The sequence below is a fragment of the Pyricularia grisea genome (assembly GCF_004355905.1).
Source record: "Pyricularia grisea strain NI907 chromosome Unknown Pyricularia_grisea_NI907_Scaffold_8, whole genome shotgun sequence".
NCBI lineage: Eukaryota > Fungi > Ascomycota > Sordariomycetes > Magnaporthales > Pyriculariaceae > Pyricularia > Pyricularia grisea.
Window position 1 is genome coordinate 599,852 of NW_022156721.1, and position 136,303 is coordinate 736,154.

Sequence of the window (136,303 nt, forward strand, 5' to 3'; positions counted from 1 at the left end):
ACGTGCGATAAACAAAAAATTCCGGTAAATTAATACCACGTAGTTTTCCCCGAAATTTTAATAAATCGCACGCGAAATAATTGGACCAATTTTTCATAATTAAATATAAAATAAAATAAAATATATACCATATTAAAAAAACATTTTGATATTAAATTAAATCATAACCAATATTATACGGATTGGATAATAATTATTTTCGCGCGTATAAAATAAAATAATACGGATAAAAAAGCCCAAAAAATATTAAAAATATTATTAAACAAATTAAAATTCGTGTAACGCGTATTCGGAACCGAATATTAAAGGAAACGTCAATTATACACGGTAATCGTGCGAGCTTACCGCGTGGTGCACAAATTCGAAAATATATTAATGGTCCGAAAAGAATATACGAGATATTTTTTGTAACCTGCGCGCGTTATTGCAAATGGCATAAAATAAAATCGAAAGGCAACATTTATTGCAAAGAAAACGCATAATACTTATTTTATTAATAAAAAATACCACCGCAACCAGCAAAAACCAAAATTAAGGCGCGCGTTAACACCAAAATAAAAGCCCAATTTCATTCCCAAAAATAATATAAAATTATTAGGTTTAAGAAATAGCATACGCACGCATATAAATCCAACCATATACCAAAAAAAGGTAAACTATTATTTCGTATATAAAAAACAAAATTACAGGTTTTAAAAATACATTAAGGAAAAAAAAGGCGTATGTTAAAAATACCACCAAACGTGCAATATTTTGGGGGAAAGATACGAGAATTTCGGCTTATTTTTTACTAATTAAAAAATAAATAAACCTTAACCGCACGACGATATTAACGAGGTTAATAACGAGAAAAAAAATAACCAATCTTAAACCGTATAATTTCTCCAAAACCAAATATTCCTCCATCGCGCGATAGAAAAAATATGTATTTTGTAAAGCCCTAATAATAAATAAATTATTTTGTGTTATATCACCAATATAATATAATATATTAAAAAGAGCTGTGGAATATAATGGCCGCGCGTATAAATTAAATATCGGGATTAACGGAAATACAATTCAGAAAAAATAAAATTAAGTAAATTATTGGTATTATTATTATAGAAAACGTATTAAGAACCATTACCTACCATGTATTAAACGTACAAATTTCTTTTTTATTTATACGACGTAAATAAATTAAACCGTATTTTAATAATATTAAAAACTTTATCGTGCGTAAAAATGGCATTAAAATACCAATGGTACAAAAATGGGAATACCCATTTTTAATATTAATTACACGGAGGCCGTTATATTTTTTACCGAGCAAATATTTCGAAAGTTATATAAGAAATTTAAATATCCTCGCGTGAACAAATTATATAAATCTTTACATAAAATAAACCACCGAAAAATACGATAAAATATATTGGAAAAAACAACCAAAATTTAACATTAATATTAAATTTACTACCTAATTTCCCAACGATTTAAACTTTCCATCAAAAATAAATGTAAATTAAATTATAAAATTATCGTAAATATATTATAATTAAGTAATAAATTATTATTACACGTTATCGATAATATAATTAAATTTTAAATATTAATACTTTTTAACAATATATTTGTATAAACAATTTGGAACCTATTATACAAAATTTAAATTTATATTTATTTTAATTTACCAAATATTATTACGCATAATTTAGAAAAAAAATTGTATTGGAACAGTTTAATAATAACGTTGAAATAATAGAAATTACGTGTAAAAGAATACCTGCTAAAATATATTAAATAATAGGAAAAATAAAACACGCGCATGCCCCATTGCGGCGTATATTTAATATTTTATCCCGGAAATTAAAAAATAATGCGGATAAAAAAACCATTTTACAAATAATAATAAAAGCCCTAAATAATATAACCGGATTAAACAAATTAATTCTAATTTTGCTAATATTTGGTACGAATTCCAAGATTAACAAAAAATTAACATTATTAACAATTATTACGTAACGCGTAATAATAATATCCAAAATAAAAAAAACATAAACCAAATATCTTAGAAGGAGGTTACGAGGTAGTTTTAAAATTTTAAGGTTGGAAATTACTTGTAGGGATAATTGAACCGTAGAAATGGCAGATAACCGTCTGCTAGCGGATAGTAGAAATTTTTATTATTTTTTTAGTTGATTGCACAATTAATTGTAAGATCGTTATTATGTTCGTTATTGTGTGAAGTATTAGAATTGGATACGTGTACCGATTCCATGGCATGATATCTTCGATCCGGATTGCCGGAAATGCGGGGTAGAACCACGTGACTGGTTTTGGCCACGCAGGGCTGGCTGGAACCGTTCACCTGGATTACTTATTGCATTTATTATATTTATAAGTAAATGCGACCATAGCGGGAATCGAACTTATACACTTTATATTATTGTTATATTTATTATTCTATGAATTATACCATTAAACTATATTACTTATTTGTCTTATTTGCTTTATTGTAAAAAAGGCGTAATATTTAAAGCTTTGTGCGTGCATGCGTTTTATTTATTTATTTTATTTATTTATTTTCGGTACAGGGTAGCCTTATAAAATCGGCTCCTGTTAACATTATCGTGTGGAAACAATTATTAATCGCGCGTTTAATATAAAAAACGGACCGCGCGCGCAAAAAATATTAAACACCGCGTTAAAAAACGAAATATTAATGTAAAAAAGAGGCAAAAAATGGCAAAAACCATACCAAATTTAAACTGTGGACCAAATTAATATTATCATAATTATTAATAGTATTTTGAAAACCTTCCGTATAGTATATTATAAACCGTTCCACCGCGACCCAGCCGAAATATAAAAACCGCACGGCCCAAACGGGGAAACGCCGTAAATTTAAATTAACCCGGACCGCAATAAACCGTAAAACTATTTTAACGCGAACCGAAACGCACCGTAAAGTTAACCACACCCGAACCCGGACGCGCACGATAAATTATAAACGTAAACGGATTTAAATCAAATTTTACAAAAAAAGAATTTATGGTCCAATTATTACAAAACGAAACGTACGTGATAAAAAAAAATAACGTGGGGATTAATTATCGCATTACGAGCCAAAAATAAGAATAATATATTTTAACCGCCGCTTAAAATAATAAATAATTAAAACATTATTATTTTAATAATAATAAATACGATTAAAATAATAAAATATAACCATACCTTTTATAAAAACCGAATATAAAAAATAAAATTAATCCGAAAAATTAAAAAATAAACCTCCGCGCAATTATATAAAAAATCCAAAATAAAATTACAAAATTATAACGACCCGGAAAAAAAGAATTATTAACGTAAATATTAATTATCCAACGTATAAACTAAAAATTGCTATTAACAATCGGAACCGGGTTAATTATACAATTAAATATAAAATTTAAATTACGGAATATTATACAAATATATATATAATCCGAAGATTTTTTGCACGCACGATTATTATATAATTACCAAATAGGATTTGCCATCGTTATCCAATTAATACGGTATTATGGACTAATAAATTGTTATATAGGCCAATAAATTTAAACATATATTAATGGAAAATATATTATATATACCACCGTAACGTTTTTAAAATAAAATTGTTATCGTACGACTTATATTTATTATATATAACGGGAAATTAGGATTATTTTAGAATTACGGGTATATAAATAAACGACACGTTTATTATTGCCATTCCAGCTTTTTTAACCCTGGAAAAAGAAAACTGCACGCAGCAAAATTCCAAATAAAAAAAAGCGATTTTTCACGCACGATAATTATTTACAATTTAACGGATACAAAATCCAATTATAAAGGAAAAACGTGCGCGTTACCCTGAAAAATGGTGTATATGATTTAAATTCGTTAATTATAAAACACCAAATGCAATATAATAATTTATCGCGCAACGAGTCAGGGGAATATACGTTATTATTATTTATTAACTAAATAATACGTACGATTTATTAATGGTAATATAAAATAACCAATAATTAACCAGAAAGGCGAACATTATGTTAAATAAAGGGTTGGTATAACAAATGGAAAATTCGAATAGGGGATTTATATATTTGGTTATTAACCTAAAACGCGCGAAATTATACATTTTAAAAAGTGGAGTATTCATTAATAATAAAAATATAATTTTATAATTAAATTATATTATAATATAGAGGGAAAAATTCGCGCGTAATAAATAATAATTCCAATTGTAAAGGAATATTATGTATTGGTCCTTTACCGAATGTAAAAAGGTGATAAAAAACGTGTTAATAAACGAATTATATGGTATAATTACAAGATTTAGCCATGGTTTTATTTTTGTAATAACGATCGCGCGTATAATAAATATTTTGGAATAACCATATATCCAAATTATCGTTTACACAAATCTTAAATTTTTATATGATTATTTAATAAAATTAAATAATACGCCAAAACAAATTAATAATCAATATAATATTAATACGTAAATTGTACGACATTAAAAAAATAATAAAGATTTGTTCAATAAACGGACGTAATAATCCAATTAATATTATAACGAAAAAGGACCCTAACGACGCATTTATTAAATTAATTTCAACTAATAAAATAACGGTTAAAATCGACGGTTATATCGAAAAACGCACGATTGGGGAATTATATTAATGTATCACAAAATAAAAAGGAAATAAAAAAAATTGAAAAAATTTAATTATATTTGATAAAAAGAAATCCAACGCAAGCAGGCGCGTGTAATAAAAATATATTAAAATTTATCGAAAATTAACGCACGTAAACGCGCGTAATAAAAAGGAATAAAAGACCCATTAAAAAAAACAAACCCAAATCCCCCAAAAAATAAAAAAATCGCCCGCCCGCGATAATTATTCTAAAAAAATAAATATACCAGCAAAACTAAACGCGCGACCATTATGTTAAAAGCCGCTATATTAAAAACCGCCGTAAAGCGAACCGTTATAATATAAACCGCTGTACAAATTACTATTATTAAATTTAACCGGAAAAAGGTTACTAATATTATAATATAAATATTAAATATTATAATTTTACCAAATATATTTAATATAAACGTTATTATAATAAAAAGGCAGGCGCACGTAATACCGGAATTTGGGGAAAAGTTGGAATTACCGCATTTAAAAGGGCAATGGATAATAACACGACCGCGCGATTAAATTAAAATAACGCGAAAATAATTTTCGCGATAAATAATAATCGCAAACAAATACTGGATTTTTTTATCCAAACCGTTAACAATTTTAAATTTAATATCGTGCGACGGTTAAACGGCGAACGCGCGTTTAAAACTTTATAAAATGTAATATTAATTTAAACGCGCGATAAAAAAAACCAAAAAATATTTATATTAATGGCCAAATTACGGAAAAAAACGCGATTATTCGCGGACGAAATGGGCAAAATAATCCAAATTTTATTTTGGGTCCTACGCACGATAATAAAACCGGCGATGGAGTGAATAATTAAAATAATAGGACTCGGACGGACGAAAAATATAATAACAATTTCAAAGGCGCGCACGCGTAAAGAATTACCGATAAAAAACAAAAAATTAAAATTATTAATAAAAATTAATAAAAATAAGGTGGAAAAAAAGAATTAAGGGCCGAATTAAGGAAAGGAAAGGCCGTTAATATAAACCGAAGAAAACGTAATTTATTTCGACCAACCGACTAATCGCACGTATTATATAACAAAAAGTTCGTTAATAATAAAAAGTAAATTACCTTTTTTAATTAAAAACATGCGCAATAATAATAATAAATATAAAATAAATTACGAATTATTGGTTAAACGTATAACGAATAATAGATAAAAAACAAATAATCGTAATTTACGGTTGGGAAAATAAAACACGCGCGTACGCGCAATTAGGGAATTATATAAAAATATTATCCCATTTACATTATTTTCCCTATTTAATATTCCAACCGTTACCCTTTATATAATAAAAACCAAAAACCTCGTGGCGTAATAAACATTTATTTATACCCCAGAAAAACGACGAACGTTACAAATTTAATATTTGCCAAATTTATTTTTTTTACCAAATAAAAAAAAACCATACGCGCGCGTTAAAAAAATTTGCCGATATTTAAATAACTTTATTCGCGCAGGTATAAAAAAAGGAATTAACAAGGGCAGGAATTACGGCCCCGGCGACCAAATAATTAAACAAAAAGCACGGGCCGCACGAAAATCTTTTACCCGGCGGTAAACGTTAAATTTTAATCGCACGATTTAAATAGGAAATAAACCGAATATACCCAAATAATAAAGGTATAACGTTTTCACCATATAAATAAGTTTACCACGGATGCATTACGTAAGCCTACGAATTTACGAACATATTTAATTTTGTCGATATAATGAAAAATGTAAAGGAATAATAATGTTTTTGGAATTATACTGTAAATAAGTTATTATATTGTCCCACGAGTTAAAAATAATAAATTCTTTTATTTGTTAATAAATATATTTATATATAAATATTGCTTTCGCTTTTACGATTTTTTATATATTATTTTCGACGGATTTTATATGGTTAAAAAAAAATAAAGGGTTAATATCGATATTATTGGCGGTTTAAAAAATACCAACCTTTATTTAAAAATAAAAAAAGGCTTATATTAAATTTTTAATCGAACGAAAATATTGTAATTTTTTTAATTTAAGGTAAAAACCCTGTTAATTTTTATTATGAACAATATATTTAATTATTTTTATTATGCGTTATCGCGAATTTATTGCGCAATAAAATTATTTAAAATGGCGAAATTACCTCCATTTAAACCCAAAATAAATAAACTATCCTTAAACCTGAGCCAAAATAATTTTTGTTTGGACCCACAGGTACAAGCAAAGCAACGAATTGAGCCACGGTTTAATTAGTGGAGCTCGCGTTCAGGGATGAGCCTTGAAACTAGTGCAAATAATGGTATCGAAAATCGTCGTTACGTTGTTAGGCGATACCACGAATCGTTTTTCTTATTCACCCGATTAATTATAACGCCCGACCGATCGATTACTCCAATATTTCAAATTCAGATCTGTGATAAAGGGAGTTTAAATGCTATAGGTGACGGCGGACTGAAAAATAAAAGGAAAGGTTAGTATTAATAGACAATTTATTCGATCGTTTAACAAACCCCCAATTTAATATAGCCTTATTTTTATACGTATTAAATCCGTATAATATTACCCAAAAAGTAAGTATACTCTTAAAAGATTACAAGGCCATTATTTGTTAAATTAAAAAGTTAAATGGGTATTAAAAAAGAATAATTTCGGTTATTATCGAAAAATAATATTCTCCTGTTGGCCGTTTTACCGAATTATAATATTTTTCCGGATAACATAAAATAGCATTACAACTTGCGGTAATATAAGCGAAATTTCCCATAATATTAAGGCAAAATTAAATTAAACAAATTCAAGGTTAACCAGCTTATTATTTTAATATTATATTTTTAAGGCAGAGTTGTTAATTTCGACAATTTATAGAAAAAACGTAATTAAAAATTGGTTCAACGAAGCGGATTTAAATTTACAATTGTCTTTTGCTTACAAAATTTAATTTTTAATGCTTTTAAAATTCGATATTTTATACTTAAAGGATGTTAAATTTGCCTCGCCTGCCTTTTTAATTTATTTCGGTATTACTAATATTTATTTTAATTATATATATTTATATAATAATTGGTTAATTTAATTATTTTATTGGATTTAATTTACCTTATAATTATATATTGGTAATGGATTAATACGGTGTTTGGAAAAAAGATTTAACAGCGGTATAATCGTAAAAACCCCCCGGATAAAAGAAATTACGAAGTAAATAAACGAGTAAGCAAATAAAATAGGCTAGGAAATCTTTTAAAAAAAACGGGGATAAAAACCAGCAATTAAAATCCGTCGTTACTTATAATATTTGTATTATATATTTTAAATAAATAACTAATTTTATTTATTATAAAATTATTACCATTTAAAAAAAAGTTTGGCATTAATATAAAACTTAAACGGAAATAAGCCCACCAGACCCCTAAAACACTATATAAACGTTTGCAAAATAACATTTTTACATTTTTTGCGTTTTTTACATAGTAAAAAAGCGGAATTTAAATTTAAGTATATTATTCCCTTTTTCGATATAAAACAACCTGGAATTTTGTAAATTAAAGATATTAAATTATCCCGAAATGTAACCAATATACTTAAACCTGTTTAAAATAACTTTACGTAACTTTACGTAGGCCTCGGTGCTACGATAAAAGTATCGGGGTAATCTGTTCCTAAAAATAAAGGTACGATTTTTACAAATAAATAAACGTTAACATAATAATTAAAGGTTCTTAATAATTGGGGTAAAATTATAATTGGTTTAAAATACAGTAAACATTAAAATTAAATAAGTTTTGAATATTATTAAACAATTGTAAAAGTAAATTTATTTATACGGTAGTTAATTTGCTTATATAACCTGGGGTTTAAATATAATTTCTTTTAATTTTTACAAATTATTTAACGTAATTTACTTTTGGCGTTAATTTTCATTTCGAAAAATTACTCGATATTATACTTTGGCAATCACGTATAACTACCCGATTTCATCCTTATGAAATCCTGGTTCTGTCGGCAAAGTCCTACCTTTTTTCCCTGGTACCATCCCGGTCGTTACATTAAAAAGTGTTTTCGGGCCCTTTTGCCCGCTGCTGTTTAGCGGAAATCCGAGTTAGTAAAAAATTAATTATTAAAACCCATTTTGGCCTTTGGATTAGTTTATAGCGATATTGAAAAGAAATTAAAACAGGCGACATTAAGCAAGTTATAAAGTATATTAAATTTGAAATTGGGGCGAAAAGGTGGCCAGGCAATTAAAATTAGAACTTACTACTATGTTACGATTAAGGTATCGTGGTAACCTGTTCTTATGGTAAGATATAGTGGGTCAAAGCAATTAAACGTTTGGCTGGGTAATTAAGTATCTTTAATAACTGGGGTAAAATTATAATTGGCTTTAAATAAATAACGTGGTTAATTAAAATTTAATTGCTGTGAAATAATTTTAAAATCGAATTTATTTATATGGTAATAAGCGGGTTTTGTAAACCCAAATAATTATTTTCGTGTAAATAATTATAATTACCCCAAAATAATTATAATTGGGGTTAATTACTTTTTTGGTAATAATCGTGGTTATTTTTACCCAATAATCGGGTTAGGGTTTTTTATTTTATCGTTATGTTATTTTATGCTCCTTTCCTTTTGTTTTTAATCCGTAATTCTCGGTGGTTTTAATTTGGGTTTTAATATTTTTCCCGTTTTTGCCTAATTAAATTGGTATTAACCCAGATTATAATATTAAATCTCCTTTTGTAAAACCAAATTCCGTGGTTATATAAATAAATCGTTTTTCCTAATGTTTCTTTCCAAAGTTTTTTTCGTTTTTTTTCGTTAACCGCGATATTATTTCGTATTAAAAAGCGGCCATAATTTACCCGCCCAATTTCCGCGTCCTCCGTCCGTCGCGAACGTTTGGCCGAAATTATTATCTTTAAAAATTTCGAAATTATACCGTATTTCTTTTGTAAAACCCGTGGTTATTTGTATCGTATAATCGTAATAAATTTTTAATATAATAAATATATTTGATGTGGTTGGAAATATAATAGTATGTCCATATTTACTACTAATTATGGATGGTTCTTTTTGCGCGTAGAGCTTATCCCATGGTTTAATTTATTTTAATGGGTCGATTAAATTAAAAAGAAATTGAATTTGTAAAAGTTCAAGGTCGAGGATAATATTTTCCGTATATACTAGGTAATTATTTATTTATAACGAAAAATTGTTTAGAAAGTTTCACCGATTATCACGTTTACGCAAATAAAAACGTTTTTTTTTAATCCCGTAATAAAGTCGAAATTATTCGTTTAAATATTAAAATATTGGTAAAAAATGCTGCGGAAAGAAAGCGTTTGGGGGTTAGTAAATTGCTTCTTAATAATTCTTCCAAATCGGGTTTAAATCCGAAATTACGTTCCCTAAATTATATCGACGTTATTAATTAATTTTTAATATTAAATGTTAATTTACAAAATTGGGGTTTTGCAAATTTAATCCTTAAGAATGGTGAATAATGTTTTTTAAGTCGTTTTTTTTAATTAATTTACTCGTAATTTTAATTTTCGGTAATATTAGCGGAGCGGTTCTGGGTAATTTTAAAGGTAGTTAAAAGGTTTTCAAATATTTTTTTTATATTTATAATTTTCCCATTTAATGAGGTATTTTATTTTGCCGTGGTTAAATTTATAATTAAATATTCGTTTTATTTTCTAAGTTTTTTATATATTAATCTCGATTATTTCATATATATTAATACCGTTTAACTTAAATTCTAATAACAATATATAAAAAACTGGATTTATCTTAATAATATTTGGTAATAATAATTCATAATTAGTATTATTAATTTTTTCGTTAATTTTAAAAGGTTTAAGTTTTTTAAAATTAAAAATGTTATTTGGTCGTTATATTCTAATATTATATTAAATAAAGTAAACGTTATTTTCCTTTTTAAATAATGGTCCTTTTACCAGATATTAATTGGCGTATTATATTATTTCCTTTCGTACAAATTTTAATTTTTATAACGGATTCGTGTTAAATGCACGTATTATATAATATGTTAAAATAGCGGGAACACACGTAACTCTCCCTTATATAAATATCCTTTTAATACGAACAAATAACGGTCCTATACCTTTATTTTTTAGCTTTAATAATAATTCCATTTCATAATCCAACAATTATAATGCCGTTAATTTACCCTTTTGCAGTAAGTAAAATTCGTTTTTTTTTCAATTATTTATAAATTTAGCACCAATAGTTAAAAATACCACCCCAATAACGGGAATCGCCCTCCAAAAAATGTGGCGGATAATTAATATATTATAAAACAAAATCCGATTTTTTTAATTAAACGTTTTAATAATATTAACCGCGGCCGAAATTCTTTAAACCGCGTTACCACCTCGACGAAAACCTTTTTAAAGCCCTTTATTATACGACGGTTTACCAATATTATTTACGGTTTAACGCTACGTTATAAAAAATATAAATTCCGGCGGAACGCAAATTTTTTAAATAACCACTAAAACCAACATAAATACCTTTAAACAAATTTAAAATCCGCCGTCCAAAACATCGTCCGTTTTTATTATAAGGTCGGCGGTAAAAATGCGGTTTATAATTACGTTAATTTTTTTGGAATATTTAAAACGTATTTATAATAATTTTTATAAATATGTCCAAATTTTCGCCAAATTTAATTTTTTAAAAATAAAACCGGGCCAATTTTTCGCCCAATTTATAATAGCTTTTAAAATTTTTTTAACAACGGCGGGCGGGTTTTTTTGGTCGGATATAATACGGATAAATTTCCTACGTTTTAAAATTTCGGCCCAAATTAAAAGAATATAGGTAAAATAAAATACCGTAAATGGTTTATATTTTAACGCGGTAGTAATTTATCGCCAAATGGCACAAAATTCAAAAGTTTTCGATTTGGAAAAACGGTATGGCTAATATTATATCCAAACGATTATAATTTTAAAACCCGCAAACGATGGAAATATTTTAATAACGGGTGTTAACGTTTTAAGAATAAATAAATATAATTTATTTAAAAATAAACGCCCCGCACGGACGTTCCCCGGCCCTAATAATTACGGGCGGGGAAATAAAATAGTACGTCCTTTAAATTTCGTAAAAGAATACTAACGACGGTTCAAATTTAAAACGTATTTCCGTTACGGAAACGTTATTTATTAAATAACCGATTATAAATTATAATAATATCACGCCCAAATACGACGATTACCTCAATACTATTGAAAAGGTTTTAATAAATAAACAAATAATTTTTAATACGAATTTTAATTAAAAATTTACGCCGGATAATATAGAAAAATAAAATCTGTAAAAACGGTAAGAATAATAACCGACGGCGGCGAAAAGAAAGTTTATCAAATTATAAATAATTTACCTTTTTTATCGCCGTTTTTTTAAATAATTTACAATTTATTAATATATAAATAAATTTAAATTACGAACATTACGCGGTAATAAACGAAAAATACGCGGCCCGGTTATGGGTTGATAAATTTCCGTTACCCACCCCGCGTTAATTGGGCACCGTGTTAAATCGCACGTCCCTAATAATAATAAAAATTATAAAATACGAAATAAACGTAAACGGGTAAACAATACCGAAATTATTTTATATTATTCCGGATTTAATTCGGAACGTAATATTAAATTTTCCTTAAATAATATAATAAAGGATTTTTTTCGAGGCTGATTATAATAAATTTCGCGTCGGGTAATAAAAGGAATATTGGTCCACGAATTATCGGCGCGGCGGATTTATAATAAGCCCACCGTAATTATTATTAATATATCTTAACTGCCTGTAAAAAAATAAAATAAAATTTCCCCGAATATATAAAATTTGCAACAATTTTTTTATGCGAAATAGCCTAAATTTTAAAAATAAATACCACCATTATAAATAGCCCCGAACCGGCCAAACTATTTAAAAAATTGGCCGGTTTCGAAAATTTGTTTAATTAAATTAAAACATTTAAATTTTCCCTATATAAAAGGTAATTTAACCATTATATTTAATTACGGAAAAACGATTAAAAACGTTTTCCGGTATTATTTTGGAAATATTAATATTATATATTTAAAAACTAATTATTAAAATTACGAAAATATTTTATAAATATAATAAATAAAATAATAAATCCGAGCAAACTGTTTTTAACGGCGGTGTTAATATTAATAATCCGCAAAACGTCGGACAAATAATATTTTTAAATTAAAAAAAAAATCCGTTTTTTAATAAAAGCTAAATAATTTACGAAAATAAACGTATACGCCGTTTTTTATAAAATAAAAATGGCCGAAAATAATAAATATTTGACGGCGTTCGGAATACGGTTCGGGTTTTTCAAATGGCTTATTTACCCGTTTAATTTAACCGGGGCGCCCGTAATTTTCCAACATTATATTAACGGAATATTGGATATTATTTTAAATAATTTTACGTCGGCGTATTTAAATAATATATTAATTTATTTATAGGGTTTTAAAAATAATTATAAATGGAAAATTCGCTTAACCCTCCAAAAATCAAATACCGCGGGATTAAATTTGGATTTAAAAAAAACGTATTCGCGGTAAAAAAGGTAAAATATCCGGAATTTATTATTAAAATTAATAAAAGGATTTAAACGAATTTGGAAAAAATTCGAAGAATATGAAAATAAGAATTATTTACTGGGTTAAAATATTTATAAAACATTTTTAAATTCGTTAGTCTTTACCGAAATTTTATCCGGAATTATTCCGTTTTAACCTCGTTATTATAATAATTAACGAAAAGATAAACATTTTTCCATTAAACTGTAAAAATTAATAATATATTCGAAAAATTAAAAAAGGTTTTTTTCCCAATCCCGGTTTTCGCTTAAAAAAACGATGCAGCAAAAATTAAAATTAAAACGGATTATTTTAACTCGGTTTTGGGCGATTATTTATTCCAAAAAAGGGCGGACGGGTTATAAAAAATAATAAATTTTTATTCGGCGAAATTATTCCCGGCGTAAAAAAATTACACGATTTACATAAAAAATCTTTTGGCGGTAATAATATATTTAAAAGTTTAAGACGCGGAATAACGAAATATCCGCCAACCGTTTTTGATTTTAACGGATTATAAAATATTAAAATATTCTTTTAAATTAAAAGAAATATTTAAAAAATAAATACGGTGGGTAAAAATATTCGTTAAATTTTATTACCATTTCTATTTCCGTTTTGGATAATTAACGATAATTTCCGACGCGTTTACCAAGAAAACCGAGTATTACGAGCGAAAATTAACCACCGTATTACGCCCTTTTTACCCGATAACGATTTTAGTGCCGAATTAATTTAATTTTCGGATTTAAATTAATATACCATTTACCACCCGTTTTTACACCCGTATTTAGCCGCCTTTTAATGAAAAACGTTATAGAAAATTATATATATTATATACGGTTAAAAGCGGTTAATAACGACACGTAACGTTCTCCCCCAAAACCTTAAATAAAGGCATAAATTGTAAATTAAACGATTAACGCGTTAAATACATTTTAATACCGAAAACGTTTATAATTACTAAATTGGAAATTTTTAACCACCGCCATTTTATAAAAAATCCACCAATTTCCTATTATAAGTTATATAAACCGGAGTAATATTTTTTTCGTTTTAATACGGGATTATTATTGGAACGGAATGGTAAAATATGTAAAATAATTTATCCGTAATTATAATATATACCGAAAATTAAAATTTTCCCAACGTTTTTAATAAAATTTATTATAATTTTTACCAACGCCGGACAAATATTGGAAATGAATTTTTATAAATTTTATAACGAATTTAATTAAATATAATAAAACCGCCCCCCAATATTTAATGGTTATAACCGTCAAATTATCCAATTATATATAATTAAAAATAATATATTCGATAAAAATAAAAAATCACGTTATAAAACTTTAAACCCTTTAATGGTAATTTCGGGGTTTTCCCGATTAAATTAATTTAAATAAAAGGTTAAATTGGGTGGGCGAATTTTGGACGAAATTATATAAATAAATAAAAATTAAATAAATCTTTTTTATAATATATTACCTTAAAACTGACGGTGGTATAAAATAAACGAACCAAAAAATATAATATTATTTACAAATTTACGTGGCGTTTAACCAGGAAAACTGGCCCGAATATGTAAATATAACCCAATTTACCTTTAATAATAAAAGATTTTTAATTACAAATATTAATCCGAATAAATTATTATTGGGGTTCGACGTTAAGGCCACCCAATTTTGGTAACCCCCGTCGTCCGCCTTTTTCACAAATCCAAAAAAACGCGCGACCCATTTTATAAAACATCTACATTAAAGCACAAACATCGCTTAAATTATAATATATATATATATATATAATAATAAAAGATTGGGGCAAATTTATTACGGCGTCCAATAAATATATTTAAAATAAACGATAAAATATATTTTAATTTTTATAATATTTGCAGCAATTATCCGTACCGCAAATTTAATTATATTTATAATAAATATATAATAACCGCGGTATTTACGCTAATAATAATTATATGAAACGTACCGGGGGGTATTTACCCAATATTTTACGTTAAATTAATTAAACGCGTAATTACCGACCCGTTTTTTTCATTACGCACCGATATTAAACCGGGGCCGGTAATAACGGCGGACGGGGGAAAAAAAATAAAAAAACGAATAGGAAATAAAAAAGTTTTATCCGTAAAAAACCGCAGGGGGAAACCCACGGTCGTATAATATTAAGTAAATGGGTAAATTACAATAATTTTATATAAAAATCTTCAAAATATTTCGAAAATGTATAAATTATTAACCGATTTAAACTATAATAAAATAATATATATATAAATAACGGTCCGGGGGTATATAATCCCGACAAATTATTGTAAAAGGCCCAAAAACCCAAAAAATATAAATAATATTAGGGCCACGCGAATTGCATATTTCGTAATATAAATATTTAAAAAAGTAAAATTAATTTTAAATTTTTGGCGGAACGAATATATATTATTTTGGCCCGAAAACCGGGAAAAGCTCCCCATTAAAAATTAATAATAACGTAAAAATATATAAAACGTAATAAAAAACAAATTTCACCCACCCATTTATTTACGGGACGGAAAAGAACCCATCCACCCAGCTAATAAATAAATTATTATAATAACCCCACCACGGACGTATATTAACGACGGTTATATTCGTCCAATTTTTAATTTATTATCCGGTCGTTTAAATGATAATCCAAAACGATTTAAATTTAAGGTTATTTAAAAATCGCTTTTAAAAAAATTAGTTTTCGGGGCGGAAATTTACCAGATATAAAAAAAGATTAAAATATAACGGCCACGAAAAACGTTAAATTAATTTTAAAAACCGCGACGGCGAAATTTACCAAACGTATTAATATTAAGGCGGCGGAAAAAAGTATGGCCGAAATTGTTTTTAACGGATTTAAAAATTTTAATTTAACGGTAACGTTGGAAAAATCGCGGAAACAAATTAACGAGCGTAAAATAAATTATAATTACCGAATAAGAACCGGCGTTTAATTTTATTTTTAAATAACGGTAAAAACAAAAATAACCGCGTTAATTTTACGTTAAACGGCGATAATTTTACACGCGTAATATATATATAATTTGAAAATTTTAAAATAACGTTAATAATTACGTTTTTAAACGCCGATACGTTAATACGGCGGAATAAAAAATTAAAAAAAAACGGGATTTATTTCGAAATAATTTATATCCTAAATAAACCCACGGGCAAACTATTACGTAATTTTATTATTACCATTATTATTATAAATAATAATTATATTAATATTATTACGGCTACTTTCCGAAACGGTTACGTTTTTAATATCGCGTAAACGATAATACTTTTTTAAATACGCCGCGTAAACGACGTAAAGTTCGTCCGTTATACGGATATAACGGCCCGGTTTTATAATATAACCTCCCTTTTCTTTATAAAATATAATAACGGCGGTAATATATTAATTGCAATATATAATTCTTTGCAATTTACGAAATTTACGGCGGAAAAACGGGTTTTTAACGTGTAAGGATTTTTTATAATCGCAGGCCGATTTTTTACCTTTGCGGTATTGATTATAAGCCGTACCGTCCGGACGGGGGACGTAATCGAAAATACCAATAATTTTCGCCGCGTTAATATATGGAAAATAAAACGAAAGTCGCTGTTTAAACTTAATAAATAGTTCGTCGTCAAAATTGCTTTTAACGATAATTACGTTTATAATACGGAGGAATTTTTATACAATATATAAACGGGAAAAAATAGGGAAAAAAAAATACCGGTGCAAATTTACTACGGAAATATTAAAATTATTATAACCACCCGATAAACCGAAGAAATATTAGAAAGATTTGCCCTTTTTTCCAAAACACCGGTAATTATACCGCTTAATTTACCACCAAATATAACGCGATAAAAATAAACGATACACGTAAACGAAAAACATATGAAAAACGGGCAAAAATTAAATTGAAACCGAAAAGAAATTAACCCCGAATAAAATAATAAATTACGTAAAACGAAAGATAACAGCCAAATTACGCGAAAATAAAAGATTATTAATTTAAAAAAACGAAAAAAATAATAAAAAAGAAATTAACCAAAAAAAACGAATACGGGGAAAAAATAAATAAGATAAAGATTTTATTTGCGATTATAATAATAAATAAAAAATGCGAAAAAAGAGCAAATAACGGGCGGGTAAATAAAATAACCTGCTTATTACCAAGCCGTAAACGGAGCGATAAACAAAGACCGCGTTTTAAACCAATTTAGGGCGTATACAAATATAACCGCGGATCAAAAGTAAAATAAAAACAAAATAAAAATAAAATAAAAATGAAATTAAAAGGGTTTATAAAAAAGGAAAACACGCGAAAGAAAACGGGTTAAAGATACGAATTACAACCCTTATTAACATTATAGAAATAATAACCTGAATAATTGGGCGAAAACGGTTAATATGATATTAAAATAAAAAAAAGCAACGCGAAATTATTAAACGCAACGTTTTAAATCCGGATCGACCCGCCCCCGACGAAAATGGGCGCCCAAAAAGGTTATATAACGGATTCGTATTAAATATACGTATTATATAACGTGTTAAAACGACGGGAATATACGTAACCCTTTTTTATAAAAACACCCTTTTAACGCGAACAAATAACGTTTTTATACCTTTATTTTTCAATTTTAATAATAACTCCATTTGGGAACCCAATAATTACAGGGCCGTTGGCCTACCCATTTATAATTTCTGCTAAAAGTTTTTATATAATTATCGTAATTTATTTATTTATTTATTGGTGCGTAATATTATAATAATTGTTTTAGGTTTTTTAAATATTGTAGCATTAAATTTGTAATGGCGTAAAACGGAGTTATTTTAATGTTTTCGCTTTTTAAATTATTATAGACGAATTATATTATGGGTAATAATCGTATTTAATTGTTTTATTTATAGTTTATTTAATATTTTAAATATTAATTAAATATTTGGTTGGCTCATTTTATTTGTCCGTCCGTTTGGGGTTAGAATATTATTAATAATATATAATTCGTTTTTAATTGTTTTATTAATAATTTCCAAAGTTTTAATGTAAAAAATTTGTTTTTATCGGTAACAATATTTGTTACTAATTCGTAATTATTAATAATTATTTTTAAAAATTTATAAGCGATTTTCTCGGTATTATTACTTTTTTTATATGGTAGAAAATAAACATATTTGGTAAATTTATCCATTATAATTAATATATTATTATATTTAATCCGTGCAAACAAATTTTCGAAAGGGAGTAATTTAACGATTAAATTAATGGTAATAATTCACTAGACTTTTTCGGGGGTTGGTAATGGTTATAATAATTGGTAAGGTTTATATTTTGCGGACTTGTTTTTTGTGTAAAATTTGCAATTTTTAATGGTTTTTCGTATTTTTTATCGTATTTTTTCAAAATTCTAATATTATTTTAACCGTTTCCATATTTTGGAAATTTTTTAAAGCCCGTGGGTTTTATTTTCGTGGTTTTCCCGTATTTTTTGGTGTAATTATTATATTTATTATTATAAAATTTCGTTATATTAATAAAAAATTTCGATTTTTGTTTATCGTAAAAATAGCGTGTATTTTTTTGGTACTATAATTTCGTGGTTTAATTTTCAATTAAAAGCGTTTATTTTGCCGTTTTTTTATTTTTTTTCCGGTATATAGTTTTCCAATAAAATTTTAATAAGAATTTTGCCCATTTAATTTATCGTTTGTTTAATATTTTATTAATGGTAAAATGGGTTAAATTTTGTAAAGAAAAGGCGTAACAATGTAATTTCTTTTCTCGTCCCGCTGGTTAAATTATCCTCCGGTCGCGTAATCGGATACGTTGGTTTCGATTTCGAAAAATTTCGTGGGGTTTAATATTTTAAAAATCGGTTTTCGGGTTATTATATTTTGTAATTATTCAACAATTTGTTATATATATTCCGTCCATTTAAATTTTGAATTGTTTTTGGTATATTGGTTAAAAAGGTGGCGATTACGCCATATCTTTTAATAAATTTTTTATAAAAATTTACAAATTCGAAAAACGTTTAAACGTTTTTACGGTTTGTAATTAAACCCATTTTTTAATTATTTACATTTTTAATTTTTCCATCCTAGTTTTTCTAATAACGATGGTATATTGCAAAGAATTTAATTTGCTTTTTATAAAAAAACCATTTTTCTAATTTAATTAAAGATTTAACATCTTATAATTTTTGTAAAATTGTATAAACGTGTTTTTTATATTTTTCCAACGTTTTCGAGAAAATAAAAATATTATCTAAATAAATAACGACGAAAATATATAAACATTTTTTAAAAACATGGTTAATTATAATTCTAAAGGAGGTGACGAGGTAGTTTTAATGTTTTAAAGTTGGAAATTATTTGTAGGGATAATTAAACCGTAAAAATGGCAGATAACCGTCTGCTAGCGGATAGTAGAAATTTGTATTGTTTGTATAGTTAATTGCACAATTAATTGTTGTTGTAATTATTAGTTATTATGTGAAGTATTAGAATTGGATACGTGTACCGATTCCATGGCATGATATTTTCGATCCGGATTGCCGGAAGTGCGGGGTAGAACCACGTGACTAGTTCTGGCCACGCAGGGCTGGCTGGAACCGTTTATTTAAATCACTTATTGCACTTATTGCACTTATTGCACTTTATATAATTGTTTTATTTATTATTATACGAATTATACCACTAAGCTATATTACTTTTTATCTTATTTTCTTTATTATAAGAAGGACGTAATATTTAAAACTTTGTGCGTGCATGCGTTTTATTTATTTTATTCGTTTATTTATTTTGGGTATAGGGTAGCCTTATGAAATCGGCTCCTGTTAACATTGATTGGTTTAATCGCAGTATTTAAATGGTATTATATGGTTTCGAAACCGAAAACCGTTGGTTAATATTAAAAAATAAATTTAGGAAAATATTAAAATTATAAATAATATATTCCAAATGTAAATAAAATATAACGTGGTGGTTAATTTTTCGGAATTGGGCCATCGAATTGATTTGTTTTTTGGTTTATAAATCTGCACCCTTTTTTAATATTATTTTGCAAATAAAACGTTTTAATATATTTATATTATTATAAATATTAAATATATTTGGCGAAATTTTTAAAGATAGCCTGCGAATTAAAACCTGCCAAAATCCGCCCACAGGGGCCCACGCCGGCCAAAATAGGTGGGCCGGGGGCCCGTGGGTATATTGTAATATTCATTTGGGGGGGGGAAGGGCGGCCCAAATTTAAACGCGGGGATTTTTTTTTAATAGCCCCCGGCCCTGATAAAAACCCGGAAATATATAAATATTTTCAAGTTTATATTTGTAAGATTCCGAGTAAAATTACAATATTCGTCCAAATATTTACGTTACGACCAAAATTAAAAAACAATTATTTAAATATCATGTTTAACGATTTTTAAAATACGTTATTTAAAAATTTAACCGTTATTTCCCGTCGTTATTTATTAGTTAACGCGTATACAAATTAGATTTTTAATAAAATAATTATTATTACTTTTATTATTATTGGGTATATAGCTTACGTTAATTTAATTTTCGTTTTTTAAAGTAATAAAATCGTTTAACGTTATCATTGGCTTCTTATTATAACCTTTTCTCCAATTCGAAAATTTAATTATATTAATAAATACGTTATTATTTTTATTTTTATTTTTATTTTTATATTTATTTTTATTTTTATTTTTATTTTTATTTTTATTTTTATTTTTATTTTTATTTTTATTTTTATTTTTATTTTTATTTTTATTTGATCTTTTATTATCAACAAACTTCCAACTTTTGGGAGCTTTTTTAAAGTGTAAAAATACATAAAAAAATAAAATATGGCCGTTTAATTTACAATATTTACACCGTTTTTACTCGTTTTTATTTTTTTTATTGGACTTTTTATTAACCCTGTTTTATCGCTTTTAAACTTATTATTATATTTATTTGTTTTTTTGGTTACGTACTATTAATATTATTTTTTTTTCCTGCTCCCGGTATTTGTTTAAAATATTATTAAATAAATTATCCATTTTATATTTATTTTGATTATTACGTAAATTTTGGATTATATTTTAGGCAATTAAATTTTTAAACTTTAAATTAATATGTAACTTTCTTATTTTATTTAAACATCCTTTAATATTATCGAACGCGTTTAAAATAACCGTAAAAATTCCTTTAATAAAAAATAATCCGAAATAAAACCTTTCAAATAATAAATTATGTATAATTTATCCCAAACCTTATATACCGTAGCGCGATTTTTAATATGTAAAGCGGGCCCATTTCTTTACAGTATTATTAACGGCCAGGGCTTATATATTTTTTATATTCGTCGATTAAAAACGGGTACTAGGATATTTTTCGGTATTATTATTTAAAATAATACCGTTATTATCGACAATATTATTTTTTTTAATTAAACCTTTAAAACCTTCAAACTCCAAAACAACTTTTATAAAATAGCCCAAATAAGGTAATTATTGGTACCGGTTAATTAAATTATAAAAAATTTGTTAAAAACGGTTATTTTGTATTTATTTGTCGGTTATTTTAATAATAATTGGGTTTAAAATTATATGGAAGGTATTATTACATAGGTTGTGAAAATTGTAGCTTAATAATATAAAAATTACATTAATATCGTTCGAATTAATAATAAAATTAATAATCGAAAATAAAATAATATAAATGGTAAAAATTAAAAATAATTTTTAACAAATGCGTCGAAATAATATCGTATAAATAATTGCACCGTTATATAAGTTTTAAATAGGGTTTTCGGTAAATATATGGGTTAGTTTAATCCGAAATAAATTTGTGGTATAATTTAATGGATAAAATCGTTCCTCGTTATAAAATTAAATAAATTACTCCGGGCTTATAACTTTTAAAAAAAGTTACGAGGCAATTTTAAGGATTTAAAAGTGGAGATTATTTGTAGGAATAAATAAACCACAAAATGGAAACTAACCGTCTACCAGCGGATAATAAAAATTTATATTGTTTATATTATTAATTTATTAATTATTATAATTAATAGTCTATACAATTTTGGAATTAAATACGTATACCGATTTTATAATATGATATTTTCGGTTTAAATTACCGGAAATGCGGGGTAAAACCACGTGATTAATTTTACCATGCGGGTCTGCTTATAATTATTTATTTAAATTGCTTATTACATTTATAAAGAAATGTGATAATAACGGAAACCGAGCTTATGCACTTTATATAATTATAATATTTATTATTTTACGAATTATACCATTAAATTATATTATATATTTATTTTGTTTATTTTATCTAAATAAAACGTAATATTAAAAACTTTATATATATATTTATTTTATTTATTTTATTTGTTTGTTTATTTATTTATTTATTTTTAATGCAGGGTAACCCTTTAAAATCGGCTTGTAATTTTTAATTTTATCGTCCAAAATATTATAAACCTCCTTTAAATAAATATTTATTTTATTCCATATATTTTTAAATATTTTAATTAAGTTCGGAATAATTTAATCGTTGGAAATTTATAATAGTGGAATATATTTGCAAATGTTAAATATTATATTTTGTGGTTTTAATATTATCTTTTCCTGTAAAAATATTATAATATAATTTTATTAATCCGGTTTAAAATTTAAATAAACTTTATTTTTATTGGAGTTTTGTTTCGGTGTAAATTCTGTATGACCTTTAAAATTTCAGTTCGCGGAAGGGGTAATTTTAATAATTATTTTTAAAATATAAGTTGGATTTTTATTTTATTAATTTTTTATTTTTTCCCATTTAACTTTTTAAATTAAATAAAATCATACGATTTTGAATAATTTTTAAAAGTTCTTTTAAATTAATATATTAGAAAGACCGAAATGGGTTTATATTTACTTTTTAAAATATTTTTAACATATAATTAACAGTTTATTTCCCTTTTTACCGGGTTAAATTAATTAATAATTTTAAAATTTTATATTTTCTTTCGAGTTACGGAAACTTTTTTAAAATCTTTTAAAAGTTTGTAAAAATATTATGAAGGAGTTTTACGTTAACTCGCTTTTGTAAAAATAAGAATAAATTTAAATTTAAAAGATTATATTAAAATTAAATTTTACTGTATTATAACGTTCGTTATAAGTTTATAATTCGGTTATTACATCTATTTTATATACTTTATAAGATAATTTACTTAAATTATAAAGTCTAAAGGCCTTAAATTTATTAAAACGGTTATTGGGCTTTTAACGTAACGTCCGTAAATAATATTACACGTATAATAAATATTTTTTAACAAATTATTACGGTTTTAATAATATTAAACATAGGATATTTTGGTGGTTTTAAATATTTGTAAAATAACGGTATTAATATTTTATCCCTTTATTTCAATTTTTTATATCATTTAAATAATATTTACTCATATTAATCAAACTTTCGTTATATTAATTATTTAGCAAATATTATTATAAAATAACGTAAATATATGGCGTAAATTTTATTTAACAGTTTAAAAAAAAAGTGTTTATTTTTTTGGTTTTATACCATTATTCAAATAGGTGAACTATATGTGATGGGCCCCTGCGGCCAAACCCGTAACTTATTATTTAATTAATAAATTGAACGTATAAATTCCTATTTCAATAATATTAAGAATAATATATTAGTAAAATTACTATTACAAAGGTCGTAAATTTAATTTACGGTATATGCGTATAATTTATATTTAATAAATCGTAAATATAAACTATTATAAATATTTGGGTAATAAGAATATTAGTGAAAAGCTTTAAAGTAATAATGTGTATATTAGGAATGGTGGGTTTATAGACGTAAATAAATTATATAATTGGTATAATAAAATATTAATATAAAAAAGTAAATAAATTATTCCTTTTTACTTTAATATTTAACAATTTAAACCGGGCTTATAATTTGTAGAAATGATAATAATAATAAGGAAGTACTTTTCAAGTGAGTTTTCTATTATTATTAACGGGTTATTACGCCCTTTTTATATAATAAAGTATATTTATTTTAAACAAATCTTTATTTATATAATTTATAAAACGTTATGTGTTTATTAATTATTTAATGCCCTTTTATAATAAATAATGTAAATATAATACGTATTATATTAAAATAAAAATTTATGCGTTTGATTTATTAATTCAATAATAAGTTACGGGTTTGGCCGCACGGGCTAATTACACGTAGCTCACCTATTTAAAAAATGGTATAAAACGAAAAGAATATTTAAAACCTGTTTTTTAAACTTTTAAATAAAATATAAATAATATATTTGAATTATTTTATAATAACGCTCATTAATTTATTAGCATAATCAAAGGCTTATTAATATTTGAATTTACATTTTATTGTAATAATATACGGTAAAGTAAAATATTATTGTTCGTGGTAATATTTTATTAATATAAAAATATCTATAAGTAACGTGTGGTATATTAATATTATATTCTTATTTATTAAAGCCTGTTATTTAAATTTATATATATAAATTAGTATTTACCAACTTATTTTCCAGCGTTTGTATATTAAATCTTTTTAATTGTTGGTATGAATTTCCAATTTTTTAATTATATAATTTGTAAATTCGTTTTCGTTAAGGGTTTTATATATTTTCGGGATTTTATATAATATAAGCGGTGTATATAAATTTATTATATTAATATTCGATATAATTTTATTTTTCGTTTAAAATAACGGTTCGAAATTAGGGTTTAATTAACGGTATAATCCGGGTGGTAAACGATTTAAAAAATTTAAATTATAATAATTTACAGGTTTAAAACGTTTTAATTTGCGGTATTTATAATTATGAAAATATTTTCGTTATTAATCCCAAATATAGCGTTGGTTAAATAAATTAATAATTTAAATACTTTTAATTAATTTACTTATATTATATATGTATATAAATAATATTTATTATTTATTTATAATTATTTACCATGTAATAAGAGTTGATTAAAATTTCTGCTACGTGTTTTAAAATTATATGGGCGTATACACTTTTTACCCACTCGCATATTTGTTTATAAACAAAAATAAACATCCACGATTTTTTATCTTCATATTTAATTTAACCCACCCGGTGCCAATATTAAAAAATACGTTTAGCAACTTTTCTCGACCCAAACTTGTTTAACCTTATTATATCCCCGGCCCATTATATTAAACTATTCCCAATTTCACATTACGCACTTTACAGCATATAAAGCACCGTGCTTTACAGCGTATAAAGCACCGTGCTTTACAGCGTATAAAGCACCGTGCTTTACAGCGTATAAAGCACCGTGCTTTACAGCGTATAAAGCACCGTGCTTTACAGCGTATAAAGCACCGTGCTTTACAGCGTATAAAGCACCGTGCTTTACAGCATATAAAGCACCGTACTTTACAACGCATAATAATTTAAAAAGCTCTAATATTAAATAATTTCCTGCATATTTGCATCGCTAATATTAAAATAATTGGATATTAATAAAATAGGTTAACCAAGAATTATATTTATAATTAATAGCCAAACTGCTAGTAAATATATTGCTTATGCCGAGCTTTCTTATTCTTCATATAATACCAAGCGTATCTTAAAATAAATAAACCTTAAAAAATCAAGTTTATGCAGCTAGCCTTTGGCTAGACTAGTCTTAATATCGTAAGAGCAGCGCTGTTTTTATCATTACCTCTTAAACTTTAACAAATACAATAATATAAAATAATCTAACATCAGCTTGCAAAAATTCAAAACAAAAACACATTTGTACACATTATTAACCTTACCTTTTCTTACCCTTTTAAAAACAGATTTCTTTCCAGCTATCAAAATTATTTCAGCCCTTTTACAATATGCAGATTCCCTCCCTAGCCATTGGACTTTGCTTGGCCAATCTGGCCCTAGCAGCAAAACGAAAAACGACTGAAGATCCCCCTCGGTGCAGAGTTGAACTAGTTGTACCGGATTATTCGGAGACAGGTACAATTTCCTTGGGGATTCGAGAAATTTCGCCGTTTCCCGGTGAAACCACCTATTCTTATAACGGCGTTGCGCTCACTATTAAGGTGGACGGGCGCTGCGAACCTGCAGGCCAAGAAGGCTCTATGTCTGGCTGGTATCTCATCAACTTCGTGGGCGAAAACATACCCGGTCACGACGGGATAAAAAGGGTTAGACGCGAGCATCAATAAAAGAAAGAGGAATAGGGTGAGGAAATGGAGTGTGAAAGAGAAGAAGAAAGGGAGGATAAATAAATATCGTTTTTTTGAAGATTAAAAGGGAGGAGGAAATACGGTGGAAGTTGAGGACGCTGTTTATTCACGGGCAGACATGCGAGTGGGTAAATTACGTATATAACCACGTTATCCTAAAACACGTAGTAGAGATTTCAACACATCTCTGCGAGATTGTAAATAGCTATAAATAGGTAGTCACCATGGATAAAATACCGTTATTTTTATTATATTATTCTTACCGATCGCAGCGATTATATAATTCCTCTCAATAATTTTGTTTAAAGAGCAGGAGGGAGGAGGAAACGTCGGTTTTCTTATCCTGTATAAGGGTTAAAAATAACATGTGGCAGAAATCTCAACAAATCTTTGCAGGATTGTAAATAGTTACAAATAAATAATTACTATATATAAAAATACTGTTATTTTATTATATTGTTTTTATCGATCGCAGCGATTACTTTGTTCTTATTAAAAGGCCCGTTATAGGCTACCGGCATAAGTCTGTGCGGCTTAATCGGAGCATTTAGTAAGGGCTGCCGTATTCCAAGAAAAAACTCATGTTAACTTAACCAGGTTAGCTATTATCCAATGATACACAGCTTTTGTATATTTATTTTTATCATTCTTATGGGGCGGGCTATTATTAAAATAGCTAGAAATTAGCGGTACAGTTTGAACGAGGAAGCCCTGTTTATAATCATTGTTATTTATAATTATAAATAGCAACCTGATTATTTTTGTAAATACATTACTTATATCCGATCATATTATTATATTCCTATTACTAAATATAGACTCTTGTGCGGCCAGCCCGTGGCTAATCCTAATTGAAATAAGTCAAATTTATATTTGGTATTATTTAACCATATATAACTACATAGAATTATTTGAAATCAGCTTCACGTACAGAAACCGCTCCTTTACCCATTATTAAAATTTAAATCTACCTTTTCTTTAACTTTTTATCATCTGCCCTACAAAAATAAATTCTTTACAGTTACTATAATTATTTTACCGGTTTTACATTATGAAAATCCAGCGGATTCCCTCCCTAGCCGTTATATTTGGGCTAGCAAATCTGGCCCTAGCAAGAAATAAACGGAAACCCGGCCCGACTCAAGATGGTAGTAGTCCTCTTCTTTGGTGCGAAGCTGACCTATATATATTGGGCTTTTCGGGCACAAAACCAATTCTCGTAGAGGAGCAAGACATTTGGCCGTTTCCGGGTCAGGCCGTTTTTAAACATGGTGCATATACGGTCACTGTTACCGTGGACGACCGTTGCGAGCCTTTACGCGCAGATGGCTTAATCGAAGGCCTGCATATCCTCAAAATTCTCAGCGGTTATTTATACGATCACCAAGGGATTAAAAAAGTTAAATATTCCAGAACAATCAAAGGCAAGATAGTGGATTCTGTAAGGGAAGAAGTAAAGGATTCAGAAGGGGAAGTAAAGGATTCAGAAGGGGAAGTAAAGGATTCAAAAGGGGAAGTAAAGGATTCAAAAGGGGAAGTAAAAGTAGGAGAATGTTAGCATGGTTCGGCGCAAAGAGCAGGAGGGAAAAGGAAAGGCGGAAGAAGATGAGGAGGCAATATGTATTGTATGACAACTAACAAACAACAACACACACAAACAACAACCATCGATTCAATTTGGGAAAAGAACACTTTATTTCTGCTTTATTAATAGGATGGTAGGAGGGTTAAACCCTTTCTCCCTTACATTTCTCTTTGGCGTCAACGATAATTCCACTCGGGTGCCGGACAATCGCATGGCTGTTCGCCTACCCTACAACAAAAGAGTAGTGAATAACTATCAAATATCCTGTTTATTTTTAGGCGAATTGACAATTTTATGGGTAGCTTCTGAAATCTAGCAGGCTTCGCACATGATAACATAAGCCTCGGTAATTTACGGCTAATCTTGGCGAGTTTGGCTAATGCATAGTCAGCACAGATCGGACCACAGACAGAATAGGATAGGCGTTCTTTTGGTATGCGATGTCGCCACTTCCCTCTTGTGCTGTAGCCCAAGACTCGCACACACCAAAAAGCCGCAGAGTTCATCTATATACAACGCAAGCGCATCGATTCCGATGGGTGAACCAAAAGCGCACCTTCCCCCGGCTTTCTCAGATACCGCAATCCGTGCTCTGTCAATTGCTCTCGACCTCCCCGAGCCCGTAACCATATCCCGCCTATCAGCCACCGCCGAATACCATGGCATCTATTTGCTTCGGTTTGATGCAGGCAGCGTGGGGCGCATTACGCCGCAGCTGCAAACTCGGGCGGTCGACGCCGATGGCTCTGCCACTCTCGTTCTCCGCGTGTCGGGCCGACACTTGCCCAACCTGAAAACTCGCAACGAAGTTGGATGTATGGCTTGGGTGCGCTCCAACACAACTATTCCCGTCCCGGCAGTTATTCGTTACGATTATACCGAAGATAACGCGCTCGGCCACGAGTTTACCCTTTTGGAAAAGGCCCCCGGCGTGAGCGTGGATACCATTTACGACACCCTTAACGAAGCCCAAAAGCGCCTGATAGTTGAACAGTTAACCTGGTATGTTATACAGCTTTATGACAAACGTTGGCACGAACCATGTGTTGGCGGTCTGGTACCTGCGGCCAACGACGGTGCAGAGTCTGTGTCGATGCCTGGCCCTTTAGTTGAGGAAACCTTTTGGCAGCAGCCCGATATCCACAAACTGTGGCCTCCTGGCGAAACTGTGCATACGCTTAATCCCACGCAGGCATCGTTTCCTGGTTATGTGGCATATGTAATCGCGAGTATTGAATGTTACATTTATGCCATTAACCGCCACGATTCTCTTACGGCCTTCCGCGACCTTATACCCAGACTTCAGGCCTTCGTCGGGACAGTTTCTGCGCCTGAACTGCGTAGCGAATTGGATAACGCCACCTACATGGTCGCACATAAGGATATGCATTTTGCCAACATCATGTGCGACCCAACACACCCGGATAAGATGCCCATTACCGCAGTTTTGGATTGGGAGTTTTCGGGCATCACACCAGCGAACCGATGGAACCCGTCCCGCGCCTTTTTGTAAGTTTGTCTTGTCCCATCTATTTTATTTGCTTCTTGGAAAGGTCGATGCTGACCGGGAATTTACTTTGCTTCTCTTTTAGGTGGAATGGGCAACAGAACGACGCTTCGAAACAGGAGAAGGAGCGGCTTTTCGAGCGCTTCAAAGAGCTGTTGAAGCAGCGCGCCCCGCATATCCTCAATGAGATGGAGCCCAACAAAATGCAAGACAAAATGCAGACGGTTCAAAGCTTCCTCAGGGCTATTGTTGAAGTGTGTCCGCGCGGGCAATGCGCGGACAAGGTGGGCTCGTGGCGCGCAACGATAGAGGCCAGTCTGGAGGCATTTGGTGTGTGATTGCTGCAAGTTCAGACTGCATCTAATAACATTTAGAGTCAGAAGTATGGGCTTCCTTAGCATCATCGGTAGAGCAGGAGTGGTAAACATGGTAGAATAACGGAGTTATTGATAGGAAGGGGTGCCCATAGCCCTAATAACGGACTAGTGGACCAGCGAAGCAATATAGATTTCTTCCTATTCTGTTGATCCAAGTGGTAAAAGTCATAAGGTAGGTTTCGGATCTTTACAGCGGAGAGAGACCTTTTTATATGCACCTACCCGCTTGTAGGCCATTAATAAGTCATGCATACGCAAATGCAACCTAAACATGAACAGGCAAGAGTAGCTATATGCCCATCACGTTTAGCCAACAGGGTCGCCGCAATAGGGTTCTGGGTCTGAGGGAAGGCGCAAACATAGTTTGGATCGGAATTCGTTGGTTCGTGAGCTATCTACTCATCCCCTGACGCACCTGCCCGCTAACTTGGCCGCCAAACAATACCATACCTGCTGGAGTATACGGGGTCCCGTCTCCTATTCCTTAGCCAAGCTTGATACTCAAAAAAAGACATTGGATGTAATTTCAGCTCATTTGCTTGAATAATTATTGTCCTGGGTTTTGACTACCTTCTCCGACAATATCACTCGGGTAGTCGAGAGTAATGGGCTTAAAGTCATTGTAGGTAGACACGTGGTTTTGTTCTATTCCCGAGAGTTCAACGCCGCAGTTTCACGCTTACACGTACTTTCAGACTATAACTAGCAGAAAGATCAGTGTTATTTTACCGCTTACTACTTCTTGGAAATATGCCAGGATAGCTCAAACGGGGAGGTATGACGGATCCTCCATAGAGTGCCGAGGCTGCTTGAGATTCCTGCATTAAATCCCATCAACAAAGGACATCTCCAACGCCCCAGGATGAGAAGCAAACCAGGGCTTCAGCCTATCATATTGGCTGAACCTGAACAAGGTTTCCAAGTCAGCATCAGGTCCCTCTTCCCAGTGACCTTGATAATGAAGTGGATCTGCAGATCCTATGCTCCCTTTTCGTAGGCCCCGCTGTACCTGGTGGACTTACATGGTGTACCTAAAATAGCCCTTGGATAGTCATGGCTGTCTTTACACAATGAATCCGTGCTTTACTAAACCCTTACGTCGAAATGACGTCGGACATAATGCTGTCACATAGCCCTCAAAGATGGTCAACTCATCCATTCCCAGGCTTGACATTCACACCGTCGCCCTTCTTCTCACTAGAAGGCTTTCCCTGGCCAGCGAGCAAAGTGACGCCGAGAACCGACATCAACGGGAACGGTAGCTGGAAGATAGGGCTGGCCATCATGGCGACGGAAAGGGACTTGTTAATTTCGGCTGTGGCGCTTGGACCTGGTTTTGGTGTTGCTTTGGATTGCGCATGAGCAGCTGAGGAATTTGCATCTTGTTGTTTTGGCGATGATGAGCTTTGTTGCTGTTCTCGCTTTTGCTGCTGCTGCTGCTGCTGCTCCTGCCTTCCCTGACCCTGTTCAGACTGGGAAGCCGGTGCGTGCGACTTCTTTTTCCGTCTAGGCCTCCTCCCTGACTTCTTTTTCCCCGGCGCGGATCCGACTTTCCCAGCTCCTGGACTCGTTGCATTGCTTGCAGCCTCCGAACCTGATTGACTGCCATCATCCACTTGGTCATAAAAATTCTTTCCCGGAGTGGCCGACGGATGCATATCGGCCAAGTTCGATCCCGTCATGTCGCGAGTAATGAATGACTGGTGGTTTATTATAGGAGCGGGAGTCACGGTCCCGATCAGTAGATCGAACTCATGCTTTCGAGGTGGATGGTCGGCAGGAAACTGTCTCGGCTTTGGAGGGAAACTGACTACAGAGGGGCTGGATTTAATTCCTGGCTGCGAATCATTCGATTTTGGGCTTGGGGGCGTTACATTAACTGCTGCATTGCTGCTTGCCAAATTTGAAGTTTTGAACAACCAGAGGCTGACCCGGCGAAAGGAATATCTTTTGACTTATAAACTAAATTTCAAAATTTCAAAAGTTTTTCTTTTTTTTTTTTTTTTTTTACCTTGGTTTCATTATGCATTATTGTAATAATTCTCGATGGATTGTAATGCCTCCGGTCAACGTTGCCAGGCGAAGTAATTGTCATAAATTTTACATTTATTACTTCCGAATTTACTACTCATTACTTGATACAAACAAACAATGCGCAGTTTATATTGTACAAATACTTAGGTACTCCTCCCTATAGGCGCATAAGAGTTATGGCATTGGGTTCTTTGTCGCAAATTAAGCAGGAATTTGGATATTTTTACTCAGAGATCCGCACTTGGTCAATAATATAACTGTTGCCCCTGTTCTTAAAGTAAAAATAATATAAAAGGTTTGTTACACCTTCAACTATAGACGGAAGCTTTGATCAGAAAACATATTCCATTAATTTGAAACTATCCCTTTAGCTCTACATTTCAACTATTATCTCTTTCTCACGCAGGAAATAACATTTATCCAACAAGAACATCATAATGCAACTCGCAACCATCTTTGCAGCCGGCGCTGCCGCAACTCTCTTTTCAGTTGGCGCCGTTGCCGACCAACGTGTTTCCGAGCGATCGACCCACGAAGAAAGACAGCGTCCCGGTTATTGCGAAGTGACAATTCGCGACAGCTCAAATAATATGATGGTAAGACGACAGTTTCGACTAATCAAAGCCGGCCACTCTGCCGGATTCACGTTCAACAACTTTAAATATAACGTTCCGACCACCAAACTGTGTTTCATAAAAAATCCTGATACAGTTGAAAAACTACCTGATGGGTATTATTTTTATGCGAAGGCCTATGAAGGTCTAGGGCGCATCGGGATGACGAAGCAGACAATCTAGTGGCCAATGGCTAGCCGCGGACAGTAAATATTTGTAACGTCACGGAGAGGCGGTACATATTTTTCGCTATATACCACCCCCCCATATCACCTAGCTGGAATGGTATTGAGGTACCTTGCATAGTAATTTTGTTACTGCTTACCAGGGGATCCACTTGCATCCTAGCTGTCTTCTTTATCGTCCTGTCTGACTGTACATTAGTGGTGGTAAGGATAAAAATCCCCATCCATCATCCCTGGACAGTTATCACAAAGCTGTGGCCGTGGGGGTGTTTCTGCATTTGGTAATAATGTTTCTTTCTTTTTTTTTTTTTTTTTGCAGGAAAAAAAAATAAAAATAAGAAAAGCTGCTAATGCAGCAGATCTATTTAAAGTTTCCCGCGGACAGTTAGATTAGTGAAGGCCCACGCATACACGTACGGTGATCGGGGGAACTCTTTTGCCTGCTCCCGTGGTATAGCCAACCCAGGCGCCGGCAAGAAAGTAAACGATGCATTTTTCTCAACGAAAGCATTTCTCTCTCTCTCTTTCCTATTTCTCCTTTTTTTCATTTCTTTCTTTTTTATACATGTATTATTTGACAATTGGCGCCTGGATAAGAACCAAGAGAGAATTGAAGTGGCTGTATGTGCATAGTCTATGTTCAATCTACATGCCACAGCTCAGCGTCTCTTCTTCTCGGCAGGCCAACCTGTGTTGATGATCTAGTAAACGCAACGGAAGAATGGAGGAAATAGTAAATCAGAAATGCCGGTTGTCACTCGCCAGGTGCAACTTGGACAGTCGGCAATCTCAAGTTGCCAACACAGAGGTCGAGGAAAAACAAAACCCCGCAGTTATCTTTTCTGCAATCACGTGGTTTCTGATAGGGAAGATCTCCGAAAAATAAAAAGAGTAAAAAGGTTGTGGAGAAATACAGAACTCGCGAGTCGGCCTCGGAAATGGCAATCTGGTCATATCAGCCAAGCCAGTACACTCCCTGTTGTTGTGTGGAATCTGTGCTGTTAAACAAATCTAGAACACCAGGCCATCTCCGCTATAAAGTTTAGACTGACATGTACCAAATGAGCCCAGAATTTATCACAATGTAACTAGCGTGGGGGTGGAACTGCTGGATATACCAAGTTCCTGGATGTTTATTGAAGTAAAACTTAACAAATGGATTAGTAGCCTAGAAGTGCCCTTTACGGAGTACTCAGAGTATTTCTAGAAATACTATCACGTTTGAAGTTAGCTCACTTGGGCCGAAAGAAGTCAATTTTGGCCCAGGATTCCATGCTAAAAACAATGTCAACAGCACTTTCGGGCCAGCGGCTACTGAACGGGACAGGGCATGTGTTGTCATTAGAGGATAGGCCCGACCATTTCCCCCTGTGGGTATTTGACTCGCCAGCACAATCAGACGAGGAGATGTCCCTGGCGACCTGGCTTGCGTGTACATTTCTGTTTCTGGCGTGGACAACAGCGTCTGTCGACGTAGCCACCCGCACGCAAGCCAAGGACAGCATGCCCTGGAACCTTCCCGATTGATCCATCCCGTTGGGAGAATTTCAGTCATTACTACGCTGTACCAAGGGTAAGCAATTTGTCACGCCCGCAATGTCACGCATTCATTCCATCGGGGGTGGCTGTGTTTTCGCTATCGGAACATAAAAAATGGAGACGGGCCGAGTAAACAACTGGATGAGATTCACGCACAAATCTCGCAAAACGCCAAGGTCCCAAGGGGATTAGATCGATGCGCGCGGAAACCCCGCGAGGGGCACAAATGGCGCAGCCAATTAAGATACCAAAAACGGCCCCACCATACTGATTACGGGTAGCCGATGAGAAGGGGTCCGGCCGGTAAGACGGACGGAGTCATGCCTGCAGTTTTCCCTTTGTGTTTTGTTTGCCTGTTTTTTGTTTTACGCACAAAAGCCGCAGAGCGTCATTTGTGCGCTTTTTGCCACATACCGTGCACCGGGTGCCCAGGAAACCGTTCCTGCCTCTATCAGCGCGGGGAAGTACCTACCTACGTTAAGGGTGCTTCCGGAAAGGGTCTTGGGATAATGGAAGAAATGTCTATATAAGGATCCTTTCTTTTCCACTTCTACAAACTCTGCCTTTTCCCAATCTCATCCACAACTTGCAAACCATCCACGCAAACAAACCAATTCACACAATCTTCAAACAACTTTCCACCCCTTTTTTTTTCAACAATCCACCAACAATCACAATGGCTGGCAACTGCGGATGCTCTGGCGCCTCGTCCTGCAACTGCGGCGACAAGTGTATGTTTCCATCACCTATCCACTCCTCTGTTTCACCCGACGCCAAAGACTGACATTTCATTATCCATCCTCCACAGGCTCTTGCACCGCATGCGGCAAATAAATCAATCACAACCGCTACAAATCACCATGACATGACACTTTTATCTTCGTCATTGGTCTTTTTTTTCCCAATTCGACCACACAAGCTTCACCTCAATCCTTTCGATTTTTGAACCTGGCCTGCATTGGTCTTGACTCTGTGCCACCCTCGCAAGTTCAAACAAGATGAACAACACACGGTTAGGGAATCTCAAAGGGGGGAAGCCTTTTTCACATCCTTGTAATGTTACCAGCTACGCATTTCCAAAGGGACACGGTACGGAAGGAAACGGTTGCAGAGATATCACAGGGGGAACAGGACGGCAGATTGTTACTTTCTAGAAATAGAGACGCAAATCTGAACTCGAATTGAGCATTACACACATAACTTTTCTCACACTGCACAATTGTACTCGGTGATCTTGGAGTATGTAAGCCGCGATACCTTTGGGGAATTATTGCCTTTCGAGGCTACTCTTCGTCTGATGCATTCCCACTTATACGTAGTCAAAATCGACATGCCAACTGAACAAATCCCACTAGTTGAGCCGCTCTCACCCTCCACTACAGGACTTGGCTGTCGTCAGCGCCGACACCCCGCTCCAGGGTAGTGGGGGAGAGGGTGGGTTGCACCGCAGCTCGGCTATGTACCTACTTTTCCATCTTGGATCAGATACAAATTCGATGTTGTTTTGCCATTGTTAGGAATCGCAGTTTCGTTTAGTTTGTATTTTTTTTTTCTTATCTCGACATTTCTATCTGTAGAACCACAGTTACCTGAGCCGATGATCCGGTCATGCAACAAATGTAGAAGCTGGTTATCTTTTCAAACCAGAGAGGTGAAACACCGTACATAGAAGTATCTGGCATTCGAATCTTGAGGCTTAGGAAACAAAAAAGCCGACTAGTCTTAAATGGCCACATAACCTACCAGGTCATGACGCAGGGTTCAATTCATAGTTTACAAAGAGAGTTGTTCGTGAAATCATAATCGCTACCTAAATAGGCCATAACATTCTACAAGGGATCATGACGCCAAGGGTGGGTTCCAGCTCCAATTGCCTCATAATCATTATCCAATTTGCAACACGCTTTTGTCTACCGAAGCCTCTCACAATGCGTAGACCCAGGCAATACCAAACCTAGTGCCAGGAGGAACACCCAGAATGATCTCGGCACGTTTTTCCACAATGACAACACCTGTAGACCATAATCAAGCATCCTGGTCGTAGATGCCAAGACCTACACCCCCTTCCCTCAAGTTCCCATCAATTCTAGCCCTCTTGTGTGGGCTGGTCATCTCTTGTCTCTGTGCATCGTTGGCGCCGCCGCTAAACTTCCTCTTTTCGGTAGCCATGGCGACCCCACTTCTTCCTATTCCTGCAAACAGCGTCTGCTGCAGCGTAGCGCTCTTCTCGGCCGGGGCCGACGGAGGGTTCGGTGTTCCATCGCGGGAGGCGACGACTTCGAAGCTCTCGCGTGGATCTCGGCGCAGCATTTCGGATGCCGCCTGACTGGCCTGGCTCTCATACACCTCTTCCTCATCCTGTTCTCCTTGGGTCGATGGATGCGGATCTCCAATTCGGTGAAAGCTGCCGCTGCCGGCAGCGGCGGCGGCGGCGGCATGTGACGCGGCGAACGACTGCGCCTGCGCGGCGACCGACGCCAACGCCTGACGCGCTAGTTCTGCGTTGTCGTCAACCGAGATTGTGCTCTCCCTGCTCTTGCGCCCGTTGTCCCTAACCGGGGTGGACGGCACGAGCTGCAGACGGTTTCCCCCGTATCTATGCGGCGGCTCAGATTGTGGTACCAAGTCGGCAGAGGGAAGTAGACCGCCGTATTCCGCGCGAGGTCGTGTTGCAGGCGTTATGGGGAGCGAGGACATTGACTGTACGTTCCTGGTATGTTTAGACGAGATTTTTGGCATAGGTCGGGCAGCTGTCGTCGGGGTCGAGGGAGCACTGTTGTTCTCTGCGTTCAGGACCTCGAGCAGCATGGTGAACGGGGCTTCGTTGTGGTTTTGGGCGGCCCGCTGTTCACGGCGTGGTGCCTTGGAGTTTTGTCTTGGGGTGTGGCGCGGCTGTGTCGGCGAAGTCGCGCCCTGGGCCTTGGGGGTTATGCCCCCGTGGAAGATGCCACCGGGGCTGCGGAAGGCATTCAGGTGGTCTCTGTTCTCTCGCAATCTTATGAGAAGTTCCTCTTTGTCGTCCTTCAAATTCTCGATCTCTTCTTCTTTGGCTTGAATGAGCTTCTTGGCGGCCTTGAGCCGCTTCCTGACTATTGCATGTTCGTCAATGAGTTCGTCGTGAGCCACTTTGAGCTGGTAGTGTTTGGCTTGGAATGAATCGGAGACCGAGCTCAACTCTCGGCGAGCCTGCCTCGCGTGCTCGGCAGATCGAAGCGCCTCAACCTCGCGACAAAGCATCTCCTGCTCGACCTTGTGTCGTTTGGCAGCCTCGGCGCGGTGAAAGTCGGACATGTGGACCTGCATCTTGAGAGATGCAACTTCGGCATTGACGCGCCTGTTCTCGACGATCAGGCGCTCCACCATCAGCCGCAACTGGTCTGGCGACGCCTCGATCACCTCGTCCGGCGCAGGGGGTGCAAACGGCGGCGCGACATTTTGCGGTCTCCGAGAGCTGGGAAGACTGGTGTCAGGGGGTGAGAGGATGCTGGCCCTGGTGGGGTTAGGCAAGTCGGTATGTGTCGCACCGCCGTTGACGTTGGGGAGTTGAGAAGATGGAGGCGGTGTCAAGGAGGATGGAATAACGGCTGATTGTGGGCGCTCATCGACGCGATCTGCCTTCAACAACCCTGCCGTTTCATTCGGGGATGCAGGCGCTTCGGTGGAGGGGAGTGTCTCTTGTGATTCTAGCAAGGCTGCGGGCGTAGTCGGTCCAGATGGCTCATCCACAGGGCCATTGAGGACTTGACTGCCCAGGTCCGCACCGGGTGTTGACATGGCCGATCGGTAGCTGGATGGATTGAGCCACCCACAAGAAGGGTCGTCCTGGTTGAAAGGGATGGAGAGACCGAATTTGAAACCTGTTTGTCTATAGTGCGGTTTGTCGTTTCTATATTGTCGAAACTGAAGCGATTGACACGCCGCGTGTTGGGCGTGATGGTTAAGCTTTGAAGCTTTCTGGAGCTTGGATCACAACAATAAAATCGGGGGGCGGGCGAGCGTGAATTGGCTGAGACACGGTCTGATCGGCACGGACTAAAGGGGTTCAACAAACGAGTTGAACGAGTGATGAAGGTCGCCCGACTTTTTGATGTATAAACAAAGAACAGTATGCAAGCGAAGTCGGGCCGTCGACAAATGTCCCTTGGCAGCAATCGCAAAGGCCCAAAGTCTGGCGCACAATTAACACACCAAGATGACGATGATGGAAAAATAGGCGGGCGCAGGCGGAAGTTGGCAGCGAAACGACTTGATTCGACGGCAAATCTTGGGTGGAGTCCTGGTGAAGGTCAATGCTTTGGGGGATCCAGTAAAACTCACCTAGGCGGGTGGGGCGGTTGCTGAGGAACGAGGCTGGGCGAAGAAGGTGGCTTCAACGGTCAACACGCCGGCGGGGAAGATGCAGATACTCTTCAATGGTGAATGGTTTAACTTTCGACCAAGACTACCAATATTCGACGACTCATACATCCGTTAGCTGGAATTTATGCCTAGACTTACTAGATTACCCACTTCACAAGTATGTACAGTAGTGTGTACGATCTCTAGCACCCTTTGGCACCTTTGGTAACTCCTTCTACTTTGCGATTTCATAAGCCTGGGCTGAACTGTCTCGAAGCCTTTCTACTAGAGGCACAAGACTAATACAAACAGTTTCGAAGTATACCTATCTACGAATAATATCAAAAATCCTAACGGACGCGACCACGCTGATTATTTGACAGGCGCGTCGAGGTTTCACTGTACCCACCTACCCTGCACTGATAATGACAGTAGGCGCTGTCCCCTTACATCGACGTTTCGCTTTCAATCCAGTTGAGCCTCGACTTTGGCCGGTTTAAGTTCACTAAAAAAAAGTCCAAAAATTTCCACCCTGATCCCGACACGTAGAGAGGAGAAAGCTGTTCTCTTTATATTTATTACTTAAACTCATCCTCCTACTCGCCCCGCAGTTGCTGGTCTAGCTGGATGCTGACAGCCGTCGTCTTGGCCGTGTTCTGAGAATGGGGCGGCAATGGCATGGAGCAATCACGTGCAGTACCCAGCGCACTGCATTTGTATTCGCGACGGAGTCTTTCCCAAGTTCCCAAATGAGTGTGGCTAAGAATGAATCATTTTAGATCTTCAAGGGGCAGGCAAGAACCCACCGACGATTGCGGTCATGGCGGATACAACCATTTTCATATAAAAAAAAACAATATCATCATAGAATAGGGAGCAACCTTCTGCAAATCAGACATTGGCATTAGACAGCCTTTTTGACAACAGACTTTTTCGCCCAAACTCCATACCCAACTACTCACAATGGACCGCCTTGACAAAGATGCGAATATAAAGCTGGATATACTGGGACAACAGCCGTTCTTTCAGCATCTGTACACCCAAATAACGCTCGGTTTTTCATTGAGCACTGAGACAAACATTCAGCCCATCATCGACCAGCTTCAAACAGGCATTAAACGTGCAGCAGACACCTTCCCATGGATAGCAGGCCAGGTTGTCAACCATGGCGCCAGTGCGGGAAATACTGGAACATTCAACATTTCTCACTTGGCAGGGGCCCCTTTCTTCACTACCAATGACCTGCGAGACGACAGCTCATCACCGAGCTTCGAGGCAATGAAGAGTGCCGGTTTCCCAATGGAAATGCTAGATCAGAGCGTCGTATCCGAACGCAAAACCTTTGCAACTGACGACGGTCCCCGGGAGGTGCTGTCCGTCCACGCCGTATTTGTCAAAGGTGGTTTGTTGCTCACCTTTGCAGCCTCCCACGCCACCATGGATGCTTCAGGGCAGGGACAGGTGATTGCCATGATTGCGAAAGCTTGTCGTGGCGACATATTTTCAAGCGAGGAGATCCGAATCGGGAACATGGCACGCGAAAACCTAGTGCCGCTATTGGGTGATGACTACACGCCAGGTCCTGAAGTAAGCAGCAGCCAGATGTCCAAGGAGAAGAGTGAAACGGCGACCGCAGAGGACGCCACAACCACAATCCCTCCCCCGAGTGGAAGGTGGGCCTATTTCAACTTCAGTCCCAGTTCATTGGCCGATCTCAAGGACAGCGCAACAAGCACGCTTCCTGAGGACTCAACGGTGCCATTCTTGTCCACAGACGACGCCATAACGGCCTTTATTTGGCAATCCATCACGCGTGCACGGCTTCCACGTCTCGAAAACCCGTCTGAAAAAGTCAAGCTGACCCGAGCCGTCGATGTGCGCAAGTACTTCAACGTGCCGGCCACCTACCCTGGCCTCTTGCAAGTCCTCAACTTCCACTCTCGCGAACCACAAGAGCTTGTCCAGCCGTCTTCACTCGGAGCCGTCGCAGGAGAGATGCGTTCCGCCCTTTTCACGACCGCCAAGACAGGCCAGGAGTGGGACTTGGTGGGCCGCACGCGGGCTCTCGCGACCATTCTGTCCCGCTCTGCTGATAAGTCGGGCATTTCGCTGACCGCATCGGTCGATCCATCGAAGGACGTGATGTTGAGCTCCTGGATGCTGCTGAAGAGCTTATTTGAGGATGCTGACTTTGGTCCAAGCATCGGCAAACCAGTAATGATCAGGAGGCCCAGCTTCGACTTCGTCGAAGGTCTGATTTACCTGCTCCCCGAGATGCCAGAGGGAGGGATTGCGCTTGCCATCAGTCTAAGAGATGAGGATATGGAGAGGTTGAGGAAGGACCAGGATTTCATGAAGAAAGCGACATATTTGGGTTAGATTGAGACGCAACCGGCATCTTTAATGAATACGACGAGACCATGACGACCACTTTGATCATCTGTTTCTTTTTTCCTGACTCTTTCCTGAATGATTTCCGATCCTGGAAATTCCATGCGCTTCTCCCTGGACTTGACAACCCGGACGATTACCTAGAGCAACCGCTTGAAAGCTCTTCCGAACCCAGTGACCCAACCGTCGGGTGTTTGAGGGTTCCATCGGTTGCTACTCTCGTTTGTTGCTTTTATTACCGTCGGGTTTCTATTACATGACATGACAGAGTCTGATTGGCACACAAGCCGATTCATCCTCGAGGGTGAACCCCGCAACTATCCCCAAATATTCGCACACTGGGGCCGATGTGGATTATGGGGATCCACGGGGAAATTTCCTCGTTTATGAGGGGAAGCGCGTGATGGTAAAGAAAAAAAATTGGAAGGCTAGAAAACTTACGGAAAAGAGACAGGGCAGAAAAAAAGTTGATGAGCCATGTAAATCCCAGTCGTGATGTCGGTTGCTGCCGAAGCATAAATAGGTTGACAGGGCCGAGCCTGGGGTGAATTGCGAACTCTAAGCTTCGAAGCATAATATTATACTTCCTGCTGATCTCTCTGCCGAAGCCTTGACCAGAGGTAACCTAGACCAGGGATAGATCACAACATGGATTCGACGGCCAAGACCGCCACGGCGGGTGAGGCCGAAACGGAACGGATTGAAGTTCACGATGCCACCCATCGTGTCCAAGAACAGGCCCAGACGGACAGATGGCGCTCTATAAAGGCGAACCCCAAGCTTGTCCTGCTTGCCCTTTTCGCATCGTAAGTTGTCGCTTGTAATTTGCGTGTACATGTTGCTACAAAAACAAAAAAAAAAAAGTCACTAAAACATGAACTCGTCTCGATCAACAGCTTTGGCGGCTTCGAATATGGCTACCAACAGGGCATCCTCTCTCAGTCGCTGGCCATGCACCGCTTCAAGGAAAACTTCCCCAGCGTCACGTCTTCATCCACCGCGACCGGCTGGCTCACCTCGATCCTGCAGCTCGGCGGTATCCTGGGCTCCCTGAGTGCCGGCATCCTCAGTGAGGTCATCTCGAGAAAGTACACCATGTTCACTGCCTGCTGCTGGGTTATCCTGGGCAGCTACCTTTACACCGGCGCTACAGCGGGCAAGCCCGAGCTCTTGTACGCCGGTCGCTTCTTCACCGGTGTCGGGGTTGGCCTGTTCAGTGGTGTCGGTCCGTTGTACAATGCCGAGATCTCGGCGCCCGAGACTCGTGGCTTCACCGTCTCTTTTTATCAGTTTGTAAGTATCTTTACATACCAGCATAATTATTGACCTAAATGACGGCTTCTGCGCTTAGTTCTACAGCCACCTGATGAAGGCGAGGAGTGATCACCATCCACTTGCTAACCATGAATCTCAAACAATCAGGCCACCATCTTTGGCATCTTCCTCTCCTTCTGGATCGGCTACGGCAGCAACTACATCGGCGGACCCGGCGCTGGCCAGTTGGATATGGCATGGCGCCTCCCTTCCATCATCCAGGGCATCCCCGCGATTCTCCTAGCCATTGGCATATGGTTCATGCCCTTCTCGCCGCGTTGGCTGGTCAAGAAGGGCCGTTACGAGGAGGCGCGCAAGACTCTCGCCTGGATCCGCAAGAAGGACCTCAACGACCCGCTCGTCGAAGTCGAGCTGCTCGAGATCAGGGCCCAGCAGCTGTTCGAAGAAAGGGCCTTTGCGCGCGCCCTTCCTCAGTACGCCAACAAGGAGGACCGGAACCCCTGGGTCCACGAGATTGTCGGCTACGTGCAGTGCTTCAAGACCTGGGACAACGTCAAGCGCGTCACCACGGCCTGGCTTGTCATGTTCTTCCAGCAGTGGTCCGGCATCGACGCCATCATCTATTACGCCACAAGTGTTTTTCAGAGCTTTGGCTTCACCGAGGGAACAATTGCCCTGCTGGCAACCGGTGTCACGGGTGTGGCGTTTTTGATTTCGACTATGCCTGCCATGGTAAGTGTGATGGGATATGCGAAAAGAATTACTATCTGGAGAGGATATAGAAACGATGCTGACAAAACCGTTTTTTTTTCACTCTCAAGTTGCTCATCGACAAACTCGGCCGCAAGCCGATGCTCTATACTGGCTCCATCATCATGTTCCTGACCATGGTGACAGTCGGTGTCGTGGTGGCCAAGTTCCAAAACGACTGGGCCAACAACCCCGCCGCGGGCTGGGCGGCCGTCATCCTCATCTGGATCTACATCGGCGCCTTTGGCTACGGCTGGGGCCCGGCCTCGTGGGTGGTCATCTCGGAGATCTTCCCGCTAAGCATCCGGGCCCGCGGCGCCTCAATCGGCGCCTCGTCCAACTGGGTCAACAACTTCGCCATCGCATTCTTCGTGCCGCCCATGTTCGAGACCCTGGCCTGGGGCACCTACATCTTCTTCGCCGGCTTCCTCGCCGCCGGCATCGCCTGGATCTACTTTTACCTGCCTGAAACCAAGGACGTCAGCCTCGAGGAGATGGACCGCGTCTTTGGCAGCCATACGGGCGCCGAGGACGCGAGGCTGCTGGCCGAGGCGCAGCGCGACGTCGGCTTGATTGACTTTTTGAGGAGGGCTGAGGGCAAGGCGGTCGATGTCGAGGTGGAGGATAAGAGGCAGGAAAATGTTGTTTAGGGAAGAGCAGCATGATGGTTGATTGGGAGATGTAATATGAGGGCAGATGGTGTGTATCGAGTGTAAAGATGACTGGGAGAGGCTGTTGTTAGAAGCTTCTCGATTTTGTGTCCATAACTGATCTTTGGTTCCAACTATAAGATCAGTAATTTTAGATACCCATATAGAAACTGAAGAAAAAAAATAAACTTCTTCTAGAATGCACGCCGCGGGTAACAGCCTATCTCGGAATTCATTCCTAAGAGTTTAGGCGCGTGTTTGTTTGGATTTTATTAGGCTTTATTGGCACATGTTTGCACTCGTCCCCTAAGCTTCAACCAAGTTAAATCTCTAATGGCTACAAACTATCCAATAAGTCTGGAACGCTATTTTGGGTAAAATTCATCGAATGTCGAAGAACGTTATCTTTTTGACCGTGTTGCCGTGCCTGAATGTTTGGATACCGATTTCACTAACCATCAACGGTAACTCATACATAGAGTCAATTTGCGAAGTAACATACAAATGTATGGCCTTTCCGAAAACTTACATTAGCTCTGCTCCCAACACTTTCGCTCTCGGGATACAGATGTAAGAGGCTTAGAGGATATTGTGTTCGTGGGGATTAGGCAGGCCTGCCTTGCATATCACCCACTACTTTGCCACGCTGAACGAAGATGTATTAGCGCTGGATTGTTATATGTTGCATCCGATGCTCGCCCAACTCCAAACGAAGCTAAGATCGGGCTGTCATGTATTATATGAACCTAGTTGTAAAATAATAAAGGCACCACAAAACAAACATCAAAATAACTGTTTACCTTGCAAGCCTTGCTAGTTCTACCTAGCATGGAAGCTAGGTACGGAGTAGCTTGCCTTGCTTGCTTCCCTTAAGCTGCTCGGTCGAAGCAACTAGGGTCCTCCTTGCAGCCACCAGACAGCTCATCAAGTACAAAGCATAAGCACGTGCATGCAGCGAGTGGGAAGTGCAGACATGCAAGCCATGTACCGGCATTATTTTTCTCAGGCACAACTGCTCCAATCTTCAATTGGGCAATCGTGTATTTCTACTCCGTAGTTATTGCGTACAAGCCACCGACCCCTATATGAAGCATGTAAGCCCCATTTTTTGAAAAAAAAAGAAGGCGGATGTCTCGCTTGGTCGGCGTAAGCGGGGCGTTTGGTGCCCGACGTCATCGAATGACATGGGGGGAAGTGAGGAGAGGCCTTTTTTTTTTGCAGGTTTGCAGAGGGGGAAAAAATCGAATGGAGTCTCCCCCACTCTCCACAAGCCGTCTCACCCGCCTGCACTTTGACGGAGCTTGTCGCTTTCTCCCCTGAGCTGACAGTCAATGACAAGCGTCGGAGTGCCGAAAACTGCAAAGAGACACGGGTGGAGCTTGTCATGTCAAAAAAAAAAAAAAAAAAAAAAAAAGAGAAGGTGCGAAAAATTCCATCCACCTCCCTAACTTTTGTTCCGCCACTAGGCGCATGTACGGAGTAGCTAATGCAGAGGAAGACGTGGCTGTCGCCTCTACGGAGTAGGCATACTCCGTACAGTAAAGACGGGAACGAGCGTGAGGCGCACTCCGTAATATGCAAGTATTCATGTAACTACGGAGTACCCTTTTGGCTACGGATAAGATATTGTCGAGTATATCATCTCCGTAGAGGTTTTCAACAGTCTCTGCTGACGCGGGCATGTGATGGGTGGAACGTGGGCTCGCCAAATTTCTTTCCACAGGTGAGGTGGGTGGGATAAAAAAGAAAAGAAAAAAAAAAAAAAAAAAACACAAGCTGCAAGATCAAACAAATTCCCGAATGAAAAAGGGGTACTCGGCCCAAATGCCACCTCAAGAATCTCCATTGCGGCCCGAATTTTATCGCAACAAGATATGGTATTTTTTTCTGACGAGTGACTGGTATTGGATGATATTGTTGGACCTGACCGCCAATTGTCTTTGCGATGTTGACGTACAGTGGAGGACAGGGTCAGGGGAGATTGGGAGGTGACAAGGTCGGATGGCTCGTTAAATGGGTCCCGTCGTTTGCAAGACGACCGACTGCGATGGGTCCCACATGGATTAAGTTTGTTAAGGAATGATTGATGGGCCCACATGACTGCTGAACCTCAGTGTCCGATTCGAGCATTTCCCCCCCTCTTTTCCCAACCCAGCATCCATTATCCAGGCTGATTAGGCAGCACGACAAACAACTGCATCCTGGTTTTTGGGTGTCCAAAACACCACAAAGTTAGCCCAACGTCTCCCAATGGCCCACTGCGCCATCTAGAAGATACTACGCCGAACAGGAAAATGTCGTAATTTTTGTGACTCTCGCATCGCATCGTAGATCTCGGGTTCCGATTCCGCGGGCCATAACCATAAAAGCGCAGCCATTTTCGTGGCTGTTGTGGTCTCGCCTTTGCGTTGCTTTTCTTTTCTTCAAAAGCTAAAAAAGCAAAGCAGGACAAGTGCAAGTTTGATCCATACAAACGAGAGCCACTATTCTGCATATTGTCTCCTCTGCTCTATCCAAGAGAGCGAATTAGGAGTCAAATACCAAAGACGCAGGCCAGACTTTACCACATTGGGAAATTTGAACTTTGGAGTTCGTGCAGGTTTCGAATCCAGCTTGACAGCTCCCAAGCTTAACAACCACCCTACGGATACTTCCAAGACCGGAGACACACGGTACCTTCCCGCCAGGGACTGCATACCGGTACATACCCTACCTACGGAGTACTTTTCAACCCCTGGGGCTGCCATCAGGATCAGGATCAGGATCATTGCCAGGACAAAGGACCCCAGGACCCTTTTTACTTTTGGAAGAAGGACATAATAAAAAAGAAAGGTCACAGGCAGCCTTCATATACCACAGGTTTCCCCCATCTGGACAAAATATTCAAGGCCCACAGGAACTCGTGATTCGCAAGGACCGACGGCACGAGACTCTATTTACCCTACCCTACCCTACCCTCACAAAGGGTCAAGGCAAGACAAAACTTTCCTACTCTCTTCATCCAGTCCAAAAACCAGTCAAGGGAAACCAGTGACAGGGGCAGCCGACAAGCCACTAAGACCACGTCGTAAGACCGCCTTAAGCCTACCTTGGCTAGTACCTAATAAAGGACAGGGCTTCTCTCCAAAGAGACGTGCAGTGGTGCGGTTTGCGGCAGTCAAATTTTTTTACGGGCCCTAGTAGCTGACCGCTCGGCAGTGAGCAACAAAAAAAGGCAGTGAGCGCACACGCAACCTGCATGCACAGGGAGCACCGCCCACCCAGTTCAACCAGCCCGGAGTAGAAAGCACGGTTCAGCCCGGCCCCAGTCATAGTGGCCCACAAATTTCTCCCGCTTTTCCTCCATTACGACCTAAAAGCAGCTGCCAGTGTCGTCATCGCTTCGTCGGCCACCTCGCTGCTGCCATTTTCCCACTTCCAACCTACTTTTTCCAGAAACCCCGTTTTACTTCTCAACATTCTACTCAGGAACCGAAGAACACCGAACAGATCGCTAAGGTTCGTGTAAAACAGGACTTGCCCATCGGTTTCAGTCCTGTTTGTTTCGGCCTCACCCGGCGGCAACTTTATTTCGATTTTTATTTCTGTGCTTCAAAGCGAGACAACATCCAATATTCTTATTCCATCCCAAAGCACAAACTCAACTCCCTACCAACAAACGGTTCAGTTCCTGCACCACGTTGTATCTCGCCTGTGCAACGGGATACCTGCAGCACCATTTCCCGACAACCTTATCAATAACACCATTACACCGCCACCAAACCACTACCAGAATATACCATGGCTAGCCGTTCCGACCGTTGGGACCGTGAGCGGTTTCAATATGAGCGCGATCGCGACCGCTACGGTGATGAGCGTGAACGCTACCGCTTCGAGGACGATGAACGCGAGCGCTTCCAGCGCCGCCCCTCCCCACCCCGGTTCCGTGAAGACTTGGGTCGCCGTCCACCTGTTTATGACGACGACCGCGTTCGTGACCGCCGCTTTTATGATGGTGACGAGGTCCGTTTTGAGCGCCGTCGCTACTCCCCGCCAGTACGCCACCCTCTGGACCGGGAGGACTTTGACAGGCACGTCGTCATCGAGAAGGGTCGCCGTCCCACTATGGTGAGGCGACAGTCTAGCCTGGACACCTTTGACAGGTTCCCACGGGGCTACCACGAGCGGGAAGAGTACGGTCCACCGGCTAGACGTGAGGATTACCGTCCGCAGCCGTACATGCCCATCCCTTTGCCTAGGACTAGGGCCCTGCCACCACCACGACGCTACGAATACTACGATGAAATCAAGGTCTCGGACCCTGACTACTATGGGGACGAGGAGTACCGCAACTACCCGGAGCGGATGCAGGATCGAGAGATGGTTCGCATGAGAAGGCGTGAGCGAAGCCGGGAACGATCCCGGGCCAGGAGCCGACGAAGCAGCTCCCGGTCATCAAGCACAAGCAGCAGCAGCAATAGCTCTGTCACTACAACGAAGACGGCTACTACGGTTAAGAGCGAGTATCCCAAGAAGGGAAAGACAAGAATTCCGTCAAGACTGGTGTCCAAGAGGGCTATTATTGACTTGGGTTATCCCTATGAGGAAGAGGTATGATTTTCTCACATGATTAAACCCATCGATTTTCAGTTTCTGACAAATGAATCAGGGCAACACTATTATCATCCAACGAGCTCTTGGCCAGGAGAACATCGACGACCTCCTCAAGCTCAGCGAGGACTACAAGAAGAGTAAGTCAAAACAAGCTTACCAGCTCCCATACTTATCCTAGTCAAGTTCTTACAAGTATTTTTTTAGGCGAGCTCGAAGTTGCATCAGCCCGCTCTGAGCACGAGGAGATCATTGAGGAGACGGTTACCAAGGAAGAAGTCGTCGTGGCTCCCCCTCCTCCACCACCACCACCACCTGCACCTGAAGAGCCAGTCATTGTGGACGTACCACCACCTCCGGCACCTCCGCCGCCCGTTCAAGCTCCGGCACCCGTTATCAACACCACTACAACTATGGTGGCTGTACGCGATGTGTCACCCTCGCGCATGACAACGTCGTCATACAGCACATGCACTTCGGATAGCAGCTATAGCACGCACACAACGCGGGTCCCTGTCATTGTCGACGCTGGCCCACGTGAACTGGTTCGACACCGGCGCCATAGGTCGGCCAGCCGGGGTGACCTGGTGCGCGCCGAGCGGTTGAGTGACGGCCAGCTCGTCATCTATGAGGAGCGCGTTGAAAAGATTGAGGAGCCAAGGCGTGGCGTTAGGATCGAGAAGGACAAGAAAGGTAGGATGTCCATCAGTGTGCCGAAGTATCGGTAGATCGATGCTGCGACCGTTGTCAAAGTCCGTGTCCCTGGGCCACTGTCCCGCTCCCCATGTACAGCTATCACTACAAGAGCAGCATCACTAACACTTGCATTAATGTCAACAGGACCGCCTCCCAAGCTTCTCAGGGCCATGCTTGCCACGCTCACGTAAAGTGTGGGGGTGGGCGATTTTGTCTGCCTGGAGCAGCTTCTTGTCCGATCACAGTTCAGAAAGCACGACAACAAGTGTTGCAGCCTTTTAGAGTGTACTTATCATCTCTGACGATATCTTTTACGACTATGGCGAGAATGTCATTTCTTTCTTCTTTGGGATTGCGGAGTTCAGAATGGGATAAATATGATGTTCAACTACATGTTTGGATAATAACCACGGCCACTTATGACATCTGTATTGGTTGCCACTTTTGTTTTGATCTTGGATATCTGCTTTTGGTGTGCTGTGTGTGGTTGTTGTTGTTGTTGTGTGACGAGTTTACTATGTGTGCCCCTAGCGAGGAGAATTCTAATATCTACTATTAAACACGAGATTGTAATCACGTTTTTTCACACTGCATTCCGATGCTCTTGATGAAGTATGGTCAGTCTGCAAGCGTCCACGAGCTACAATGTTCAAAATTTGTTGTATTTAATGTCCGACTCATATATGCTACACCCCGAGAGACGACATGACTCCATCGGGGCTAATTTTTAAAATATTGGCCAGGTACGGTCTCAACCTCGCCACGAAAATATCATCCCTCTCTTCTTCTGGCTTGGTACACCAACAACCCAAAACCAAGGCAAAGTCCCGGTCCCAAGCAAACAGCGGCAACAGACACTGTGTGGTGCCGGCCGCCCTGGCTCTATTAGCGATGGTGCTGACGAGAACAAAGGAATCATCATGTTGCCCTTGCTGCTGCTGTCCATCACCACCATCCCCACCACCACCGCCACTCCCACTGCAATCCCCATAGGACGACGGGACATCCGGGTCCCAATTGACGGGCGGCCTCTCCCACCAGTGCCTGCTAGACGGGGCGCGGACGTGCAGCATTTCGGGCGTCAGGGAGCGGTCGATGGTGTTCCAGGGGATGAGGCTGACGAAGACGGCCGAGGCGAGCAGGTGCAGCTTGTAGTGCAGCAGGGCGAGGCGCTGGTACGTCTCGCGTATCACCCAGGGCGCGGTGCTGTCGCGGTCAAGCGGGTTGGCGGCGTCGATGCGGCGCTGGTCGTGCGCCCCGCACGCCGACAGCACCGTCGTCAGCACGGGGCTCATGCCCAGCGTCACGTCGAGGGCCCGGTTCCGGAGGTACGTCGGTAGGATCATGGCCAGGAGGATCCCCTGCAGGTGGGGGAGGAGGGCGGCCGATGGGGCGGATAGGAGGGTTTGGCGCGTCTTTTTGGAGAGGATTATCTGTTTGGGTGGGCGGGTGAGGTGTGTTAGCGCGTTGCGGCTGTTGTCTTTAAGAAATCGGGGAGAGTTGATTTCAGCGTACAACTTTGTTCTGGGCTTCCCTCAGGAGCTTTCTATGGTGCTCCAAAGCAATGCTGCGTGCCTCGGCTGAGCCCTGGAAGAAGAGGCCGATGATCATGACGGCGCGGGTGAGCAGTTCGGGTTGCTGCTTGTTCATAAATGTGTCCCGGTGGACGATGGGCCAATGCGGGTGGAAAACGGTGAAATAAGTTTCCGCCAGCTGCTGGTTCCGTGGGTCCTGCAGTGCAGCTGGTGGTGTCGGCGGTGTCGGGGGTGTCGGCGCCGCCAAGGTCTGTATTTGCGTTTTGAGATCGGGTGGGATTGGGATGAACTCTGTATAGCCCGGCATGGAGGCCATATTCTGCTGGTCTGTTGTTTGGGTTGACAGATTGCTGCCTGTGTTTACTAAACCCATGTCCATATCCATGATGGGCAGAGTCGGTACCATATCCATACTGATGTCGACATCCATCGATTCCATGGTCATGACGGCATCGTGGTCGATACTGGGCTGCTCGACAGGAGCCGGCGGAGGAGATACCTTGGGGACATCGCCATCGCCGCCGGTGCTGCCGCTATCTCGCTTAGGATAGGCGCATTCTCGGCCCTTGTCCGCACACGGAGAGCAGGTGGGTTCCCTGCCGTCGCAGCGAGTCTTTGACTTGTGGCAGTTCACGCAGGCCTTTGCCACACGGGCTGGGAGCGGACCTTCGGCTCGAGGGCCATGAAGGTTCATGTGACGGCGGAGCGTGTCACTGCAGTAGAAGCCCAGGTAGCCGGTGGGAGGGTCATTGGTTATATGTCAGCAAAGAAAAGAAAAACCGGTCTTTGCTTGTTTTGGTACTCAATTCTTAGTTTTCTTTTTTTTTTTGCTGGGGCCTTCCCTCAAGGGTTGGTTTGTAATTGGACCATGTATAAAAACCGGGGATTCGTCCGGTCTTCTATAAAAAAGGGCCCGGAACCACCACGTCGGGACCGTCTTTTTGTGATTGATCTTGTTTCTTTTCCAAAATGTACTTACCCTCTTGAGAACTTTGCTCCGCATGCTGGGCACTCAAACGACTTGACCTCGTCGTGGTCCTTCTTGTGTCTGTTGAGATGTTCCTTGCGCTGATAGACGCGACCGCAATCTTCGACGTCGCATGTGTAAGGCATCTCTGATTATGATGCCTTTTTTTGTTTTGTTTATCTTTTGTTTTTTCCGTCCCACCTCGAACAAAACAAAACAAAAAAAAAAGAGTAGGTATGGTACCCCCAAGTAACTATTTCATGCCATCGAAGGAGGGGTTCGTCAGCTTCATCATTTATGTACACGAGAGAAAAAAACAAAAAAAACAAAAAAAACACAAAGGATAAGGAAAAAAAAAAAGGATAAAAACGACAGATGGGCTTTTTCTTGGACAAAACCCAAAAGTTGGAATATGGAGACGATTTCCCATCTGTCATCCGAACAAGGTTTGATTCCTGCGTCTCATGATGGGATTTTTGTTTTCCAAGGCCACACGCAGTCAGCTTCAAACCCTCATGCCTGTTGCAGGTAAGGCGCAGCTCTCCCCTGAAGTGTTTCCCTCGATTGGATGACTCAGCTCCTCCTCTTAGACCACATTAGGCGAAGCCGGTGGGATGGACAGTTCAATGATACTGTCTTTACTGTGCATTATACTGTCATGCTGTTCTTGACATCAGGGGAACCCCAGGCATGCTTGACTACTCGATATGCATGACCATAGCGGTGTACACTCTTTGATGTTGAATCGCCACGGCGATCCCACTATCAAAGTAACTTATAGACTTTTATTCGACAACTCACGCCGTGTCACCAGTTCAAAGTCAAACAGTAAAGGCATCACATCACATCTGCACGAAACTGCATCCAATCTCAAGCAGGGTTAGGGTCGGAATATTATAAGTATTATGACAAGTACAGCACAGCACAGGACCCCGAAAAAAAAAGAAAAAAAAAAGAAAAAAAAAGTAGGGAGATCATGTCAACACCGACCGGCAGTTACGAAAAGTCAAAATCTATCTTTGTTCCTAATTGGAAGAACAAGGGGAACCAAAAGGGTAAAACGCCCGAAAGAAAAGCATGACAGCGTTATCGACTAAACAATTACCATACATACAAATTCCACCTCGCCCATGGGAGCCGCCTACCCTGGTTGATGGATATAATTAGGTTTCAAGGCTTACTTTAAATAGGATCGCTAATTGCGTACATGCTGCAATGGCTGACTTGCAAGTTTATATTCCCAAGCCACAATTTCCTATTTGAACTCCTTAGCGCCTGGAAACAGCCCAAGTCTTCCAAGCAGCAAAGCCCACCACTCCCGCGACGGCGAATCCGTTGAGCCAAATCTCCCGGACCCGGTCCGAAATCTGCTGATAGGCTTCTCCAGCGGCGGTAGCGTCGTTGGCCCGAGGGAGCGGCTCGTCCGGCACGGGGAGATCCAAGAATCCACATAAAGGCTCCCACCCCTGCTTGAGCTCCATGACGAGAAGCTTATCCTCTGGTACTGTGGCTTTCACCCTTGCATTCCAGTTTTGCAACAATTCTGCCATTTTGTTTCAAACCGTCTTTTGGTCAGTTTCTTTCAAACGCTAAATGGGCTGATCCACACTGAACAACAAGACAATGCTAAGCCCCTTGAGCCAACGCGGCAAAAGCTACCTAGATAGAAAAGAGGAAGAAAAAAAAAGATAAAAAAAAAAAAAAAAAAAAAAAAAAAAAAAAAAAAAAAAAAAAAAAAAAAAAAAAAAAAAAAAAAAACTCACCGACGCAAGGCAATGGATTCGTAATGGAGTCGTCCACAATCCCAAGATACTCCTTCGTGCTGGTGCCAAACTCCGCACTCAGGGCGGGGAAGTGCCTCCAGCCGGGGATCGGCCAGAGCGCGTACTGAACCAACCAATTATCCAGGCTGCTGTTGCGGGCCACCGGCCGGATGCTCGCCAGCCACGACTCGGGGTCCCGCGTGACCAGCACCACCCTGGCCTCCGGGTACACGGCCATCAGCTCCGGGATGAAGTCGAGCGGCGGCATGTCGGTCACGGCCACAAAGCCGGCCGTCAGCTCCCGTATCAGGTCGCAGCTGAGGGCGAAATCACCCGAACGCTTGGCGCGGTATGCTTGTACCCATTTTTTACAATGTTCTGTTTTGTTTTGTTTTATGTGTTGGCTGAGGTGGGACCAAACAAAAAGGCAAGATGGATCGCCGGGGGGGGGGTGAAGTGGTTCTTTTTTTTTCGGGCCTTTCCTCGGATCGGAAGGAGGAACGCCGGGGGGAGGGAGGCGGTGGGAGGGAGAGGGGAAGGGGAGTGGCGGATTGAAAGACGAACAAAAAAAAAAGGTAGTATCAATGTTGTCTTGGCGGCATTCCGGGATCCAAAAAAAGCAGGTTTTGTTCTTTTTTTTGGAGCATCATTTACATACCGTCTTCGCGACCGAGTATTGTGGTGCCGCCGTGCATTACAGGCCCGTCGAGCAGCTTCTCAAGGGCCATCTGCATTGAAACAGTGCTGCGTCTCTTGTGGTTAAACATTGGCGCAATCTTAAAACAATCAGTCCCATGGATCCAAACTCACCCTGTCCTGCTGTATCCAGCCCCAATCACCTTCAAAGACTTGCCCTCCTGGGGCTTGGAGGGAATACCACCCATGGTTCTTTGCTGGCTGGCCCTCGAGTTTGATGGCCCGCACTCAAGAAGTTATTGCGTTGCGACAAATCAAGTGGTATTGTGGCGGCAGGTGGTTGTCTGAATGGAGATCGACAACAGAATATCCTTGGCGTCAAGCGTCGCTGAATGTTTCTCGCCAAGCTGAGCTCTGCAAAAAAGAATTTCCCCCCAATCCGATTGAATCAGTGACTTGAAAAATATAAAGGAACGCGACACGCAATGTTAGCGTCTCCCGGATCGTAATGCTCGGGGCTTCCTTGATTCCCAAGTCAGAGCTGGAAACTCGAGCTACGACAGTTCGAAAGAACAAATTAATTTAATTCCAACAGATACAGTCAAAGGAGTGCGTACATGAACTTATTTGTGTCTCCTTCCAATTCACGCCTTGCCAAGTCCAATTCTCCTGCAGTTTGCGTTCCCGCGGGGGGTTCACCCCAACTGCCGCTGGCAACCAGGCCAACCAGTAAATGACCGAGGTATTTGGCCTATGAGCCATTCTTATTCAACTTCCTAACTCGGTAAGCGACATCGCCTTTTTTTTTTGTTTGTTTCCGAGCAGTCTAATTCTGCATCTACTCTTCTACCTACATATTAATTTAAATCTGTCAAAAGTCCCACAAGCTGAAGCCCTTTTTTTTTGCGCTGTCGACCCTAAAAAGTTTTAGCTGCGGCTAATGATGTCAGATGAATCTGGCTGTCTCAACCAACGTAACGACCTGTGCCTGCATTTCATGTCCGATGGATGAAAATTCCCATGGCTTGCCAAGTCTCCGGGGAACGGGGTTTTTTGCCAATTCCATCATCTCCCCTCAGATAAGCATGGTCGAACCAAGACACCAAGCCACTGGGCCCTTTGGACGGGTAAAATTACCTTGCCATGCAAAAGCCATGCTTTGCACCTCATCCCAAATCGAGAAACGTCCTCCGGTGCCTTGCAAGGCCGAACGGGAACTAACGTCTGGGCAACACTCGATTGATAGGAGTGATTTGTTTTGTTCTCCTCTCCCTATCCACATATATCCGTCACATCATAACCCCCTCAAGCCAAACGCCAAGCTAAAAAGCGGATGCCATCATCATCATGACCAGAATCCGATTCGCCCATCCCCTCACAATGCCGGGCGGGTGCTCCTCCGCTTTTGTTGTTTCCCCCATAGCGGTAATTGCAAGACGTGGTAAAGGCTGCAACCTTGCGATAGCATGGGGGGAGACAGGATTACCGAATGGCCGCCAAGACGGCGAGGTCACAAACTATAGGAAAGTACCAAGTTGAAAAAGAGCAGACAAAAGACGTGGAACCAAGCCATGGCAATTCGCTTCGGGGTAGGTGGCCGCTGACGCGTTTCTACCACTGCATTCTTTGTTCGTAAAGCGGAGAACTCAAGACTTATAAGACAACGGGATCGCTTCTTAGCCTGTGCTTGTCTTTGTTTCTTTTTTCTCACCTCCGCTCTTCCAGGGTGCCCGTTCTTGGTTTGCTTGTCTGCACAAATCCATCCAGCCATAGCTTCCACCCCTGCAGTCATCAGAAGACGCTCGAACCCGAGTGGTCATCTTTGTGCAGCAGTAGACACAAAGCACCAAAAAAGGAACAGACATCAGCAATTTTCGCCATGGCCCCTTCAAGCTGGGTCCTCGCGGCCGCGTCGCTGCTGTTCGGTCAGGCACTAGCCCAGTGCCAGGGCACTTCGCCCACTCCTAGGTGGAACATCCAGATGGAGTCTGGATACAGCAGCAAACTACTCCTAAATGGCCTATCCACACCCCGAGGCATCGACTTTGATCGCCAGGGCAACCTGCTCATCGTCGAGCGTGGCCGGGGAATCTCATACGTCAAGCTGACCGAGGCAGCCGACGGCAGCGTGTGCGTCCAGGAGCGGAAGCTGATCATTAACGATGCCGAGGTGTGTAGACAGAATGAAAGGAAGGAAAGAACGTAAAAGAAAAAGAACAAAAAACAAAGAACTTGGACTGATAAGAAGAAACAACAGCTCAACCACGGAATCGCCATGTCGCCCGACGGCAACATGCTCTACGTATCCAGCACTGAGAATGTGTACCAGTACGTATACGACGGTGTAGCCGGCACGGCCACCAGCCGCAAGACGCTCGTGACGGGAATGACAGTTCCAGGAACCACGCACCCGACGCGGTCGCTGCTCGTGTCGCGCGCCAACCCGGACCTGCTCCTCGTCCAGCGCGGTTCCAACGGGAACCTGGACGCCGACGCCGCAAGGGAAGAGGTCGGCCGCAGCGTCGTGCGTTACTTCAACATTTCCGAGGTCGCCGCGGCATCAGAGCCGTTCGCCACGGGCGGCAGCCTGCTTGGCATGGGTCTACGCAACAGCGAGGCCATTGGCGAGAATGTTCCCAGGGGAGAATTCGTATGTGTTGGTCCAGTTCAAGTTGTGCAAGAAAAAAAAACGAAAGGGGGGAAGAAGAAGAAAGAGGGATAAAAGGATCAGAAATCAAACACAACAGGGAAAAGAAGCTGACTGAAATCTCAATCAACAGTGGTCCGTCGAGAATTCGGTCGACAACCTCGCGCGTCAGGGCCGCACCATCAATAACGACAACCCGGCCGAGGAGATGAACTTCCACGGCCGCATCGAGGCCGGTAACCCGCTGCTGGGCGGCAACTACGGCTACCCCGAGTGCGTGGCGGCTTGGGAGCTCTCGACGCTCGCCAACCCGGCGTTGTCCGTCGGATCGCAGATCGCCATCTCGGTGCCCGTCGGCGCCAACGTCGCGACGGCCGACTCGTCCTGCCAAAAATACCTGGGCCCGCGGCTCGTCTTCCCGTCGCACACGGCACCTCTCGACGTCAAGTTCACCGCCGATGGCAAGTACGCCTTCATCGCGTTCCACGGCAGCTGGAACAGGTCGCCGCCCGACGGATACCGCGTCGAGAGGGTCGAATTTGGCGCCGACGGGCAGCCCGTGGCCAACTCGACAAGTAAAACTGCTGCCGTGGCCGTCATGAAGAACGGGAACAATGCCGTGTGCCCCGGTCAGTGCTTTAGGCCCGTCGGGCTTGCGTTTGACCCCAAGGGGAGGTTGTTCATGTCGAGCGATTCGACCGGGGAGGTTTACGTCCTATCCGGTGGCACTGGGCTGGGTGCATGAGGGATTTGTGGTTGGGTGTGGTTTTGTGTTGTATGTAGGTGAAAGGGTTGCTTTTTTTTTCTTGTTAGCTTCGTGTTTAGCGCCTTACATTGAAAGTTTCGATCGACTAGTCATGTTGTATTCTGCCGTTGTGATTGTTCAAAAGTTTCAAATTGACAACAGACGCAGATGGCAAATGTGGTTGCATGTCAGCTTCTGCATGTTTGTGTACTATTATGTTTAGCCGACATTGATAGCCTGCTCCGTTCATTGGCCCATTCACAACATGTAAGTCTGCGCCGACAGCAGATGAGTGCATTAGTAGTGGTGTGATGAAGTAAGTGGGTGTTGACTCTTGGAAGTGAAAGGGACTGATTGAGCTGTAAAGTCGAACGAGTGTGGGGGTTTAGGCCCACCAAAACGGGTTTGGTAGCTCGGCAGTAGTAGCTAGCAGCCAGGCAACTTTTCAGCGAACTGCGTGTTGCTGTCGTACCACACAAGAGCCCAGCATGTCGATCTTTTCATGTCTGCGCGACCTTGTTGCTTTTCAATACGGTCGCGTGCCTGACATCTTCCAATCGTCTGAATCCATCGGGGAAATCAAACTGTCAAAACAAGTTACCCGCATGCATTTCATGTGGTACTCCGTATAAAAGCAAAAGAAAGAAAAAAAGACTGAATACAAACCATTGTAAGAACTAACGGCGCCCTCCGCGGTGGATCTTTTTCACCCACACCAAGCCGGATCCGGCCACGCTATCCTATCCCAGGCCGAGGGACCAGCAAGCCGCCGACCAGGCCAAGGCCAGTTTCTGCTGCAAGGCCTGGCTGGCTGCCAAAACAAAAAAGCAGCTTTGCGCTAGCTAATTGCTCATAATCATCCCACCATCGTACTTTCCCCAGACTCCCCATACGATCAATGACCCCACAATCCAGCCCACCATCCCAAAAATCCACAGTCGTGCCAGTGCACTCTAGGCAAAGCAAGGCAAGCAAGCCGTCCGTACATATTTTACCCCATAGCTTCTTCCCGGCATCTTCCTTACAAAGACTCCACCGAGTCATCCTTTGGCCGAGGCTTTAAAAAAGCATCATCCTGCGACGACGCCATCTTTCAAGATTTACATGGCTTCAGTATCGCAGATGACCTCGTCTAAGATTTGCCATTTTACCAGAAACATTTTCTCTGGATCACAGCTATATTTCCATCTTGCCTCACCCCTAGAAAAGTGAAGAAAGTCTTTTCAACCAACTCACACTCAGACACACACACACACACACGCACAGCTCTTCCATCTTAGAGCTTCCTTTAGCCCGAAAGACCCCAGAAAAACAAAACCACCCGAACTTTTCTAGCCCGGTTTTAGATCGGAGCGACAACGACAACGACAACCTCTCAAAACAACCACCAGACCAAGCAACATAAAAAAAAAATTAAAAAAAAATAAAAATAAAAAAAACCCCCCCAAAACATGTCTCCATCATCAACAGCACAGCAGACCTCAAGGCACTTTGCCACGTCGTCGCGCGTTCATCCTTCATACCTGCCCTACCTCCAGGCACCAAAACCACCAAAGGTCGCCAAGTGGATTCCTCCAGCCGTCGCCATTGCAGGAATAGGTGCGTTTCTTTTCTTTTAGATTCCCATCTCGCCACCCTTCAAAAACCTCCTCACAAACCAAAAAAAAAAAAAGCTAACAAAATTTCCCACACAAAAAAAAAGGCTACGGAGTCACCAAATTCCAGCAGTCACGATCCCTCCGCTCCGCCGCGCAAAAGGCAGACGAGGCAGACCGGAAGCGCCGCAACGACCTGATGGCCGACGCCTACGGCGACAGGGGGAGCCTCGAGGCCCTCGAGGAGGCTTGTCGCGTCTACGAGGCTCAGCAGCAGAGTCGATGATGATGATCTCTATTGTTTTTCATCACCCATTTTATTTTTTTTCTTCTTTCTGCTTGTTACCATTTTATCATTCAACGTTATGTGATCACGTGCCTGGCTTGCTTTCTTCTACTCTTGTCTTGTTGCTTATTCCATGCACATATATTGGCGTTTTGGGGGATTGGCATCTTTGTGGACACTTTGTGGCGTACGGCGGCGTTGTTTCGGATTTCTGGGATTTTATTTCTTCCGTTTATAACCTGTAGGGGTAAATGGAAACGGCATTGCATTGACAAGCCAAGGCGGGGCCAATGGGATGAGGCATGAAGTTCGTTGGGGGAATTCAGAAAAATCTCACAACATGAGGATATTGTTGTGAACGACATAAACCAAAAAGTCGATCATTCCAGGATAAAACATAAAACACTACAGTAAATCTCAAATCGTATCATCTATTTCGATCGATGCCTATGGATATCTTGTACAACCCAACACCGTGAGCTGATCCGTTGCAGCTAAGCCGTTGTCGAAACTATTAGCATGTGATTGTGGCCAATACCCCTAACCCTTTCCAGTCCATCCCATCACCCCTTGAAAACAAAACGCCACAGTCCGAATATCGATCCCAACCCGCCTGAAAACAAAAACAAAAAAAAAAAAAAAAAAACTCCAAGATCTTATCCCAGCATAATACAATACTCGTTATCCCACTTGTCGCACTCAACCTCCCCGGATTTACTCCAGGCCCATCCTTATTTCATCGCCAACCCCCCACTGGTCCCTTTCCATCCCAGCCCCCTGGATCTCAAGCCCCAAACTGGTTCCGAGGCTAGCATCAACGTCCTCTCGCTCGTCGTCCAGGTGACTAGCCGCAGCGCTGCTGGTCCGCCTACCCCTCCTGGTCCCAGCACCTCCGCTGCTCGTACTGCCAGCACCTCCAGAGGCAGCAGCAGCCGCCGCCGCCGCCGAGGACGCCGTCGAGTTGTCCGTAGCACGCCGCCGTAGACTCCCCGGCCGGAGGCTGGCCCACATGCCGCCTGTAGACTTCTGCTCGGCCGCGTAGGGTGGGGGTGGCGATAGAGTCCGCTGCTGTTCTTGCTTCTCCGCTTCCGTGGGCGGGCTCGTCGGCGTGACTGACTCGGATTCGATCTCGACGAGCTCCGCGTCGCGATACCACTTTCGCCGGCGCGTCCAGCGGCCCCAGCTGTCCTGGCCGCGTTTGCCGTTTTGCCACTAGATGATTGCGTGTCATGTTAGCTTATCCGAGAAAATGCAAGAAAATAACCCAGACCACGCGAATGGTGCAGTAAAAAGAACAGAAAACCACATACCTTGTTATCGTAGTAAACCCAGCCCATCTTGCCCCCATCGGAATCAAAATCCAGCTGCCCGTCGTCTGTGGTGACCGCATCATCCGGCACCCCATCGACGCGCCACGTGCTGCCAGGGACCCAGCGCCACCGCATACGGCTCCCGTCCTCGACCTCTGGCAGCTCAAACTCGTCCTTTGGCGGGACGGGGTTGTTGCGCTCATCTGTCCACGCCGCACGCTCATACGTAAACAAGCTCGACGTCCACCCCAGCCCAACCCACCGCCGCTGATTCTCGTAGATGATGAACGTGAACCGGACCCCCGTGTCCCGCGCCAGCCCCTTGCCGTTGGCCTTGGTAGATTGCCGCTTGATAGCCTTGGACAGCTCCGACTCGCGCCCCGTAGCAGCCGCCGAGTCCGTGGCAGCCAGCGACGTGGCGGCCCCCACGTCGATCAAGCCCCGTTCGCCCACGACAGTAGCGCCATTGGCAGCAACCATCCCGTCAAACTCCAGCCCCGTGACCAGCGCGGCGAGCTTCCTCACGGATCGCGATCGCCACAGCAGGGTGCGGGCGACGCAGCACACCCTCGAGTGCCAGGTGAGGGCCAGGGTGCCGGCGACGAGGACGACGCGGCGCGCCGTCACGACCCTCAACGGCGGCAGCGTCAGCGCGAACCAGAACGGGGTGCAGAGCAGGATGCGGATGAGCAGCGCTGTGAGGGCCGGGCGGGTGGTGGCCGAGGTCGGCGTGCGTTGCGTGCTGAGGAAGTCGGTCAGCTCCAGCAGCGGCTCCAGGAGGATGTTGCATCGTGATGTGAACTCGCGCAGCGTCTCCACCATCTCGTCCAGCGTCTTTCGGTGCCGCGTCCCCGTCGCCTCGGGTTTCCCCCGCGGCTTGCCGTTCGGCTGTCCGTCCGAGTTGAGGTCCGACGACGATGAAGCCGCCCCGTTCATCTGCCCGGAAACATGTCTTTTGGCTTCGGGGCTACCATTAATGCCGCTGCTGCCGCTTTCTCTCTGGGTGGTGGCGGGCTCGCTCCAGCCGCTGCTGCTGAGAGGGCTGAAGCGCCGGCCGTACATGCCGCCTATGAGGCCCAGCACGACGAGCAGCGGCCCGGCGACGCGCAAGAGGAGGTCGCCATAGAGCACAACGCCCCAGAATACGGCCACCAGCAGGAAGCTCTCGTACTGGTCATCGGTGGTCCAGCTCAAAAGGCCGGCGAGTTTGTTGAGAGGTAGGAGGAACGGATGGCTGTAGGCCAGAGCGCGGGTGATTTGCGGCGGTGTCGCGAGAAGGAGAGGTGATTTCTGGTGGACGAGGATGGTGCTGCGGCGCTTGTTGGCCGAGGACGTGGTTGTCGAGAGGGTCGCTGGGGAGAAGGCGGCATAGGTTGGGGTTCCGTTGGTCGAGGGGTAGTTGTTGCTGTTGTCGGTTATTTGGTGTCGCAATGAAGGCGAGAGTGTCGAGGAGGAGGGCGAGGAGAAATCGGGCGGGTCATGTCGTTGTGGTTTTGGAGTTGCCATCTGGAACAGCCAGGGGAGGTCCTGAACCGGAGCGAGATCGATGAGGTCAGTCACAGTTGGTGGAGATGGTTCGGCGGACGGACCAGAGAAGCAACGATCCTTGTGTGCTCCGTAGCATATGGTGCAAAAAGTATCGTGTGTTGACTAGATGGGGTTCAGAAAGGGCAGAGGTGTAGAATGACAAAGAGTTGTCGGAGTGAGGTTCACGTCTAGTCTAGGTAGTTTAGACTTGTGTTTGTGCACCCCAAGATGCCCGAGGATGGTTATGACGCTGGCAGCGCGCCAACAATCAATGTGTGATGACCAAATCGCCCCACATGAGCTCTAATGCACGAGCAAAGAGTGCGGAGCGCTCTGGGGGGCTTTGATTAAGTCGATGGAAAAGCGACGATGCGGGAAACCAAGAATGCGAACCGAGACGAATCGAGAATGTAGCAAAAAGAGACCAATAAACCCGCATAAACATAAATGAATAGACAATAAAGTGTATGGAATAAGGTAAGTAGACCACAGAAAAGACTCACGATGGCTGCCATGGAAGGCTCAAACAAGCAGGCTCAAAGCGTCCCCCTGTGTTATTCTGGCTCGGTTGAGTTGCTCGGGTCCCAAAAAAAAAATAAAAAAAAAAATAAAAAATAGGCGTGCACGCGGTATGCACCACGTCATCGGATTACCTTGCCGCTTCGTCGGAGGGAGGACATGGCTTCATCAATTCTTGGATGGAACAATCAAATCAATCCCCTCCGTTTAGGGGTTTGCTGTGGTTGTTGTTGCTTGCGATTTCGCATAAAAAAATGAAATCGTGTTCTTTTTGTCTTGATTGTGTGTGTGTGGACGGAATGGTCCCAAATGTTCAGATGCTTTACCTACCTATCCGTCGAAGTTGGCAAGAACTTGAGAGAAAAAAAAAACCATGTTTGTCTTGTCTACGGAAGAGAAGAAAAGACAAGAATCTTGCGAAATGGCCGAGGTCAGATTGCGCTGCTGCTACTGCTGCTGCTGCTGACGATTGTCCCCCCGCCTGCCGAACCACAAAGGACCCACAGGAGCTTCCAGCGCGGCGGTCCAGGCGGCGGATTGCCCAAGGGACTATAGTGTCCTTAACCTTGGTTAGTGGGCAATAGAGGGTCCCATCTGATGTCCCACATGTCGGGCCAAGAATGGAATCGAATGCATGCATGTGATTGTTGACTTGCTGCTTAAAATAAATACACCTTAAATTGTTTACTAAATCCTGAGGTAATAGCCTAGGTGAAGATGCGAGTCTATTGGTAAGTATCACTATAACCTCCAATATCATCCCATCAATCAGCGTTCTTAAGTATCTAGTTTTGAGAACTTTCAGACGGACACGTCAGTCAAGGCAAAGTGTCAGTCGATCCCATCTACCTCGGCTATGTGAACAACAATCATTTATTCCAGTGACACCTTGACACCGCATCCAATCACCACCTACCCTGGATTAACGTTGGCAGGTTCAAGTCCAAGTTGCTTCGACACGGATTTTTTGATTCCCTAAATACTCTAAACATATTAAACACAGGACCATGTTTGAGTGTCCCCTGAAACTTTAAAGAGACCAGATTTCTGCACAGCCGTCCTGTCAAGCCGGTTACAGAGATGCTGTATCCTACCCAACCCCAAATGTTGCCGCATGTGTACTGGCAATTCTCAGCAGAACATGTCGGTGAGTTCCGATAGTTGGTAAATAACAAGAAAATAGACAAGCGGACTGTAAAACTAAAGGGCTGCAGCTACAACGTGACGTGCAGCCTTCCGCAACAAGCGAAGCCCCTAAAAGTCCGCAAGCTCTTATTTTTTCCGCACAAACCACAGCGAAGGAAAAGAACAAAGGACGAAGGACGAAGGGGAAAAGAGAAAAACAAGAAGGAAAAAACCCCTTTCAGTTCCAATCACCTCAGCCTTGTGGCGAAATACGCTGGAGAATGACACCTGCTTCAAAACCCTTCACATATCCCCACAGGAAACTGCAGCTGCGCCAACCCGGGAGAACTTTTCTATTGTTAGCGCCAGGCATATTGGCAAAATGCAGCTGCTGCACCAGCTCGCCGCCTCCCATGAAGAGAGTCGCCCTACCCGTACCGTCATCAAACCGCTCCATTACGAAGCGTTTGACTTCCTTGGGCCTGATGAGGATGTGGATCGTCGAGCCCGGGACGGATTTGATCACCTCATAGCTGTGGTCAATAGCTACAAACAATGATCCTGTTGCAAAAGCCTGCTGGTTCTCTGCCAGCTGGGCCTCGCTGGGCGCCGAGGAGTATGCGGAAAGCATCATGGGTTCGCTGTCTAGCTCTTTCCTGAGCGCGGATAGATTGGGCGTGGCCGAGGAGGCCAATGTGGCATTCGTTTGCCTGTTGTTAGCTACGCTTGTGTCAATAGACAAGCTAGCTCGATCCGGTGTGGGACTCTCAATGGCGGTACTGCCCACTTCATGGGTCGCAGTGGACTTGGTGACCTTGAGCGCGTCCCTAGCTGTTTGCATTAGCAACGACACGGAAGTCGTAGATTGTCGAAAGGCACCCGACGAATCTTGGCTTTGCTCTTGTCCCTCGTTAACCGAGGCCGAGTTGTCATTTCGGGCCTCAGGCGCAGGTAGCTCCATGCCTGGAATTGAAGCAATGGGTATCTGGGGAGTCGGCATTCGGTTTTGCTTTTGTACCTGGTTAACCGACGCCGAAGTATCATCTTGGGCCTCAGGCGCAGGCAGCTCCATGACTGCCATCGGCGCAATGGGCATACGAACACCCACACCGATTGTTCGAGCTTTAGATCCCACAGCTCCAGGTCGTGCAGCAGGTTTGTGGGGTAGAGTAGGAGCCTGAGAACTTGCGGGTTTTGAAAGAAGCCCGTCAGATTTTGAATGGTTAATGACTGGCACAACTGGCTGCACCAAAGCCTGCGGCGGCTGGCTAGTCGTCACACAGCCCCCAGCTTCCGCAACGTGAGGCCGGCGTGGAAGGGCCAGGTTAAGGTTCGTCATCAATGGATAGGCCTCGGGTTGCGTTGCTGGTTTAGAAGACTTTGCCTTTGCGATGGCAGGCGCATTAATCACCGATGTTGTCTCGCTGCGGCCAGAATGCGAACCAATAGCTTGCGGCTTATTAGTTATCGTTCTAGATGTTCGAACTGGCGTCTCCGGCCGAGAAACTGCAGGAACTATGGTCAACCGAGTCGCCTCTCCAGCTGCGGTAGACGGATGCGGCGATCCACGGGCCGCAAGAGACGTCTCTTGTCCGGGTTTCCGTGGGGTTGCGAGCTTCTCAATGTTGGGAACGATGACCCAGCTCGCATTTGGTCGCGGTCCGATGCAAGGAGGCTTCTTCTTCAACTTGAGGTGCGCACGCCTCATTCTCTCCAGGTCCTGAGCTTTATCGGTTTTCGTGTGGACCACAAGAGAAACAGAAGGTTCGCTGGTGGCCCGCGCAGGTTGTTTCTGGGTTGGTTTGTGCTGTGCTGATGCTCGGCGGCCTTTAGATCTGGGGCCATCGACGCTTTGAGAGCGCGGGTCGGCTACCGAGCGCACTTGGACTAGTTCTAGTTGTGAAGTTGCTTCCTCCGTTGGCACCGCTGCTACATCCTTCGTCATCGGCTGCAAATTTGAAGCGGCTGACACCGTAGCACCATTGGCGTCGGGAAAGGTTTGCCGCGTCATCGTCGCTTTGTCACTATCGGTAACGGCCGTGACTCCCGGCTCGGAGGCCTTTTCGACAGAGGCAGGTTGATGGTTGTCGACATTCAGGTTCACAGGCATTCCATCGTCATCGCCAACATCCGAACCAGTGATTTGATCATCCGCATCCACGTCCAGATCCATCTCCTCCACGCCTTGTGCAGTGGCCTGATCTTCAGTGTTACCCGTAACTGCGGCCAAACCCTCGGCGTCAGTCTCAGACTCAGAGTCCTCAGACTCAGAGTCGGAGCCCAAGACTATACCGGCCGATAGTGGCCGTGACGTCGTCTCAGGAACGCCTGATTTGGTCTTCATGTCCGCGTAATTCTTGTAGCCAAAGATCTTGGCGTATTCCAGCCTAGCGTCTTTGAACCTGTGTATCTTTTCCCGACCACAATGATCGTTCTCGAAGTCAAAACCAAGAAGAGCAGAACCGGGTACCCAGCCGAGGTTCAAGCCCCAATCGAACCATAGAATGGGGTACCAGCGATCAGGGACATATTTGCCACCGTCTTCGTAACCCTTAGCCCAGCCGCTAATTTTCGATTCGGGGGTCATCGAATAGCAACCCGGGATCCATGGAATCTTCTTGACCTTCAAATTCCGATCCATGAGATCTCTGAGTGCTTTGGGGAATTTCTCACCGAGTTCAGGGAGCCACGGCAAAACCATGACTCCAAAAACTCCATTGTCGTTTTCTTCTTCGAACCGTGCCGCATACATCTTTCCTGGGACCGGGTACTGAGACAAACGTCTGTTTCTCCTCGTTCGGCCCAAGTCCGTCTGCATGTGCAAGTAGTCCTTGTACCCACGTAGCCTAGCGTACTCATCCCGCGCCTTTCTCCATCGAGATACCTTTTCATCTTTCTTCACAAGATTAAAAGGCTTTAGATTAGCTGAAGAAATCCAGTCATAAGTTTCAGCGCCATCAAACACCAAAACAGGATACTCGCGTTCCTCAACCCGAGGTCCACCGTCCTCGTAGCCCGGGGCCCATTGGATATCTTCTGTGCCACTTGCAACGTAGCATGACGGCAGGCCCGATATGCCGGCGTCTTTTTTCCAAAGCGGTGTTCTGCTAACAGGTAGCAGGCCTGGATCGCTAAGGTCTTCTGCCAGTGGTAGGATCCGTACACCATAGTGAACTTGTTCCCGCTCGATATAGCCAACCCATAGGTCGCCGGCCACAGGTTGCGTCGTAGGCACGGATGATAGCTGCATATTCTGCGTGAGCTCTTCTTGCTTCCTATTTGGTGGCTCTGGCAAGTGATGTGTCGCCTTTGGCTGTGAAACTTCTTCAACATGGACTTGTTCGTGTCTACCGCGTTGAACCAAGTTTAGAGGTTTGTAGCCGAGTTTTAGCTTGGCCTTGAAATTCTTGTTGTTCTCCTTCGCCAGCTTCTCTGTACAATCGGTAATCCGAAAACCAAGGAGACGCAATACTTGATCACGGCGTCGGCTCAAGCCATGGGCCCTACCATTTAGATGCTTTGCTGCCCCTTGCTTGACGTTTTCACCGAAATGGACGCCATGTTCAGTGCACTTTGCAATCCAAAAGCTGCCGCCCTCTTGGATTATAAAGTGGTACCTCTGCTCGCCATGGGATTTGTCGCCCCTTATTTCTTCCATTGTGATTGTCCTTGAACTCGGGTCAGTTTCATGCTGCTCTGGTTCCTCATTTGAAGGGCCTGTATCCAAATTAGAGGAAGAGTTGTCTGATGGGGTCTGCACGACAGAGTCTTGTTGAATTTCCAGGTTCTGTGCATTATCTGGGACAGTGGTGTCAGGGGTGGTGCTCCCCTCAGGGTTGTGAACCACCTTCTTTGGCGGAGCCTGATCAACAGCATCCGAATTTGCATCGAGACTGTATCGTTCCTGCGCAATTTGACTGGCCCTTGTCCGGACACGTTTGGATTCTGAGGGCAAAACATCATCCTCACGAGCACGCTTTGACTATCGCAAGTTTTAGTTACGTTAGCCATGTGTTATATGGATGTAAGTATACCTGATACAATCTTACCAAAAGCTTCGCTTGCGAGAGATTATTTTGGACCATTGAATCCTCTTCGTCAATGGGCGAAATCGGTTCCAATGCGTTGCTATGCGAGGCTTGGGGAGTGGGCAAATTCACTGTCGTAGGTGGCAGCACTGACGGAGGCACGTCAGGCACCTGTTGAGAAGTTCCTATCACTGGGATAGCACCATCTGAGTGGCCAACTGGTGGAGGTGAAGAAACTTCAGAATACTCAGGCCCTATCAGTGAGGTAAACGATGCCCTATCAGGGGGGTTGGTGGATGCATCGAATATAGACAGTGGCCGGTCCAAATTAGGGGAAGGCGAGTTTAGCGGCGGAGGTGTTTCGGCCGGAGTCCTCGGAGCACCAGCCTCTGGAGTTGAGAGGGGTAGCGCTTTCTCCTGACTCTGAGCTTTGGTCATCGACTGCCGACGCTTCAAAATTATCTGGAAAAATCCATTTTCGGGTTAACTATGGTCCAAATAATTGCCGGCAATATTAGAGTTATCACCATTAGAGTTGAGAAAAGGAAAGCTTACCCCCTCATATATCTGCTTTTCCAAGGCTTGCTCTTCTGTTTTACGCCTGCCCGCGCGCTGTCGCTCGATTTTCTTATATTTATCAATCAGAGCCGACCTTTTCTGCTCATAACAACGCTCCAACACCTCCTTGAACGACTGTCGAGTTTTCTGCAAGGCTTCATCATGGGCAAGTCCATCAAGAGCTGCGTCGAACAGCCTCTGTCTCTCAGCCCTCTCAACTTCCAGACTCTGCCTCTCTGCTTGATACATGGTCCATTCTTCCTCAGCAGCAGCCTGATCTTTGGATTCGAGGGCCTTACGCAGTTCCTTAATCTGCTGGACGTGGTCATCTGCTTGAGGCGGTGGTAGTGGGAAAGAAAAATTCCGAAGAATTCGTTGGTAATGGTATAAATCCTCGGTTTCCATGTTGCATCCCAGTGATCCCACTGATCTGAGTTAGAATTGAATGTCAGCGGCGGTGATAGCCATTGACTTCGGTGGATAGCCAAAGTTATGGCGGTGATGAAAGTAGACTAGAGTTGATTTTGAATGATTGAGCTGTTGAATGACTAGCTGGGCTCAATAATGCAAGCACAAATTAGATAATCTGCTTTTAGCAATTCACTTTGAGAAGAATCAAATAAGCTGCGTGAAATCGCATGCGTCTATGATTTTTTGTGTTGCCAAACAAAGAAGACTGCCAAGGCGAACTTGGATAAAACGTCCGAAAGCCTAAGAATTTATGATGGGTTGGTGAGACGTGAAATGGAGGGAATGTTCGTAGTTCTGGATATCTGGCAGATTGGTGGTGTGCATTTTAAATAAAACGCTAAGACGGCGAGGAAAACCCAGGAAAATTTCAAGAATCAAGAGAACAATACTCAAGGGAAAATGAATTCTTCCGCACGTACCTCTGGAAATAAAGTCTTCATCTACCGTACCAGTCCTTGCGCTACCCCAAAAGGATGGCTTCAAATGGGGGCACTACTTTGTGCGTTAACGCGTGGCAAACGCAAGGGCAGAGGGACAGAAAGCTCCGTGATTTCGTGCCGCTTTCCCGCCCGGTTGTTCGTTACTCTGTGCAACACTCCAGGGGTTCAAAGATTGTCAAGAATGACGAGCAAATCGATGATATTAATCTGGTATGGGTTTGATAAGTTAGGATAGGTTCGTTTGGAAACCAGATGAATTCGTGTCGAGGGGTGATGGATAAACAAAATGAGAGGAAAGAATTTGGATAAACCGAGGGATGTTGGTTACAAAATTGGTGGCTGCCTCAGGCCCTAAAAGGGATCAATCAACCAAAGTGGGGAGGAGGATTTAAGAGGAAGAAATAACGGTTAAGGGAGACAACAGTCAGGTGCGACCGAATTGAATACCTTGTTTTTTTTCTCGTATTTAATCTGTTGGATATAAGATATTCCTCATGTAATATTTATTATGATTTAATTCGAGACCTGCAAGCATCCGATTCAATCATGTCGTCGATTAGAGTTTGCAGAGCTTAGTCCTGGACTAGGGCACAAACTTAAGCTTAAAAATCGACTTACTCGTGCATTTCGTTAAGGAAAATGCTTACTACCTTTCTTATGTGGTATAACGAAGGCCTTTTTAAATTGTACGGGAGTGTCCCAAGAATAAATAATCCAATATTGAAGCTTGAGAAGCCGGCCGGTGTAGCCGACACCAGCTGTCTCAACCAGGATCCGTGCGGAGCTTTACAACCTCGGACTGCCTGACTTTTACAAATAAGTAAGCACTAGCCGAGAGAGATTATCAACAATCGCACATTTGTATAAAATTTTCTGTGTGTATGAGTTTGATTGAAGCCCCAGGATAGCTAGACTATTTACTTGAAACCGGTATATCGCAGTGCGACAACGGAAACCGGCACGAATTACTCGTAGCGTATTACGCATTCCAAACCACGATTTTGAATTGCGCTGTGCATTTTATGTAAAATCAAAGAATTTTAAGAAGGCGCAATCAAATCTTGCCTGCCTACAGGCGTACAAGCGTGGCTCAGCTCGCAGAATGTAGTATGGCACAGTTTTAACCTCTTGGATTACCAATATTTGAATGGAAAATTAAATCAAGATGCTGTCTAAAGTCCGAACATATATAAGCCAACTCCATACACGAAATTCAAACAAAGTCTAGAACCTCGCACCGCCATCCTTCTCCGAGAGACCTTCGATGCCCACTTTCAGGAAATGCTCGTCCTCCTCAACACGCGGCCCAATGACATTCTTCATCTCCACCACGTCCCAGTTGGCCCAGACGAAGCGTCCATGCAGAAAGGTAGCCTCTGGGCTCGCAGCCCATACGGCAAAGTTCCCGGGAAGGTTCTCTAAGTTTTTATTTTTTTGTTTTTTTAAAATACGAGTCAGTCGTGGTGTCCCTTAGAAGGGGAATGTGAAAGTATATGAGGCGTAGGCTAGGTTCAATAAGGACTCACCGTCGTCAAAATCAAAGCCACTATCAGCGTAGCCCTCCCTGCGTGCCGACTCGGTAAGGACACCTCCAGGGTGGAAGCTAACAACCTGCATGCTGTCGGGATTTGTGTCCTTGGCAATCTGCTGGAGGAGGGCCGTGCCTGCATTCTTGGTCAGGCCATATGTCGGGCGATCCGGACCCATGGTCGACCACATGTATGCTGCAATGGTTGAGACATTAATGAGAAACTAAAGACTACCAGGTTAGCATCTGTAAGCTATATGGAACCTTGGCTCTAGCAGTATCAAATTGTTGACCTACCCGTTTCTCATTCCCCGTCTTCTGGTTCCAGAACCCAACAGCCATGGCCAATGGGGCACGCACGTTGGCCTCGAAATCCTTCCAAGTATCCTCAACCGTGTTGGCCAGAATGGGGGACTTGTTACCGAAGGCTGCTGCACTCAATACCAGAACGTGAACGTAGACGCCTTGGGCATGCAAGCTGGACCAGAGCTCCTCGATGGCGGAGAGACTGTAGGCATCGACCATTCTACCCTCTGCGGCTTGCCGGCCGGATTCATTATTGAGGGTAGCCGCGGCAGACTCAATTACATCTCGACGCCGGCCAAGGATGATGACCCGTGCAGCCCCGGCTGCTACGAATGATCGCGCAATGGCAAATCCGATTCCGGAACTACCGCCGGAGATGACGACTGTCTTTCCCGATTGGTCAAGCTGTGGAAGAGTTGGTGAGATGGCAGGATAGGGCCCCTTGTGATATTCCTTGAGGGATGGAAGGCTCATATTGAGGGTGGTATGCGATGATTAGGGAGTTGTGCGGGAGGGCGGTTATAGAAGCAGGCAAGCAAGAAAGGCAAAGGTAGAGGAGGGTTTTTTGACTGGACAAAACTCTGGATACTTCTTGAAGCGCTCGCAGATTATGACCATGAGCAAAAGTGAGTTGAATAGCAATATATGCTCTGGTCTTATATATCTACCTACCCATGTTTGCTTAGTTGTTAGTAGAGTTGTTGACTAATATAAGTTCAAATGTATGCGGGTGGGCCCCGCATACATTTCGAGTTGTGCTGCGGGGGAGCGCTGCAGAGCATGAAATCTAACATACGCTACCCGCCGCCTAGCAGTCATTGTGGCCGCCAGCCATTGGGGTCTCAGTCAGCACCATTCCAACGTTGTCTCCCGCATGCTGCGGGCGGACATTGCCAATCATTCCGCACATTCTTGCTGCATTTTTCATCCATTCCATCTTCGGTCGCATACGGTAGCAGCTATCATGACGACACTCGAAGAACAGGGTGCAGGATTGGTAAAGCGACATCCCGCCTGCGCTGCTTGCAACAGGTCGAAACGAAGATGCAGTCGACAATCGCCAACTTGTCGCCGATGCCGGGTGCAAAACCTTGTCTGCGTGTACCCGGCCGCAGTGCCTCCCGACAGGCTTCCTCACTCGCCTCAATCACTGACACAGTCCGCAGCTGAGTCCCCATCTGACTTGTCAGCAGGCGAGCATGCCCGTTTGAATGCGGGGGACAGCTCTTTTTTTGTACCCCACCCGGCTGCGACCGTAGATCAGCTGTCGGGCGAGAACCCCAATTATGATGCAGCCTCTTGGTTCTTGAACCAATCTTCATGGGAAATCGACCATGTGCACATCGGAGAAGATAACCGCATCACGTATCCCGACTCTGGGCTCGAATGCTTCCTCAACCAACTGAGACTATGGCTTGACCAGTGGACGCGAGAGAACCACTGCCCGTTTGTGCACCCCCGCCTGTACGGAGCGGACATCTCGAGCCATCTGCAGCATGCCCTCGCGGCTTGGCAAGTGTACCGGGCGGCCGCAAGCCCGACCAGTCGGAGAATCGCGCTGCGGATGGCGACAGACTGGTCCGGGAATCTGATTCGGGAAACAAGCTTGGCTGAAAACCTGCTGGGAGCTGCTGCAATACCAAACCTGATGGAACAACTGGCGCGCGTGCAGGCTCTCCTCGTCTTCCAGGTCATTGGTCTGTTTGATGGCGATGTGCGGGCCCGCGCGCACTCCGAGGCCATCCTGTCGACGCTTGCCACCTGGGCCGATGCGCTCCTCCAAACCGCGGCCACTGAGGTTGCGACGAACGCCCTGGATCCTGATCCGACGATGCTCTTGAATCAGCCGTCAATCACACAGCTGCGATCGGACGGCACGCCAAGCTCCGCATGGAGGGCATGGATACTGTCCGAGTCCATCCGCCGTGTATGGATCGTGGCCGCATTGACCGAGGCGGCTTTCCTGATCATGAAGCAAGGATTTGCCACATGTCCAGGGAGTATAGGATTCACGGGGAGAAGCGGCATCTGGGAGGCGTCGTCGCCAGCAGAATGGATAGCGAATCTAACCAGGCAGAGTCGGACACGACATCCGGTGTTTTGCCGGGGTCTCGACCGGCTACTCGAGGAGGCTGGACCGTCTGATGTCGACGAGTTCACGAAAGCGCTCCTTGCATACGGGCGCGGGGCAGAGGTTTTGGCGGACTGGATGTCGTTTGGGTAGTGACTGGAGGAATCCATCTAGCAAGACTGATGTACTTTAGCCATGAGACAGGAGCGAATGGTCAGAAAAGCTAAGGCTGCAGTACTGCACCAGAACGAGTTGTAGGGTATTTCTTGTCCAGTTGCATGAGGATTGTTTGTGATTGGGCGGCTCGCAATAGTTTGTTGGTTGACAAATGTACCTCCTGCAATCATAAAGGTCATTTGGCCCCGCGTTGAGACTGACTGTGAACAACTAAATGACAAAGGGTTAATACCACCGCAAACGGCAAACATTCTCTCCAGATAAAGGTGCCCGAAATAGTTGCCTTTGTTTACTCAAGGGCCGGTGATTTTATGGAACAGCTTAGCTGCGGCACCTAACAAAAGAAAATCTGCTTAAAGATCATGCATGAACCGACCACACTCAATGTCAATAATTGCCCCAATACCATCTCCAAACATTTTACTCGTGACAGCTACAGTCTAGAAGCTATCGTAATTTTCCAAACTGAGTTGTACAACCAGATCCTACCTGTATCAAACCTCACCAGCAACGATGGACAAAGCCAAGCCAAAACATCCCATAGCCAACAAAGACTTCACCCAGTTCCCACCATGGACCATCAAGCCAATTGCAGGCATCAGCGGCAGCAGTAGTAGCGCGCAGGTTCACGTCCCCACCCGCGGCGAGCTGTACTGCCTCGACCACTTCCTCAGCACCCGCGTCCCGCAGTGGCACCACAGTGAAGTCAGCCGGCAGATACACCTGTGCGGAGCCGCGGTTGACAAGCTGCACCGGGAGCGTGGCCGTGCCGCCATGGCAAAGAACAAGGCCAAGCTTCCCGCCGTGCGCACGCAACCGAGGAGGGCTGTCAGGCAGAAGCGCGGGCTGGAGGAGTTGCTGGCCGAGAAGGGCAGGAGGCCGAACAAGAAGCTGCTTGAGGGGGACTACGTCCTCCCCAGGGTGGAGGTGGCTGAGGCGGTGTACACGACCAAGTATCACGTCGAAGGAGTCAAGGATGGCGGACGAGAAGATGGGTTCCAGCTGGCTACGCTTGCGTTCGTAAAGCGCTTAGAGGGGGTCATTGGGGAGAAGCAGAAAGAGCTTGTCGAATCAGTCTCAGATGGCACGCCAAGGTCTTGTGCCCTGGTCAGACTCGAAGCTCAATGCCCTTGCTGCAGAACCTGCTCGACAACAGTCTCCTTACCCCCGATCCAGCCTGATGCACTCATGATGCCAACGCCGAGCTTGGGGAACTGGCCCGCGTACCTGGGACAATCATCACCCAGAGCGAGGAAGCTAAGCAGAATGTTACTCAGCTCGATTGTGGAGGAGATTCATGTAGGACCCACTGCGAAGAAGATAGAGCAAGAAGAGCACGAACGTAAAGAAGAAGACGTGGAAGCCGCGATAGTGTCAGTCGGGGGGCTGCGGTTTGCGGTTGACTTTTGCGCTGGGGATAGGGTGATAATGCTGTGAAAGACGGTTTGTAGTAGAAGATGCAACAATTATTCATGAGGAAGACAAGCAAAGTTTTGATGCCCTATCGGTAAAACATTAGTTCATGATTTCGTAACCCTGATAAGCTCCGCCAATAGTCAGTTCACTGGTTCGAAGCGATTCGGAAGTACCAGATATCCATGTCTCCGCCGGCCGTTATCTAAGTTTCAGATTCGCATAAACATAGGTATATCAGCAGAGAATTTTGTTAGAAAATCCTGCCTGAGGTTGACGGCACACCAAATATCTAACATAGCCCCCAACACCAAGTATTCCAAGATCTCTGCCAGTTTTGTTTTCATCCACCCAAAAAAAGTAGGGAATATCGCAACAAGAGCTACTATGTCCCAAATTTTGTCTGTATAATAAGGTGCCGACAGTTTAACTTCGGAAGTAGCGGCGTCATTATGTTTTCACCTCGTGCATTTACGTCGATGTTCTTCCCTTGCAGCGGTCAATGGACTAGCCCCTCCGAGCCCAGGGCGACAGTATGGTGCAACGGCGTGAAGCCGGAGCTGTTAGCAATGTGTTTATCGATATCTTTTCTTCTCAGAAGGCCTTGGATGATGCCGGGATTACCATGTTCTACAGCCCACAGTAGCAGAGTTGAGCCGCAGTGATCCCTTACATTTGCGTCAATATTCGCGGCATTAAGTAGTGAAGAGAATACCGACATCGCGTCATCGTTATCATCGCAATACCAGACCGCATAGTGCAGCGGTGTTTTCTCGGTGCGAGGTCCGGCTTATCGATGTCGATGGTACTGGCATGGCTAAGGGGAAGACAGCGGATAGCCCCTTTGTGAAAGAAGTGCACCGCCACACCCAGAGCCGTGAACCCAGTGGTGTTGTCTGAGGCATTAATGTCCACACTTCCGGTAACCAGAATCCTGTTCAAGACACAGTATTTTCCACGGACTGCCGCAAAATGCAGGGACGTCGAGGCGTAGAACTTCTATGAATAGGTAAGTATGATCCATACATTCCCTCTCCTCGTCGAGCTTATCGCTCATGACTTCTCAATGGTTAGAAGTCGCGATATAGATTGACTTACTTTAAGCTCCGCATATACCAAAACACAGATTGCACCCAGTACGTCCTCCGCCTCTAGCATCGTCATTGAACCTCCTATTGTGATTCTCAGACTTTCAGTAGTACTGTCTGAAAGACCTATTACTGTACAACTTCCTTCACAACGTATCAGATACATATGGCAAATATACACAAATCCACGCTTTCCACTAGCTTTGAATAGCAACAAGCAGTTAATTAACTTTCGTTTTCTTAATATTAAAGACATTTATTCAAATTACAACCAGCGCTAACTATAATTTAAACGTTTGATTATCTAAAATCATGAAATAAAGCCGTGCATTTAACTCACAGAATTTAACTTTGTCATTAAGCGAAACTTGAAATAACTTGAAATCTTTTATGTTAAACTTATAACTTTATGTCTTTATCAGCTGTTAAGCATTCCAAAAACCTGTTTTTATGGTACCTCTCTTGTTCAATAACTATAAATATTAGAGTTTTAACATATCATAGTCAGTGGTACTACAGATACTGTGCCTATGAAAAATGTTATATAATACTAAACAATTTAAAATTCTTACCCGGCTAATTGTTCTCCCTCTTGTTATATATAAAAATCCAATTATACTCCCCAATTGACAAGTCGTAAAAGCTGTTCATCTCAAACAGCAGTTTTTATAAGTCATTTACTCTCTTATTTATTTACAGTCTTACACTTTTGTATTTTGGCATCACTTTCTTCAAAATGCGTTTCTCTATTCTTGTTACGGTCTCTGCCCTGGCTTCCGGAATCGCTAGTCAGCCGTTAGTCCGTCGCGCGGGTGGACATCCAGACCTTGGATCCGACTCCGATTCCGACACGGACCTCGGTCATAAAAAGACTCAAAAACCTTCCAGGCCCATTTTCCACGAAACCCAGAGAATAAACCTCGACTACAGACACAAGCCCAAAATGGTAGCAACTGGGGCTAAAAATGGAAGGAATTCCATGAGCAGCAAAATATCGATCAAGACCCAAGGAGGTAGATCGTCAGTTAATGGTCAGCGTTGGTAATTTTAGGATCCAAATTTTGCGGTGGGCTTTGAAGCACTCCAACGCTTTCCGTACCGGACAAGGCACCTTTTGATAGGTAATTGGTATAAGTTTGGCTTCAGAATGTCGTTAAATAGCATCCGTTAGCTGCGCGATACCAATCAATATATTGTTTGGCCTATCTTTTACGCTATCTATTAAATCGCCTGTTCTGCTCTTTGTTTAAGCTAATATCAATGGAGTTTGATATTCTAAGCCTTTCTGGTATTCCTATTATAACCAGGGGACTGGGCCGGTACCGGAGAGATTAGGTTGGGTAACACCCCTTTCAACGACATTCAGTATTATAACGCCCATTTTAACCCACATTTGGACTTCATTTACTACAAACCCAAGGCTTAGCCTTCGGGTTCAACTACTGGAATAACAGTTTGCTAATAGCTATGCAGCCCGGGACTATTCCTTCCTTTATCACCATTGCTAGCATGGTCACTCCGGCGTTGGCCGCTGGTGACAAACGGTTGGACAAATTTCAAGAGCAAGAGCCCCATTCTTGATTCGCAAAGAGAGACAGGAGCCCCCCATTTATTGCATAGTTCAGAGGTTGTTGACGCTTGTTGACTGTAAAGAGGCGAGTCGCCATGAGTAAAGGTCTGTCCTGGCGAATCACACACTTTCCAAGGGAAGGAAGATAAATTTTGTTACCATTACTGCTCATAAAATTTGGAACTTGGAAAATAACAGTCTCTGTCGGGACTCCAAAAAGGATTAGTTTCCAATTTATATGAATAATGGTCTTTTGATGCTTTTCTGACGTGGTTCTCTAGGCTGTTTGCGCCAGGACTACCGCTACACTATCATTCAAACGCAGTTTTGAACTGGGATTTGAATATCCAGAAGGATATTATGTAGCAAAACACAATTGGAGATTGGCGCTCAAAATTGCTCTTATGGCCGGAAGATGGCATCATCAAGACTATCTAAGAACAAACTGGGAACAAAGACTCCAAGTTAGATCAAGGCATGTGCTGAATCCCCCTTACATCGAGCAAACAAACACAAAAGCTGAAAGGCTACAGCTGTTCAAGCTGGAGGCTGTACTCACCATTCCAAAGCCTCTCTAATATTGAGCTGCTTGCAGGTTGGCCACTGCGCGTCGCAAGGGATTCTGTCATGGAGATGGCGGTGAATTCTCTGTAGTGCTGGGGACGAACTGCAATTGGAATCGCATCGATGCCTTTGTTTAAAGAAAAAACCAACCTGCCTACAATCAAGGGGAATGGGGCCCAAGTTTGGACTAGGACCAGAAAGGACGAACGTCTAGACTCGTCTGTAACTTTGCGGTCAAATGAAGTTGGGGCTCAACATCGTCTTTTTCGAATGCTCAATAGAAAGCGCGGCCACGACGCTGACCCTAACTCCCAATTCCTGGGCAGGCTTAAGTACAAGTAGGAGCTAGGACCCGATACATTTACGTCGTATCCTGGATTGGGGAGGCAGTTGCCAAGGTTAATGTTCTTCTATGTCATTCCGCCAAGCCCCTGCTCGCAAGCCTCCTGCTCTACAGTATAACCTGCAAAGCTCCAAGGGTCTAATTCTTTATCAGCCGAAAATAATAGTATTTGAACGCATTGACAAAAAATATCCTTTGATCCAGAATGACTTCGACATATATACATGCAAGCCATCCCCCCGAAAAAAGAAATGGAAAAGAGTACAGGAAAAAAAAAAGAGAACAATGTGAGCTTCTAGGATAGCTTCATTGATGGTTTGGAATGACTCCATTTTTGCCCTTTGGTGTACATGGGCTGAGCTTCAAAGTGAATATCTCTCAAACGAGCATGACTTATTTCCACTCCTGAGCATTTATCGTCCACCTCGACAGTAATTCTTTCTTCGCCTATTGGAATAGTAATTGTGCCAGGATTGGAGACTTTTTGAACATCGAAAAAAATCTTGGCCTTTGCATGATGTATTACTTCATATGGTCGGATCAAGCAACCAACAATTGGTTGCTCGTCATTACCGCTGGCTGCTCGCCCTACATTGGCAGCGGTAATTCCGAAAAGTGACCCCAATAGAATCCCGTAAAGCATAGTGATCCTAAATAGTTGCGATGATTTGAAAGATGGTGTCGAGACTCGTGAGGAAAAGAAACAGGCAAAGTGAACTCCAGAATTGTTGTGTGAAAGGACTCAGGTACTGCTAATATAACGGAAATCTGTAGGCAGGTTGAAGGGCGGCGGGATCATTTTATTTCGAGACATTTGTAGCAGTAACCTTGACAACCAAGTAATTTGGTTTTTCTTTCATTTGGTTCTACTCACGGCATAGACCACCTACACCGCCATTCATAAGGCAATGCGAGCAAAACTGCATTGATGGAAAGAGCGTTCATTAGTAAGAGCTTATTGCTTGTTATCCCAATTCTAAAAGTGCTAGCAGACCGGCAAGAAATCCAGACACACCAAAAGATCTCAGCTAAGCTCACAAGGCAACCTTTATCTGGACAAAAGGAAAAGAAAAAGGAGCAAATCCCAGTCCATATAGCCTCTCATGACTTACTTTAGTCACCTAGAAAGCCTACTAGTCAGGTGTTGCTCGAATGAAAAGAGTTTGAACTCAGTGTGAAAGCGCAGCTTGTCAAGTACCGATAGAAAATATCTGTGGCAGCAACAAGGTTAAAGCTGGGTCACAATTCTTTTCAATAACAAGCGTAACCTAGCAGAAAAGCCATTCCCATCCCTGGGCAGCCATGATTGCCGTCAGAAGTTACAGCGGACAGCCTGCTTGGCGAATAATAATATATAAAAATAGCACAGCTAGACCCAGGGCATTACATCCATGCGCGCAGCTGCAGGAACTATACCTAAATTCGAGTCTCCGAGGATAGGTTGGCAGATATCAGGCCCGCCAGCTGCTACTGCGGGTGATGACGGTCCTCTTAGTGTAGTAGTGGTCAAGTCGAACGAGAGGCATGAAGATTACCCGCTGGTAACGCTGCGGTTAATGCTAGAACAGCTTCTGTCCCTATCATCCCCATCGCATGACACGGTCGCATCTATACTTGTCGCGACCTTCTCCGCTTTGCCGCAACAAAAGATTGAACAACTGCAAACAGTCGACACCTTGATTCTATCTAATGAAGTTCAGAAGGCGCTCCAATACAACGGTTCCCAGCTCGCCTCAGTGAAACCTTTATCGAAAATATCCTGCCGCCTCTTGGACACTTGCTTGCACTTTTTAACAAACCTGGATTATATTTGCCCTTTTTATCAAATCTAAAGCGGAGTGAAAACAAAAAAAGCAAACACATAAAGTTATACAAAGGTATATTTCTCAATTATTGGTTTATTTCCATATTTCAACATCAAAGTAAAATGCAAAAGGCTTAATAAATTTCGAAAATAAATCGTCCGTTCAAAACGGTTTTAAGGGAAGCCCCCGGAAATGCGAAAGATATTGAATCGCAACTAGGCTTTTATTCTCGGTTAACCGGAAGCGAACCGGAGCAGCGATTATTGATTTATAAAATCCAAAAAGGTTAGGACTCCAAACACCTAGAACTGGCAATGGCTTATCGACGAATTGACCAATTGAAATCGCAACTTGCGGCTGTGGTACCACGGAAAAGACAGAGGGTTGATCCGGATCCAAACATTACGTTCGTTGGGCTAAGGGAGATACAACGGGCTCAAACCCGGGCGGAAACGGTTCAAACAAACGTGAAAGAATCTGCTGAAGTTCCTGATTCCTCAGATATAGGTGACTATACTGTTGCAGCTGTTTAGATTGTCAATATAACGAACTGTTTTGTGGCTTCATCATTTGTATTTTTATTCCCAAGGGTGGCGGTTGAGGAGTGCTCTGACTTATTTTGTGTGTGGCCAGTAAGTGAGGAACCTTGTCCACTTTGGATAGGTTTTTTAATTCGAAAAAAAAAAAAGAAAAAAAGAAAAAAACACACAGGTAACCCACCACATGTTTAGGCCTCTAGCCCGCCCATATTATATGTCGAGCAATACAAACAACGCAACAACCTAAGCACCTTAGGCCGTTTATTACTTCTCTATGCAAAGTCAACAATTGGTGCACCCATTTTCATGCTTCCAGGTTACTTTACTGCATATTGCCTCCTCACTTGTCGTCACTTCTATTATATCCAATTACATCGAATTATGAAACGATATACAACGGCCAAAAATTTTAAACCACTGTTCCAAATTCCATTTTTCAACCCAACAATATATCCATCCTCCACTTTATTATCAACTATTTCGTTAATCTAAACCCCAACGTTCTTCCACCCGCCACCAGCGTAAAACCGAACACGCTGTGCAGCGTCCGTTTTGTGCAATAAATCTTAAACGAGGTCGTCGAACTCCTCCTAACGCCAAAAAGAAAACTGCCTAACCCTCCAGCGCCAAATTAAAAACGCCGTCGGCGACGACAGATGGATGGAAAGCATCGCCCGCGCCATTACCGGCGGCCTCGAGGCGGTGACTAAAAACGGCCGGGAGAGGATTAGGCCCGTCCTGGGCCATTTTATCGACAACGCCGAGGAGGCTGCGAATGCTGTTTTTGCATCAGGGTCTTTTTGACGGCTGCCCGAGTTGAGCCTCTCGATGAGGCTTTTGACTGCGGCTGGGTCTCCTTTTGATGCGCTCGTCACGGGGGCGAGGGGCCAGGCCGCGCGCGGAAAAGCAAGTTTGAATAAAAGAAGCACACGCGAATTTCAAAAACCAAAGAAAATACAAAGATACTAAACCACAACCAACTTTTGTGGAGCTAATCTTGGTTCAATACAATTAATTAATCACCGCCTTATTTTGATGCCATATACCCAACTTTCCTAAACCAACACAGTCAAAGAATGACGCTAAAGAAACGTGTAATACACATTTATTACCCATAACAGCTTCAATCAAGGCTGGTTTGTCTTGGGTGAAGAAACGGTCTTTGGTTTAGTCCAAGGGAATACCTTGTGTTTCATTTTGTCCAATTTCTCGCAAAACTCTCGGTACGATTCCTCCCGTTCTTTTTTTTCACGAGCTTTCTCTTGGTCGTACACTGGCTTAGCAGCGAGGGCATATGAAGCAATGCGTTGCACAAAAGACCTTTTCATCTGTTAGTAAAGAGGTTCTTGAGCAAAACAAAATGATATAATATACCTTTGCTGATCCTTCGGTGTCCCTATTACTATATTTTACAAGGCAAAGTTAGTATCCGAAAGTTTATTTAGAAAGCAACGGGTAGGTACTTACCGATCTGAAGCTGTATAGCCGCCCTCAATAAAGCGACAGATTGGAACTGTTCCAAATCGGTATACCCATTGTGTTCTGGCCCCCAGAATTCGGGACATAATATTACTGTGTCCTTCCACGTATGTACAGCAGTAGGATGGCCATCTTTGCAGTCATTATCATAAAGACGTTCGCAGCGTATCAACGACTTTTCATCGTTAGGGCCAAGTATATAAATGACATCACGTAAAAAAGATGCCGTTTTCCAGGCATCATTCGTAGTCTCGAAGTTAAAATTTTTGGTAGTTGTAGCTGGCTTTTGCCATATTAGCTTATATCCGGGCAAAGCGAGCTGTCTGGCTCTGGAAATATAACCCAATTACATATTAGCATACTCCTTAGAAACTATGTTCAGACTGCTTCTTACTCTACCTTTCTAACAATAGTGACAAATGTTCAAGCTGCTCAGCGGTGCAAGTCTTGTCGAAAACGCGCCGTTTAGAAATTAGGGAGCGTGTTTCAACCTCTTTCCCTTCAAAGCTAAAAGCTTCGGGTGGTTTTGCTATTGAAGTAGCTTCAGCTAATAAGATCAACCAGGCTAAAAAGGTAAATATGGTGGCATCTCGTTTGCCGAATGGAAACATTGTAGTTACACAGAATATGTGATTGCGAAAGCCGGCAGCAGTATAATTTGGAAGATAATTTGAAATAATTTATTGGTTCCAGTATGCTGAAAGAGTAAGTCTTGGCAGAATGGTAGTGGTTACAGTGTGAACTGCGAAGCATTTTTATAAGGGTGGGGGTGGTTTGAATGGACTGAAATATTTTAAATTACGGAAGGTTAGTTAAAAAGATTTATTCATGTACCTGCTAAAAACAAATGCATTAGCAATGCGTAATAAATACAACCTCTGAATGTTTAAAATAAAAGTCTGGAAAGTTTTTGTAATTGCTATTTTAGACATACTGTGCCCACCAGGTTTTTGACTAGCGACCAGCGTTTATCCATGTCCAGTTTGTTTTTGTAATCACGCGCCTAGTAAAATCAACCAACCTCTCCTATTAATAGAAATCGTGTAAATTGCGCCGTATTCTGCCACTAGCCATTGAGACGGTCTCGTTGCTTGGAATCGTGCGAGAAATTAGCAAATATAATTCACTAAACCACGTAATCAAGCCCGCAACAAGCACACGAACCACTACCAAAATGATACTGCAAGATATTGGTGTTACTTCATATGAATGAGTTCTGGCTATGTTTCCTAATAAGGGATAAAGCTGGGGAAGACCATGGAGATGCCTACTGGTTCGTCGGTGGCGGCCCCACGCCCCGTCCAGCATTTGCGTCAAAGACTGTGAGAGCAGCAAACCTGGCTGCTTCACCGGTGCACTCGTGCCTTCGTGATTCGTTGGTTGAGACAAGATTGAGAACGGCGCTGTTAGTCGCTCGTCGGAGGAGTGCCTGGCCACGGACGCACAAGCATTCAAGCAGGTGGATGTCGATGTTAAGGTATTCTTCACGTTCGAAGACTTCCTCGGCTTTGCTGACCGTACCGACTCTGAGAGCCTCGGGGAGTATCTTAGAAGTAAGAAGCCCTCACATCTACCTGTAAACAAATTGCGAGGGGATGGCAGCTGGCTCACAATGTTCTCCATAGGTTTGACGACGGCGATGGGGTGATTGTCGTCGAGAGGAAATGCGTCTAAAGTAGCGCGAGCCTCTCCCGCTGAGGCTTTTTTTTATTGTCTCGATGTTGAATGTGAGGCAGTCTTCGTGACAGACCTGAGATCAATTAAATGCCATTCAGCTCTGACACGTTAGGAAGGACACAATTTGTCAAATGTTTTTTAAAGCTGGATAAATTGTAGAACCTGTTGCAACAGACTAGAATCTTTGATAAACAAACGTTTGCGCCCATTTCCCTTAACACCCTTCTGCGATTTCCACTCTAGGAACTCACTCCTGTCATCAATTTCAGTCAAAGTTCGTTCAAAAACCGTTGATCATCAAGTCCGGCTCCAGCTCCTCTGGGTCAATATCCTTGACAAACTTGTAGCCACAATCTTCTCTTGCTAAAAAATGTCCCACAGGTTCTTCGAGGGGCTTAAAGTCACTGTTCTCACTGTTCTCACTGCAGAAATACTCCCGCACCATCTTCAGCGTCTTCTCCAGCGCAATGCCTCCATCGTTCATGCTTTGAAAACATGACCATTTTTCATCCATAATCTCTGTAGAAACCTGCTCGCTTGCTGGGAGGATTGATGAAATGCGATTCCTACCCTGCGCATATGTCCAATTGTACGTGACTAGCATGAGGCTAGCAGCAAACTCCTTTGATGATTCTGAGTCGGAAAGCATCTTTGCCAAAAATGCCAAATTGCATTTTAGTGTGACGAATATGCAGTCATCCCCAACATTGACGACCCCCATCTTCACAAATGGGTAAATGCTGAAACTCCAATCCCCTTCTTCACGATCCTTATTCCAATTCCAGTATCCGATTGTGAATGGGATGAACTCGTTGCAATCGGACCAGAAAAGCCTGTCATAAACATGGGGATACTCATGGAGACGTGCATTAAACTCCACTAATCTTAATCTGGACTCGTATTCAGAGTGATTGAGCTCTTGGAACAGAATCAAAGCACCCGCCGACAAGTAAGTTATTGTGTCCAGATAATTGTGCGCCGGCCAGATATCAATTTGAGTGAAGGGCAGAAAGTGACGTGGGTTGCCACCAACCGCACCTCTAGCCCATACATCAACTTCTTGGTCGTTGGTTATGTCCAAAATGCCACAATCTTGATTAGAGTTGAAGATGTGTGTGTTCTGGCCCGGTATTAAACATTCGCGTAAGATCCGGGATGCTCGTTGTTTGGGTTGTTTGGCCTGTCAAAGAAGTTTTCTCAACAAGGCCAGTTTCTTCTTCTCAGGGTCAGGGTACATGACCAAATATGTGATTATATGACGTTGGAGGGGAGTTGAAAGATCGCAGAAATCCACATCGTCTTCCTCCAAGAGACCTGCCGTAAGCAGCGGTTGTACAAGTTCAACAAATGTTTGCAGTAGTTTTTCGGATATTTCATCGTAACACCCCAGGTACCATACCGCTTGATCAAACCAGAATCGCCTGGTCAAATGCTTGCCGAGAATTGTTGCGAGAACCAGGTAGCCCTGCAGCAGCTTGTAATTCCTATCATCTGCCGAAGAATGATCGAGGCTTCGGATTTTCAACCCTTCCACGGACTCGTTCAGAAAGTCGTAGGCTGAGCGGTGCACGATGCTAACGTCGAGAAGCAAAATATCCCCAATAGCCGGATGTTGTTGAGGTAAATCAACGGATAGCCTCTCATGGGGATTGGCAGTCGTTGTAGTGACTTGAAAGAGCCCGGCACACCGATTTTCCACGAGCCTCCGCGTCTCTTCGCAAAGTGATACGAACTGGACCCAGTTGACAGCTTCGTCCAAGTGTCCCACGTACTTGCGTTGTATTTCATGATTGGTTGAGGTCATAAGGAACGCCAATGAGTTCATAAGGAAAAAATCGGAATCTGATCCAATATGGAGCAGAATATTAATGTAAGACGCTCCGCTTTCGCGATTCGACTGTGTGTCCTCATTAAGCCGTCGCCACATTTCCGTGTAGAGATCGTTGAGCTCCCGAGGAAGGGTTTCAAGGCGATTTCGCAGGTCCTTTAATGTATCACCCTTGCGATAACCACGTTTGAGATTCTCTCCAGCCAGGCGAAGCCAGAGGAAGACGCCTTCGGCATTGCTTGCCAGCAAGTCTTTAAGTTCATCAACACCCTTTTGGTCATATCCTCTCGCTGTGTACCAGTCCTTGGTGATTATGCTAGAAGCAAAATTTTGCATATCACCCCTCGTAAGGTCTTGTAACCTAAGTTGTTTTTCGGTATCGAATTCCCTTTGAAACAGCGGTTCTGGCCTGCTTGAGACACAGACTTTGACGTTTCGCAGCTCCCGAAACCGGGCTACTGCGCTTAGCAGGTCCAGAGTCTCGTCCGTCAAGATCTCGTCTAGTCCATCAATCATCAGAAATACCGGCGCCGGGATCGAGGTAAGAATCTCGTCTAGAAGAGAAGAAAGGTCCTTTTCGCACCAGTCTGAATAGTCATCCTTGTTTGACCAGTTCGGAATCCTACTCATAACCAGATGCTGAACATATTCGTTCTGAAACGCGAGCTGGTGCAGGAGAGAGCAGAACATCCCTTTCATATTTTTCTGCATTGAAGAACTGCTGGCTTTCCAGAAGAAGTGCGATATTGTAATAGCACCAGGTTTCCACCGATCGAGAAACTCTTGCGTGCGCGAATCTTGAAGGATGAAGTTGACCAGCGTGCTTTTGCCGGAACCAGGCTTTCCGCTCAGCCAGTATAATTTGGACTCGGACTGCATCCAGTCGCTGAAACTGTCACAATGTCGAGGGTGTCGGCCTCTACTGGGACAGTTGTCGACGCTGTACCAATGGTAACACATCTGAGCATGAGCTGTCTCGACTGCTGCATTGATCTGGTCATCTCGTTTGAAAATCCAGTAAAATGTATCCGAGTAGGAGTCGACTACTTTGTTACGGCGGTCGTTCATTTGGGGAAACTTGAAGCTTTGGACCAGCTTTTCGCGTTGCTTGTCGGTAGCCCCCTGGCTATTGGGTATCAGAGAATTGAGTTCATCGGCAAGCGAGCTGCTTATATGTCAGAGCCATACTTCACATAATGTGATACTCGAGGTGAATATACATACCACAGCAATCGACGCAGGCTCTGGTCCGTATCTTCGAGGGTCAACTGTCGTGGGTGTGATGAGCGTGCCTCTTTCACAGTCCCGGTGAACTGTTTTAGGAGCGTGTGTGCTCGTGACGCCTTGCTTCCTCCAGTCTGTCCACCTGTGAGATGGCTCATGGCTATCCCCAATTGTTTCGCAGCTCCATGAAGGGTGTCAAGCCAGGCTGGATCTTGGCCCTGAAGGGGGCCAGCGTAACCTTTGTAGGTCAGCTCGTGGTCAAAGATGTTGAACAGAGCTTCGCCGATGGTTGTAACCTGAATTTCAAGCATAACCTTGTGAAAACGAGTGAGTTCGCAACTTTCCGGCAAATGTATGTAGTGATTGTGTGTTTCATAGGCACCGAACTCAGTCGGCTTTTGAGGATCCTGAAGGTTCTGCCTGTATGGGGAGAAAATCACCACATCCTTCGATTGTACTTTCCGAAAGTGCTGCTCAATAAAATCATCCATCTTTAGAATATTTCCTCGAGTATCAACGATGATTCTCAGTCCGATCAAGTCATGAACCTCGTGTAACACGTGCTCGGGATTTGCGATTATTCGAGTTTCCTTGCGCCTTTGAATGGACTTGTAGATCGAATCGGATCCTTTGACGCGCCCCTCGATGAAGGCAGTGACACCAGAAATATTCCTGTCCATGCTGATTTGCTTTCTGAGGTATTCGCTCACCGCTACGAGCATCTCCTCATACTCGGGTTGAATCTGTGGCCATAGCTTTTCGACGAAGAAGTGGCTCACACTTGTTCCAGGGCTCCATTCACTGCTGAGACGACTGATTTTCTCGCTCAGAGCTTCACTGCTCTCAGTCTCAGGTGATGCCGTAGACATCATGTTTTCTTTCACAGGGAAGGTTCCAAAAGGGTATTTTTATTGCAATGTTCCCGTGGTGGCTGCAGCGACTTGTTTTCTTTGTGGATGGATATCCGGTATGAATCAGCGCGCACAAAACAGGGCTCACGCCATTTGGATGAGAAGTATTGAGAAATGCCTCGTGAATGAAGCCGGAGGAGGGCTCTGGAAAGTCAACCAGAGCGGGGCAAAAAGAAAAAAAAAGAAATGAAAGATTGTGGCTTAGTTGACAACCATCTAACGACGGCTATGCTGCGCTGTACCACGTTAGGGCCCAATCATAAAGGAGCAATGGCCGCAGGGGAGACAAGTAGAAAAATTAATCCGAAGATGGTGTGTTGATGCGGGGAAATCAGGAGTCCCAGAGCCTCACAGCTATGGGGGCTTGGGGCCTTGGCAGATGAAAATAACATAAGCAGGATTGATCAAGTGGTCTTTTGTTAGCCCTATCAGCAGGGCAAGCATCTGCATGGGGCATGTATACAAAGGATCTATTCATTTAAGACGTGGAAGACGCTTTTGTTCCACCGCATGAATTAACGGACTTGGTCCCTCATCCAAAATGTCGCAAGCTCTCCCATCATACTGGCATTTTATCTCATACAGAAGCACGCAGATTGCATCTGTCAAATGTCTCGTTGACTACGTTCAGAAAGCTAGCAAAAGCCAGTGCCAGAATGGAAGCATAATAGCTTTGGACTTTGACTCCACCTCGGGTGCCTCGACGGCTGCAAAGACTATAAAAGAGGCTGACCTATCTACCTTTCTGACGAACCCAAACAGATCAGGAGGAAGAATATTGGTGGTTCAAGATGTCAACCACAATCTGATCAACGTCCTGGGGGCATTGCTAGACATTGATCCACTGTTCTTTGCCGGTCACGTCGGAACCGATTTTCCAAACCTCGAAGATGCGCCGCCAGGCCCTGCATATTCACTCACTCCTGTTCGAATTGCCGAGGCTGGCTTTCTACATCTGCACTACCAACAGGTGCTGACTATGACGGACACGAATTTTGAGGACGGGTTGCAAAGGTCGCCGTACTCGGTTGTTACCACAGGAAATATACCACGCAATATACGAAGGCTCCCATCTTTGTCAGGCAAACAGTTGTGCCTGGCCAGGGGGTGTCTTTCTTTAGTGGTCAAGCAGCTAGGAAGCGCGTGGATTTGTCAGTTTTCCACAGATCCATTTTTGCTGATACCAGCGGCTGACAGGGGTGACTGTGTAGGCCTGGTCTTGATTGATCCTCCTATCAAATCCGCGAAATCAAAAGCAGGCATGGTTACTCAATACAAGTTTGAGCCTCTGCACGCTAGCAACGAATCTTTTCAACCGCCAGAGCCCTTCTCATCCTTCCAAGAAGCCCGTGTTAGACCTTCCCACCCACAATATACGAAACAGTCGATGCTGGAGCGGCTCATTCATTATTACACAACTTGCCCGCCAGCAAATGACATCTTGAACCTCGCGTACTTCCCTACCCGGATGGTCATGTCAGAATGGCAACTCTACACCAAGCTAGCAAGCCGCTTCCTCAAACACTACGAGTACAACCTCCAAGACCTGTCCCGGCGTCTACACAACGACGACATCGTCGACCTGCAGCGCTGGCGTCGTCGATGCCAGCAGAGCAAACACAAGCTCAAAATCATTGCCGAGTTCGCAGACTACCACACTCCACCGGAACAAGACAAGCACTCCCCTTGGAATATGATACTCAAGGACATTGAACACGTGCAATCCGAACTGCAAGACTTTGCCCAGTCCCTCGAGCAGATGATACCCGTGGCGACTTCCATGGTACAGATCCTGGATGCAAGGTACTCGGTCGTCCACGCGGCCAACTCGACACGATTGGCCTACGTCGCCCTCATATTCGTGCCGCTGTCGTGGGTTGCGAGCCTGTTCAGCATGTCCGAAGGCTACGGGCCCGGTGGAGAGCTTTTTTGGATGTATTTTGCCATCGCGGTGCCGTTGGTGCTGGTGACGCTGATGGTGTCGACAGGGATATCATGGATGGCGAGTGGTCGAAGATAAGGGGCACGGTGCAGCAAGTCGAACAGGTAAAAAAAAATGAGAGGGAAGGTTGCTTAAATTGGGGAGAGGAATCCAATGCTATTTCAGGAGGTCAACTCTTGAGAATGTGTTGTCGGATGGGTTCGGTAGGGCGTTTCTTTTCCGGTTGTGGCACAGCCATCACGTTCCCGGCTTGTGTTTGCTTGCTTTGCTTATGACGGATTGACTGGGGGATGCGTTTCTTTGGCAGTCCAGGCCCATGATAGAATTGGAAATCAACTTTGGATTCCAAATGACTGCAAAAAGTGACAAAGAGGGAGCACTAAGACATGCCAGACCATATGATAGCCCCTTTCTTTTCGCAGCTGGACCTCAAAGAATGATCTAGCAAGATGTAGATGACAGGAAAAGAAATTTCTAATTACTCGTACAAATCACCAGGTAGACGGAAATGTCTTTCACGGTCACGAACAGTGGGCTACTGCTCAGAGACATTTTCTGCTCTAGGCTCATCAATGGGCTGGGCGGGTGTCGTGCCTACGTCAACGAGATGCAAGGTTCCCTGGCAGGACTTTTTCACAAATATTGACGCAAGAGACAGTGTCTACCGGTACTGCACCCGGGAGAACCCTGCACCCTGGTCAAGTTCGAGAAGGGTCTCTTCAGCCACGTTGGTTTTTTTTTGTTGTTTGGTGTGGTGTCTTAGCAAAGACATCATGAACTCTAGGACGGCCCGGGTTTCAACAAGTACTTACCTTGCCCGCCTCGTAATGGTGGGTAGAACTATCTTTCATCTTTTGGCACGCCGTCCATATTTGCTTTCTCTTTTTTTTTTCTAGGTTGCTTTTCTTCGGTCCGTTTCCAAGGACGAACAAAAAGAGCCCAATCTGTCCCGCGTCTTTTTTTTTTTGGTGGCGTGCAACAAACCCCATTTTTTGATGGTTTTTCTTTTGTTATTGTCCCCCAGCCGCCAGCGCATCCACAGCAACTTAAACCTCCTGCCAAGCACATTTTTTTTTCTTGTTTGTTCTGAATTTCGTGTCGACCTGGAAGAGGGAGGTTGGCAAAAGTCGAGCGACAAAGAGAAAAAAGAGTGCGTTCCTTCTCGATGGCGGGCCCCCAAAGGCCATGGCGAACCGCACCTGCTACAAGCAACAGCGGCCAAGGTCGGCATTCCTACCCGACCCGGCCGATGTCGACACCTCTGGTTGGATTAGGGCCACCTCTGGATATGCTGGACTGATTGCTCTGTCGAGAACCAATTCGGAATCTACTCATGTGTCAGCATCACATCCGGCCGCAAGAATGCAGCAGCAGCACCTTTCGTCTCGTCCTGCCGTCCAACGCAGGCCGCACACTTCTGGGGACAGCGACCGCATGAACAATCCGTCGCCTGACATAGAGATATGTCCCTCGGTGGCGATGCTTGACTTTGCGACCTATGCCGAGTCGATATCTGGCTCACGGGTGCCGCCAAGACAGCAAGCAGCTTTGAATGCAAACGATGCAAGTGGCGGCGTCTCGAGGCCTCCTGTCACCTTGCAGCACCCCTGCGACTGGGCAGACTGGATGAACGAAAACAGCAACAAGGCGTATCACGGAAAAGGTACACCTGGCAGCGGCTCCAAGTTCAAGAAGTTTTGGCGCAGGCTCTCCAATGGCCGAAGCCCAAGCCCAATCCAGTCCAACCGACGCAGGGCGACATCGGCACACTACCGCAGCACAACTCACCCGCGTGACGGCAGCAACCAGCGGCAGTCCACTAACGGATTGCAGCTGCCAATACGTGCAAGCGACCCATTTCCAGAAGTAAAGGACCCGGCTTTTTACCCAAGCGAGCGCCAACCGCGGCGTCTGGTCAAGAAGAGCCGTCCGGCATCCTCACCAGCACCGGCAGCAACGCTCCAAAAGAAGCCACCACTCCAAGAACCGGCCATCGTGACACGCTGCTACGCCGGACCATCAGGCGTCCCAACTCTCCCACCACCTATACCTCCACACCTCCCGCCACCATCCATGGCCGAGCTGCCGGGTTCACACCGGATGCAAGGGTCGGGGCCTATTCTGGTAGCCAAGGCCGAGCCGCCAGCACGGCCAGAGCCGGGATCGAAGCATGAGTTGCCTGCCGACTTTTACCCTCTCGAGAAAATTGGGCGTGAGTTGGCGACGGCGCGGTACAGGCTCAGCATGTGCTGCGACTGCGGGACGTCTCCTCTCCGACAGGGCCAGCCGACATGCGACTGGTGCGGCGAGACGCGGAGGAGGATGTTGGTGGCGGCCCCTTCGGACACGTCGTCTATGTCAGTGTTTCGGCCGTCATCTGTCTATGGGACCATGTCGCCGTACGACCATGACGATGACGATGTCACTACCATACTTACGCAGACGGCGTCCGAGGTCGTGGAAGAGAGGAGATCCAGTCGAGTGCCGGCGCAACTACAACCGTTGCCGCCAATCAGACGGAGTTGTGAGCCGGGTCATCCACAGCAATACCAGAGTCAGTTTCAACAGTACAAGCAGTTGTATGAAGACCAAAATCAACAAAAGCAGCAGCCCCAGAACCAAGCACCAAAAACACCACCACAAAGGCACAGCCAAATACAACCACCACCAAAGAAACAGCACCCGACCCAAGTGAAAACACAACCAAAGCAAGAGTATTCGAGCCAGCCGCAGCTCCAACCTAGCCAGCAGTATCCGAGCGAGCTGCAGTCCCGACCTAAGCAGCAGTATGAGAGTCAACCACCACCGCCGGCACCCTTAGCACCACCAGCACCACCGCCGCAACACCAACAGCAGATGCAAGTATATCCGACCCAAGTACAACCACAACCTAATCACCAGTACCAGACCCAATTACAGCCTCAGCCAAAGCAGCAGTTCGACAGCCAGCCACCACCACCGGCGGTACCAGCAGCACCACAACAACAGCAACACAGGCAACAGTACCTGAACCAAGTGCATCCTCAAAACAGGCAGCCGTACCCTAGCCAACTCCAACTGAAGCAACAGTACCAGCAGACACAACGCCAGTATGCGCAGGAATACCAGAACCGACACGAGCAGCAAATTCAACAGCAGCTGCAACAGCAACTGGAACAGCAGTTACAACGGCATCTACAGCAGCAAAATCCATATAATCAGGAGTACCAGGTTACATATTGTCCTCAGTGTAGAGGGCCCAAGGAATCCCCAAGGCTACACCTGTGCGATCACTGTTACACGGCAAGCTTACATCATTGGGCGGCGCAGAGGAGGTGGTGAGACGCGAGGTTTCTGGGAATAATGTTTTGGGTTTAGACTGACATCATCGTGATGATCACCATTATTTTCTTTTTTTTTGGAACGGCTGGGTTTTTGGGTTTTTTAAACTTTTTACTTATTCTTTTTTATTTCTTACAAACAAGACATTCTTTTCTTCTTCGTCTACTTTGTCTTAAAGGTCTACATGCATCCCACAGAAAGAGGTGGGCTGGTGATTTGGAGAGGCGTTTTTGACTTTAAAACCCGCATGAACTGCATTGAGGTAATGGTGAAACAAGGCCATGAGACCGACTGGTGTTATTTTTATTTTATTTTTATTTATTTATTTGGTTTCTTGCTACACTCTGACAGTTTGAAGGTGAATGACATACAGTTTCCTCCTCCTTACCTCTCGGTACTCGGCACCAGTGAGCCAACCCACGAACTGGTATTAGAATAGTTGAAACAGTTGTTGGCGCTTGTTTGCTATCGTTCGCCAGCGTTACTTGCGTGTGTATTGATATCACATCCCGAAAGGGAACATGCACACCAATGATAAGGTGAAAAGCTTGTTTGGTGCGGTACAAACTTGGTATCCCCGTGGGTTACTATCGTACCATCATGCTCCTCTTGCAAGCCAACCGATCAAGTGATTGACAGGTAGTAGGAACAAGTCTTTTTTTTTACCAAAAGACCAAACTTTTTTTGCAGGCAGCACCACTCAAAAATCCCTTTTCGCATCTTTGGAAGGGTCTGGGTGTGTTGAATGAGCGAGCAACTTGGCAGCTGACAGAAATGCATTTCTGTCGCAAACAACACGCGCATTCCGACCACCTCCTGGAATGGATCAGAATGCGCGAAACTTCGCGACAGGAAAAAAAAATGCCAGACAGTCATGTTATAAAAATCGAGGGGATAATACCTCTCTTTTGTTAGCCAAGCCTTCCTGATTTTCCATCTGGTCATTCGCTCTTTAACATACCTACCACCTACTTACCCACCTACCAACTAAGCTCTTTCCTTTGCTCAACTCAGTAAATTGGACGGGTTCCAACCTAGATGTCGCTCGTTTTTTGTTTTTTTGATCTCACTTATTCGCAAATAGTCCTAGACCACCTACCTAGGTAAGGCAGCAAACACAACAGCACCACGCCCGCCATGCCCTGGCTATCCCCTTTGCATTCGCCGGCCGAATCGCCGCGCATCCATACCCTCACGACTCCAGCATCACCGTCTCCGATAACCTACATCCCGCCGCTGATCGACGGCGCGTGCGGCACCGTCCCCAGGGCGCAGAAGCAGTCCCTTTCACAAAGCCTCAGCAGCGATGCCTTTTCCCTGGTCAAGCTGCTGCCCGAGCTCGCCTTCTCTGCGTGGGAAGGCTTGTTCACCAACGACGGCGCCGCGATCGGGGATGAGAATGCAGGCTCCCAATGGGGCCGGGTTGCCGACCTGGTTCTGCAGCTTGCCGTGTCGGCTGTTGAGCTCAATATCCTCTTCTTCGCCACGCCCATGTGGCTGTTCCTGCCTGGGCTCTTTTTTGCTGGCTGGCTGCTGCCTATGCTCTGCGTGGTTTGGGGAATCGCGCGTCTGCTCAACACCCGAGAGCCCATATACTGCCAGCCTCGACCTGCCCAGCCCGAGTCGGTGGGTAGGGCTCCCAGGAGCAGTATCTGGTCGACTCACAATAGCGAGGGAGAGGATGAACGCTGGTTCTTTGTTTCTGGGATGAGTCTCAGGTTAGTTCCGCCAGCAAAGAGGCTGATGGCCAGTCAAAAAATTGCCGATATGACCGCCGCTGACATGACGAAACAAAAAAAAAACATCACGCAGCCCGCGTACGACAAAAAACACCACCCTCCCTCTACTAGCCCGCCTCTTCAACCGCCCCATAACCGCCCTCCTCACCAGAACCTACGGCGTCCCGCTTGACCTCCTCCTGCTCCCACTCGCCCGCGCCATGCCAGCCCTGTCGCCCGACACGATCCTCTACAACACCATCCGCTCCGCCCTGCAGGACAACAAGGCCAACAAGGTCGTCGTCCTGGCCCACAACACAGGCGCCATCCAGACCTCGCGCGTGCTGTCCCACCTCTGCGCCGACCTTCCCGCCGACAAGCTCTCCAAGCTCGAGGTCTACACCTTCGGCGCCGCTGCCGCAGAGTTCGTCCTCCCGCTGGGCGACGGCAGGGGTGCCGCCGAGTCCTCGGGCGCCACCACCCCCGCCCTCCTGAGCCCCGGAACAGGACCCCACGCTACTGCGGCGGCGTCCGAGGCGATCGCGCGCCGCCCCGGTCCGCACATTGAGCACTTTGCGCACGCGCGTGACCCCTTTGCCCGGATCGGTGTGCTGCGTAGCGTGAGGGAGGATTTGGACGGCCGGTTCTGCGGCGGCGTCTTTGTCGTGAACGGGCCGGGGCCTGTGCTGAGCGGCGGTAGCCGTGGCGCCGGCAGGGCGTGGGGGCCTTATCACCACCACGTTGGAGCTGCCAGACCGCCATCCCCGCTGTACCTGCCCGCGCTCGGTGTGAGCAGCAGCAGCAGCAGCAGTGCCGCCGCGTACAAGCGGGAAGTTCTCGACATGACAGCCGCAGCAGCAGCGCCAGCCCCGTCAAAACGAGCCTGGCTGAGGCGGATGCTGACGACGATAACCCCATCCACCATGCCACTAGTCGGCCGCCTCGCCTCGCGGATCCCATCGGCGACCCCGCCGCCCGTCGTCAGCCTGCACGACTACCTCGCGGCGCTGTTCCCAGAGCAGGTGGCGACGCTGGCCAACTGCGACCGGGCGAGCGTGCTGGACAGCATCATGAGCATCGAGCGCGACGTGGCCGAGAAGCGCGAGTTCGCCGCCATCGCGTCGCACGCCTCGTCCACCAGCCTGGCCGCCGTGCAGTCCTTTGCCGCCGGCGGTGGTGTTGGCAAGACCAGCGCGAGGGACAAGCGGGTCAGCTGGACGGGGCTTGGCGCCACCGTCAACGGCGTCACTGGGGTGGGGAGCGGAGGAAACGGCGGCGGTGGTGGTGGTGGTGCCAATGCCAACAACAGCAGCAGCAGCAACAACAATGGTATTAGTAGCACTCACCTGGACGGCATCATCGGGCTCGAGATTGCCCGCCAGGGGTGTAGGGATTGCCAGGGTCACCGAGGCAGGGAGGTGAGCCGGCTGGTGCGCTTCGTCGACGTCGGCGTCGGCATGAGCGGCGCCGTCGCTGCAGCTGCGGGTGGCGGCGGTGTTGGCGTCATCGGCCCGACTGGTGCTGGGTTGAGTGTTGTCGCGGTGAAGGATATTCCCAAGGGGACGTCCATGTGAACGACAATATGCACGCCTGCAGGTCTTTGGTCTCTTGTGTTTTTTTTTTTTTGTTTTTTTGTTTACTCCATATGTCTTTTGTCTTTTCTTTTCTATGGAGTATCTCTTTCCGGATTTCCCCGTTTTTCGTGTGTTGTTTTTTTTTTTTTTCCTCAGTCCAGTCTATAATAAACACGTCCACCTTGAACAAAAATTGTTCTCTTGCATTGGTCCTAAGAACAAAAACTCCTTTCTTTTCTAATTCACAAGGTTAGCCGGAGATAACATCTCGTGGCTTACTCTACGACCCTATCCGGTTGGGAGACCGCTTCGCTAGCGAGCTAGCTTGTGAATTTTAGCACGTCTTGGTCTTTTTTTTTTTTTTCTTTTTTTTCTGCAGCAAGATAAACCAAGCATAGGCCTAAAAATAAGCACCGTTAAGCAGACACCCCCCGTTCATAAATGTCATCATTTTTTTTTCCCCGGAGAATTAAAAAAAATTGAAATAAAAATAAAGAAATCCACCTCGCCTCTTGTTCTGCCGGACCGGCATCAGCCGATCATCTCGATCGACGTTCAAAGCTAGCCCTCATTCAAACGACGCAGAGACCTTTCTGGACAAACCACCTACCTAGTGGTAGGTGTGTACCTATACATGCCACACATTCCAGTGACAGGTGGATCAACTGATACTCTGCAGTGCATCCCTACCCAAAAGTATTGCTTTTCTTTTTTCTTATTCTTCTTTTTCTCAATGCAGGAGATATTTGCCCAATCCTGCAAGAAGGAAGAAGCAAAAAAAGAAAAACAGCAAAAAGGGATCATGTGCGCACAAAGACCCTGTCACATTCACATGCATGACATTCTTGACAAGGCAGGGAAGTATGCAATAATAAACAGGGGAACCACATTAATGCGAGGAACAAATATTTTATGTAATTGGCGCTGTAAAATATCTGACGTCTCCAAATCCAATCTGACAATACCGGTACACGGAATCGTCGGTCAGGTTCGTCTTGTGTAAATTTATTTCATCTTGCAGGGTGAAATCCTGTTCCAAGGTCACAAACTCCGTTTTGGGGCGCTTTGGTATTGGCCCCCACCATGCAAATTCCTCTCGCAACCCATATGCAATCTCGATGTAAAACCCAACATTAAGCATTTCAAAAATCCAAAATATTCAAAGGAGATCGAATGAGATCAATCTCCCTGTTGTCCAAAAAGACAATCAAAGCCAAAATAAAAACAAAAGCTCCTTCCAGTGATGCGAAAACAAGCGACTAGGGGTATGGTGTAAGTGCAGCGAATTGCAGGGGTATACAACGCCGGTGCCAATGTGTGTGTAAACGTGTATCAAGTGTATGTGTATAAATGTAAAAACGTGTGCTGCCAAGAATATGAAGTGATTAAAATGCAATGTAGATGATATGCTAGGGTAGTGAGAAGGGGCAAAGGGGTGTCGAGTCTATCAATAGATCATCGACGGTAGTGCAGGTCATAAAAGGGTAAGGCGGGGGGATTGTTCGTGATAGGGGCATGGGTCGCGTTTCGCTACAAAGGAAAGTTTCCGCAAATTGAGCGGAGATATAATAGAGGGGAACTGCACAAGCGAGGAATTAATTTCCTCACATCGTCGCAGAACCCCATAGGCGCCATCGCTTCTGCTTCCGAGAGTCGTTCTTCTCGGCATGGCAGAGTACGTCATCCTCATCCAGGTCGAGTCTGTAACGCCTCACACTGCCACCGTCATCGTCGAAGCCGAGGTGCTGGCCCTTCTTACTCTTGGGAATGAAGCAGTCGGGCACTATGTGCCGCATCACCCAGCCCCTGACGCCGCGACTGGCAGCATCAATTGCAGCATACTCGAGCCTCCGGGTGCGGTCGCTCGTCCAGTAGTGCGTCGTCTGCGGCGGAAGAGGTGGATATGACGGTGACGTGGGCGTTTCGGGCGTCGTTGGCGAGTACGGCCGGATCGGTCGAGCACCGTAGTCGAGACTTGTAGGTACTGAGCGGACCTGGTTGTGTGGATGCTGATGAGAATATGGCGTCTCATCGGCCTCCTCAGCAGGATCAGGCATCGCCGGGAAGTAAAAATAAGTCACTGGCGACTGGGACAACTGGTGCTGCGTGTACGCCGTGTGAGACCTCGTGCGGCACAACTGCTGTGCACTGGAACGAGGCATGTGCGAGACAGGGCCGGACTTGGGCGACCTCCGCACGGCCGGCCGATTCCGAGGTCGAGGCGTTGAGTTGTTAGAGTGGGACGACGACGACGTAGTCGACGCCCGGCGCTTGGAGCTCCGTGGTGGCAAGGACTCGTAGCCAGAGTCCTGTCGGCGCATAGGCGTGGACTCGAAATCCTCTGTCGACATGGTTGACGATGTCGCTTTGGAAGATGTCATGGCGTAGGTTGCAGAGGTCCCCGAGGACATGGGTGGTTCAAACATTTCAACTTCCTGGAAGCTGTGGTAGGTGGTGTTTGAACGCATGCTTGATCTTGAGCCACGGCGCGGGATCGGTGATAGTCGAGACATTTCTTCTGGGCCTCGACTTTACATGTGCTTTTGACGATAGCATCGAAACCGGCAAGATCCAAGAGCAAAAGAATAAGTCTGAACAAATGAAGGGAGGTTCGAGATTTGTATAGTTGAGCGGTAACCGAAATTTTTGAATTTGGTTATTTTCTTTTTTTCGGTATTGTTTGTAATTCGGTGATGAGCGGTCTGTGTGCGTCCTGGTTAACCAGGTATGATGGAGACTGGAAGATTGCAATAGTCCAGGGCAAGCGAAGTGAAGCCAAGGGTTGTCAAGCAAACCAGCCCTGTTCTTATTTCCGATCTTCGATTTCTACTCGGCGGTAGGGCTCGTTGCTGGGTAAGTTGTGTGTAAAAGACGGGGTTCAGAAGTTGCGGTCTGGGTTTCACAGGCCCCGATGGAGTCTGATGGGCAAATGGGTTTGTTTATGGACTGGACCTTTCTGGGCCGTATACGGAATGTATCCGGTTACTTCTTGTCCAGCGAAGCAGTCCCGCAAACGCGCAGGATAATCCAGGATAGCCAGTCCGCTATTGGCACGTTGTAGGGCGTCCCAGTTGTGCAGCCTCTAGCGTGACATGCACAACAGGGTTTTGCTGCGAGAGGGCCCCTGTATGGGTTGGGGGTGTCCCTGGGATGCTAACCGAAAAGCTGTACCAGATTATTGAGTCACGGCCAAGTGACAGGAGGGGCAGGTGAAGAATTGGGGGGGATAATGTACTGTAATAGTAATCCCGACAAAAACAACAAAGCAAAACGCACTAGCTAGGGAAACGGCTTGATATCCGAGACGAACCCTTGGCAATCTTTCGTTGTCAATGTCTTCCGGAAGCCTTATACAGGTGAAACAAGGAAACGTCAAAAAAAGTGGTGGCTGATTGAACTCGTCACTCAAAGGATATAATATACACAACAGAAATACGACAAAGGAAGGGCGCGTTTCAACATAAGGTAGACAGCCGCCGACTGGGTCAGCTGAACGGACAGTGCTATAATGTACTGTAATGATCTCTTGACTGTTTGGTCACCGACAGTCTGTCTGTCCAGTCATTCTTGAGGGGGGGCTTTGTGGAGTTCGTGGAGACGGAGCGGCGGTGCAAGACCAAATCGATCGAATTTCCCAAGTGGAAAGTGGGGTCATTTGTTGAGAATGGAGAAGATGTCAAATTCGAAAAAGAAGCGGTCTGTCTGTCTTTGCGACTGTTACCAGCTGTGAAAGAGTCAAATGAACAAGGTTGAAGACCGGCCGGCAGCAGTTCACAGCAGCATCGTCATGTGTCGAAAATCAATGGATGCCAATCTCGTACGTGTGTCTGATGCTGCAGGTAGGAAATTCCCGGAATTGGAAAGGCGGAGCTCAAGGGCGGTTCCAAGATGAGTTGCAGAAGAAAAAAAGGGGGTAAATGTAAAAGCTCTCAAAGAGAAACAAAATGGCTGTCGCTGGAAACCCAGAGCAAGCCACTAACTGCATGCCAATGCCAATAGTTTCGGGCGGGCAAGAGAGAAAAGTAAAATACAAAGTACCTTACTCGTAGTAAATAAATAAATGCACTGTAACAAAATAAAATTCCAAATTCGTTTGTTAGGTTGGTTGGTCGCACAGTCAAAACTTTGTTCATCCAGCCTCAGGCCAGCATTTCCTTGCCCTGGAGATCTGGACCAGCGCCAGCTTTTGTGCGCTGTTCGATATTGCCTAGGTTTTCCCACGTTTCCCCTTGCAGATGAAGACGCAGCTGCGGCGTGGCGGGACGTAGTTGCAACCAGTCAACCAGTAGTGACGACGATGGCTGACGGCGCTGGGCGGCGGGGGTGGCCGTTGACTTTTTGTTGCGGGCGGGGCGGTCGAACAAGGGATAGACGCGGGCGGGTAGAATTTTGACGGGACGGGTTGGGTTGATCTTGATGGGATGGAATGGGATGAATTTGGTGCACAATCGGCACAAGTCCGATTTCGGTTGGGTTGGGGTTCTTTGTTTTTGTGAGTGTGGTTGTTGGTGATTTTTGGTTGGTGCAAGCTCTCCTTCTGTCCTGCAGGTGCGCCCCCTCTTCGGTCTTTGCTTGGCAGCCGGAAGAAGCGAAGGAGTAGAGTGGATGGATGAGTGATGGTTGAATGATCAGGTGTCGTCTTGGCCCGAACGCCAGTAGGTGGATTTCAGACGAAAGTGGGAGGGAGATTGGTTGACTGATTGACTGATTGATTGACTACTCTACTCCGTGGAAACTAGAAAACCTGGTGGCTGACCGACCGACTGACCGACTGGTCGGCAGGCGGAGAAAGCTCACCCCCAGGTAAATTGCGATGAACAAAAAGTTTGCACTGACTGACTGTCAGGTCAATGGATCAGGGGGCCAAAGCAACTTAAGAAATAAACCAACTTGGTATCGTCTTTATGACTGCAGTAGATATTGCAGTACAATATATGTATTAAACCAACTCACCATACGTCACAAATACAAACCTATACATGCCGTAGGCAGGGACAGCGAGTTGCTGACCTCAGTCCTGAGCAGCGGACCGTGTTCTACCAAATTACTTCTCCAACCCCTCCTTGTTTTGGCCTGGCGCCGGTGTGGGTTGACTGATCCAAAACAAAAAGGGAGACAGCTTAGGTGGAGCGTGTGCCATCAGTCGATGTTCAAGACAGGCTCGTCGGCAAGAATTTGATCAGCTACGTCGGTATCCAGTTCATACTTAGGCTATTTGAAAATCTGTGTGAGTCCTGTTTGCTTTGCTGTTGTGTTCTGGTTGAGTGCACAAAGTTGGGTAATTGGGCAGGTAGAGAGCCCAGAGCACACACGCATGTGAATATTGGCCCCCATTTTCACATGTCTGCGGATTTTTTTTTTTCTCTGTCCTTTTTCTTTTCAAGGTAGCATTCTGTGTCCGTCCTTAATTGCACACAGACACGGGACACAACGCCACAAACCAGCACACAGAGCATGGCATCAATGCACCTCTGTAACTGGCTGTGCGGCTGTCGCGCTGTCCCAGTTGCTGAAACAGGCTCATGTCTGTCAGTTACGGGTGACCCTATTCGCCCATCCTTTTACCACACCATCAGGCCAGTCATCCAATACGAAGTACGTACTATGTATTCCTTGATGGAGGGTCGCGTCTGTGGGATCTGGCCCCCTGGTCGGCCCACATCTTCACTCAGATGGTGTTCCAGCTTCTAGGCGATTTTTACCGACGCGGCAATGATATACAAGACGGCGCCGGCCTAATCTAGATTGATCGCAGCAGTACCCTAACGAAGAAGGTCACGATGATTGCCCGGGTTTTAGTCTACCCAGTTGTTAACATAGTATTTAACAAGTCGAGTTTTAGCAGATCGATCAATCCACATCCCGAGGATCGACTGGACCGAGGTCGACCTGGGCGATGGAATCTATTGCTAACTGTTGCTACTACAGTAGAACTAGACCCTAGTATTGCTGTTATTGACGTGACGTGACGCTACGTGACGTGGAATTATCCCGTATTAGAGAGAGGGAGGGAGAGGGACGCCTCGGGTGGTGGTTAACGCTTCCTCGAGAGGGGAATGTATTTAGCGATACTCGGCGGATCGCTCCCGGCGCAGGTCATACTCTCGCATATCCGCTATGCGCCTCCTGCGTCATGTCCTGTTCTAGCCCAGGTGCTTGGGCGATAGCCGCTGAACCTGAGAGCGGTGATGAGGCAAGAGGGCGGTGATGTAGAAAAGAAACTGTCTGCGCGCTAAGTTTTGGGGCAGATAACAAATAGTACACAGTCAGTCAGTCGGTCAGACTTACCATAGGTAGGCTGCCTCACATAGTAGTAATCATTCACATAGTTGAGTCGGAAGTGGTAGAAGCTTGACAATCTATGCACAGAGTAAGGTACCTAAGGTAGGTAGGTAAACAACATCTGCATATCAGCTTTATTGACGTAATTACGCGGCATATGCGTCTCTATTTTGTAGAAGAGTTGTACCAATCGTTTCGTCTGTTTCTCTGCATTGCATTGCATCCCACCATGCAAGCTTTTCTTCAGTGGGTTTCTCTGCAAGGAATGGAAAACTGAGTAGAGTGCCAGTCTAGTGCAAGGTTCCCCCAACAAAAGAACAGTTTCAGGGTTAGGGTAGCAGCGCTAACGACTCGCTAGTGCCGACCCTTGTTCACCTTGACTGTCGTTCGTTGGTTATGGCAAGTACGAACCCCCCCCACCCTACTACCAATTCCGAGAGCTGAGTGAGCATTTTGTCTTTGCATAGCCACCTGATCATCCACGGGTAGGTACCTACTTATCATCACGTGCTCCCACTCTATCGTGAGTTTAACCTTAGTTGTCCAAGGATCGCCCCGCCCCTGGGTCAATTGTTTGACGCCATCCAATTCCCCGTGTCCCAAACTCCCATGTTCGTTCTTCGTACCCAAAAATCCCAATCTCGTCACAGATCTCAATGCCTTGGCAATTGCAGATTGAGCTTTTTTTTCTCGCTTACCATTTTCCCCGTAAATATAGCGCCATACCCATATTTACGGGATTTTCAGGAATATGAGAGTTTGAACTAAGCTGATCTTCCCCCTTTGTGTTGATTAAAATCCTTGTGTAGATTAACGCCTACCTGCACTCCCCCCGGCAGCTACTGTGCTGCACCTTATCTGCACCTCCCCTGACCTGGCCTAGCTTCTTCCACAAGCGCCTGCGCGCGGCGCGCGTGCACTCAAGCCTAGACTCCACCCACCCCCCATCTGACCCCTCGACCTCCCCCCATGTCTTGCTCTCCTTCACATGTCGCTATGGCAGAGGCCGGCTTCAAGAGGACAGCCTCTGAGCTAGATGAGCCCGCGTCTGGGTCGGAGGATCCTGAATCGTCGTCGGCACTGTCTTCGCACCCCGCCAAGCGCAGATATATAGATCAGTCCCACGCTGAAGCTCAGCCGGCAGTTGATACGGGCTCCCACACAACTACCGCCTCATCACCAATCACAGCGGCCAATGGCCTTTCCAATCATCAGCAGCGACAATTCCAAAATGGAGATCCTTCGACGACACATGCGCCGCCGTTGTCGGGACCTTCGACAAATCACCTCGAGTCTCCCGGCCGTGTTCAAGTTCCAGAAGCGTTCGACCAAGACCGACTCCGAGGAATGGAATCCGGAGATCTCATACAGACCATCCTGGAACTACAGTCAACATACGAACATAACATGAGCATTATCTCGGCGCAATATGAGGATGTCTCTAGGCAGTTGGCAGATATACGGGCTTGTCTATCAACCTTGTTAAAGGGGTCGACAGCAAGTCTGGAGGCTGCTTCACGAGTAAGACCTCTCCCTACATGCGTCAAAAAGAGCCTGCTCTTGTTCCTGTTCTTAACTACTTCCGGCTAGGCTTTTTACTGACAAACTCTCTTGTGCCTCTAGTGTCTCAATGCCTCGCCTACTACTTCAACCACTCACACAATTTCCAAGCCGGTACCGGTCACACCTTTGCCTGTCATACCGGCGCGCACTGATCCAAACACATACAAGCCTGCGATTCAGCAGACAAAGCTTGTCCCACCAGCGCCAGAGCCTACAACCAGGCGCTCACCGCCTTTGGTCTCGGCGACACCACTATCCACACCACTTTCCGCCTCGGCGAGGCCGACACCTTCGCCTTCAGTTGATGCGTCGTTTCAGCGCATCAACACACCAGCTCGTGTATCACTCAAGCTCAACTTTCCGGCGGACGGCTCCGTGCCTACCGTTGTGACCTACAGCACCCTCCATACGGTCGGAGAGGTGTGGGCCGAGTTCAAGCACGGCCTGGACGGGACGCCTCCAATAGAAGTGATTGAGCAGCAATGGGGCTCCCGCTGGCGTCCTGATCCCAAGGGTCGGACGTGGTTCAGCAGACGCAAAATTGTCTGGGACAAGGTCCGCGAGCTGATCCACGACGGCCTGACCGAAGAGGATGCAGTGGCTGAGGTTGACACCATGCGCAACGGCAGGAGTGTGCACTGGCTGATCAACCTCTTGACTAATGATCGCAAAGAGATCAAGGCAAGTTGGAAGGCGGCCGCTGCTGCTGCGAAAGCGGCCAAGGGGAAGAGGTGACGGGGATGGGCTAAAGACCTTTGGTCCTTGGGAGTTCTCCCACTTTCCTTTGTTCTGATACCCTGTTGCCATTTACATACATATGAACGAACGCCAGTGGAATCCGTTTTTTATAGTTATTACTACTGTACGGCTTGTGTTGACTTGGTTAGTTAGGTATGTGTTGCTATCCTCCATCATGAGATTATACCGTTACCATCTGAACTTCGGTATACCCATGAGTGTACTTATATATCACTGTAGAAAAGATTTGTCACATTAAGACTATTGAAAAAAAAAAAAAGACGTTCAAAGAAGCAAAACAGGGGTGCAATTTGAAATTAGATGACATCAAACGTCTTATTTCGCTTATGGTCCGCCTTGGCACACCCCGATGCAGATCTGCACCGCTGGGGCCAAGCCACCCTACCTGCCATGTCATCCTATGCCTACCGGAGGTCACCGGAAAACACCTGAATTTCTTTGTTAACGATTCACAAGTGTCTCAAACAGCACCTGACTTTGACGCCACGAACGGCCAGCAGATCAGCCCAACAGTGGTGAGCGAGAGCGCCCCAGTCGCCCCCAAGCTGCGCACAAACGCGGCGCGGGCACGGCGTCGATCTTCGTCCCCGTCCCGCACTGCCAGCTCCTCCAACATCTCCCGGTTGAGCATTGGGCTGCGTGCATCGAGCAGCGGCATATTGATGCGGTCGCTACTGGTGCTGCTGCTCCAGATACTGCTAATACTACTGCTGCTACTGCTGCTGCTGAGGGCATCGTCGTGCTGCACCTGGGTGCTGACGAACAATGCCGGGTTTGGGATCGTCAGACGCGGCAGGGCATCCTGCGGCCTCGGGAACGGGGATCTGGGATACGCCCTGGACGCGCAGTGGCCGGCAGGGATCTGCACGGTCACCCGCCTGTTGAGCTTTGGGGGCTCGCCGCCGGCCTCGGCGAGGTCCTGCGCGGCCTGGAGGTGGGATACCTCCTCGTCCTGCGCGGCCAGTTCCTCCACGATCTCCCTATCCAGCGGCGGCACGTCGTCGTAGACGCTGCTGCCGCAGCTGCTGCACTCATCGTCGCCGTCCAGCTCCGGGGGCGGAGACTTTGGGTAGGCTTTGGACGGGCCGTGGCCGGCGGGGATCTGGAGAGTTACGCGCCTTTTCAGCTCCGGCTTTGACGGCTCGACAGAGGCTTCATCATCGGCGTCATACGCGGCTTGGAGCTGGGATAGCTCATCGAGCCGCTGGAACAGCTCCGATAGGAAGGCGTCGTGGTGGGAAGGGGAGATTGACATCTTGTAGGGATGATTTGAGCGGGTGAATGTGATGCTTACCTTGGCTTCTGCTGGTTATAAACCTTTGTCTATGCCACCTGTGTGAGTTTTATGATTCTGGGTTAGTGAGTGAAGGCTGTGCGGTTTATATGGCAGAAGGTTGTGGTGAACTTGATCGAATATCAGTTGTGTTGTATGTCTTCAAGTTGTGCGAGTGGCTTTATATAGAAGTAGAGGATCTTGTTATGGGCATTTTGTGGCAATACTTTGTTTATTATTCAATTGACATTGTCATTGTTTAGAAACGAGATGTTGCGTTACAACAATTTCTTTGTCCTTTTTCTTTGAGTAAAGATGGTCAAATTGGCAGCTTTGTCAAAGGTTCTTTGTTGACCATGTAACCCTCTCTAGGTACGCATCTCAATAAGACTTGGGAAGAATAAAGAAAACAATCAAGCATCAAAAACGATGGACTAGTCTAAATATGTGCACAATACCTTATACTTACTACTGACACTACAACGGAGTATGTTGAGCAAGCGACTGCGTACCTTACCTACCTACCTAGGTAGGTATCTCGCCATAAGATTGATATTGTATTCGCATTCTTTTCGCAAAACGCGGGAGTGGTTCCTTCCGACAACCAACCAGAACCGGGGTTCTTATATAACAGGGATGCTAAGCGGTTACATGCGAAGGATCAATGATGACATCGATTGATGCGCGTGGTCGCCTCTCAAGATACTCCCAAGTTCCATACCTGTCTGTACCCAAAATAACCTCATTCATAAAACACATCAAAGTACGAACCCTGATAAAATGAATGAACAGCAGCCCGCGACCTCTCAACCCCGGGAAGTTTTCAACAGCTCAAACCGGGATCAATGGAAAGCAGCACTGGATACCCCACGGCCGTTGTTGATCCACTTGAATGCCGACACGACATGGCTACTCCAAATCCCTTATCCGCGTGGTGCCGAGAATCGATACGGACGATCACATTTCAATATACTGATTGATCCATGGCTACAAGGACCCCAGTCGGACGTGGCGTCCTGGTTCTCTACTCAGTGGCATGTCGTGGAGCCTAGCGTGGCCACCATAGCTGAATTAAACAAAGTGCTGGGCGAGCTTGACGGAGCCGCTAATCAGTCGCATACTGACCACAGTCTTAGCAAGACTGACCCGACGAGGGACAAAGATGAAAAGGCCACAGCAAGCGATTGGTTCATTGATGCAGTAATTATCTCACACGAGTTCACCGACCATTGCCACCAAGCAACCCTGGAGGAGCTACCGAAAAGCACTCCAGTCATCGCTGGGGATGAAGCCGCAAAACTGATTAAATCATGGAATCACTTTGACGAGGTTATCACGACACCCCCTTACTCGAGCCAGTCGGCATCATGGCAGAAAGCGATGGCAGACTGTCATCCCATACTCCCCAAGTGGCTGGGCATTGGACGGGTCGTGACAGCTGGCAATGCGCTCTACTACCACTCGGCAGTTATCATTGCTTTTGGTTCGGACACGCAAGTCGAGGCGGTGCTGTATTCGCCACACGGCATCAACGCCCAAGACCTAGCATTTCTCCCACAATCAGGACTGAAGACGCTGGCGCTGCTGCACGGGCTACATGACGTTCGGATATGGATGACAAAACAGCTCAACCTGGGTGCGCTGAATGGGCTCCAGGCCATGAGGGCCTGTGGTGCCAAGTACTGGGTTGCGACTCACGACGAGGTCAAGCGCGGGGGAGGCTTGATCAGTTGGATGCTGCAGAGGACAGTATACTCGCTCAAAGATGCAGTCAAGGCAGAGGAGGCGAGGATCAAGGCGGATGCTGATCAGGAGGATGTAGGGAGTTATCAGTTCCTCGAGCTTGGATCTGGCGGAGCTATTGTCCTGGTGTAATCGGCGACGAGATTTGGATGGGCGGCAGCTAGACAGACGATTATGATGCAATCGGACAAAAAAAAACGGTTTTAGATCCACAATGCTGGCTAGCTCGAATCGAATCGGGAGCGAGCCAAGGCGATAAATTAGTGGTGCCATTCAAAGCCATTGTCATAGCTCTCAAGCTTCACTGTCGGGGCAGCTCATGTTGGTGGCTTAAAATGGAGACGGGCCGCATTTGTAGCGTGCTCGGTTCGGGTGGTTGACTGGGCGCTGATTTTCTTTTGGTGTTTTGGTCTTTTTAGGATCGATCTCGGTGAGTTTTGAAGCAAGGGTGGTTCGATTTGGGGCAGGGATAGTTGGAATAGAAATTTAATTGCTGGATGGCGCGACTAAGAAAATGCTCTTCAGCAGACAAACAGCAGAGTGAGGGTAGCTTATTGTCACATTTAGCATGTAGACATTTGCCAATTAATTTGACTATAATTGTCTGCAGGAACTTATTCCTCTGCCCTATATCCAATCCAACCAACCTAAGGAGCTCCTCCAACTAACAAAGCAAAATCGATCTAACATGAATCTTGTAAGCTGTGAAATAAAAAATAAAACCCCAGCTTGAATCCCTCCCGCACTTTATGACTCCCACTGGTCTGTGCGCAGGGCAGGTTTGTTCAGTTTCTTAGCCAACCAGAAAGCTCCCTGCATCCAAGCCCCACATATTGTTGTTTGGACTAAACCCAGCGCGAACCAGGGCCCTTGCGACCAAATTTTCTGCGGGGGTCCAAAAAATTATCCTGATTGCCCAATGCCCAAAGCAGCGCATCAGAGATCATATTTTTCTTTGTTCGTTGTTGGAGCCAGCGAACTGACCGACCGTCACGAACCCACCCGGTCGTCTGCCTTCAGCCTCCTCCCCATCGTCGGCAGCCTTCCTCCACCTTATCCCAGCCCGGTCGGCACTCATCGTGTCTTTCTGGCTGGCAGCGAAGTAACCTTGGATTTTCTGCGCGTATCGTACCATCAAGGTTAGGCACCGAACAGTCACGTTACGTTACTATGGCTCCAACTACCACGGCCGCCACAAACGGCGTTTCGGCCGGAGCTGTCGTGGGTCACCAACGCCGCCCGACCAAGACACACATTGTGCCTGTGTTGCCGCTTCCATTGGACCGAAAGCATCGGGAGCAGCGGCAGCAGCGTGAGATGCGCGCCGCTCAAGCTGCTGCACCATCAACACCGACAGCTACCGCCCACAACCACGCAAGCGCCCTGCCTCGCGATGCTCCAGTTGCAGACTCAAACGCGCGCCTCCAGGCAAACGGCAAGGCCGACCACTCTCGTCGCGAAGTGCCCTCCGCAGCGGGCCAAAAGAAGATCGAGACTGGGTCTACCGCTCGCGAAAACCACTCGGCAGTCCGTCAAGGTATGCATAGCACCATTGCACCCCGCACATCGCCCCTTCCTGGTTGCCTTTACTTTGTGTCTGATCAAGTTCTTTCAAAAGCCTCAGTACCACCTGCCACCGCTGCACCAGCTATGCCAAGGCAACCCCTAGCTGCCAACCACTTCACGAACACTATGGGTGCACCACCGCCGCCCCATTCAGCCACATTCCCCGGTTTCGTCCCTCCGCCTCATATGATCGATATCAATTCTCGTGGCAAGGAGAACATACCACCCACATCGAACGGCATAATGATGCCTCCACAGCAGCCACCATTCCGCCCTCCGCCGCACCAACTACACCACCCTCACCCGAGTGAAGGCAGCATTATGTTTGGTGGTTTCCAGGACTCCAACAACACCTCGCCAGGCCCTGCTTCTGCTGGCATGTATCCGCCACCGGGCATCCACTTCAACGAGCACCCGCATGCGCCTAATGGTCACCCACACGCATGGCAGCCGGAGCATGCTAACGACGGTGGCCCGGTGTACCCTCCCACAGCAGCTCCGAATGTCATCCCCTCGCCGTCTCACAGTTTCCATGGCTCGATGTCCTCCAACACGGCCGAGAGTGGCCCGAACCGTGAAGAGAACGGACACACACATAGGCCTCCTCCTGTCATGATGAACAATGGCATGGCTAACGGCCACCACATGGAAAACCACAACGCGATTCTACCTGTTATGCCACCGAACTCGACCCATCCTACCCCGCCTCGCTTCATCTCCCAGATCCACCAGCATGAGATACAAAAGTATTTTGAGTTCAACTTCAACAACCCGGCATCTGCAGACTGCCAGATTGTGATCAGGTTCTCTCCCGAATCCGATAACAACCCATGGCGTGTACCTGTTCAACTATTTGGTCATCGCTTCATCCTTAGCATCAGCCCCGCGTTGCGGGCCCACTTGCGGGAGACGGGCAACGATAGAGATGTTGCGATTCTCCTCAATGACCCGTACCTCAGGACAGACGTCATGTGGGACTGTCTTGCTAGTCTCTACGGCCGTCCTCTTTCGGATATTCCGGAAGGTGATTTTGCTCGCGCAGCTGCCTTTCTTGCCACCGGATGTGCTCTGCAGCTGAGCTCTATCATCCGGAAGGGTGTCGAGGACATTATGCACAGCATCCAACACTGGGGGACTTTGGAGCGTGCCATCGAGCTGGTCTTCTACGGCACCACTGACTATGTCAACGACGCCTCATACTCACAGCCGTCTCATGAGATTCGCTACAGGCATGGTCCAGCGTCTCATGCCCTGATGGAATTCATCGTCGAGTGGATCATTAGGCACATTCCTGTCAACTACTCCGTGGACAGCACTTTCCACTCCCCAAGTTACAGCCGCCTTCCCAACATTGCTGTGCCTCCTCGACAGGAAGTGTCTCCCGAGGAAGTCTTGGCGCCTACCGTACAAGCGCCCACTAAGGAGAAGAACCCCATGCTTAAGATGATGAAGTTTGGTGACTTGCCCTTGGCTTCCTCCCAGTCCAACCGGGAGGAGAATGGTCATTCCCCGGCGAGCTCTGTCCCGTCAAGCTCTCCAGCCAATACCAACACGATCATCTCTCGAATTCTCGTCAACTTGCCTTTCGCCATTATTAAGGACATCGTCGAATTCAAGGATGCCGGAAACTTTGATGGCTTGATGGCCACCCCTCTGCGGCACCAGATTTTCTCACAAATCATCAAAGAACGCGAGAGCCGGCGCTTGGAGGTCTTGGAGGCTATCAAGGCGGGCAAGTGGACAGAGGCCTCCTCGATCAAGGCTCGTCTTGCGTCAGATGGAGAAGATGCTGGCTCCCAAAGGTGGGATGTACTAGGGTGGAAAGAGACGTACGTTTTCAAGGATGGTGCTTCCAACATCTTCCGCCAATGGGAGCCCGTCCGGTTCAACTAGGCTTATTATGTCTTTGCTCTAATTGCTGAGGCGTTGGCTTCACTGCTACTTACGTGGCTTTGACTGTCATGATCCAAACCACATATACCCACGGATATTCAACGCCTCATTTCTTTACGATTGCACGAAGTTCACCTCGAGGGGACATCTCCTGGTTTGAAAGGCCTGCGACTCCTATTTCCTTGGCAAAATGGGTTTCTGTTCTTATTATTCTCGATTATCTGGTTTGCAGGCATTGCGTTCGGTGTTGGAGTTTGTAAGAGCAGATGTGTGTTTGTTCATCGCTCTATCTTCTAATTTTGTGTTTAATGGGATTACAAAAAATACTGGTCTCGGGGCGCGGATATTCGGGGAAAAATTGGCTTTCATCATTTCTTGTTTTGAAATCACTGGCAATGCGAGTTACAAACGGGCCTCTTCTGATGGCACAGGTTTCTTTTCGTTTCCCCTTTGGTTTCATTTGGGTATTGGCTTTTGACCCGACACCGTGGTTAAGATTCCTTCCAGGCTTTTCCATTTCTTTGTTTTGTCTTTTACCGGTCAGCTCAAAACGGCTCTTTTTTGATTTCTTTGGACCTCTTATGATTTATTTATCAGGCTTGACCGGCAGGTTGGAATGCTTGGTGGCGTTTTCTTTTCCCCCTTGCTTCAACTGGAATGCCCATCTAGCATTTACGTTTCTTATGTTCCTTTATCCATACTTTTTTTTTGTCCTGGACTGTTTAGCTTCTCTTTTTCTCCTTTGTTTTCCATTTGATACTGGGCGTGTTACGAAGGAAAAGTGTAGATTCGATTCGGAAAAAAGAACGGATGGCTTACCCAAAATTACAAAAGATTGACGTAATGTCGCTGGCTCGCAGTCATGTTGGTCGAATAGGTATGTTCTACAAAACTTCCAGAACAGAGTGTGTGCCGCAGTTCCGCGTAGGAATTAATTGTGGACCATCCTTGATACGATGGAACCTCGATATGTTTGGACTAAACATCGGAATGTGCTGGTTGCTGCTTCTATATGATGGTCAGTTTTATTGTTTACAGTCATATTACAGCAACCACAGATATCCAAGGTCCGAGTGGAGCTTGAGTGGGCTTACACACTTGTCTACTTAGCAGAAATATACCAGAAATATACCAACCAGTATTGCTATTTGACCAGTTACAATATGAGTAAATGGAGATGTCAGCTGTTACTTTCCCAATTTACTTGGCACTTCTGGTTGCTGTCACACATTCACCGAAAGAGTTGAGTCAACAGTCGTTTGGAACAAGGCCGTGAAAAAGGCAGAGATTTCTTTGCTTTGGCTGTAATATGGTGTAGTTGGCGAGATATAAGCCTTCAACGTCGAGGCGTTTGGAGAGTGACATGACCTACAGAGTCCACGGGTCCTCAAGTAGGTCAGCAATGTCGCCCACATCCATTGTTGGGATCCGAAATCTACGTTTGTTGCCTACCTAGGTAGGTACCATGTGCGACCCCAAAAATTGTGCGGAACATCCACAGGGCAAGGCACGAAATTGCAGAAGTCAACTATTATAGCAGCAAAGGTCTACGTTGGCAATTCAGCGATCAAGGAAGTAGAATCTCAATATTGTCCGCTGGTAAACCCCGCTTGGCCGAGTCTGTGCATGCAACCCTCGACCAAAAGTTTCTTTGTTATGGTTCCACGATGTTTTTGTTTTGTTGTATTGTTGATTTGAATCGGCGCGGTTTGTTTATTGTCACGATGGAAAATATCGTCAACACACAATTTTGGTTAACATATGGATGGGGCTTATCCTCATCAAGCAATTACGACCGACATTGCGTTATGCAGGTCAGATCCATGTGACCCTGGCCCATAACTGAAGAAGACTCTGAACGGTAAACCCCGTACAGAACTTGACAAAATGCCGAACCTTGACCAACAAAACGCCCAATGCATTGACTTCCAATGGAAACAAGCCTCCACTGCGAAATTAGGAGGACGTGGGGATACCCCGGCCCTTGTCGCCTCCGCAAACTTGTAGTGGCTGCAGGTAATGGAAGGTAAGGTGCAGGCAGCCTCGGTTGTGGGTTGCACGTGCAAAAAGCAACAAACAAAAAAAACGTCAATTCCCACCTAGACAGGGCAGGACAAGCTCGGGGAGCTCGGTAAATTTGATCCAAACTCGCAACCACGCTGGCCTGCAACATCTCAGAACGTCCCTCCGTACTCGCAGCAAACATCAGGCTTGCTACAATCTTTATGTGCCACAGACGTTAATGGATTGCTGAATCTGCGACACTACCTAACCTTGAGTAACCTGACCTGCTTACCTAGGCATCTTTTTGGTTTCTGAACCTCGGCCTTTCCATTCTCTCTATACACGTCATCCAATTGAGCTTATCCTCCTCGTTCTTGTTCGGTTGCCGCGACTGCAGTTTCCTGAGAAGCTACTGCCGGTCTACTGCGAATAATCAACCATCTACAGACAGATTTACACATCCATCGCAAGAAACCAGACACTCGTCGCCCCAGTCCGGGCTAAGACACCACAAACCCCGACCCGACGCGAATCCAAGACAGTATCCGAGATCCCACCAACAAGTCAAAGTCAACGAGCCGACATATCCGCTGAAGATGGCGTCCCCGCCCGCGCCGTCCACCCGGGCAGGCGCGGCCGATCCGATCCTGCGCAATACGCTGCGGTACACGGTCTCGGCGCGCGAGTATGCGACGCTACACAAGTACATCATCTCGAGGTCTAGGGTGCTGAGGCGGAATGCCCCCGCCGTCGAGACGGTCGCACGCATGGTCAACGGCCCGGCCTCGGGCAAGACTACGGCCAGGGTAGAGGGAGGAGGTAGGAAGGGCGAGGCCCGAGGGTCGGACAAGACAAAGTCGGAGAAGGGGGCCGTCGACCCTCTGGCTCCGGTTAATGACTATAATGTGCGGGCAGTCAGGCATTCGATCCGCGTCTTTGTGGCGACGAGCATCGCTATGAAGGCTTGGGGGATGATTGCCAAGAGGTTGATGGGTGCGAAGATGGAGTACGTCTTGTGTTTGCCGTCTTAACTCTCACTGAATAACTTTGGTGTGTATGTTTGCTGACCAAATTTACAGCCCAGCACATGCCTCCAAGAAGGAGCCCCTCTACAAATCACCCACCTTCCGACTCTCCCTCTCCCTCAGCACAATTCTCCTTCTCTACCGTCTTCTCTTCCGCTTTTTCACCAGGCTGCGTCTGCAGCTCCTCGACCCATCGGCCGAGCCCTTCCGGCGCCGCAACCCGCGGACGGCGGGGACCCTCACAAGCCCGTACGCGCCGGCGATCGGTGCCTCCCTGGCCGGTTTAGCCCTGGGCATCTACCCGGCGCAGCAGCTGCGTCTGTCAGTGGCCATCTACGCCCTGTTTCGCGCGCTAGAGTTTGGATGGAACTGCGCCGAGGAAGGCGGCATGATCTGGGGGTGGGACAAGGACCCCCGCGGCGGTCCTGCGAGGAAGCGCGAGAGGCCCTGGTGGTGGGGTAGCTGGATGCTCCAGCCGTTTGCGTTTGGCCAACTGCTGCACGCCTCCGTATTTGACAGAGACTGCTTCCCCGTCGCGTATGGCGATTTTATTTTCAAGCGGTCCGACGTTTACATACAAAAGCGGCCCGAGCAGTATCCGAGGAACTTGACGTGGCCTGGGACGTATGATATTGTGGATAGTTTGGCAAAAATGGCCAAGCTTGGCTGGCCGTGAGTATCTTCATTTGTTCTGCTAGTACTCTGGTCCCTTAGGAGTACTTTTGCTTTTGCGATGATAATGTCCCATGCTAACCACAAGATGAAATCATCAGACCCATCGTCTCCCCGACTCTTTTCCCTGACAAGCAAAACACTCTACCTGCGGGCCTTGAAGCTATCGCACCAATCACCAACCGTGCACATCCGCTCATCACGGCTCTTTCGTGCGCCACCCTCCACCCCCAGGACCCATCATGCGCTCGCACCTTCCTGACCTTTTGGCTGAGGTCATTCCCACCGATGGCGCGCTTCTTCCTGGCCATGTACGCGGTGTTCGCGCTTCCACGCTTCCGCAAGCTATACGATGCTCCGGCGCGCGTCTTGCGTGGCCTTGTGACTTCGGCACTCTCGACCTCGACGTTCCTGACAGGCGCCATCAGCACAGCCTGGGCCAGCATCTGCTTCATGCAGGCGTGGTTGCCAAGGGGCGCGCTGGCGACACAGCGCTTCTTCCTCGGCGGTTTTGCTGCCGGGTTCTGGGCCTGGGTGGAGCGGAGGAGGGGCCGTGGCATCTTTCTTTACAGCGCCAGGGCGAGCGTCGACAGCCTCTGGAAGGTCGGTGTCAAGAGGAGATGGTGGCGGGCCATGAAGGGCGGCGACGTCTGGGTGTTTGTGCTGGCCGTCATGCTGACAGGCATCGTATACGAGCGCGACCCGGCTGCTATCAAGGAGGGTGGCTGGCGCAGGGGTGTCAGCTGGGTGAGGGGGGAGGGATTCCGGGACTGGGCCATCGAGGAGGACGAGGACGACGGCGCCGAGGAAGAGATGGAGGCCGAGGTTGAGCTGGAGGACAGCCAGGTGGTTCTGGTTGAGAAGGAGAACTGAACAGCCTTGCTTTCATACAAAATAGGGCATCCTTAGTTCTGTCGTCTGCGTGGGTGTATTGCATGATTATCCACTTGGGTTCACTGTATGCGGGGACATCTTTGGATGAGCATTTCACTGGAGAGCCCGGATAGTTGCGCTGTACGTCCTGCATGAATTAATGTTTGATGATATTTTCTCTTTTTTTAAAAAAAAAATCCGACGTAAAGGGTGAATGTGTTGATTTGAACAGGTGAGACCTAACCCAGTATCCTCGTTCATTCACACATACGCTCTCCGCAAGTGATTGTATTAACAAGTCGCCCGGCAAAAGAAATCTTGAGTCCGGAGATTTAGATGCTAAAAGACAGCATATAGACGTTCTGGGACCGACTTTTAGATGTAGCCATAATCCCATCTTTCCCATACGGACTCGTACAAAAACAAAAAGGTGGCTTCGGTCAAGACAAACCCTTCCCCCCCTTTCAAACCAACACAGAAAACATATCACTATTGATCGTACACCATCACCTCATACTACAAGCACTGTCACCTAGGTGCTTTGGAACTTTTGGGCCCACGTGGCGCGCGAGTACCAGGCGCGTATCCGCTTGCCCCAGACGTACATGGGCAGGGCGGCGACGGCGACGATGACCTGTGCGCTCGCGATGATGGACAGGACGACCAGGGGGCCCGAGGCCATGAACCAGTTGATGAGGGGCTCGATGCCGACAAAGGTGACGAGCGAGGCGATGCTGTTGATGGTGACAAAGGCCTTGGCCGAGGTCCTGGCGTACGAGTCCACCACGTACACGACGCTCGTCTGCATCCCCATCAGGGCGCCCAGCAGGATGACGGAGCTCCAGGTCATGATCCACGGCAGCGAGCCGTGCTCGTTCATGGCCATGGACATGCCGACCAGGCCGAACACGGTGATGGGCAGGGCGAGCAGGAGCAGCACCAGGCGGAACTCTGGCTCGGCTACGCCCGGGCTCGTGCCGTTGGACCGGGCCATGGCGCGCGTCACGGTGTCGCTGAGGAGGCCGATGGTCGGCCCCGCCAACACGCCGACGAAGATGAGCGGGATGTTGGTCAGGCCGATGCTGCTGGGCGAGAGCGAGTAGGGCGCGTTGCCCAGGACGATGGTGACGAGCGTCGGGATCCCGGCGACCAGCGTCAGCAGCACCGTGGTCAGCAGGGCGCTGTAGGCCACGATGGGCGACGTTATCATGCCCAGGGGCTTGAGGGCTCCGGACCAGAAGCTCGCGTCGCTGAGTCGGCCGTTCCACACGGCCAGGTTCTGGCGGTAGGTGCGCTTGGCCGGCACCTCGAGCTCGGTCTTTTCGGCCGGGAAGAGGTCCTCCTCGTCGTCGACGGGGTTGTTGGAGCGGCTGAAGGACGAGGCCCCGCGCGGCTTGAAGTAGGCCGACTCGAGCAGGACGAAGTAGGAAACGATGAAGAGGATGCCGAGGATGATGGAGGCGAAGAGAAACGTCGACTGTACGCCCAGGGCATCGATCAGGAAGCCTGTGATGATTTGACTGGAGGTAGGGGGGGAATGTTTTTGTGTTAGTCGAGGTTGTAGTTGAGTAGGCATATCTTTTTATGTCTTGGCAGAAAACAAAAAGGGGGGTTAGGGCGACTGAGTTATGCATACGAGACATTGCCACCGGCACTGATGGCCAGACCCCAAACGGCGAGGAAGATACCACGCTCGTGGGCAAAGAAAATGTCAGAGACTGAGGCAGTGGCCAGAGCGAAGATAGGGGCCGAGGCGAAACCGCCCAACGTTCGTGCCACGACGAGCATGGGGAATGTCTATAGTCGCGGCAAAGATGGGACTTGAGTCAGTATTGGTTGTCGTATCACTAAAAGTACTCAGTTGACAGCAAGCTGTTAAGAGGGATGGATTGATATCAAAAAAAAAAAAAAAAAAAAAAAAAATCAACATACGGTTGAAAGGTAAGCCATCAAATTGCAACCAGTCAGGATCAAGATTCCAGCAAGATAGAAAGGCCGCCTCCCCCAGATGTCGGACCCGGCGACGACGAAGAAGCTGGCGAGCGACGTCCAGAAGGCGAGCGAGCTGATGACCCAGCTGGAGATGGGACCCTCCGTGACTCCAAACTTTTCCGCCAGGGGCTTGATGCCCGGCTGGACCATGGTGGTCAGTGCACCGCTGACCGCGCTGCCAAAGGCGATGACGCAGATGTTGGCGATCTTGAAGCCCTGAGACCAGTTGAGAGGGTCGTTGGGGTCATCGCTGGGCTGAGGCTGAAGGACAATATTTCCCCTCTTTTTGAGGTTGGCGGTAGGGCCTCCAAAGTTTTGCTCCTTATCCGAGTCGGAGAGCTTGACGGTTCCGGGAGGGGACAGGCCCAACCGATCTTCGACGACACCCCAACCCATCTGGTATTTTTTTTGTCCGGTTTTTTTTTTTATATCGTATCCTGTATTTTCTGCTTAAAAGAGCGGACGAGAGCGTCCTGTTTTAAGGAGAAGAAAGGCTGTTCTCTTGCGATGTTGGAATTGAAACGTGGAAAAAGAACACCAAAAAAAAGCTTGAATAGGTAGGCTAATGAAAGAATAGAAGAAAAACAATAGAACAAAATTAAAAAGTACAAAAAAGCTACCCAGTAGCAAATACCAAACCAGTTGGTCAAAGAAGAGAAAGTGAAGAAAAGAAAGATGGATTGAACTCTCTAACCCACCAGAGCTGCGAGACCAAAAGAATGGACAGTCGTCGATGGAAAACAAGAAAAAAATACAGCGTCAAGACGGCGACTTATTAAGATAGATGGCACATGTCAAACAGGCTATCCTGTAGGTGAATTTGTTTGGTTCCCAAAGATCATCGGCCAGGATTCGGGGCGAATGGAGTACCGTATGCCGCGCCTTTCTTTCATCCCCTTGCCTTACCCGCACATGGAGCTGTCCGGAGGCCGGGGCAAAAAGAAGAGAAGAAAAAAAAAAAAAAAAGACAATCGTACGGTACCTTGCCTAACGCCCGGCATCTGCCGTGTATGTCTACTCTGTAATCTTCTTCCAAACACGGAAGGTTAAGTTCTTCAACCAGACCGCACCATGAATGACATCCTGTTTGAGTTGAATTTAAGGTTCCACGTCGAGTAAAGGAACAGTTCAACAAGAAGCTTACTTTGTTCGGGGGGTTTTTTTTTTCTGTCGCTCTTGTTTTTTGACCCTTGTCCCCCCCCCCCGCCCTGTAAACTGGCAATTCATATAGCATTACTTGGCATGGACCCTTTTTTTTAGTGTTTGTGACTATGCATCGAACCGGAAAATGAAATAAAATATTACATTATAATATAACTCGTACCCAATTGATTCAAAGCGTGTTGCGTTGCTCCCCAGATGGATGAGACAGAGCGCTCCAAGGATACTCAGCAGAAGAAAGAGAAAACGTGGGGCGTGAGTGTGTTCTCCAGCCCCGTCTAGACTGTCAGGAGAAAGAAGAAACACACTATTTACCACGCTTGCCACCTAAAAAGATGGGATCACTTTGCGGGAGCCCACAAATTGCCCGGGTTCCATCTCAATGGGGCCGTCTAATCTATCCATGTTCAATACGACGAATCGATGGCGGCTGTCCTTGCCGGCAGACCGAACCCCCTTGTTGATCCTTTTTCCTTAATCATTTTTCTCTGTTGTTTATCTTTCTCCTTGTTCGAAAATTTTGGGAGGAAACACTTAATGAATCGGATGGAGAATTGCAGAGGGTGGGGTCGAGTCATATCCTACAAAAAGGTAGTAACAGTGTATCTGACATTGACTGACCACTGACGAATATTTTCCCTATAATAGCATAGTGTCTAACGAGCTGAGCTCTATCGCCGATGAAGAAAAGCATAACCCAAAGTTGAATCCAAAAGGATAAAAGAGCCCCAGAATTAGGGCAGATCGGATAGATAAAAACGTTGCAGAAAAAAAGCATGCTTGCATTTCTGGAAAGGCTTGTTTGATGTTTTTTGCACCTGCTATGGTTCCGTGGGTCTCATCTGAACCACTTAACGTTTCCGCCCGGCGGGACCACACCACCTAACGCCATTTTGCTCCAGAGCTAGGCTGAGCCTGGTGGGTTTTGCGGCAGTGGCAGACAGCTCCGCGCCCATCGATTCTTCTAGAGCTGGGCTACAAAAATAAGATGTCGTTTATCTCGAATCTTGTCTGGCAGGCTACAACATTATACGTCGGTTGTACTTTGGTAGCGGATCGATCACAAACTATGAGAAGAAATGGCGGATCTGTAGCGGTTTTCGTGTCCCGTGTGGGTAGCACTGTGAATTTCAAACCTTATAGTATTAACCCCGCACCCTGGTCTTCAACACCAAAACCCCTGATGGTGTAGTTGGTTCATCACGTCTGACTGTAATTTGCTTGGTTGTAATCAGAAGGTCACCGGCTCGACTCCGGTTCGGGGGAATTTTCTTTCGTTTTTTTTTCATTCCCTCGAGGAATTTTACCCACTTGGGCATTTCCTCCCTCTTTTTTTTTGTTTTCAATATTTGATTATAGAAAATAAATCGGGTTGAAAGAGACAGATTCTATTTCATTTCGTATTTCCTTTAATATCTGGTTAACTTCTGCACCTGCTTGTGGAAGCCTCTATCCAGTCATGCATGTCCCGTACATAACCGAAACAATTTGGACAACCTCACAACCTGTTTTTGCGGAACGTTTTAGCATTTCACAATCCGGCAAAAGTTGCAGATAGACCATGCTCACAATTACCAATAATTACCAACTTCAAAATCAGAGCTTAATAATTCGGTAGGTTGGTATAACCGCAAACAGATAGAAATGTCGAATTTGACGATCTCAAGGAAGAGGGCAGTTTCGCTGACCAAGGTAATCCCTGATCAAATGACTTTAAAGGTGTATGAAATCGGCTACGCATAATTCATGCTTAAAGCCGGATGAACTTCAGCCCATGTCTTGCATTGCTGAGCTGCGCATGACAGGCCATGCGGGTCTTCTAGGCCGAGTTTCCTTCTCAAATAAATAAATAATGCGGCTGCCCAACCCGGATACCTAAGGTATTTGGTTGGATATAACCTGGTTGAAGAGGAATTATGACTAAGAGATTGACGGCTTTTGCTGAACTGGATTAAGTCAAGCTACCAGAGAAACAAGAATCGTAGGATAGAAGAGACGGTAGGTGTTACAGTGAGATCAAGGCGAAGATATCTGGTAGGTACCTACCTTACCTAGGTAGGTAGTTACATAATCCAGGAAATACAACCGGCAACACCTGTGCGCTGTTGTGTGACAACTTAAACAATAAGCAAAGCAAAGAAAAAGAAAAAAAAGACCAAGGCCTTCTGCGACAGAGTGAAAGAAAAGAAAAACCTGCTTTTTATTCGTGACAAAACAACCCCAAAACAATGACCAAGACTTTTATTCCAAACTCTGCGCCTCGCACATCGTCAAAATACATGTTAGCGAGTGAAATTAACTCTTGATAGGTCCCCATATCGACGATTTTGCCAACTGAACAAAAATACGCAGACAACATCTGTATCCTTGACAGTGCTTAGACGGTGCGCCATAGCGACGGTGATGCGAATACCCGACTTGGCCACCCCACCCAGCGCCTCCTGTACAATCCTTTCGCTCTCGGTGTCGAGCGCGCGATGGCGATGCGCTGCATCTGCCCGCCCGACAGCTGCGTCCCATCGGATCCAGGCCGCAGTGCCGAGCCCGTCGGGCGGTGACGAGGCGAAATCCCCAGGCGTTAGCGGCGTCGTCGGGTACGGAGGTGTTGGCGTTCATGCATAGTGCGACGTTTTCCTGGATTGAGCCTTGGAAGAGTGTGGGTTCTTGTTGCACCAGCGCCACGATCTGACGGCACAGGCGTGGGTTGGTTGAGCTTGGCGAGCAGCTCCCCGACCTACGCGGATGCTGCCTGTCGTTGGGTCTTAGAAGCGCCCTAGCGTAGCCATGATGGTGAACTTGCCGCCATTGATCCCCTTGGTCATGACTATTCTTTTTGGTGGATTGATTAATGATTGTTGTTGTCTTGAAGGGGCTGGGTAAGATAAAGATGAAATTACTGGTTGAGAACTGGAAGATTTTGCGAGGTTATCTGGGCCGAGAAAAACACCAATATAAAGGACACAAAAAACTGGAACATAGTAATCTTGCGGTCAGCCACCAACCTGGTACCTCACCAGAACCCTAAAGCTATGAAGCAATTTTAAAATCGAGGCGTCGAACCAGACCATCATGCTCACCAGCAGCCTCTTGGACTTGTCGACAGCATCATCTAGCTCCTGCGTGTACCTGGCCAAGACCGAACTCTCAATAACCATCAACTAGACGATCCGGATGGCGGTGACAGATTCGGAAGCGATGGCAGAGCTGGTCAATAGGCTCCTAAGCTCAAAGACGGACTGCGGGTGGACGTCGTTGCGGCTGGCCTGGGCGCCGATGTTGTTCTCAGGTCTGTCGAAGAACTGCAGGTCCTACCGAGGGTCTGCTCAAAGATGTCGCGGCGCAGCTTGTGTGTCAAGGTCTGTCCGAGCACGTTGGTATAGTAGCCCAGAATGTAGTAAAACAGAAACACCGTGCACACAACCGACGGATTGAGAAGCTTTTCACTAAACAGTACGAGTGTTACCAGCCCGGATTCTGCCAGAGCAGCAATGTAACATACTTGGCCAGGTTCCCGGTTATTAATGCACAGCGGACCAGCATCTGTTTGCTGGTCTCAGAAATGTCACAATGGTCTACAACGTCGCCATTGGGTCGGCAGCGGTAACATATACATGCCCCCGTGCAGCTGCGGTATCACATTGTCGTTAATCCCGCATGTTCCTAGTCCAATAAGGCATAAACCACGGAAGTCTCAGCGTAATAATAAATACCTTAGCTACAATCCTCACACACAAAATCCTTACATTCAAAGTCATGTCCACACACACCTATGCAGACGGCAGCCAAGCACAATGCCTCCTGTAACCTATTGGATGCCGGAAGAACGGCGCGATAAATATTGCGAGTCCATCATTACGGAGTGCAGATACTTCATTGCTGACATGTCTGGATCAAGCGCAGCCTCCGCCCGACCGAATGGCATGTTCATCCCATCAATGGTCATATTGTTATGCCTCTGTTGGGCAAAAAAGAAAGAAAAAAAGAAACGCCTTTTAAATAGCGCCGATACGGTACGATATATCACTAAAAATGCAAATATATCCATACAGAAGTTGATCGGCTGTTGAATTACACAAAAATTGCCCTCTCTGGCCCCCAAGGGCCCACACTGCTATTGACCCACACATTCAGGCTGCGATCAGGCTGGGTTCAGTTGTGATCAGTCTCCTTCAGTTACGATCAGTCAATTGACCCAAAAAGGCCTGAAACTGTGGCGGTGCGATGAGGATTTGATAGTTGGGAAGGACGGGAACCAGCTGTGTGTGTGCTAGACGACGCTAAGCGGGCTGTTTTGATCAAGAGAAGGATAATCTATGGATTATATCTTCTGTATATGGATACGCATCAAAACCTCCAGGCAAATTCACAAACTCCGAGCTGCCTTGATAACTGATAAGCGCGCCCAGCAACCCTGTAACGTAGTGATTAAGCATTAAACCGCTGGGCGATATATACAATAATAAAGGTGTGAAAAAGGCCGGATATTATTTAGTCGCAATGGCGGAGCCACCCATTATATTCGGGCTGCGTGCGTTTACCGGCACGTCGTGTAAATGTTTTAAAAAAAATTAAACATTCGGAAGTGGCGGTCCGGCAATGTCTATAAAGTAGATTGTTAAGGAGTTCGAAGCCCTTCACCAGGTCGTAAAGGGCGGTCCACCGCAATATTAGGGCGCAGCGATGATTTTTGCATGGCGATTGCAGCTGTTTTTTATATTTGATAAGTTGTCGCAATTATGGCCAAGTCCAATTTTTTTATATTGCCTTTTTCCGGCGCTGTTAGTGGATTTTTGCGTTGCATCGCAGCCAAAATTTTGTATTGGTAGTCAGCAATGGCTTTTTTTTAAGGTGCCTATGGTTTATTTCCCGAAGAAGTTAAATGGATTACCGGATACGACCCGTTTGCAATTTTCCATTGTTATTGCGCAGAGAACGTACTCCCTGCTTATTGGTGTGTTTGGGGAAAATAAGGATCTTTTCCGTAAATCCCGCGCAGTTAATGCCAATAGTATTTTCCTTGCTCCATGCGGGTTTTTGGTTCTTTGGCTTTTAATTTTCCCAAAGAAAAGGGAGAGTTTGGGCGCCATTATCACACCCAGAAGCGTTGGGTCGCGAATGCTGTGTAACACAGCGAGGGTACGTAGTGCAATACGTAGTATTTATCTAGCACCTTACTTTTCGTGGAGGGGGAGCTTGGGCACAAATTTATCTAGGTTCGTTGAAGCAAATAGTTGAGCCAATGGGAATGGACATATTTGCAAGGAGTACAATCTTGCAGGATGGAAGCATACAATGCTGCTTGGTGCTGCCATGACGCGTATTACTTGCTAGGACTTGGAGCACACCCCCCCGCACCCGGGCTTTGCGGGGCTAGGATGTAGGGCGAGAAATCAGAGTGTGCACGGAGAATCGGGTCGCTATCCAAATTTGCAGTCAATCCATAAATTACCACTGTCTGCCGCGGGTTTTTTAACGTTACCTAGCTTCATCATGTTCTCATCCTTCGGTACCCATTTTCAATATGGGGTCTACTAATTCTGAGCTGATCGCTAACCGTGAGAAAGACTGCATCGCTATCACCCACGAGAGAAAATATTACCGTTGTGACAACACCTGGGTTAAGCGAAGCCTGCGGGAATCAGAATGGCAGACTCATAACGGTCACACGCATGTCCCAAGATTTAACAAGGAGCGGGTGCTGAACGAAGGGGCGTGTCTGAAATATTTATCGGAGAAAACCGATATTCCGTTGCCTAAGCTATACGCTACTTTCGAGGATGACGGGGTCGCCTACCTCATCACGGAGTATGTTAATGGAGTCGGGATGAATGACCTCACCACGGAACAGCAAAAGGTTGTCGTCCAGGAGCTCGAAAAACATTTGAAAACTCTGAAAAAATTAACGTCGCCACAATGGGGTGGGCCGGAGGGCTTGGTAAGTATTTCCCAGTTCCCAGCTCACAAATAACAGGCGTCTAATTTGCTGACATAGGTGTTACCTCCCTACCGTATTATGAAAAACTGCGACGGGCCATGGTACATGAAGCACCGAAAGGAATCCAGCCTTGTGTTCTGCCATAATGATCTGTCGGCGAACAACGTTATTGTGGACCCGTCGAGCTTGAAAATCATGGCCATTATTGACTGGGAATACAGCGGATTCTTTCCACTCGAGTTTGAGAGACCATTCTACAGACGACCTGGTCCATCAATTGCGCTACCAGATGAAGTTGACGATGTGGAAAACCTATTGAGAATTATAGATTTGGAGAAGATAACCTAGATAGGACGGGTAGATTGATGTGAGTGATTGGATTGGTCGGCTCGATTGGGCGCGCGGATTCATATCCCTGGTAGCAATATGCCAATTAATAACTAGCTAGGTGAAATTGGGCAAGTTGAGTCGACATTGACAAAGAGACCCAACTAGGTTCTGAATTTCTTTGGTTACGTCGCACGAACACAGCCCAACCAGCTGGCCTGCTTCTTGCAATGCTGTGTTGATCCCTTTATGCCTTAAAGGGAGTGTAAAGCAACCCTTATCTAAGCAAGTTCAAGATGCGCCAGGGGTATGGAAGAACACACGCAGCGAAGTGATGTGGAACAACAGTCTCATGCCCTGGCGCAGGTCGCCGTTGTGGCTTCTAATCCGGGTTACGCTCCAACTTCTCTTTATCCACGAAACACCCTCAGCACTTGATGGGATATCTTTCTTTAAATCATTAATATTCTTCTTTACCGCATCACTTTTTAAAAAAGCCCTAAATCACTGTTTGCCAAATAAAATTATTAAGGTTATAAGATCTAAAGTGGTACGGCGCAAGCACAAGTTTACGGCTTTTTATGGTTAAAATAATAAAATTACCTCATTTGCAAACAGAATTATAACCGAAATTGCATAAAAATTAATCTTCCGCCAAAGTAGTTTTATTAAATATAATACCCCGGTTAACATTTTACCTCGATTTCGTTTATTTGATTTTACCAGCGATTCGGTTTATAGGTTGGAAAAATTAAATGATTTTATCGGATTTATTTCGTAACGAAAATTAAATTCCTACGAAACCAATTTTAACCAATTTACGGAAATGGCATCGTTCGATCAAAATACTTTTCCTTACATTCCGACTTCTACCCCAGGAAAATACACCGAATTTTTTTTGCAAAAGTTGAAATTTGGATATTTTACCACTTTAACTTTTGGGTATATTATAATATAACGGAATTTAAAGCTTGCGTAAAATTTCTTAAATTTATAATTGCATATAAAAAAATTGCACTACCAATTTATAAAACAAACTTTAAAGGATTATTAATTATGGTTTTTACGTTAACCGAACTATAGATCGCTTGCGATAAAATAGCAAAAAGCTAAATTCCGCTTATATGCGATTATGACCCTCGAATTCCGTCATACTTTTTTTAATTTTTTTTACTTTTTTCCCGCAATAATATAAAGCGATTGGCGAAAATTAAACAATATTTGCGATAGCGATTTTAAATAGCCGACCAATTTCTTCCAAACATATTTACATTTTTCGGCGGTTTAAAGATTTTCGCTGTACAATATTACGGCCAATTAATAATTTACCAAAAATTGCTTGGAAAAATTAAGGTTAAAATTGCCAAAAGTCGCACAGTAAAAATAACCGAGCTTTCGAATGTTTAAACCCAGTATAAACGCTTTCGAAAGCTTTATAAAACTGCAAATTACGAATATTTGTTACAAAACAAACGGAAAGGGGCAATATTATACCAAGGTAATTATTGCACCAAATATTTATATAAACGGCAAATAAATTCGCTTAATATTAATATATTTAAATGGCCTTTACCCCGGAACCAAACAAATATTTAAAACATTGTTTTTAAGCTTTATCCTCCATATATATGCTCCAAATAACGGGATACGACCGTATTTATATATATAAACGTTAATATATGTAAATACGGTTCAATTATTCGGGATCGTATACAGTCCTTTAAAAGCTATTTTGCTTTACGCCTATACTTTAAAAATATATACGGAAATTAGCGTATTGGACTTTGGTTATTAAATAACCTAACGCAAGGATATATAGGCGGCTAAAAGCGGTGCCATATTTGGAAGTTTATAATGTCTGCTTTAATAATAGTATGACGTACTATTATTTTAACGATAAGTGTATAAGTTACGTTATTTTAACGATTATGACCGAAAAGCTAATAACGTCCTATACTTTCAAAATTCCGCCTAAATCAAACGTTTTCCAAAAATACCTGTTTAGACCCAACACGTCCCCTAACGGTTTTTTTCCCAATAATTTTATTGCGCACCAAGCTGAATGTCCAGTTTATTTTTCGACGGAAGAATATAAAAGTTTATACCTTATTTTTTTGGGTTACAAAATCCAATAGTTAAATATTTTTTACCAATTGGCTATGCCCAATATAAATTTTGGAAGGGCCGAAACAGCAACGGTAATTTTATAGGCAATATATTAAGCCGGTCCTTCCAACAGTTAATCCGAATTACGGGAAACTTATTTTATTTTTAATTGCCCCCAATTTTATATAAAAACGGTTAATTATCTCCAACAAGCCACTAATAGGGTTCGGAATAACTGGGAATTAACCCGTGCCCTATCCATTTTTATTTCCGTCGCCATTCGAGTATTTTTACTTTCAAATAATAAAGACGTCCAATTCTACTGCCTTAAATTCCTTTTTAAGGCCCGTACAATTGCCTTTATTTGGTTTGCCAAAATTCGTACAAAAATAACGGGGGCAAAAATATAATAATTACAATTGGAATTAAAACCAAAATCAGCCGAAATAACTTTAATATATTTAAATATTTTTAACATATAAATGCCGTATTTTAAAAGCTTTTTTAAAATATTAGGGCATGTTTTAATATTTTTCCAATTCTATATAACCATATACAAATATTTGGCGATAAATAACGCTGATAAACGTGTTTTAATACGTTGGAAAAAGCTTTGTTATCGAATTTATGTTATTTTTATTAAATTTATTGTTTCCGAAAACGGTTTTGCTTTTAATTTAGCTATTTAGGCGACGTGGCCTGAATATAATCGTGGAATCGGATGGAAAATAATTTTGCCTTTTTTTTGTAATTGGCTTAAAACAGCTACTAAGGCCGTTTGTGGCCACTTTTTGGCGGTATATTTTAACGTGTTAATTAGTAAGCTGTTTGTAAACGGCGCGCTACTATTACGCCTTTTTAGCAGTTTCGAAAATTACCCGATGTTTAAAGCGCTATTTGGCGGTTAAGCCCTGGATGTTATACCATCTAATATCCCGGGCATACAATTTTCAATTAAATAGGTTTTATTTAATAATATGTTGAATATTGGGTTTTAACCTTAGCCTGGATTAAGGTTAAGAGATTTGATAGTTTCGGCCAAAAAGTTCGTTGGGAAAAAGGATGTAATATATTATTTAATCCCTTTCAGGGTATTTAGCGATAAAATACCGACAAGTTTTGTGCAAGATTATTTCCATTAATATAATACCCATAAAGAGGTTATCGAATTTCGCCCAAGCCGGTAGCCATAGGAAACTCCCAAAGATCCCTGGATTATGCGGTTATTAGGGAAAAATGAATGGAAATTTAAAAAGTTTAACTAACGTCTGGTCTTACCATTAAGCTCGACGGGAAATGTAATGAAGGCCTGTTTTAAACCGATAAAAGATATTGAGCATATACACCTAATGTTGGAAGGTGATTTTGGTATTTTCGCTATTGAGCTTCCAAAATTTGATTTCGGGTTTATTTTAAAGGCCAATTTAATAAAATTAAGGTTTCGTTAGTTTTATAGGGATGTATATCGATTCCGATTAATCGATTGGCTGTCTTTTTGGGCTTAACAGTAAACTTTTGTTTATTAATAATATTGGATTAAAACGCGCTGTAATAATACCTAATGGCGACGTTATATGGCGTAAAAACCGTTTTTAACCATAGTAAAGCCATATCACTATCACTATTACCAAGGGTACCGCCTCTTTTACCCATTTTTATAACGTGGACACCCGTTTTAGCCGGTTGGAAGATAATGGGAACTTCCGAAATAAGATATATTTGGCCTATTTGCACGGGTTTACATTTTTTGCTATCCCAAATACTATAATTGGCTATATAGGCACGGAATAAGCTTTATTAATTTTACGTTTATCGGCCGTGTAATCGATTTCGTAATTAATAGATGAAGATTTGGAGTTGTTCCGAAGAATTAGCCGTTTTATACCCTCCAGACATATTTATCCCAGAGATTTTAATGTAATGCAATAGGTGCAATGGCTGCCGGGATTGAGTTTTTTTTCCCAATCCAGTTATTATTACATTTAAATACTAAGATTTTTCGAGTATGCCGATAATTAAAAGGCATTTTACTACGATAAAAGACCTAGCTTTGTGGAGCAGTTTCGTAATACGCAAAGTTTAAACCCAAAATTAATTAAAAAAGATTGCGTTAATAACGTTTGGGTGCGATTTCCTAAGTTTGGCGTTAATAGCTTTACTATATTAAACGACAGGGTTTATATTAGCAGAAACCGCGGCAGATCAAAGCCTGGAAAAGATGATTGCTTTGCTATATTAAGGGTTATATATAGTGGTTAAACCCTTTTAGCAGGTAACCCTGGGACCGGCCTCATAACCGATTATGGCAATTCTTCCGAAACAAAACTACAATCTACGGACCAAACCACGAGCAGCCCCTATTATCGCTTTTTTTCGATTTTGTCTGGTTTTAGGACCTTTTTTCAACCTTTGCTGAGCAGTGGTGCTGGATGTACAAAACGTTAAATTGCCGACGTTTTAATTTGAATCGATTTTACCTTATGTTATGGCTTTTAGCCATTACGTTCGCCGCCAAGGCTAGGCGTGAAACGGTTAAGGATCTGGGAATTCTGCAAGTCCTTTTGGCACTTGCGGTGGGCCCCAATATCATATATGGCCGACATTCTCCCGCCTCCCATCGGTCGGTTTGAATTGGCTAGCGGATATATGGCTGATATAAGTGTAATTCGAGCAAAAGTTAGGATATCCTGCATTAGGTCCCAGATATAGAAGAGGGAAGATAGCCAGAGAACTACCCCAAAAACCATATGAATTATTTTGGACTTACAAATGGCGATGCGAGCAGTATTTTAAACAGTTTTAAGGAAGGGCAATTAACAGTTTTACCAAATTTATATATGGCCAATGGCTATGCGAATATCCGGATCTCGATATGAATATATTTCCCAAAACCACAATATTATACATTAACGTTCCATCTGCTTTGTCTAAAATCTTTCGGCAGTTCCAAATATGGTACAATAACCACCTTTTTTATAGATACCTGGGAAAGATAGCGCAGGTTACAGAAAAGCTGAAGATCGCTCCTTCTTTGCGGTTTCCAAACCCTGATCCAGCACCTACAAACCCAGCCAATTCAAAATTGTATTTGGCTAAAGACGGATTTACGTCAGTTATTCAATTATTCGCCCAAAATCAGCCACTTTTACATTTTACCCAAGCCCGTCCCGCCCTACAAATTCACCAAAGCGCCCGAGCTTTAAATAATCCTTTTTTAGCAAGGAAACATAGCCTTAGGGTGCATGGTCTTACAGAAAGACTCGGACTTTCAGAAACGTTACGCAGCAGATTTAAGAGAAAGTACGGAGGCATTGGAAATAATGTCCAACGAATAGACGGATTTGCCTCAGGATTTTGAAGAACTGAAATTGAAGCTCGAAAAATATAGGGATACCTATATTAAATATTTAGGCTACCTTTTATTTATTATAAAGAAATTAATTGGCGCATATAACCTAATGGGTCGAATTACCCGTCCCATACCGAAAATCACCCCAAAACTATTTATATTTTAGCTGGCAGCCCACCGGTAGGAACTTTTCCCAAACGCCTGGAAACGCATAATTGTTTACTATGGCCTATCGCTGTACGATTACCAGCGTACAAAATGTTTGCTGGTATTAACGTCGCCCGAACGGCAGAACGAATTTATTTCCGAAATTGGAAATCTTGGACATACGAATTAAAACCCTTTGGAGTACCCAATGGCATTTTTAATAGAAATTAAGGAAAATATTACAATCCGTCCGATTCAAATACGCATCGCAGTAAAAATAATTAACCCTCCTGGTCGGCAAAATTCGATTATGCAATTTAATATAGGCGAAGGAAAATTATCCGTCATCGTTCCCTTGGTCGCGGCATTACTTGCTGTTTTTAAAGAGAGGCTAATTCGGGTGGTTATTGCAAAACCCCAGTTTAAATTAGTCTCAGGGCTCATCCCTAAACGCGAGCTCCACCAATTGAGCCGCGTGGCTCAATTCGTGGCTTTGCTTGTACCTGTGGGTCCAACCAAAGATTACTCTGGTTCAGGTTTGAGGACAACTTGTTCATTTTGGGCTTAAGTGGAGGTGATTTCGCCAATTCGGCGACCGACACTCCGTTATAATTAATTAAATAAAAATCGCAAAAATAAACGATTTGTACGTTGGATATAGGAATTAACGAAATAATTAATAACGATTTATTTTATATTTTTAATTGTTATATTGGTCGAATTGGGATATGGGTGCCTTTGATTTTTAAATGGAGGTTGGATTTTTAATAAATTTTTGATTTTTTTGATTTTTTTTAATTATATTTTTATTTTTAAATAAAATTTAAAGATTTTTGCACGTGGGGGGTAGTATAAATATATATATTATATATATAAATTTTTATTAATATATTACGTAATATAAGGTGTTAAATATTCGAATAGGTAAAATATTTAATATTTTTAATATATTTTGCAATCGAAACGGGTTTATAATTTTACCAATTTTAACGATATTAACATTAAAATTTTAACGGTTATATAACCGGTATAAAAAAACGTCTACGTTAAAAAAGTTTTTAAATATTATTTAAATTGCGTATTTTATATCCAAATTTGATAAATTTATTAATTTTTAAATTTTATTTTATATTTATTTTAAATTAAATAAAAAAATAAACGTTGTTAAATTATTATATATATTAAATATAAAGGTTTATTATATCGAATTATATTTTTATAAAACCTTTTATTAATAAATATATTAATTATTAAATATTTATATAAATTATTAAATTTAACGTATATTTATATAAATAAAAAATTAACGAACGATAATTTGGAAAAAAAAATTATACGTGGATATTAATATAAATATACTAATTATTTTATAAAAATAAAAGGTTTATATATATTATTATTTATATATAAATTTTTAAATAGGGCGTTAAAAATAATAATATTATTATTTATTTTTATATTTATTTACTTATAACGATGATAAATATAGGGTTTCTACTATTAAATAGCCCCAATTTTAAATTTTATACCCATATTTTTTTAATATTTATACGATTTTTATTTAATTAAATATTTGTAAATAAAAAAATATACAATATTTTTACTGTATCGCTATTGCACGTACAATGCATGCACAGTGCGTATACTGTGCGATAACCTCCACTTGCGGCGATAATCGACAACATGTCCTCAAACTAGAACGGGCGCGATCTTTTTGGCCAATTTGATTGGCCGAAAAGCCATGTGGCTAAAAGGTACATGGAGCGCCCGGTCTACCCTGCAACGCAGGGGGGTTTAGTCTAAGCACTGAGACTAAGTTTAAATAAGTATTCGAGATGCTGGTTGCAAAATTGGGCGGTTTACAAAGCATTACGATCCGTCAACTTCCTTTCTCGCGAGACTTTCGTTTAAACGCTACCGACGCCGTTACAATTGCTTAAAACCTAAAACAATACGCTATTAAAAGTGAAATTTTATTAATTCAACCAAAATATTTCCTTTTTTTTAAACTAATGGGATAAAAATGTTTTATCAATTCGAAAACTGTTTTTGGAAAAGTGCTATTACAAATATAAAACTTTTTGAAATTCTGTTCGCGGGATATAATGGATAAAAATAACAAAAATTTTAATATTAAATTTAAACTGATTTATATTATAGGAAAATAAAGACCTATTGCATTTAGCCCTGGAAGATGGTTGTTTATCTACCAAATTCTTAATATTGTCCGGCAAATCTGCCCTTTTGTCGCCAAAACGATACCAAATTCGATTAATTATTTTAATTGGTATGGACCGGAATCTTTCCCTTTTATTCGCGTTTTGGAAAATAATGGTTAGCATTTATTTATATACGCAATCGTTTAAAAAATCTACGTTATGGGTTTGGTTAATTTACCCGTTGTTCGCCAAGACGAAATATCTAGGGCGGCGGTATATATTTATATAATTGAGCAGAATTTTTCTGCCGCGCAGATAACGCAGGTTAAAGCCGCTGGTTATTACGCATTGTAAAACGATACTAGTAAAAATATTTTTTTCCTATTTCGAGGTATATTTGCAGGTGGGATTTTCGGGTTTATATTGGGATAAAAGCGATGGCGCGTTAATTACGGTTTTAACCCTAATCGCAAACCCCCGATTGGATTGGCGGTCCCATATCGAGCAAAGGATTCGCCATTTCCCCGTTTTGAGTTTTTTTACCCCGAAATTATCCTTTTATTAATTTCATTTAATTATTATTATAATAGCCTAAGCGATAATAACCTGTTTACTATTTTTAAACATTTTTTGCAATTTAACCAGCCAAACGAAAAGTACGAAAAATGGGTTAAAAATATGGAACTTTCTCCTGCCTTTTGTCATTTTAAAAATATTAACGTTTAAAACAGAAACCAAATAATTTAACACGTTTTCCCGACTTTAAAATATTTTAAAACAACGGTCGATTTTTTTTAAACAAGGCGGTATTCCCGAAATATATAAAAAAATTTCCCAGCAAATTTAATATATTTGGATAGGATTTTAACGCAGTTAAAATATATCCAATTACTAGTTTTAATAAAACGAAAAGTTCGCGAAAGTTATTACCGCGTTTTATACAATATATAAATTTGGAAAAGTAACGATATATTAACGCGTTTATTTTTAAACATTTGTTTCGGGAAAAAAATAATATGGTATTATTATCCGAACGAAAAGCCGGCTATACAAACGACGTTAAAAAACTGCTAAAAATGGTAATAAGACAATCCCCTAAAATCCAGGTTATTTTGGACGTCGGTACGCAAATATTGGAGTTTAATAACCTCCAAATTGCCCAAAAATGGCTGGAAATAAACCAATCGGCGAATTCTAAAAACTGCAAAAAATAGGCTTACGTTTTTTTTAACGGCCACGATAATTTAAAGATTGTTTATTTTCGTAATACAAGCGATATTTTTTTAACATTTCCGTATATTTAGCAATTTAATTAGTATTTTATATTTTTCGACGAAGCTTATATTCGCGGTACCGATTTAAAACTGCCAATTTATTACCGTATTGCCGTTACGTTCGGTGCAGGTCTGACGAAAAATCGATTTGTCCAAAATAATATTTATTAAAATTGCTGCGTAACGTTTAAAAGAAATGGTAATTAACGTAATACTAGCATATATAAAAATGAAAAAATTTGGAAAAAACCAATCCGTTTTATTTTATATTCCTCCGGATATCCAATCGAAAATTATTTAGCAAAAAGGCGATCCCGAAATCTTAATACCGATCGGAATTAACGATATTTTTAACTGGTCCATATTTAAAACCTACGTTAATTTTAAACGCTGTATCGCCTTTTGGGAAACGTAAGGCAAACGGTTTATTTATTAAAAATACTTTTAAAAGGGCTATTTTGGCCTAATTCGGTAATGGGCGGAAATATTTTTTAAAAATAAGGTTCGGGATATTAATAGCCTATACCGGCCGGGCCACCGTCCTATAATTATATATTGCGAGAAGTATATAAAATACGACGATATCCAAAAAATCGCACGATATATGGCCAAATTTGGAAAATTTGACACAAATTCGACCGCGCTGCAAAAAAAATAAAAACGAAAGTTCTCCCCCGAAATGGAACGAAAACGTTAAATCGAAAAACTAAAATCGGCCATACCAATATAATATATTTTCGATTATAAAATCGTTTATTTCGTCCGTACCGGTACTATGCGAAATCTTTTAGCGTTTTTACCAATATTTTTAATATTAAAATAAACGACGGTAATTATTTACCTGGCCAATTTGGGAGAATTTCCGTCAAATTTGCTGGTAATAAAAGATTTCGTACGGACGATTAAAATTGTTAGTATAGGAAATAATAATAAGCTAAATTAATATTTAAAACTAGTCTAATGGGTTGTAATTAGTATAGGCGGGGGAGGCAGGGGAATAATATAGCAGATAGTAATTATTAGCCCGTTTAAAATATAAAACCTAGTCGAAACGATTAATTTATACAAAAATGTGGTATTTTATTTATATACGTTTCGTTCGTTATTGGGATTCGAACCGCTGGATAATTTTCTCCTTTACACGATTTCAACCGTTCCGCAATATTGGCGCGTACCATAATTGCTAATAATTTAATTAAACCTATTTTTTAAACAATTGTATTTTTCGTTTTTTAACGAATATAAGGCTATATACGAAATGCTCGGTTTCGATTGGAACGGTGGTGGTTAGGGAGGGTATATTGGAATTGACGGCTTTATTAAACCTATATTTAAATGTATATATAATCAAACTGGGTGTACTTTTAAATATAGCCCAATCGGATTTTTAAAAGTTTTTTTGAGCAAGGTGCGAAAAGATTGTAAAAGTATTGATAAAACACATATGGGGAAGCTTTTGAATGCGGTTTTACTAAGGGAGGAGGATATTTGATATGTTTGTATTTGAAAATGAAATGCCATTAAAAACTAGAACCTTGTTTTAAGCCATTAATTGCATCATTGGAGTATGTTAAGATATTACGGTTTGGTTTTATGCCAATCTACTTTGCTCCTCAAATTGTCTTCATGGCTCGCAGACAAGTTTAACTCGGGCCCCGGCTTGGTTGTAATCTTCGAAAGCGTTGCCAGTGCGATATTATAGCTAAATTTTTGTTAAAGATGGCAACATTCAAGGCATTCATAGAAGAGTTAGGAGTTCTCGTAAGCTTGGGCCTCCAGCATCGGCCTAATCCTGCTCCCCACACTGTCTTAAATCA

At 44.1% G+C, this 136,303-nt stretch overlaps 32 protein-coding genes across 32 annotated transcripts; 20 read left to right on the forward strand and 12 right to left on the reverse strand.

Annotated features, from left to right (window-relative positions):
• Positions 1–27,673: 27,673 nt before the first annotated feature.
• PgNI_11997 (uncharacterized protein) lies at positions 27,674–28,055 on the forward strand (the record flags this gene model as incomplete). Its single annotated transcript, XM_031131954.1, has 2 exons — positions 27,674–27,989; positions 28,036–28,055. The coding sequence occupies 2 exons, from the start codon at positions 27,674–27,676 to the stop codon at positions 28,053–28,055; spliced, it is 336 nt and encodes a 111-aa protein (XP_030977116.1).
• A 627-nt stretch (positions 28,056–28,682) lies between these two features.
• On the forward strand, positions 28,683–30,228 carry PgNI_11998 (uncharacterized protein). The gene is made up of 2 exons (XM_031131955.1): positions 28,683–29,716; positions 29,800–30,228. The coding sequence occupies exons 1-2, from the start codon at positions 28,743–28,745 to the stop codon at positions 30,050–30,052; spliced, it is 1,227 nt and encodes a 408-aa protein (XP_030977121.1). The 5' UTR covers positions 28,683–28,742; the 3' UTR covers positions 30,053–30,228.
• Positions 30,229–30,805: 577 nt separating this feature from the next.
• PgNI_11999 (uncharacterized protein) lies at positions 30,806–31,773 on the reverse strand (the record flags this gene model as incomplete). Its single annotated transcript, XM_031131956.1, has 2 exons — positions 30,806–30,996; positions 31,272–31,773. The coding sequence occupies 2 exons, from the start codon at positions 31,771–31,773 to the stop codon at positions 30,974–30,976; spliced, it is 525 nt and encodes a 174-aa protein (XP_030977120.1). The 3' UTR covers positions 30,806–30,973.
• A 789-nt stretch (positions 31,774–32,562) lies between these two features.
• On the forward strand, positions 32,563–32,922 carry PgNI_12000 (uncharacterized protein; the record flags this gene model as incomplete). The annotated part of the gene is made up of 1 exon (XM_031131957.1): positions 32,563–32,922. One exon carries the CDS (start codon positions 32,563–32,565, stop codon positions 32,920–32,922), a length of 360 nt encoding a protein of 119 aa, XP_030977360.1.
• A 3,566-nt stretch (positions 32,923–36,488) lies between these two features.
• On the reverse strand, positions 36,489–38,237 carry PgNI_12001 (uncharacterized protein; the record flags this gene model as incomplete). The annotated part of the gene is made up of 1 exon (XM_031131958.1): positions 36,489–38,237. One exon carries the CDS (start codon positions 38,235–38,237, stop codon positions 36,489–36,491), a length of 1,749 nt encoding a protein of 582 aa, XP_030977361.1.
• A 1,527-nt stretch (positions 38,238–39,764) lies between these two features.
• Positions 39,765–41,180, forward strand: PgNI_12002 (uncharacterized protein; the record flags this gene model as incomplete). The annotated part of the gene is made up of 1 exon (XM_031131959.1): positions 39,765–41,180. One exon carries the CDS (start codon positions 39,765–39,767, stop codon positions 41,178–41,180), a length of 1,416 nt encoding a protein of 471 aa, XP_030977362.1.
• Positions 41,181–41,623: 443 nt separating this feature from the next.
• On the forward strand, positions 41,624–44,066 carry PgNI_12003 (uncharacterized protein). Its single transcript, XM_031131960.1, has 4 exons — positions 41,624–41,998; positions 42,089–42,485; positions 42,615–43,199; positions 43,289–44,066. Exons 1-4 carry the CDS (start codon positions 41,841–41,843, stop codon positions 43,865–43,867), a joined length of 1,719 nt encoding a protein of 572 aa, XP_030977363.1. The 5' UTR covers positions 41,624–41,840; the 3' UTR covers positions 43,868–44,066.
• A 2,674-nt stretch (positions 44,067–46,740) lies between these two features.
• On the forward strand, positions 46,741–49,788 carry PgNI_12004 (uncharacterized protein). The gene is made up of 5 exons (XM_031131961.1): positions 46,741–46,839; positions 47,066–48,457; positions 48,516–48,597; positions 48,665–49,150; positions 49,298–49,788. Exons 2-5 carry the CDS (start codon positions 47,648–47,650, stop codon positions 49,342–49,344), a joined length of 1,425 nt encoding a protein of 474 aa, XP_030977364.1. The 5' UTR covers positions 46,741–46,839; positions 47,066–47,647; the 3' UTR covers positions 49,345–49,788.
• Positions 49,789–49,818: 30 nt separating this feature from the next.
• Positions 49,819–51,830, reverse strand: PgNI_12005 (uncharacterized protein). Its single transcript, XM_031131962.1, has 3 exons — positions 51,668–51,830; positions 50,669–51,401; positions 49,819–50,586 (listed from the first exon to the last, which is right to left on the reverse strand). The coding sequence occupies exons 1-3, from the start codon at positions 51,799–51,801 to the stop codon at positions 49,840–49,842; spliced, it is 1,614 nt and encodes a 537-aa protein (XP_030977365.1). The 5' UTR covers positions 51,802–51,830; the 3' UTR covers positions 49,819–49,839.
• A 759-nt stretch (positions 51,831–52,589) lies between these two features.
• On the reverse strand, positions 52,590–54,637 carry PgNI_12006 (uncharacterized protein). Its single transcript, XM_031131963.1, has 4 exons — positions 54,229–54,637; positions 54,077–54,162; positions 53,419–53,796; positions 52,590–53,198 (listed from the first exon to the last, which is right to left on the reverse strand). Exons 1-4 carry the CDS (start codon positions 54,300–54,302, stop codon positions 52,924–52,926), a joined length of 813 nt encoding a protein of 270 aa, XP_030977366.1. The 5' UTR covers positions 54,303–54,637; the 3' UTR covers positions 52,590–52,923.
• PgNI_12007 (uncharacterized protein) lies at positions 54,617–57,574 on the forward strand. The gene is made up of 3 exons (XM_031131964.1): positions 54,617–56,224; positions 56,312–56,704; positions 56,835–57,574. The coding sequence occupies exons 1-3, from the start codon at positions 55,934–55,936 to the stop codon at positions 57,444–57,446; spliced, it is 1,296 nt and encodes a 431-aa protein (XP_030977367.1). The 5' UTR covers positions 54,617–55,933; the 3' UTR covers positions 57,447–57,574.
• Positions 57,575–58,823: 1,249 nt separating this feature from the next.
• Positions 58,824–60,028, forward strand: PgNI_12008 (uncharacterized protein). Its single transcript, XM_031131965.1, has 2 exons — positions 58,824–59,045; positions 59,149–60,028. The coding sequence occupies exons 1-2, from the start codon at positions 58,898–58,900 to the stop codon at positions 59,325–59,327; spliced, it is 327 nt and encodes a 108-aa protein (XP_030977368.1). The 5' UTR covers positions 58,824–58,897; the 3' UTR covers positions 59,328–60,028.
• On the reverse strand, positions 59,910–63,078 carry PgNI_12009 (uncharacterized protein). Its single transcript, XM_031131966.1, has 3 exons — positions 62,668–63,078; positions 60,638–62,287; positions 59,910–60,539 (listed from the first exon to the last, which is right to left on the reverse strand). Exons 1-3 carry the CDS (start codon positions 62,677–62,679, stop codon positions 60,042–60,044), a joined length of 2,160 nt encoding a protein of 719 aa, XP_030977369.1. The 5' UTR covers positions 62,680–63,078; the 3' UTR covers positions 59,910–60,041.
• Positions 63,079–63,568: 490 nt separating this feature from the next.
• PgNI_12010 (uncharacterized protein) lies at positions 63,569–69,615 on the reverse strand. The gene is made up of 4 exons (XM_031131967.1): positions 69,285–69,615; positions 68,392–68,942; positions 67,858–68,298; positions 63,569–67,790 (listed from the first exon to the last, which is right to left on the reverse strand). The coding sequence occupies exons 2-4, from the start codon at positions 68,797–68,799 to the stop codon at positions 64,062–64,064; spliced, it is 4,578 nt and encodes a 1,525-aa protein (XP_030977193.1). The 5' UTR covers positions 68,800–68,942; positions 69,285–69,615; the 3' UTR covers positions 63,569–64,061.
• A 914-nt stretch (positions 69,616–70,529) lies between these two features.
• PgNI_12011 (uncharacterized protein) lies at positions 70,530–71,613 on the reverse strand (the record flags this gene model as incomplete). Its single annotated transcript, XM_031131968.1, has 3 exons — positions 70,530–70,723; positions 70,832–71,057; positions 71,131–71,613. The coding sequence occupies 3 exons, from the start codon at positions 71,611–71,613 to the stop codon at positions 70,530–70,532; spliced, it is 903 nt and encodes a 300-aa protein (XP_030977192.1).
• A 490-nt stretch (positions 71,614–72,103) lies between these two features.
• Positions 72,104–73,363, forward strand: PgNI_12012 (uncharacterized protein; the record flags this gene model as incomplete). Its single annotated transcript, XM_031131969.1, has 1 exon — positions 72,104–73,363. One exon carries the CDS (start codon positions 72,104–72,106, stop codon positions 73,361–73,363), a length of 1,260 nt encoding a protein of 419 aa, XP_030977253.1.
• Positions 73,364–73,900: 537 nt separating this feature from the next.
• On the forward strand, positions 73,901–74,824 carry PgNI_12013 (uncharacterized protein; the record flags this gene model as incomplete). Its single annotated transcript, XM_031131970.1, has 1 exon — positions 73,901–74,824. One exon carries the CDS (start codon positions 73,901–73,903, stop codon positions 74,822–74,824), a length of 924 nt encoding a protein of 307 aa, XP_030977191.1.
• Positions 74,825–79,756: 4,932 nt separating this feature from the next.
• PgNI_12014 (uncharacterized protein) lies at positions 79,757–81,513 on the forward strand (the record flags this gene model as incomplete). Its single annotated transcript, XM_031131971.1, has 2 exons — positions 79,757–80,101; positions 81,334–81,513. The coding sequence occupies 2 exons, from the start codon at positions 79,757–79,759 to the stop codon at positions 81,511–81,513; spliced, it is 525 nt and encodes a 174-aa protein (XP_030977190.1).
• A 664-nt stretch (positions 81,514–82,177) lies between these two features.
• PgNI_12015 (uncharacterized protein) lies at positions 82,178–82,799 on the reverse strand (the record flags this gene model as incomplete). The annotated part of the gene is made up of 2 exons (XM_031131972.1): positions 82,178–82,517; positions 82,597–82,799. Coding segments are annotated over 2 exons (543 nt in total), but the record flags the coding sequence as incomplete, so codon positions are not given.
• Positions 82,800–84,145: 1,346 nt separating this feature from the next.
• Positions 84,146–87,963, reverse strand: PgNI_12016 (uncharacterized protein; the record flags this gene model as incomplete). Its single annotated transcript, XM_031131973.1, has 3 exons — positions 86,918–87,963; positions 85,106–86,858; positions 84,146–85,045 (listed from the first exon to the last, which is right to left on the reverse strand). Exons 1-3 carry the CDS (start codon positions 87,787–87,789, stop codon positions 84,146–84,148), a joined length of 3,525 nt encoding a protein of 1,174 aa, XP_030977252.1. The 5' UTR covers positions 87,790–87,963.
• Positions 87,964–88,301: 338 nt separating this feature from the next.
• Positions 88,302–93,425, forward strand: PgNI_12017 (uncharacterized protein). The gene is made up of 2 exons (XM_031131974.1): positions 88,302–88,979; positions 89,040–93,425. Exons 1-2 carry the CDS (start codon positions 88,370–88,372, stop codon positions 89,846–89,848), a joined length of 1,419 nt encoding a protein of 472 aa, XP_030977188.1. The 5' UTR covers positions 88,302–88,369; the 3' UTR covers positions 89,849–93,425.
• Positions 93,426–94,228: 803 nt separating this feature from the next.
• Positions 94,229–96,383, forward strand: PgNI_12018 (uncharacterized protein; the record flags this gene model as incomplete). Its single annotated transcript, XM_031131975.1, has 2 exons — positions 94,229–94,809; positions 94,904–96,383. The coding sequence occupies 2 exons, from the start codon at positions 94,229–94,231 to the stop codon at positions 96,381–96,383; spliced, it is 2,061 nt and encodes a 686-aa protein (XP_030977097.1).
• A 1,604-nt stretch (positions 96,384–97,987) lies between these two features.
• PgNI_12019 (uncharacterized protein) lies at positions 97,988–98,896 on the reverse strand (the record flags this gene model as incomplete). The annotated part of the gene is made up of 1 exon (XM_031131976.1): positions 97,988–98,896. The coding sequence occupies one exon, from the start codon at positions 98,894–98,896 to the stop codon at positions 97,988–97,990; it is 909 nt and encodes a 302-aa protein (XP_030977194.1).
• Positions 98,897–103,262: 4,366 nt separating this feature from the next.
• Positions 103,263–105,240, forward strand: PgNI_12020 (uncharacterized protein). The gene is made up of 2 exons (XM_031131977.1): positions 103,263–104,186; positions 104,289–105,240. Exons 1-2 carry the CDS (start codon positions 103,635–103,637, stop codon positions 104,961–104,963), a joined length of 1,227 nt encoding a protein of 408 aa, XP_030977299.1. The 5' UTR covers positions 103,263–103,634; the 3' UTR covers positions 104,964–105,240.
• A 207-nt stretch (positions 105,241–105,447) lies between these two features.
• PgNI_12021 (uncharacterized protein) lies at positions 105,448–106,242 on the reverse strand (the record flags this gene model as incomplete). Its single annotated transcript, XM_031131978.1, has 1 exon — positions 105,448–106,242. One exon carries the CDS (start codon positions 106,240–106,242, stop codon positions 105,448–105,450), a length of 795 nt encoding a protein of 264 aa, XP_030977300.1.
• A 798-nt stretch (positions 106,243–107,040) lies between these two features.
• On the forward strand, positions 107,041–108,135 carry PgNI_12022 (uncharacterized protein; the record flags this gene model as incomplete). The annotated part of the gene is made up of 1 exon (XM_031131979.1): positions 107,041–108,135. The coding sequence occupies one exon, from the start codon at positions 107,041–107,043 to the stop codon at positions 108,133–108,135; it is 1,095 nt and encodes a 364-aa protein (XP_030977346.1).
• A 1,038-nt stretch (positions 108,136–109,173) lies between these two features.
• On the forward strand, positions 109,174–111,462 carry PgNI_12023 (uncharacterized protein; the record flags this gene model as incomplete). Its single annotated transcript, XM_031131980.1, has 1 exon — positions 109,174–111,462. One exon carries the CDS (start codon positions 109,174–109,176, stop codon positions 111,460–111,462), a length of 2,289 nt encoding a protein of 762 aa, XP_030977347.1.
• A 1,920-nt stretch (positions 111,463–113,382) lies between these two features.
• PgNI_12024 (uncharacterized protein) lies at positions 113,383–116,231 on the forward strand. Its single transcript, XM_031131981.1, has 3 exons — positions 113,383–114,472; positions 114,546–115,163; positions 115,265–116,231. The coding sequence occupies exons 1-3, from the start codon at positions 114,063–114,065 to the stop codon at positions 116,034–116,036; spliced, it is 1,800 nt and encodes a 599-aa protein (XP_030977344.1). The 5' UTR covers positions 113,383–114,062; the 3' UTR covers positions 116,037–116,231.
• On the reverse strand, positions 116,182–118,734 carry PgNI_12025 (uncharacterized protein). The gene is made up of 3 exons (XM_031131982.1): positions 117,969–118,734; positions 117,673–117,833; positions 116,182–117,556 (listed from the first exon to the last, which is right to left on the reverse strand). Exons 1-3 carry the CDS (start codon positions 118,422–118,424, stop codon positions 116,569–116,571), a joined length of 1,605 nt encoding a protein of 534 aa, XP_030977345.1. The 5' UTR covers positions 118,425–118,734; the 3' UTR covers positions 116,182–116,568.
• Positions 118,735–124,648: 5,914 nt separating this feature from the next.
• Positions 124,649–125,693, forward strand: PgNI_12026 (uncharacterized protein). The gene is made up of 2 exons (XM_031131983.1): positions 124,649–125,124; positions 125,182–125,693. The coding sequence occupies exons 1-2, from the start codon at positions 124,711–124,713 to the stop codon at positions 125,470–125,472; spliced, it is 705 nt and encodes a 234-aa protein (XP_030977343.1). The 5' UTR covers positions 124,649–124,710; the 3' UTR covers positions 125,473–125,693.
• Positions 125,694–130,037: 4,344 nt separating this feature from the next.
• On the forward strand, positions 130,038–130,915 carry PgNI_12027 (uncharacterized protein; the record flags this gene model as incomplete). Its single annotated transcript, XM_031131984.1, has 2 exons — positions 130,038–130,177; positions 130,537–130,915. 2 exons carry the CDS (start codon positions 130,038–130,040, stop codon positions 130,913–130,915), a joined length of 519 nt encoding a protein of 172 aa, XP_030977359.1.
• A 346-nt stretch (positions 130,916–131,261) lies between these two features.
• Positions 131,262–132,964, forward strand: PgNI_12028 (uncharacterized protein; the record flags this gene model as incomplete). Its single annotated transcript, XM_031131985.1, has 2 exons — positions 131,262–131,429; positions 132,953–132,964. The coding sequence occupies 2 exons, from the start codon at positions 131,262–131,264 to the stop codon at positions 132,962–132,964; spliced, it is 180 nt and encodes a 59-aa protein (XP_030977138.1).
• Between the last annotated feature and the right edge of the window lie 3,339 nt (positions 132,965–136,303).

What these genes read in the sequence shown, in the direction of transcription:
- PgNI_12017 (XM_031131974.1), top strand. Translation starts at nt 88,370, where the DNA reads ATGTCGCAAGCTCTCCCATCATACTGGCATTTTATCTCATACAGAAGC. An exon ending in GCTAGGAAGCGCGTGGATTT is followed by an intron (nt 88,980 to 89,039) that starts GTCAGTTTTCCA and finishes GTGACTGTGTAG; the next exon opens with GCCTGGTCTTGATTGATCCT.
- PgNI_11998 (XM_031131955.1), top strand. Translation starts at nt 28,743, where the DNA reads ATGGGTGAACCAAAAGCGCACCTTCCCCCGGCTTTCTCAGATACCGCA. An exon ending in AACCCGTCCCGCGCCTTTTT is followed by an intron (nt 29,717 to 29,799) that starts GTAAGTTTGTCT and finishes CTTCTCTTTTAG; the next exon opens with GTGGAATGGGCAACAGAACG.
- PgNI_12005 (XM_031131962.1), bottom strand. Translation starts at nt 51,801, where the DNA reads ATGCCTTACACATGCGACGTCGAAGATTGCGGTCGCGTCTATCAGCGC. An exon ending in GGAGCAAAGTTCTCAAGAGG is followed by an intron (nt 51,402 to 51,667) that starts GTAAGTACATTT and finishes CTTCTACTGCAG; the next exon opens with TGACACGCTCCGCCGTCACA. An exon ending in GGGAAGCCCAGAACAAAGTT is followed by an intron (nt 50,587 to 50,668) that starts GTACGCTGAAAT and finishes CCACCCAAACAG; the next exon opens with ATAATCCTCTCCAAAAAGAC.
- PgNI_12020 (XM_031131977.1), top strand. Translation starts at nt 103,635, where the DNA reads ATGTCTTGCTCTCCTTCACATGTCGCTATGGCAGAGGCCGGCTTCAAG. An exon ending in GTCTGGAGGCTGCTTCACGA is followed by an intron (nt 104,187 to 104,288) that starts GTAAGACCTCTC and finishes TTGTGCCTCTAG; the next exon opens with TGTCTCAATGCCTCGCCTAC.
- PgNI_12003 (XM_031131960.1), top strand. Translation starts at nt 41,841, where the DNA reads ATGGATTCGACGGCCAAGACCGCCACGGCGGGTGAGGCCGAAACGGAA. An exon ending in CTGCTTGCCCTTTTCGCATC is followed by an intron (nt 41,999 to 42,088) that starts GTAAGTTGTCGC and finishes CTCGATCAACAG; the next exon opens with CTTTGGCGGCTTCGAATATG. An exon ending in TTTCGACTATGCCTGCCATG is followed by an intron (nt 43,200 to 43,288) that starts GTAAGTGTGATG and finishes TTCACTCTCAAG; the next exon opens with TTGCTCATCGACAAACTCGG.
- PgNI_12010 (XM_031131967.1), bottom strand. Translation starts at nt 68,799, where the DNA reads ATGGAAACCGAGGATTTATACCATTACCAACGAATTCTTCGGAATTTT. An exon ending in AAAAGCAGATATATGAGGGG is followed by an intron (nt 68,299 to 68,391) that starts GTAAGCTTTCCT and finishes GGATTTTTCCAG; the next exon opens with ATAATTTTGAAGCGTCGGCA. An exon ending in TCTCGCAAGCGAAGCTTTTG is followed by an intron (nt 67,791 to 67,857) that starts GTAAGATTGTAT and finishes AACTTGCGATAG; the next exon opens with TCAAAGCGTGCTCGTGAGGA.
- PgNI_12026 (XM_031131983.1), top strand. Translation starts at nt 124,711, where the DNA reads ATGGGGTCTACTAATTCTGAGCTGATCGCTAACCGTGAGAAAGACTGC. An exon ending in GGGGTGGGCCGGAGGGCTTG is followed by an intron (nt 125,125 to 125,181) that starts GTAAGTATTTCC and finishes TTGCTGACATAG; the next exon opens with GTGTTACCTCCCTACCGTAT.
- PgNI_12007 (XM_031131964.1), top strand. Translation starts at nt 55,934, where the DNA reads ATGGCCCCTTCAAGCTGGGTCCTCGCGGCCGCGTCGCTGCTGTTCGGT. An exon ending in TGATCATTAACGATGCCGAG is followed by an intron (nt 56,225 to 56,311) that starts GTGTGTAGACAG and finishes AAGAAACAACAG; the next exon opens with CTCAACCACGGAATCGCCAT. An exon ending in ATGTTCCCAGGGGAGAATTC is followed by an intron (nt 56,705 to 56,834) that starts GTATGTGTTGGT and finishes CTCAATCAACAG; the next exon opens with TGGTCCGTCGAGAATTCGGT.
- PgNI_12006 (XM_031131963.1), bottom strand. Translation starts at nt 54,302, where the DNA reads ATGGGTGGTATTCCCTCCAAGCCCCAGGAGGGCAAGTCTTTGAAGGTG. An exon ending in GCTGGATACAGCAGGACAGG is followed by an intron (nt 54,163 to 54,228) that starts GTGAGTTTGGAT and finishes CAAGAGACGCAG; the next exon opens with CACTGTTTCAATGCAGATGG. An exon ending in GAATCCATTGCCTTGCGTCG is followed by an intron (nt 53,199 to 53,418) that starts GTGAGTTTTTTT and finishes ACAAAATGGCAG; the next exon opens with AATTGTTGCAAAACTGGAAT.
- PgNI_12025 (XM_031131982.1), bottom strand. Translation starts at nt 118,424, where the DNA reads ATGGGTTGGGGTGTCGTCGAAGATCGGTTGGGCCTGTCCCCTCCCGGA. An exon ending in TGATGGCTTACCTTTCAACC is followed by an intron (nt 117,834 to 117,968) that starts GTATGTTGATTT and finishes CCGCGACTATAG; the next exon opens with ACATTCCCCATGCTCGTCGT. An exon ending in AGTGCCGGTGGCAATGTCTC is followed by an intron (nt 117,557 to 117,672) that starts GTATGCATAACT and finishes CCCTACCTCCAG; the next exon opens with TCAAATCATCACAGGCTTCC.
- PgNI_12004 (XM_031131961.1), top strand. Translation starts at nt 47,648, where the DNA reads ATGGCTAGCCGTTCCGACCGTTGGGACCGTGAGCGGTTTCAATATGAG. An exon ending in CAGCGAGGACTACAAGAAGA is followed by an intron (nt 48,598 to 48,664) that starts GTAAGTCAAAAC and finishes GTATTTTTTTAG; the next exon opens with GCGAGCTCGAAGTTGCATCA. An exon ending in GATCGAGAAGGACAAGAAAG is followed by an intron (nt 49,151 to 49,297) that starts GTAGGATGTCCA and finishes TAATGTCAACAG; the next exon opens with GACCGCCTCCCAAGCTTCTC.
- PgNI_12008 (XM_031131965.1), top strand. Translation starts at nt 58,898, where the DNA reads ATGTCTCCATCATCAACAGCACAGCAGACCTCAAGGCACTTTGCCACG. An exon ending in CGTCGCCATTGCAGGAATAG is followed by an intron (nt 59,046 to 59,148) that starts GTGCGTTTCTTT and finishes ACAAAAAAAAAG; the next exon opens with GCTACGGAGTCACCAAATTC.
- PgNI_12024 (XM_031131981.1), top strand. Translation starts at nt 114,063, where the DNA reads ATGGCGTCCCCGCCCGCGCCGTCCACCCGGGCAGGCGCGGCCGATCCG. An exon ending in TTGATGGGTGCGAAGATGGA is followed by an intron (nt 114,473 to 114,545) that starts GTACGTCTTGTG and finishes CCAAATTTACAG; the next exon opens with CCCAGCACATGCCTCCAAGA. An exon ending in ATGGCCAAGCTTGGCTGGCC is followed by an intron (nt 115,164 to 115,264) that starts GTGAGTATCTTC and finishes TGAAATCATCAG; the next exon opens with ACCCATCGTCTCCCCGACTC.
- PgNI_12009 (XM_031131966.1), bottom strand. An exon ending in GGGTTTACTACGATAACAAG is followed by an intron (nt 60,540 to 60,637) that starts GTATGTGGTTTT and finishes GCAATCATCTAG; the next exon opens with TGGCAAAACGGCAAACGCGG.